The sequence below is a fragment of the Vidua chalybeata genome, chromosome 1 (assembly GCF_026979565.1).
Source record: "Vidua chalybeata isolate OUT-0048 chromosome 1, bVidCha1 merged haplotype, whole genome shotgun sequence".
Taxonomy (NCBI): domain Eukaryota; kingdom Metazoa; phylum Chordata; class Aves; order Passeriformes; family Viduidae; genus Vidua; species Vidua chalybeata.
The window spans coordinates 1583170-1725547 of record NC_071530.1 but is presented as its reverse complement, the minus strand read 5'-3'; the positions used below and the strand labels follow the sequence as shown (position 1 = coordinate 1725547).

Below are 142378 nucleotides of genomic sequence, written 5' to 3'. Positions count from 1 at the left end.
TATCACATCTAAGCACATTCAGCTTAGATCCAGCTCATCCCATCTCAGCCTGACCACTGCCAGGCTCTGTCCCTCTAGGCTGGAATGGCCACAACTCCAGGAATTCCTGCTTCCTCAGAAAAAGAGGGGGAGAACCAGGCCATGGTGCCAGGGGCACCCAGGGCGGTGCCAGGCAGAGCCCAGAGGTGGAGCCTCCCTCTGTGAGAAGAGCTGACCTTCAAAACCGCTCTGCTGTTCCTCCTCAGAGAGATTGGAGTCTCCCAGAAGGATCCTGGCACCTCCCAGGGATGGTGCCAGCACTGGGATGGGGAAGCTCCATGAAAATCCAGGCTGGACAAGGCTTGGAGCAACCTGGGATAGAGGAAGGTGTCCCTGCCCATGGAAGGGGGTGGAACTGAACGACCTTTAAGGTCTCTTCCAACCCAAACCATTCCAGGATTCCATAAGCTGCAGCTCTGGCACCTCTTTCAGGCCTGTGGGAAGTGCAAAGCACCTCCAGCACCGGCTGTTGGAAAAGGGATTTGGAGGAATCCTCACAAGCCGGAAGGGTTGGAGTAAATCAGGTTCTAGAAGACTCCAGCTTTTCCCACCTGTCCTGGCCCTCTCCTGCCAGCCCACAGCCATGGCACCTCAAGGAATGGTGTCCAGATGTCTCCTTCTCGCCCAGGAATAACAAACACCTCCAGGGCGGTCTCTTCCCAAAGCCTCTGCGGGCAATTCCTGGTGTGAGTCTGTTTCCCTGCCTGACTCATTTCCTGTTTTGCCCAGATGGAAAAGAGGCACCTGGTGCCCGGCAAGTGCCAAAAGTTGCATCTTTGGGCTTTGGGGAGGGTGTGGGGATGGTTGCTGGGCTCCCTGGATCACCAGACCTCTCCATTTGCCAGGAAAAACACCACCTGATCTGCTGGAAAGCAGGGCGGGAGCTGGGATGTTTGTAGCGCTTTCCGACCTCCTGGTTTGTGTCCTAACCTCTGGGTTTTGGGATTTGGACACCCAAAATCCATCTTAGAGATACACCACGGGGTGGGATGGCATCCTGGACCCCGCTCCCCAGCCCAGACTGGGGAGGTGATTGGGAAAACTGTGGGCCAGAGGTGGATGGTCCCACCCAGACCTGGACCATCCATCCCCAACCCTGAGGAGATCACGGCGAACGTATCAGGGGAGAAGAGGGGAGCTCGGTGATGATCCCCAAATTAGGGATCTCCTTGAGGGACGTGTGGTGGCAGGGAACAGGATGAGGGGGCCATCAGCAACCTCCTGGCCCAGCAGAGAGGGAGGGACCTGCTCCTCCTTCCCTTCTGTGGGGACATCCACACCTCACCTCATCCCAGACACATCCGAGCAGGAGCCACCTCCGGGGGAAAAAGGTGTCACCAAAGAGCTTCTTCTCCTTTGCCACCTGTTCTAAAAACACCCTCGATGGATCCAGCCTGGACACCCCGAGGAGGATCCAAGGAAAAGCAGAAATCTCCAGGATGGCAGCTCTTAAAGGCTGTCCCGCCATGTGACAGCCAGCAAACATTCCCCAAGCCTCCCGACTAACGAGAGGCTGTTAGTGCCAGCTAATTAGCAGCCAGCTTGTGACTGGCTGCAGGGAAATTAAGTCAGAACAAAGGGAATGAAATCTCCTGAACGGAAAATTATTGGGGGTGGGAGCCCAGGACAGTTCCAGGAATAAACTTAATAGGCTTAGTAGCATTTAGGTGTAACGAAAGCAGAGCTGGGCTTCACATGCTGCTCGTTAATTTATTCCATCCTCTGGACTGAGGGGACAGAAAGGAGAGAAATCCACAGAGCGGAAGGAAAGCGAACAGGAAAATGTCTTCAAAGGAAAAATGAAGTATTTCAGGCAACCTTAAAGATTTACCCCCCAACAGGGAGAAGTGAAGGAAGACTAGAAATGCAGGCCCAGCTTGAGGTGACAAAAGGTACAGAGGTGGCTTTTGTCACCTTCTGCTCCTGCCCAGCCGCCTCGCAGAGAGCTTTTCCATGCATTTCATGGAAATGAAGAGACTGAGCACTGCGATCCCTCCCAAAGTGAGGATGTTGGAATTTTAGGTGGAGTGCTTTCCTCTTTCTTTGTGCTTTTAAGCTACAATTTCAAGATATTCCCGTTCCAGATTTAGCTTCCTAATAGCTAAATCTGATTTCTTCCTAAGAGCTGCCCTTGCTTTTTATCCATAATTAATAACCAGTCTCCTGGAAACCACTGGATTTTGTAAAGCATTGGCACAGGACAATTCCTGGCCCAATTTTTTAAGCAATTTAAGTTCCCCACTCCCCCTGGCCTCCAGGAGCTCCTGGTGCTCAAATATTCCTGGACAGATCCCTGTGAGCTTCCAGTCTGAATTTAGACCCAGAAATCTTTCACCCCTTTGAGCCCACAGGAAACCTAAATAAAATATTAGTTTTTTCCATGATTTCTACCCTTGTTCGGGCTCCCAAAAAATAAAGGATCCTGCAGATATTCCACAGGCAGCTCCAGTGAACTCCCTGAATTTCCAATCAGCAGCTTCTTTTTATTCCAGATTCCCTCCTTTCAGTGATCACATATCAAAGGAAAATCATCTCAGAATTTTTTTTTATCCCAAACGTTCTCCTGCTGCAAAATCAAATCCACCTTGAAGGGGAACGGGTCATTTCCAGAGTGAAATTTTCCTTGCACAGCTGTAAAATTTCAGCCCAATTTTCCATTCATCAAATGGACAACAAACCACCAGAGAAAGGTGTAATTTGAAATTTAGACTGGACATTGATAACAGCAGAAATTATTTGGATAGGAAAAATAAAATATATATCAATAGATATATTGATATATAAATAGATATATTGAGTTATAAATCAGTTAAGAATGACAATAAATTTATTTTCTTTGGTCAGGGAGAGATTAAGTTCAGCGGCCTGACGAGTCCACAGCTTAAAGCTCAGCTTTAGTCCCTGCCCATGTGCAGCATCTCCAGGTGAACGATGAGCTCTGGCTTAGTTAAGCCTTGGTGGGACAGAGCTGAGCTTTGACCTTGGGAGTCCCTAAGGAGTTTTGGTCTCATTTTTCAGCTCAGTTGACACTCACGGGGTTTGGGATTAAACATCACCCCACGAACCACAACAACCTCACCCTTTAATTCTCTAGGAACTCCGTTAATGCCTTAATTAATTAATTCAAAAAGATCACTTTGCAGTGCCTTCAGTGGGTGCGCAACCAAGAAGGGACCCTCTGAGACCCTCCTGAAATTCCCATCCTGCAGGAGAAATAATCCTTGCTTGTGTCCTGGTTGTCCCGGTTCACTGCCCTGGGAAGTCCAGAGGATTGGCTGGAGGTGAAGATTCACCCAAACTCGGGAGATTTCACATTTTTCCTGCCATTTAATGGTTTTTCAGAAGGAATTCGGCAGGGAAAGGGGAGTTGGATCATCCCAGAAGTTTCCAGTCCCAACTCACCAACCCAATTTAACATAGCTACATGATTTTATTTATTTTATTGGGATGTCAGCACATTTGGGGTTTTTTTCAGTCCAAAATCCCTTGCATTTAGTTGAAATTCCCCAATTAAACCAAATTAATCAAATTTCTTGGAGTTTACACAAACAAAACCCATCAGAGATGGGTAAGAGATTTTGGCCAAAATTAATTGGATGGAAAGAGTCAATTAAATCATTAAAAGTGGCTCCATAGCTCCTCTAAACCTTCAGGACATGGAAGATTTCTCTGCTTTTAGGAATGCAGGAAAATTCACGTTGTTAAAGGAGATTTTCCTCCCTGGAATCCTGGATAAAGGCGTTTTTAGGGGATAATGGATATTTAGGAGTTAGGACTTGTCTTTATTTCATTTTTATTGGTGTGAGAGTTTAATAGAGATAAATCTAAAACTGAAATGATTTTTTATCTCTTATCAAACCAGCAGTCAGGAAAGACCATTCATTCTGATACCCACACATGGAATTGGGCAGCCCTCCTTAGTCATCCAAGCTAGGAGAATAAAATAAAAATAAAATAAAATAAAATAAAATAAATAAAATATTAGAATAAAATAAATATAATAAAATAATATAAAATTAAAAAATAAAATATAAGATTAGAATAAAATAAAATAGAATAAAATAGGATAAAATAAAATAAAATAAAATAATAAAATAAAATAAAATAAAATAAAATAAAATACATATTAAATTAAATTAAATTAAATTAAATTAAATTAAAATGAATATAAAATAAGTCATGAAAAGCTCTCCCAGGTTATCCTGAAGACTTTCAGACCAGAGGGATTCACCTGAGGTACCTCTGAGGAAAGCTGGGTGGGTAAGGACAGCATTCCAATGAAAAATCAGAGTGGAATGGGAAGTTTGAAGACAATTTTCCCATTTTTCCATGTGCTTTAATACACATTTCAACCCCTGCTCGTGTCTGAGTATTTCCTTATTTTCCTGATTATTTCCTGATTGAATATATGGGATCTCTTTCTGTCCTGAGCCAAACAGGGACAGCCTGAGGAGCCAGAATTTCCCAGCAGGTTGTCCCCGTGCGTTGTAATAAATATTCCGAATCCCGTTTTCCCTTCTCCCCCTCCAGAGGCGGCAAAGCAGCCCCAGCTCAGGAATGTCATTAGAGAGGAGCTTTAAAATAAAGCAGGGCACACAAAAATGTGATGACTTGTCAAAAGCGCAGCCTGCAAGGTGTTTAAGGCATGAATTTCCTCCTAATGAAGCCTCGCCGAGGGAATATTGGATTCGGCCCGGAATGGGAGCGATGATGTGGCACAAATTTATGGCTGTCCCCCCGTAATTCCCAGGAAAGGGGGCAGGAAAAGAGCCCCACATGGAAGGGCTCGTAAAATAACCCCCAGCCAAGCCTTGCCTTGGCTCTGAGCCACGGCTGCCAGGGCGTTCAGAATTTTGGGATGCAGCACGGATCAGCGGGAGCGCGGATTTGGTGTGGATTTACCCTCGGGATGGGAAATCCCTCAGGATTTTTTGGGTTGAGGAATTGCAGGGGGTTAAACGGCATGAGCTGTGTTGGAAAGGAGCTGGGTGTGCCCAGCCTGGAGAAGAGAAAATTCCAGGGAGAATTTTGGGCCTGAAGGGGCTCCAGGAGAGCTGGAGAGGGACTGGGGACAAGGCATGGAGGGACAGGACACAGGGAATGGCTCCCACTCGTTAGATGGGAATTTGGGAAGGAATTCCTGGCTGTGGGGGGGTGGTGAGGAGCTGGGATGGAATTCCCAGAGCAGCTGTGGCTGCTCCTGGATCCTTGGAAGTGTCCAAGGCTGGGTTGGAGCAGCCTGGGATAGTGGGAGGTGTCCCTGCCCATGGAATGGAACTCGGTGATCCTCAGGGATCCTTTCCATCATTCCACGATTCCGTGATCACCTGAGCTGCCACGGGAGGGGCACAGACCCTTTTCTCCCTTGTTCTTTTCCCATCCTTCTACCAAAGCCACCCCTCCCCATCCCTGGCCAGCCCAGGGGGGATGTTGGAAAGCCAAATTCCAATGTGGGGAAATTTGTTTTGTGCCAAATTTCCTTCATTTCAGGCAGGCACCAGGTGGGATTTACAGAGCAGGAGAAAAGTTGCGTTCATGGAATGGCAGCAGGAGAAAGTTTTGCTTTGGCAGAGCCCTAAAAAAAACGGAATTGCTGTCAGAGGCAGCGCCATCATGGGATTATCACATCCCAGAATCCTTTAAAAAGGAAAAACCTTTAAATCCACCGAGTCCAGCTGCTCAAATCCACCACTAAACCACATCCCTGAGTGCCACATCCACAGGTCTTTTAAATCCCTCCAACCTGCCCTTCCAGGAGGACGCAGAGTCACAGGGGTGCAGCAGAATTCCCAAAATAAAACCCAATATTCTCCGTGGGTCCCGTCTGGAACTGAGAGCAAGTCAGGGCACGGGACGATTTGGAAAATTAGGTTGGATTTTGCAACGTTCAGGAAGCTCCTTCCTCCCCACAGCCTCTCCAATTCCAAATTTGTGTGAGGTCAGAGCTGGGCCAAGCACTGATAAGGATGTGAGAGGACTTGTCCGAGCAGGTGGAGCTCCGGGATTGGGTTTTTTTTGGGATGAGTTTTCCAACTGGCCGCGTTTCAGCGCAGGAAGCGGAATGTACACGTTGGATCCCGTTCAGCAGCACTTGGCGTCAGCAGAGCTCAAAAGGGACAACTTTGACCCTGGCATTCTCCAAGGGACTCCAAAACCTGTTTCTTTCACTGCTAAATAACCTTTTTTCCCTGTTTTGTTTTTTTTTTTTTTTCCCATTTTTTCCCATTCTCTAAGGAGGAAAAATTGTTCCGTGGTGCCTGGAATTGTGGGATCATCCTGGGAGATAAAGGTCATGGAGAAAGGAGGTTTGTATCCCTATTTTATCCAGAGGAATTCTGAGGCCCAGAGAGGTCACACAGCAGGTCACCGGGATTAGAATCCACGTCTCTTGATTCCCAGCCCAAAATTTAATTTGGAGTCAAATTTGACTTGACAGGATCCTTGTAAGCCTGGAATTTTACAGGATATAAAAGCAAAATGATCAGTTCTGACTCGAGCACCTTCCTGACTTCAACAAATAAATTTAAAAATTAAGAGAAAGGAAAAAAAAAAAAAAAGGCATAAATTCAGTATTCAGTTCACAGGTTATCTCTATCCAAAGAGATTAAAAAAAAAAAAAAAAGTGGGAAAAAAATCCAAACCTACATTTTTGCCCAGAATTCAGGCTTGTAATCTCCCAAACTCCCCAGTCCTTTGGGATCTTTCCCAGGTAATTTGAAGCAGCTGACATTTCCCCTCCATGAAAGAATAAACATTTAATTTGCACTGCCGAGCTGGGAGGAAGAATTCTAATCCTGTTTGCTCCGGCTCAGCCAAAATCCAGGGAATGGGAGCTCTTCCCTAATTACTGCTCCACACGGAGCAAATAATTCAATTAGGGATCCCAACGGGGACGATCGGGCCGAAACAATCCAAACCCAAGATTTAGAAAATGGGATTTAAGCCCCATCACTCTCCTGGGTCAGCAATTCCCAGGTGGGAATGGGCCAACGGCGTCGGAAGGTCGGATCCCAGAGGGTTTGGGATTGATGGCTTCCACAGGGATGAGCTGGTGGCACTTCCCAGGTGGATTCTTGGTTGTCCAAATTATTCCTGCTCTTTTGGAGCTGCTCCTTGGCAACCTCTGTGGAAAAGCCAAGGGTTAAAGGGGTTTCTGAGGAAAGGAAAATCTTTCCTGGCCAAAGGTGGCTCCTATGGAGAGCCCAGCAGGAAAGATTCCAGCCAAATCCAAAAAATTAGTGATTTTTTGCCTTCTCATTACACTTTATGTCCATTTTCTGTCACTCTGACCCATATTTTTTTATCATTATTCTTCCCTCTAACACATTTTTGGGATCAGGAATGGGGTGAATTTTAGGAATGGTGTGTAGCAAAACTGCTCGGAGGTATGAAAAAATTACACGGAATCATGAACAGAAGGAAAGAAAAATCATTCTGGAAGCAAAAATATGGAAGGAAAATGAAACAAATATCTTAAATATGTGAGAGATTTTTGCAAAGACCACATGCACATGGAATATTTCTTCCAAGGGAACGCCAAAAAAACTGGGACAGGATTTCCTTGTGCTGCTGAAGATACAGAAATGGAATCAAGGAGGGAGCAAATTATGCAGACATGGAAATTTGGGATGAATCCAGGGAATCTTACTTTAGAAATCCCTTGATGTCCTGCAAAGTGAGCCCAGGGTGAACCAGCTCACCTGCAGGGGTTTAAAGAGAATTTTCCAGAGATCTGACAGGAATATTATCTCTGAGGAGCTTTCCAGTGGCACCTGGAACACGATGGATGCATTTGTCACTTTGGAAAAAGCTTGGAGCCTTTGTTATTAGGGGTTTTAATTCCACAAATCTTCCCTGAGTGGAAATTTCTGTATTTGATGCTGCACTTGGATTATCATGGAATTATGGATTATCATCTGTGAAACCTCTCAGGTGGTTCCCTGAAGAATATTCCTGTGGGCAGAGGCGACTCCTCGAAATTCAGCAGGAATATTCTCTATCCAAAGCCGGATATTTCTTCTACAACGCACAATTCCCGTCCGGAGCAAGGATGGAAAATCAAACAGGATCTGTGTTCCGAAGAGCTCTCCGCTGCGTCGTCACCACCTGGAATGTCACATCTGCCCCACGGCCCCGTGATGTCACCGTCCCCATGGCAGCAAAGTGACGTCACCATGGGAGGAGGGTGGCTGGAATCAGGAATGGGATCGGCATTTTTTCTTTAGGAGAAGCAATCAAAGGGAAAAGAGGAGTGAAAACAACGGATCGACAGGGAAATGATGTCCCTGTGCTGGGTGATGCTGTCATGGGAATTGCAATTCCCAGCTTAAAAGGACATCTTGGAATTTATGGGAAAATTATGTCTGGCGAAGATAGAGAAAGATAAAGGAGGAGTTAGAGGAGATAGCTGAAATCATCACATTTTTCCAGGCAGGATCCTAAAGCCGCAGGATGGACTGGGTTCAAAAGGACCTTAAAATCCCTCCAGTCCCACCCTGCCATGGCAGGGACACCTTCCACCATCCCAGGCTGCTCCAAACCCTGTCCAGCCTGGCCTTGGGCACTGCCAGGGATCCAGGGGCATCCAAGATAATCGGGATTATCCCATGGATTGCTCAAAGGATTTCCAAGCATCTCTTTCTCTCCGTACCAGATTCCCTTATCACACAAATCTCAGTTTGGCTTTAACGTCACCACTAATCTTGCAGTTAAAACTAAGGTTCAGCCTAAACTAAGGGAGTGATTTTATTTCCAAGTGAAGCCAGCTGTTGAGGTGCTGGTTTTAATTAGGTGTTTAAATATCAATTAAAGCAAAAACTTTGAATGCTCAAGATCTAAAACCCCTCAAAAATTATTTCAGATTTTCCCTTTTCCTTCAGTCTAAATCTACACCCAAGGTATTTCCTGGAGGTTCTATATAAACTTACAAACGTATTAATTTATATTTTATAAAAATAATATTTTTAATTATATTTATTTCCATTTCTATTATACAGAAATAAATTTTATTTCTACATCAAAGAACAAATTCTTTGCCGATCCTTCTCAAAAACGGGTACAAAAAAATTCAGTATAAAAACACAGCTTTCAATATAAAATTTGGAATTTCCAGACCACAAAATCCAAGGGATGCTACTGCAGGAATTGGCCAGGAAGTCATGGACAGAAGATGTTTTCCATAAGTTATGTAAGGAAAAATTTGGGCCCATTTCCAGAAAAAATCAGGGCTATCCATCAATTTGCATCCTATCTTTAATCCCTTCCCAAATCCAGACAAAAATCCTATTCCACTGCCTGATTTAATTGTTATCCAGGTTAATCCACGTTCCCGAAGGAAATGCAGCTTCCAGGTGTTCAGGGTGCAAATCACCTCCGTTTTTGTGCTGTATTTATTCCCAGCTCTTTACAAAGCTTGGGAATGGAGCCCTGGAATGTGTAAATGTGGGATTGAACTCCCTTCATTTCCTCTGTGCTAATTAATATGCAAATTTACACAACTAAATGTGGGTCATTCTGGTGAAGAGTCAGGAGAAGGCCAAATTAGTCCAAAAGTCCAAATATAGACCAAATTCAGGGATTTAGGGTGACCTGGACAATTATTTGGGATACACTGGCTGTGCTAATTAGGGGTTTAACTCCATTGTATGGCTAGAGGGACCAAGTGTGGGAAAAGTGTCCCACATGGACACGGAGAGGACAGGAAAAGGAACTGCGACCACATGGATCAGCAGCTGGAACCCGGGACACCTCAAACGTGTCCATGGACAGCTCTGATCCCACGGAGACGCGGACCTGCGAGCTCTTCATTTGGGAAAAAGATCCAAAGTGCGTCCAAGGAGAGCTCTGGAGTGTCCACAGGACCTCCAGCTCCAGAGGGATGTGTTCCCTGGAAACTCTCCTGCGTTTTGGCACCTCCAGTGACCTTTGGCAGCTGATTCCTGCCCAGTTTGGACTTCCAGCACATCCCAGGTGGTTCCTGTTGTCCATTCTTTGCTCGAGTCACCCAAGGAGGCACCAAAAGAGGCGAGGAATGGAATTCCAGCTCTTAACCTGGGCTATGGATCCATCCAGCTCTGAGCTCTCCTGGGTCACATCCCGGGATTCTGGGCCTGCCCGTTCCCCTCAAAGCTTTCCCATCCCCTGCAGGGCGCTTTGAACTCATTCCAGTCCCTCCAGAAGGAGACAGCGTTTCCTGTTTCCAAAGCCAGCCAGCTCCTTAATCCTTTTATCCAGCCCCAGCTGTGCCAGCTTGTCCTGGTGTTCCCCTCTGACCTCGCCTTGATTCCTCCTTCCGCAGGCTCCGTTCCCGCTCCCTGCACGAGGAATCTGCTTTAAATGGAATTTTGGGGGTTTTTAGGGAGAGAAACCCCAGAGCAAATGGGCTTAAACACAATTCCTGGTCAACATTTTCCATTCCCCATCCGGCTGTGACCCGGATTCCTCCTTCCGCAGGCTCCGTTCCCGCTCCCTGCACGAGGAATCTGCTTTAAATGGAATTTTGGGGGTTTTTAGGGAGAGAAACCCCAGAGCAAATGGGCTTAAACACAATTCCTGGTCATCATTTTCCATTCCCCATCCGGCTGTGACCCGGAACGAGTCACTGAAGATCTCCCAGCCAAAAAAAAATGGGATTAAAGCACTTCCTTACTTCAGACCAGACATGGTTTAATTCCTTCATATTTCCAAAGTGCCTTAAGTCCTTCATATTTCCTGAAATGGAGAATTGGCTTAAATTTTCTCAGGGAAGTAATTCTGGAGTGCACAATTTGAGATTAAATTGGTCCTCCCGGTGCTCAGTTGATCCCTTCACCACCTGGAATTTTCAGGGAATCTCCAGTAAACTGATTGTGGTTTTACATTAAATATGGGAAAGGAATTTTGCCGCAGAAAGGATGGACTTCTAAAAATTCCAAATAATTCTGTATTCAGCATTTCCTGCAGGTCACTGAAGTGCTCCCTGAGTTTGTGTTTTAAGATCCAAGGCACAGACAGGAACTGTTGGTTTGTACCAGAAGAAAATTCAATTTTCACCGATTTACCCACAAATTTTATTTTTTTTTTTATGAAATAATCTTCTTTTTTTTTACAAATCCCTGCTAAAAACTGTAAATATCATCATTTTGTTCCAGACAAATCAGATTCCTGATTTTTTCCCCTGTGTTCACGTTGTCCAACTACAGGCAGATCCTGCAGTTTACCAGGAGGAGAAACCCAATGGCACAGAATTTAATTAATTTCCATACTCAGCTTTAATTTAACCCCTGATTTTTTTCGATCCAGGTGTCTTGGCCTCAAAAATAATTTCTCCATCTTCCAATGCCTTTCCAAAGTGATGACCCAGCCCAAAGAAGGGTTTTTAGAGGATTTTGTGGATATTGAGGGAACTACTCTGCTCCAAACTCTCATGTTATCCTATTAACAGCTGCAGTGGCTGCAATGGCTCCTCTCCCACTTCCCACCTCTTTTCCAGGCTGGAAGTTTATTAATTCCAGGAGTAAATCTGGCATTTTCAGCAGGTCACCCCTAATCAGCATTTAAACCTAAGATGACACCTGTGGCATGGCAAGTAAAAGAATAATAAAGAAATAATTCCCTAAAATTTAGAAAAAAATTAAGACAGAAGCTGGATGAAATCCTAATTTTTCATCTGTCCTTCCTTTTTTTCCACAACAACTGCAAGACTTTTGAAGGCTGTGCAGACACATCCCTCTTTTTTTTTTTTTTTTTTTTTTTCTTTTCCCCTTTAAATTTATTTTAAATTTTTTTCCTTTAAAAATTTTGCTTTAAAACTTTTTTTGGCCTACTCTTCTCACCACCCCCCACCTTCCCTACCCCATTTTCCAATCATTTCCCAGTGCCCTCCCAGCAAATTTGTCACCCAATTCCAAAGGAAACATCACCCTTGGATGGATCCTTCTGCTTCCACCGGTGACCTTTGGAAACCAAACAGCCCAAGGCAAACACCGGGAGATAAGGAAGGGTTTGGAGCTCAGCTTTTATTTGCTCCAGGTGGGATTGATAAAGCTGTCCCTGAATTCTGCTGGCAGCTGCGGATGCAGTTGGAAAAGTTGTTCCTGTGTCCCGGTGGGAAGGGGTTTAACCCTTTAACTGCATCCAAGTGGGGGTAAGTGGGAATTATTTGGATTCTTTCTTGAACAGGCACAAGAAAAGGCTTCAAATCCAGGATTTTTCCAGGTGATAATTTGGGATTTAAGCACCCAGCTCCAACTGGGATGCAGGGGGGAAATAGGAATTTTTGTCTTTGTTGGCAGCTGGATAATTTATTTTGGATGGCTCATGTTGTTTCTCTGTTCCGTGGTTTCCTTTTCGCTGCTGTGGAGATAAGACTCAGGGCTCCCATGTGAATCAGGGAATCCTGGAATGGTTTGAGCTGGAAGGGACCTTAAGGATCATCCCGTTCCAGCCCCTCCATGGGCAGGGACATCCCATAAAGCCCGTGGGGATTGACTGGTGGAGACAACTGTGGGGAAAAAAAGAGCATCAAGTCTGTAAATCCAGAATTCCCAAGGCCGCCACTAATCCATGTCCCCATGTGCCAAATCCACATTTTAAAATCCCTCCAGAAATGAGCATTCCACCACTTTCCTGGGCAGCTGTGCCAGATTTGAAGAACCTTCCCATGAAGAAATTTTTCTTCCTTTTTAATCTAAACTTCTCCCCTAAAATTTGCTCTCCAAGCTCCCAAATTCCCTGTTGCAAGGCTTGCACTTATAGCAGTTTTTTTTTTCCACTGAAAGGAATTCAAGTTCAAAATCTGGATTCACCAGAAATGTCCCAAAACCTGGAAATTCAGTAATTCCCTCACTCTGCTATGTGTAGGAGCCATCCTTTTCCCCTTGGATTAAACCTCTCCACATGAAGACACTGATCCCTCCTCCTCTCATTCTGTGTGGCATTTGGTGTCTCCATGATCCAGGGATTGGAGACTCCCATCCCCCAAAAAAATGTGGATCCGGGCACGAAGTTCCAGTGGGACTCAGACTTTGGGAGGGGACCATGAAGGCATTTAGAGGCATTAAAGGCATTCATTCCAGACAGCAGGACAGAGAAGAGGCACCACCAACCTGGAAAAGTCCCAAAATTCTGGGAAAATGAGTTTGTAACAGCTGCCCAAGGGATGGTTCCATGATTTGCTCATCTCTGTTTGGGATAACCACATTCCAGCTGATTTCTGGCTGCTCCTGTCTACAGGATAATCCAAGGTCCTACAGTATCCATGATTTCCTGGCATGTAGAGTGAGGTCACTGTTACAGTGGCTGGGGGACAGGAAGGTCCCTCTGCTCCACTTTCACCCTTGGCTGCATGGGAGCCCCCAGGTTGTTGATTCCATGGATGGAACGAGTGGAGAGGGGGAATTACGACATTCCAGGGACCCATTTCTGCTGGAGAAGAAAGGATGAGAAGTCTGGATTCCAACCTCCATTATCCAACTCCCCTATTCCATGCTGGGAGCTGCCTGGTCCCGTCCCCTCCTCCCAGTGATGCCTCAGGTTTGAGCTTTTCTATTTTTCACATTCTGAGCTGCTTTAGTGTGTGGGTCTGAGCTTCACATCAGGGCATGGTGAGCTCTCTGTGCACAGAGCAGGGAGACAAAACAATTCCTGCTCCAGCTGGGCACCAAGGACAAATGATCCAAAGCTCAGGCCCAGGAGCACAAACAGCGTGGGCTGGAGAGAGAAAAACAAGCAGGATGGGAGTGCATGGGCTAAAGCTGGAATGGGACAATGAACTGCAAGGTGCAAATGGAGCAGAGCTGATCCCAGTGAGAGCCCCCGGGAGCGCTCGTGCATTTTGGGACCATTTTGGTTCCTCTTGGGTGCAGCCCTGGCTGGGCTCTGGTGCTGCCCAAGGTGGATCCATGGAGGAGATCCTTTGAATAAATCCCTGCTTGATTCTTTAGCTCTGTCCAGTCTCTGTTCCAGGTCAGCCTGCACAAGGCATCACCAGCACGTGGAATTCCAGTGTTGCCTGAACCTGTGGACCAGCCAGAGACTTCCAGCTTCTGGGCACATCCCTCAGGGGATCCACCAGCTGCCAAACAGCTCCTTCATCCCAAAGCCTCAGATCCCAGGAGCAGAGCAGGTTTCGATCCTTCCCTTAATAACCCATGTGGAATATTCCATCAGTTCCTCCCAGCTTCTTTTCCCTCAGGAGCATCCAACTCCTTGAGCCTCTCCAACCTTTGGGAGTGATGCCAGAGGGGCTGAACCCTGGGATATTATCCTAGAGGGCAGGTTCAGTGTTTCCCCCTCCCTCACCCCATTTTTTCCCATTCCTTTGAGGACTGAGGAGCTGCTGGATGTAGGAAGTGGCCCTTGAGTTGTTTTTCCAGCCATTATTCCCACGTCAGGGCGAGGTGTGAGGCGAGGCTGCTGAAAAAAGAGGATTTTGTACATTTATTTAACAGGCGACACAATCCAGCCCCTTTCAAAACACGGCAGCTTTGGGAATTCTCCTGGGAATCAGCCCTGCAAATCCTGGTGGCCGCAGGATCTCCGTAGTGTAATTAAAGCAGGAGTTGATTGACTGCGGAAAAATAGAGGAGGCAATGAGGGAAAACAGCAGCTCCTTCGCATTCCTGCTCTGGTTTGTGTTCCAGCTTGGAAACTTCCTCAAGGAGGGACCATCCCATGGCTCAACCACCCCAAAGCCAAGAGCAAAACCCTTCCTTGTTTAGCACAGCCAAGAGCTAAGCCCCAAAATAAATTCAGTTCTCTGATGACACTGGTTTGGATGATTCTCCCCCAGATCTCTCAATTTGGAGCAGCCCAAAAGTGGTCTGAACCAGAATAATCCAAATGTGAAAATTGCAGATAATAATCACCTACTTCACCTCCACAATTCAAGCTCCCTGAAAAGAGGTTTCATTCCATGTCCTCGTCCCATCCTTCATTTGCCATGAGCCACCCAGCACCAGCTGGAAAAGCAGCTCCCAAAAAATGCTCCAGAGAACATTTTGCCCTCATGGAGAAGTCATTTCCTCCAGGAGAACTTAGAGCCTCTTGCAGGGCCTGAAGGGGCTCCAGGAGAGCTGGAGAGGGACTGGGGACAAGGCCTGGAGGGACAGCCAGGGATCCAGGGGCAGCCACAACTTCTCTGGGAATTCCATCCCATCACTTCACCACCCTCCCAACCAGGAATTCCTTCCCAATCTCCCATCCATCCCTGACCTCTGTCAGTTTGAAGCCATTCCCTGTGTCCTGTCCCTCCATGCTTTGGAAATTTTCTCTCTCCATCTTTCCTGCAGCTTCTCCAGGTCCTGGAAGGTCACACTGAGCTCACCCCAAAGCTTCTCCTCTCCAGGCTGGACATTCCCAGCTCTCCCAGCCTTTCCTCCCAGCAGAGCTGCTCCATCCCTGGGATCATCCTGGTGCCTCCTCTGGGCTCTCTCCAGCAGCTCCAGCTCCTTCCCGTGCTGGATCCAGGCCTGGGGCAGCTCTGCAGGTGGGGCCTCACCTGAGACAGGTCACGACAAGTGGTGTCATGACCACCAGGATTTGGAAAACTGGAAAAATAAATAAACTTTCAAAAATTCCTTGAAAATATGGGAAAATCAAAACAGCAAAATCCTCTGAGGAGCTCGTTCCCTGTCTCCAAAGCCAGCAAACCAAATTCCAGCTTTGAGCATTCCCGTTTTCTTGATCAAGAGGACAACACTCCCATCTGGACATTTCCGTGATATTTCTGGACGAGAACCAAAATGCCACCAGTAGGAGACATTTCAGAAAGTGCCACAAAAATTAATTTACACCAAGTAGAAGGTCCAAAGCAGAAGGTCCTCAAGCAGAAGGTCCAAAATTGTATTCAATAATAAAGAAATACCCAAAAAATTGCGGAACCACAGAGGGGTTCGGGGTAGGAGAGTTCATCTCATTCCAACCCCATTCCATTGGCAGGATGTGGACACAGCCACACAAATGTTAACATTTATAAATAACAAATAATTGATCTGGTTTGGGAACTAACAAAATACTAATAGAATAATTATAAAATAAGATAAAACCATCAGATAAATCTGCTTCTTTCCCTCATAACATCCAGGCAGGTCTTCTCCGAATTCTCAGCTCTTCCTGACCAACTTTCCCTCCAACCTCAGTTATTTTTCCCAGTTGGACACCAAACCTCCCCCAGCTATTTGCTCTTAAAACCACCGAGTTTTCCTCTGAGGGGGGCGAAGCACGACAAATTCAGGGAATTAGGTCATGTTTTACCCCATAACATTTAGGATGCCGAGGGGACTGGGAGCTCATTCATCTCCTCAGCCTGGGCTGGGCTGCTCCTGGTGGAGTGGAGCTCATAAACCTGGAGATGGGATGAGGGAGGGGAGGAGTCTCCCTATTTTTTTTCCCCTCAGCTTGGAGGGGTAACCTAAAAAAAAAAAAAAAAAAAAAAACAAAATGGTCACCAAACACCTGGAGCAGCACCTAATTAAGCAAAGTGGGATTTAATTAGGCAGGATTAAATACTCTGGGTTCTCTGTGGCTGGTTTGCTCAGAGCTGGGATAAAATCCTGCATTTCCCACCCTCTTGGGAGAAAAATCTGGGGGAGGTATGAAACAACAACGACTTGGATGCTTGATTTTCCCCGTGTGGATAACTGGGATTTAAATTCATTGGGAAAGCAGGGATGCTAAAAGTTTTGATGGATTGGGCTGGAATTCCACCCCAATTCCTCGTGGTTTACACTGGGGTGGGGGTGGCTCGAAGAAGCTACAAAAAAAAACCCCATTAAATTCAAAATGTGGAGTGGGGGAAAGTCATTTAAATAGGAGATTTAATTCTGACTATTTCTCCCGGTAAGTTTAAGCAACACATTAACATTATGGAAATACAAAGTTGGAAAAGGAAGAATTTATGTAAAGTTTAAAAATTCGCATCAGATACCAAGACTTGGATGTCATTAGAGAGATAAAACTGAGATTAAACCTAGAGAATTACAGAATCCAGGGATGGTTTGGGTTGGAAGGGACTTTGAGGAATATTCCTTAAGGATCCAACCCCCTGCTTGGGCAGGGACACCTTCCCCTTCAATTGTGAGCGAAGAGAATTAGCACAATTAATATGGATGTTAATTATAGTTATATAGATATATAACATATATGTTATACAATATATGTTATATATATGTTATACAAATTATGTTATACAAAATATGTTATATAATATGTTATATATATTATATCCACTATATATATATCCATATATAATATCTACAATATATATCCATATGTAATATCCATTTATATAAAAATATATACATATAAATCAATATATATATATATAAAATATATACATATATATGTGTATGTATATATGGGTATCTATCTGTGTATATATATATATACGCACACAACTAATTATGGGAATATAATTAACAACTCTGATTGATTTATTAACAATTCTGATTGATTTAATGATTTCAAAAGCAGCCCAACAAGGGCAGAGAATGAGGAATTAACAGAGCTGGAGGGCTCCTGACAACACTGAAGACACAAACCTTTCCAAGGATAATTTCCTTGATTATCCAGATCCTAAAACTGCTGGCAAAGAGGCATCACTTCCTCCTTTCCAGGTTGTCATTCCCAGAGCTTTTTATCTTTATGGTTCCGTGGACATTTTGGTGTTTATTGTTATTTGGAGCAAGGAGAAAGTGCTACATATAATTATTATAATGGTGATAAAAATATAAATTTAAATTTAAAGGAATTCCCTTCTCTTTCCCAAATAATTTTTTTTTAACCTCAATACAGCACAAAAAGCTGACGGAATCCGTGTGGAGGTAGGGTTGGTCCTATCCTGGAAGGTGGAAAATCAAGGAAAACACATCCAGGAGAGTTCAAATAATTTGTTTTTAAGGAAATTTGAATTCCCAGTGCTGGGAAATGCTCAGAGGAAATCCATCAGAACCTCTTGGAACTGTGAGTGAACCCTGAAATTCTCCCAATGGGATGAGCTGTAGGTTTTGAAGCCATCTGACTTCCCACTCATGTGGGAAAATCCAGAGGAAATTCAGATACCCAGAAACTGATATTATCCAAGGATAAAACCAAGGGAATTCATTCCTATAAGATTTTTGTCCCTAAAATCCAAGAAGAGGGAGGAAATCAAAGTTCTTTTCCTTTGAATTCCCAAAATCCTCGGCTTATCCCTCTCCCCTTTCCTTCCCTGCAGAATTCCCATGGTCTGAGAAGCAGCAGATCTCCCAAAAGCTGCTCCCTCCCCGCTGGAATTCCTCAGCTGGAATTTCGTCATTCCCAGCTTCCTCCTCACCAACCCTCCTCACTCAGCTCCCAGTCAGCCACGAGAGCTTTTATTTTCTTGTGGTCAACCGCTCTTCCCTCAAAAAATTCCCTGGAGGAAGGGTTGGATTTCCTCCTCCAGGCTTTGAACTCCTGGATTAGCACTTTCCTTCGCAGCCCCAGCACTTCCTGACAGAAGGAATTCATCCCACAGCCTTCGGGGAAACCTTGGGATAACAAAAATGAGGGAGATCTGACAGCAAGAGGCTGATTCCAGTTTCCTTCATCCCAGCTAAATTCCAGGCTAAATCCCGACTCAGGATGAGCTTCGTGAGGCTCCTGCCCTACAGAAACAGCTTTAATTAAAGGATTTAATTAAAAATTTAAATGCTTCTTCCTTTGACAGTCCCATTCCTTGATTTTTCTTGCATTTTTAGAGACCTAAAATCCCCCAAATCACTTTCCCATCCTGAATTTTCCACAGATTCCTGGGCTGCTAAAAAAAAATGGTCGAGTTCTGACAGGAAAATTGATGAAACCAGAAGTTCTCCCCAGCCAAAAGGAAGTTTCACCACCGGCTCTATTCCAGTATTAGGATTATTTTCTCTGCATGTGGATTTTATGGAAATCTGGTTGAAAAATATTCATTGGATCTGATTGGAAAATATTCACTGGACCCAGCCATGTCCTCGTTCCTTATCCCACAGAAAATCGGGAGCAAAGGAATCATCTTGTTGTCTTTGAGGGTGTGGGGGGATAAACAAGAGCAGAATAATTTGTTCATGATGGGGAATGGCTTGAAAATGCCAGAGGGTTGGAATAGATGGGATTTTTGGGAAGGAATTCCTGGCTGGGAGGGTGGGGAGGGGCTGGGATGGAATTCCCAGGGAAGCTGTGGCTGCCCCTGGATCCCTGGAAGTGCCCAAGGCCAGGTTGGATCACCCTGGGATGGTGGGAGGTGTCCCTGCCGTGGCAGGGATGGATTTGGTGATCCCTAAATCCCCTCCAACCCAATCCATCCTGGGATTCTGGCTCAGAAATCACCTGCCCTCCAAATCAATTAGGATTTATTTGCTTATTCCCAGATTTTTAGGCTTTGTGTGGAAGCCCAACTTTCCCACATCCCCACTGACTTTTTATTTATTCACCAACCCCACATCTGCCCTCCAGCAACTCCAAGAGAACTGAAGGAACGACTGAAAAAAAAAAAAAAAAAAAAAAAAAAAAAAGGGGTAAAAATGAGTGGTTTGTCTGGAAATTTATAGGGCACAAAGCCCCGGCAGCTCACGGAACGAGAGCGGGTTTAACTCCACCCTGGGACTCGTGAGGAGAAATCAGAGACAAATCAGCGCCGGGAAATAAAACAGGGACTTTCCTACCTGTGCATTCCACAGCCTCCAGCCATTCCCGCTCCATCCAAAGCCTCCAGGTGGATTTTATGAGGCTCGGAATGGATTTGGAGCCTCAGGTCAGGAGTTGAATTTCCCCCGTTGATGGGATTTGCTGTCTGGACAGCCCTGAGGGGAATCCTCATTAAAATAACTCGGAGCCACACGTGGAGCTTTACAGCTCCTGGAAGGAATTCCAGCCATCCAGCCGGGAAGAAGGATTGCTCCATGCTGGAATGATAAATTTGCTGGGCTGAAGAGCCTTTGGAAGTTTGGTTAAAAAATTTTAAAAGGTAAAAAAAAAAAAAAAATCCAAAAAATTGTTAAATTATAAAAATACAAATAAAAATTGGTAAAAAAATAATACTAAAAAGTTGTTATATAGTAAAAATACAAATAAATAATTATAAAAATCAAAGTAAAAAATGCTAAAAATTGTAAAAATAAAATGAAAAATAGTAAAAATAAAAAATGCAAAAAAGTGGTAAAAATAAAAAAGAAAAATTGTTAAAAGGTAAAACTAAAAATAAAAAATAAAAATAGTCAAAACAAAAAACAAAATTAGAAAAGTGGTAAAAATAAAAATTAAATATGGCAAAATGGTAAAACTAAAACTAAAAAATTGTTCAATTATAGCACTAAAATAAAAAATGGTAGAAACATAAATAAAAACTTGATAGGTGGTAAAAATAAAACCAAAAAATTGTAAAAATAAAATTTAAAAACGGTAAACTTGTAAAAGTAAAAAATGGCAAAAATAAAAAAGGGAAAACAGTAAAAAATTAAAACGGCAACATGGTAAAAATTTTACAGAATGGTAAAAACACCGAAAAAAATTTGTTGAAGGGTAAAAATAAAAGTAAAAAAAGGTAAAATCATAAAAATTACAAGAATTGTAAATATGGTAAAAATAAAATCTAAAAAGTGTTAAATGGTAAAACTAAAACTACAAATTAAAAAATGGTCAAAATGAAAAATTCAAAATGGAAAAATGGCGAAACCAACGGTAAAAAATGGTTAAAGGGTAAAACTAAAAATAAAAAACGATAAAAATGGTAACAATGGTAAAAAGGGGTAACAATGGTAAAAATAAACATTTTTAAATGGTAAGAATAAAAATTAAATTAAAAAAAAATAAGGTAAAATGGTGAAAATTCCATCAATTCCACCATCAAATCGACCAGTGGGATGCAAATCCCGCCGGTTTTCCTGGCGTATTTTTGGGACAGATGGATCCGGCTTTCCCAAATATCCCCTTGGCACAGCTCCAAGGACTCTCCCCGTCCTGGATGGATTTGGAACGCTGGGATTTTGTGTGGAAAAATGAGGATTTTTTTCTGGAAAAATCCAGCTCATCCTGTGCTATCCAACCCCAAGAATTCGGGGCTTATTCCCTGTTTATCCCGTGTTTATTTCATGCTTTGTACATTCAATTTTTATAACCAGAACAGTAGGGTCTCCAAATCCCTCCCAACTCCAGCGGTGCCAAAGTCCGACAAATCCTTGGATTTCAGCTGCAGGACGCACAAATTCAGAACAATCTCATCTTTTAATTGTAATTAATTCTAAATTTCTCCCAGCGCAGCATTAGCAGGAGTTGTGTCCTTGTCAGTTGGATAATCCAGGCTTAAAATATTCCATAAAATGCAGAAAACCTGGTTTTAATCCCCATTTTTGCTTGTTTTGGGGCAGAAATTGAGAGACGGAGAGACCCAAGATGGGTCAGGTTGGAAGTGGAGAAGGAATTTACGATGGGAAATATTTGAAGGGAATAAGAAAAGTCTGGGAAGCAGAAAAATATTCCTGAAGAGGAGAGCAGAGAGATGCAGGACTCACTTTGTGGGTTCATTTTCTCATCCATGAGAGGGGGATTTTTCCTTAAATCCCAGTTTTTCCCCACTGGAGCTGGCGGGAATTTCAGCTCCAGCAATCCTGGTCAAGACAGGACTTTCAGTTGGATCAGTGTTCAAAATTCCCTGACAGGAGCATGGATCCAGGTGGGAGTTGGGATCTTCTCCCAAGGAAAAAGGGACAGGATGAGAGCCTCAAGTTGTTCCACAGGAGATTAAGGTTGGATTTTGGGAACAATTCCTTCATGGAAAGGGTTTTCCAGCCCAGGGCACTGATGGAGTCTCCATCTCCGAGAGGATTTAAAATCAATGGGAATAAATCTCTGCCTGGTGGGACACAAAATATTTCCTATTTAAAGGCTGAACTCCCACTCCAAGGTCTGCGACCCTCCTCCAAATATTCCAGGGATCTAGGTGGATCTGCTTGATCTGGTTTCTAATTCCACCTTTGAAAGCAAAGCTGCTTTGCCCTTGTATTTTTGTTTTCCTCATCCAGGAAATACATTTATTCCTTGGAACAAAAATGTTTAGGCACAGCAAAAAGAAATGTTTATTTCCATAACCTTTTCCAACTTTCCAGTAGGAAAATTGAACCCAAAAACAAAAAGCCCTCAATTGCATTTACTATTTTAATTTGCTTTTTTCTTCTTTTTTCTTTTTTTTTTTTTTTTTTTTAATTAAAAGCATCAATTTTGGTGGTGTTTCCAAGAAATCTTTGTAACGAGGGTTTGTTCCCTAAAAACAAGGGGGAAAAAAGGAGTGGGAATTAGATTTTTTGGGATTCAAAGGCTGCCAAAACGTCCCACATTTGGCACAATTCAGATTTTCTTCGTTAACCACTTATAATTTCCTTGAGATGCAGATAGAGCCAATGGGGGCGGCTCGATGCCGGCCAAAACCAGCAAAACCAGAGGGTGCTCAGCAAATTCCTGGTCTCCAGAAAATGCCAGGGTTTGGATGAGAGCTGGGAGGGGGGAAAAACCTCAGGAAAACATCCTTCGTGCCTGTCGGAATGTGGAATGATCCTGCTGTCCACTGCCTGTCTTTGGCCATGGTTCATGTCCAATATTCCAACAGCTTCCATGATTTTCACCTTGAGAGCTTTGGTGGAACTATGACGTCACAACCCGATCTCCATGGAATCCTGGAATGGTTTGGATCAGAGCGGACCTTAAGGATCACCCAGCTGGCCATGGGCAGGGACATCTCCATGGAGATCAGGTTGCTCCAAGCCCATCCAACGTCCTTCCAGTGCTGTTCTACCAACCCACAACTGGAATTCCCCTCTTTATCCGTGGGAAAATTGCTCATTCCAAGTGCAAGGATGATAATTCCCCTCTTCAGGCAGAGTTTTCCCTCAAACCATTGGATTCTGGGCAGCAATGTTGAAAAACTTGGATCTGCTGTGGATTTCTTCCAGCTTTGGGGTGACCTCACTGTGTTTTTCCAAGACCTGAAGGAGGCGACAGGAAAGATGGAGAGGGAATATTTCCAAGGTATGGAGGGGGAGGACAAAGGGGAATGGATTCAAACTGACAGGGAGGAGATTTGGATGGGATTTTGGGAAGGAATTCCCATCTGTGAGGGTGATGAGGTGCTGGGAAGAAATTCCCAGAGAATCTGTGGCTGCCCCATCCCAGGAATTGTCCAAGGCCAGGCTGGAACAACCTGGGATAGTGGAAGCTGTTCCTGCCCATGGAATGGGATGATTACATTCCCTTCCATCCCAACTCATTCCATGATTCCACGACCTTGGAGCTGGACCCCCTTGCACAGGTAGGATTTTCCTGCGGCTGTGGATGAGGTGTTCCCATTTTTCCCCCACTGAGGATGGAGAACGTGGCCATAAATGGATGCAAATCCTTCTGGATCCTGCAGAATGCAAACACCGGGAATGTGCTAAGCTATTCCAGAGGAGACGACACACGCACCCCAAATCCCCCTTCCCAAGTAGAAATTCCTCATTATCTCCTGGTTGGATTTGCAAATCTGGAAAAAAAAAAAACAAACAAGGAATATCGGAAAGGACGAAAGTCTCCAGCGTGAGGAGCAGTGCCAGGAATTCCTTCCTTCCGAAGGCAGTTGTGGATGCAAACCACCGGCAGCAGCTCATTCCTAGCAATAACAGCTATGTCATATTTCCTGGAACACGGGCAGTGCGGAATATCATCGGAAAAGGAAAATAAACACGGCTTCGCTCCGTGAATCACCGGCCATAAATTCTCACCGAGGAAAAAAAACAACTCACACAACTGAGGGAGCCTTCAGGCAGCAGCAGAAGGGTTTGCTGATCCCTCAGTAATGTCCCACTGGAGTTAATATCCCGCTTTTCCAAGCTGGGACAAAGCTACGGCTGGATAAAACAAAGACAAACCACATCCTCCTCCGCTTTCTGAAGTGGGATGAAGTCCGACATTCAATCTGTTTTTTCTGGGTTTAAAACTCACTTTAATGGGTCCTTTTTCTTTTTCTCCCTCTTTTTTTATTTTTTTCCCCCTTTTTTTTAAGGTTGCTTGCCTTGGAAGGGAGATGGCAACTCCCCCAAAATCCCATAAAGGTGCTGCTCCTGGTGGCCAAAAATTCCATTAATTTCTTCTAAAAATATTAAGGATTGAGTCTCAATGGGTGAAAATAAACTGAGCCCAGGAGAAGCTCTGCTGAGCTCTGTTCCCAAAGCCTCCAAACACACAGGGAGCAGCATCCCCAAATTCCTGTGGGATTCGGGGAAGAAATACGGAATGGTTTGGGTTGGAAGGGATCTTAAAGATTAACTCATTCCTATCCCCAGGACAGGAACACAGCTGGAAGCAAGAGTTGGGAATTTGACTTGACTCTCATGTTCTGCATTAGAAATAACCATGGAATTATGGAATATCCTGAGTGATCCACAAGGATCATCCAGTGCAGCTCCCAGTCCGGCACAGACACCCCGACAATCCCACCCTGTGCATCCCTGGGACTGGTGTCCAAACATTCCTGGAGCCTGGGCAGTGCCCAGCACCCTCTGGATGAGGAATCTTTTCCTAAATCCAACCTAAACCTCCCCTGGAACAGCTCCATAAATTTGGGGGAAGTCTTTTCTTAAATCATTCCAAAACTGTAAGACCCCCAAGGAGGTTTTCATCCTGATGGAAGGTGGAACCTGTCCAAGGTGGGAATTTTTCTGGAGCAGCACAAGGATTATTCTGGTTGTCCAATTTGGCCTTGGATTCATTCTGCTCAAGTCAGGACAAACCTGGAGAATTATCCAGGGAATTACATCCCTAAAACTCTCACCTGGTCCTGGTGTAGACGAATAAAGAAAAAATCCTCACAATGAGGAATTTCCCAAAGAAACTTCTACCTGGAGGGATTTTGGGGAATATCCCTGCAATTTAGACCTCGGTGTCTTTATCCAACACCTGCACAGCTGAACGTGGCGTGGAGCCGGAGCTGAGGAAATTCCGGGAGCCTCCACATCCCTTTTGACATCCGACGCCCTCTGAAGCCATTCCAGCAGGTCGGAGGAGTCCCGGAGGCTGGGATGGCTCTCCAGAGGGATGCGGGAGATCCGTATCTCCCTCCTTCAGAGGCACAAATTGTTCACCTGGCCACCAGCAACAATGGAGGCTTTGAGGCCATCGGCGGCCAAGGCATGGAAAAAATTCCTTCCCGGACACTTCCCTCCTTTATATCCGTGCTAATCATCCCTCTGCTGTCAGCAGGGAATGTTATCAGCCTTCAGCGAGGCATCAAACAGAGACAGAGGGATCCCTGATCCCGCCCTGCCCTTCCCAGCGGCATGAAAGGGAAAGAGAAAAAGCCTGGGAAAGGCTGGCACAGGAATTTGGGAGCAGGGAATCAGGGATGGGCGGATGTTGCCTCTCTTTGGCTGCTGCCTGTCAGTTTTGCTCTTGTCTTCATTATTTATTTCTTAACAAATTCTATTCTGCCCCGCATTTTTGGGAAAATGTTCCATCACAACTGGCTCCCAACGGGAAATTGGGCGCTGGGATTCTGGGGTTTTGAGTTAGGAATGCACCTACTTCCTGTAAGAGGGAAAATGATCATTAAAAAGAGCCATTTTTAAACTAATAATAAGGGAAATACAGAACTGGGAATGTTTTTATAGGATCATGGAATGGTTTGGGGTGGAAGGAACGATCAAGATGATCTCGTTCCATGGGCAGGGACACCTTCCACTACCCCAGGTTGCTCCGAGCCCTGTCCAACTTGCCTTCTGTTCTGGATCTTGATTGATCCAGATTCAAATCGATTGATCTTGACTGATCCAGATCCTCGTTCCTGATTGATCCAAAATTCCAACCTTCCTTTACCTCTCCCTGCTCTGAGTGGAAGGTTGGATTAGAGATCTCCCAGGAAAAATTCCAGCCAGCACATCCATATTCCTGCAGCTCTAGTGCTTATCAGCTGGAAAGGAAACTTGGGAGACATTGGGATAAATCCCCATTCCTTCTGTTCAATTATTTAATGTTTAATCACTCGATATCTCACCAAGGCAAAATCGATTGGAAATATCCCTTCCTGTTTTTTGGCTTTTTGTTCTCCTTTTCCAATCCCTTTTCCTCTTTTCTAATTATATTCCAAACCAGATCCACAAAAAAAAAACACAAAAAAAGGACCAAAAAACACTCCCACCCCCAAAAAAAAAGGAAAAAAAACACCCAAAAATGCTTCAAAATGCTTCATTTTTTTTTGTATAAATCATCACTGATGGGACAAATCAAGATCTGCAGATTGCTTTAAAAATAGGAAAGGAGGTTAAAAATAAAAGTTCTTCCAAATATGGACATTTTAATGGATGAAATTTGGAATGTGAAACTGATAATTAATATTTTCAATGACGTGGTGAACTTTAGTAGCAGAATGACCCCCAGGATTTATGAAGAGAAAGATCCAGGAGTTACATCTGATATTCCAGTTGGTTTTCCATGCCATTGGAAGTGAAGCTCTGGAGCCGAGCTGGAAGTGAGCTGAAGCATTTCCTGTGCTCAAAACCCTAATTTTTAATTCATTTTCAACTAAATTAAAATTTTACTTCAACTTAAATTAAGCCTAATCTTTTATTAGGCTTAATTTAATTGAAAGCCCATTTTTTGATTCATTTTAAACTAAGCTTAGAAATAAATTAGTGTGAATTAGAATTCCAGCATGGCTTGGGCTGGGAAAGACTTTAGGAACATCCCGTTCCGTAGGCGGGGACACATTCAACTAAAACCAGTATTAATTAAATATTAAAACCAGTATTAATTAAAACTCACCCTCCAGGTTCTCAGCTTCTTTGATTTCCCTTTTTTTTTTCATGGAAAAACCTCAAAGAGCGGAATTCTTCCCTTGCTGGATTGTGTGCAGGGGAAACATTTGAAGGGAATGAGGTTAAGGAAGGGGCTGGAAGTGGAGCTGGATCAGCTCCTGATTGGCCCTCGTCACACCTCAGTGTTACACAACAAAAATCCCACTCTTTTACCTCCCCCTAATCCCTTGGCTTCCCACTGTTTATATTCCACAGGATTCGCTCCAAGAGTGGAGGTGGTGGTGCCGGGAGATGGAATTGCTCTGTTTTTCAGGAGCAGAGCTCTCAGTGGGTAATTTACCGCCGTGTCATTAAGGTCTGAATTTCGGGAATGTTTTTAAAAGGAAGCCAACGATGTGGGGTCGGATTTGGGATGTGCAGCAGATGAGAAGCAGAACCCCTAAATTCTGATCAGAAATCCCAAAAGAGTTCACTAGAAAGGGTTCCCCTATCCTGGAGCAGGGGTGAATATTCCCAGTGAGCTTCCAGGACGATCCCAGCGGATGGACACAGCTGTAACTTCTCCATCCCAGAGATCCACGGAGCAAAGGGATTTTCCTCAAGAAAATCATATCCTAGGAATGCTGTAAGGTCAGATTGTGACAGCTGGTTCATCCCATGGTTCCGTGATCTGCGGAGGTGGATTTGGGAATACTCATCTCCTGGAGGTGTCATTCTCCATAAGCACGGGGAAAGAGCAACAATTTATCCTAGAATCCCAGAATTCCAGAATGGTTTGGGTTAGAAGGGACCTTAAGGATCAACTTATCCCAGTCCATCAGCAGGAGTTTCATTATCCCAAGTTGCTCCAACCTGGACTTGGACACTTCCAGGGATTCCAGGAACTAAAGGAGCCCTAAATCCCCTCCAACCCAACCCATTCCAGGATTCCAGCATTCCATGATTCATTGATAACCCCCCTAAAATCCTCCCTAAAACAGGAACGACACAAAGGAAAAGTAAAAAAATCCTCCGGGAAAAAGCCGATTAACTGTGGGGAGGGAATGAATCCAGCTTATCCCTGATTTCCCTGACACCTTGCACTGGATTTATTGGAAGTTTTAAGCTGGTACTTTTGGCTCCGTCCACTCTCCAGGGAGTCAAAAAGAAAACCCTGGAATTTTGATGATCCACAAACATTTGAGGCAAATCAGCTCCTGAAGTTCCCGTGTCCCTTGGCTCTGATTTTCCATGGATATCTGAGATGGAACCCTCAGCAGGATGAATCCCACTCCATTTTTCCCATCAAAAATCAACATTTTCTCACCCATTTTGGCAGAATTTGGCTTCATTTAGGAGTTTGAGACCCCGAGACAAGAGATTTAATGTCAAAATAGAATCCAGGCATGGTTGTCCCGATGATTTTGCTCCTTCCTGCTCCAAAAGGTTTTCCAGAGTTCCTGAGGAATGACAGACAGGATATTTACTAGCTTGGCTTCTGTGGAGGCAGCTGTTAAATGACATCACTCTTCCCAATCCCAGATTGAACCATGGAGAAAAGAAAAATGGGAATATTTCTGTTTATTCAGAACTGATCTGCATAAAAACTGTGGGAATGAGGAGAGGGCCCTTTATTATCCAAAAAATTCCAGTGTCATTTCCTTTATTTCTTTGTCTGTGATGAGAATGGATCTGGTGAGTACCCAATAATAATAAAAAGTGGTTTTCCTGAGCTCCTCTCACTTTGGAGGGAAAGTAGGAAAGAGAAAATGGATTTATTTGGAATATTTGAGCAGAAAATTCCAGCATTCAAGCTTTTTCATTGGAGAAAAATTGATTGGAAAACACAGCCGAAATATTTCATCCCATAAACACTATTTTTTTTTTAACTTGTAGTTGTCAAAATTAAATAAAACTGAGAAAAATTCAATGTTTTCGGGGTAGAAAATGAAAATCTTCCAAAAAACTCTCCCAAAAATTGTCCCTGAAACAAAGGATCTTTTCTAAAGCCTTTTCTCTCCTTGCTCTTAGATCCATGCCCTCCCCATGAGATCATCTTTCCCTCAGGAATGAGCCCAATTGGAAAAGCAAATAACAGCGACAAAATGGTTGGGAATGGCGCTGGAGCAGCGGTGGGAGCTGTTTTGTGGGATTTGGGAGTGACTCTGGATGGCCTCAGTGGTTCCCACACATACATAAACCGGTGGGATCCACGGATCCAGCTTTTCCTTCTGGCTCTCCCACACATGTGTGGTGTGATTTTGGGTGGATTCCCATCCACAAACCCTTCCCCACTCTCTCCATCCTTTGCGAGTTGCTCCCGTTGTCCTGCTGGGAAGTTTTACAGATTCCTGAGGGTGAGGAGAGCAACCGGACACAATCAATGCTCCATGAGGATCTGCATCCGTATTTTTTCATTATTTTTCTTTTTTTTTTTTTTTTTTAATTTAACCCACTTCTTCTCAGTGTCTGAAGTCATCCCTGCAGCTCAAAGCAGGAATGTGCCATGAATAATTCAGCAAGCCAGGTTATCCTTGAAAATAGACCTTTTCCCCAGTTTTCCACTGGATTCCGTGAGATATCTCCCAGGGTGGAGTCCAGAGAAGAAACATCATCATCATCATCATCATCATCATCATCATCATCATCATCATCATCCTGTTATTTATCCTAAACTGAGGGAAATGACCCACACTGCAGCACATCTTTCTGTCCCAAGGAAAGTTTGTCCTGGAAAACAGATCCAGATTGGAAATATCCGAGTGAAGGGGTAGGAAAGAGAGACAACATCTCTTCCCTCCGGAGCCTGGAACTGGAATTATCCTTGGGTTTATCCCTGGGATATAAATGCCTACAAATCCACACCGACATCCTTGTGCAGCCACAGGTGTGAGAAGATGGAGCAGGAGATCACAGAATTCACAGGATCACGGGATCATTTCAGTTGGAAAAGACCTTCAGGATCGTGGAGTCCAACCTGTGACCAAAGATGGCTGAGAACATGGAAAAGGTGGATGAGAACTTTAAGGAGATCACAGAATTACAGGATCATAGGATCATTTCAGCTGGAAAAAACTTCCAGGATCATGGAATCCAACCTGTGACAGAAGATGGAGGAGAACATGGAGGAGGTGGATAAGAAATTTGAGGAAATCACAGAATCGCAGGATCATTTTGGTTGGAAATGACCTCCAGGATCATCGAGTTCAGCCTGCAATGAAGATGGCTGAGAACATGGAAAAGGTGGATGAGGACATGGAGATCACAGAATCGCAGGATCATTTCAGTTGGAAAAGATCTCCAGGATCATGGAGTTCAACCTGTGATGAAGATGGCTGAGAACATGGAAAAGGTGGATGAGAACTTGGAGAAGGTGGCTGAGAACACTGAGGAGATCCCAGAACCACAGAATCATTTCTATTGGAAAACATCTCCAGGATCTTGGAGTCCAAACTCTGACAGGGCAGGTAAGAACATGGAGAAGGTGGCTGAGAACTTTGAGGAGATCACAGAATCATGGGATTACTTCAGCTGGAAAAGACATCCAAGATCACGGAATCCAACCTGTGCCCGAAGATGGGTGAGAACATAGAGAAGTTAGCTGGGAACATGGAGGAGGTGGCTGAGAACAAGGAAAAATTGGCTCTTCTGCTGCCAAACCCAATTTTGGTGTCTGTCCCACACTTCAGGATCATGGAGATGCCTTTCCAGAACATTCCCCCAGGCAGAACCATTTTCCAACCAGGAAGTTTAACCCCCAGCACTGCCAGTTTGACTGAGTGCCTCCAAAGCCACCCAGGTGTCCCTACTCCAAATGGCAGAGGAATTTGGACACTGGCACCAGGAAAAGTCACTCTGGGATCCCTGCTCTTCCCTGGATTGGGAAGGAGCTGTCCCAGGAGCTGGGCCAGGTCCCAGCTGGCTCTGGATCTACCTGGAGCTAAAGGGAAGGGTCTGTTGTCCTTGGGAAGGACCTAATCCTGAAATTCCTGTCAGTGGTCTCACTCCCATGCACTTGGGGTCTGTCAGAGAGTCATGGAATATCCTGAGTGGGAAGGAACCCACAAGGATCATCCAGAACACAAACACCCCAACAATCCCACCCAGTGCATCCCTGGGAACAGTGTCCAAACACTCCTGGAGAAGCCTTGGGAATGTGCCCATTCCCTGGGGACCTGGGCAGTGCCCAGCACCCTCTGGGGAAGAACCCTTCCCTGAAATCTGGAGCTAAAGGGAAGGGTCTGTTGTCCTTGGGAAGGACCTAATCCTGAAATTCCTGTCAGTGGTCTCATTCCCATGCACTTGGGGTCTGTCAGAGAGTCATGGAATATCCTGAGTGGGAAGGAACCCACAAGGATCATCCAGAACACAGACACCCCAACAATCCCACCCTGGGCAGCCCTGGGAGCGTTATCCAAATGCTCCTGGAGCAGCCTTGGGAATGTGCCCATTCCCTGGGGAGCCTGGGCAGTGCCCAGCACCCTCTGGGGGAAGAACCTTTTCCTAAAATCCAACCTAAATCTGGCAGAGCTTGGTCAAAAAAGGTGCGACCTAGATTTTGGCTGGTCCTTGAACAACACCTGGCTTGGATGCACGGATTGGCTCCAAGGAGTTTTGATCCCGTTCCTCCGGGATGTGTGCCGGGGTGTTAATGGACTTTTGGAGCTGCTGCTCCCCAGGGTTGGCTCTTCCGGGGACAGGTGGCTCCTGGAATGTTGTCACCAGGCCACTGGAGCCAGCAGGGTTCAGCTGAGGGGTGTTTGCCACCAGCTGGTGAAGGAACTTCACCTCGTCCTTCCTTTGTCTAGGAAAAACCCTGCAGGGAGTGACAACTTGGTGATTCCCTTCTCCCTGACAATTCCAGGCACTGGGAAAGACTCAAAGGAAAAAAGAAAACTGAAGGAAAATCAGAAAACTCAGAGGGAGCCCAAAGGAAGGGGCAGCCATGTTCTTCCCACTCAGTGTGTGAACCTTGACAAGTCCACCTTGGATAATTATTCCATTTGCCTCCCGCACCCAGCACATCCCAATTCCAAGGCTTTCCTGGCTGCAGGAATGTGCTGTGATCCTCTTTAGGACCAACCAGGGATGGAAACAAAGCCGTGATCCCATTTTCCAAGGGATGGGGATCTACCTTTTGAAAAGCTCCCGAGATCAGCCGGACAGCCGGAGTCAAGGACAAGGAGGTGGAATCCGGAGGGAATTCCTGCAGGAGTGAACTCACAGGCTGTAAAGCAGCAAGTGCTTAAGGCCAGACCCCATAAATCCCCTAAATGAGATGCTGGTGACATTATAGACCCGGCTTGTTGGTTTTTCCAGCTGAGCTGCAGACCACAGCAAATGATTTATATTCCAGGAGTTGGGATGGGGGGGAAAGGGAGAGCGGGATGGGGGAAGGGGAAAAGGGGAGTGACTGATGGTGTTTAAATTCCTAATTAATTCTTTACTTCAGGAAGGAGGAGAAAAAGGAAAGAGTGACTTGGTCTTAGTGCTGGGAAGTGAAAAGTGCAAATTGGGGATGAGAGGGAAAAAGGAAAAGAGGAACTAAAAATCCTCTTTCCAAGCTGCATCCAAAGGGGAGAGAGGCACCAGCTCCTGTGGGAGGGGTAGAGCACAAACTCTGGGAAGGAGAACGGAAAGAGAATGGGAATATGTGTGAAAGGCTGGGAAATTTGGGATTTTTCAAGCTGGACAAGACTCCAGGCAGAGCTCAGAGCCCCTTGCAGGGCCTGAAGGGGCTCCAGGAGAGCTGGAGAGGGACTGGGGACAAGGGATGGAGGGACAGGACACAGGGAATGGCTCCCACTGCCAGAGGGCAGGGATGGGTGGGAGATTGGGAATTAGGAATTCCTGGCTGGGATGGAATTCCCAGAGCAGCTGTGGCTGCTCCTGGATCCCTGGCAGTGCCCAAGGCCAGGCTGGAGCAGCCTGGGACAGTGGGAGGTGTCCCTGCCCATGGCAGGAGGTGGAATGGGATGAGCTTGAAAGTCCCTTCCAATTCCTCCTCTTTATCCCAAAACCTGGGAACAGTGGTGGATATGGAGAAGATTCTGGAAGGGGAAAAGAATCCCCTTGGTTTAACTGCACCAGAAAACCAAAGTCTTTATGAAAAGCAACGTTTTGAGAAAAACTCCAGAAATCCACCTGAGCACTTTCCCCTGGATTTTATGGACAACAAAGGATTTGATGATCTTGGAGTCTTTTCCAACCTTAGGATTCAATTTTAGGATGGATGGGCTCATTCCTAAATCACTCAAATTTAGGATGGATGGGGTTCTACTCATCCTGAGGCTCCATTGACATGGAAAAACCCAGATAATTAGGAAAATGTAGATGTCTGTATTTAATCCGATCCATTTCATGCTGGAATTCTGATCCCGACAGTTGCACATAGGGAAAATATATTTAGGAATATTATGGAAAATATACTTAAGAATATTATGGGAAAACATCCTTAGAAATATTCTGAAATATATTTATTTCCATCCTCTGATACACACAGAGAAATGGAACAAGAAAATGGCCAAACCAGAGCCAAAAACCACTGAGATTTCCTCATGGAATTCCCAGAAACTCCCAAAAATTTTTTTTCAAATCCAAGGAATCGTCCTTGTGACTGAAATTTGCCTGGATAACAAGGAAGAACGAACAAACAGAATTTGAAAGATGGGATTTTTTTTGGTTTGTTTTTTTGGGTTTTTTTGGGTTGTTTTTTTTTTTTTTTTGTTTGTTTGTTTGTTTGTTTTTTGACGGATGGAGAAAAGGGAACAGCGTTAAAATGAAAGGAAATATTTCCCTCCTGGCTTTTTGTAACTATCCCAACATTTTGCCCTGACTGGAAGGATTCTGACAAGCTGGGGTTGGGTTTTCCAGCAATACCAATCCATACAAGGAATTAGGTGGGATCCTACTCCGGGAACGCCTCCAGGTGGAAATCTGGGCTGTATCCTTCACCCAGTCCAGAGTCAACGGATTTTGGAGATCCAGGAGGAAGCGCTGGCTTTTATGAGGTGAAATATTTAATCTCAGGCTTGAAACAGGAAATATCATTTTTAAAATGGCTTTTAATTGTTATTTTTCCAATGATTTATAGCTCATTTCACCAGGAAAAAGTTTATCCTTGCTGTGACCAACTAAAATATTCCTTGGCTGTCACCTGTGTCCCCATTTTCCTCTTTTCCCTTTTTTGTTTCTTACCTTGGATCTTCTTTTTAGGTTCTTCTTTTAAGATCTCCCCCCTCACTACAGGAATCCAAGGATTTCCACATGGATTTCATGCCCACTTTTCCAATCATTCCATCCACCAGAATCACCAGTGCCTTTCCTCAGGGTGGCTTCCCAGGGATTTCAAGCTCAAATTTGGATAAGACACCAGTGGAAAAGAGGAGGGGTGGAATTACAGAGTGAAGGTTCCAGGGTCTCCCCAAATTTTGGGATTCATCCCAGGATCAGCTTTTAAAGCTCTGCTACCAGAGTTGGACTTTTCCAGAACTTCAGAGCAGGGAAAAGGATTTTCCTGCTACAGCACCTGAGAGGAGATTTAGGGAAAAAAAATGGGAATGTCGAGCACTTTCCTGAGCACAATATTCCCATTCCATCCCCCTGTTTGCTCCAAGGCAGAGTTAATTCCCACATTCTGGAATTCCAGAGCTCAGTACTCCCAATCCATCCCCCTGCTTGCTCCAAGGCAGAGTTAATTCCCACATTCTGGAATTCCTGAGCACAATATTCCCACCTCCGCCCCCTCTGTCACTCAAAGACAGTGCTAATTCCCAAATCTTGGGATTCTTGAGCACAATATTCCCATCTCATCCCCTGCTCACTCCAAGGCTGAAGTCCCACATCCTGGGATTTCTGAACACAATGTTCCCACCTCATATCCCCACTTGCTCCAAGGTTAATTCCCACATCCCAGGAATATGCGGTCAGTAATTTGTCAAATTATCCAGGGGAGTTCCCACTTGCAATGAGCTTGATTTCACCTGAGGCTGCAGCTGCTATTCCCAAATTTCATCCATCCAGGCACCGCGCTTCCCTTTGGAAGAGTCAGGTAATTCCTCACAAATCCTTGGGAAAGACTGACCCCTTCTGGGAAACCAACCCGCGGCTGCTCAGGGAATCTGGAAACGGCTTCTGTGCCTTGGAATTTCCCCCAGGAATTCTGGGCAGCAAACCCACTGCATTGGCCGTGAAACCTTTCCAAGGAATTTTCTGGAGATGTTTCCCTAAGGATGCTTTTTCCTATTGGCTTCCACCAGTTAATTTCATATTCTCCCTCACATTCCCAGATTTTTCAGCTCAGTGATGTCCCCTCAAATTATCCAATTCTGCATCATCCTCCAGCTTCTCCTTCCTGCCTCTCCCCTAATATTACAGCCTTTTCCCTGGTGGTATTTGGCATAATCCCACATGTCCCATGGGATTTTCTCCTGTGTTTGTTCCGGTCTCCAGGACAGCCAGATCTGGGATAGAGCTGGGGGATGCTGTGGGATTTGTGTGGGATCGGGTCCTTGGCCACACCAACGACTGGGAATTGTCCTTTCCGGCCCCTCTGGGGACATTCCCATGGATCAGGCTGAGCAGGAGCAGGATTTGGAGTTTATATCCAGCTCCAGGATTATTGGGCAGATATTCAGGGATATCAAAATCCATTGGTGAATTCCTGGCCTTGAGAGTTGTCCTGTGGAGGATGCCCAAGCAGGGATTTTAGGAGAGACTCAGCTTCTTTGTGGATTTGCCTTTGCAGGATTGACCACCAAAATAATGGAATTTTAGGATAATTTAGTTTGGAAAAGACTCTTCAAATCCTCAACTCAACACTCCCAAGTGCCCGAAGGATATTTGGAAATCAAAGTGTCCCCTGACCCTCCAGAACCACCGGATTTTTGCTCTCCAGTATAATGAGGAGAAAATTCCAAGTGCTGCGTAAATTCCCAGTCATGACTCGGATGATTTCACACTTCGTGGATTTTAGGAGCCCGGATTTGATGTTTCATTGCCCCTTTTGGACACAAACTCCGCAGGGGGACAAATGTCTGCTCCAGGAATGTGCTCCCTCTCCAGCTGGGATCAGCCAGCTCTTCCAGACACTACGGAAAAATCCGTGACCTCCTAAGGCTTCTCCCAGGCTGCTCAAAGATTCCCTCAACCCTAAAACCTTTCAATCCACTCATATTTAGTGATGGAGTGGCTCTTTTTCCTGGGTAGGGAAAATCCCATTCCTTGAATCCTGCGGCATTCCCGTGGCGGTGCTCTCCATGGCCTGCTTCCATAGGGTGTGGAAAAGTTTTCCTTCTCTCAGGGTTTCATTTCCCCACCGTTTTATTTGCGGTGTCTTTGCCACGGGTCAAGTGCGAGTGGCGTGTCCAGAATATTCCCTGACTCAGGGATTTCACTCCTTATCCCAGAATTACCAAATCCCAGGTTGGTTTGGGTTGGAAGGGACCTTATGGATCATCTCATTCCAACCCCGACACCTTCCACTATCCCAGGCTGCTCCAAGCCTTGTCCAACCTGGCCCTGGACACTTCCAGGGGTATCCAGGGGCAGCCACAGCTTCTCCAGGGCCTCACAGGGAGGAATTTCCTCCTCACTTCCAATCTAAATCTTCCCTCTTTTAATTTAAAACCATTCCCATTTTTCCTATCACCACCTGCCTGTGTAAAAAATCCCTCTCCCTCTTTTTTACAAGCCCGCTTTAAGCACGAGAAGGCGACAAATCTCCCTGGAGATTCCCAATTCCATCTGCTCCCTCCAGCTCTCAAATCCACTGAGATCCTTAAATCCAACTGGAATTTTTGGCCAAATGAGGAATTATCACCCACTAGAATCAAAAATCAGAGAGAGGGGAGACTTTGTGGTTGATGCAAGGGGAATAAGAGGATGGGGAGCTGCCCAGGATCATCTCCATGATCCCTCCAGGAGCACGAGGAATTCCAGTGGCATTGGACAAAGCCTCTCAGAGGCCGCAGGTGATGGGACGGGATAAATGGAATGCAATTTTTCCCTGTACGGAAAACAAACCTCCACGAAAAGCTGCTTTTTCCACATTACTGATATGAAACTCCCAGAAGTTAATTAAAACCAAAGGTAATTAAAGCCAGATGCAAGAAAGGATTTTTGTTCCCCAGACTCCCTGCATGACTCCCAGTGAGTCCAGGTGACTGGGAACATTCCAAAAGATTTTCTGGGATCATTAGTGAGGCTGGAGGGCCACAGCCATAAACCAGGAGCAGATTCTGATGAGGAGCAGGTTCTGATGAGGCCCTTAACTCCTCCGGAAGGTAATGGGAGCTGTAAATCTCCGTATCCTGGGAATGCCGGGAGGATCCAGCCAGCAGCCTCCCTTTAATCCATGACATCAAGGGAAGAGGAGGGGGATTCATTCCAACCTGGAAGACCTGAGCCTCATGAAATGGGAATTATGTGCAGGAATGAGAGAGCTGGAAAGTCCAATTCTGGTTTGAAGAGCATTGGTGGGAACCTTGAGGAATGGCACAGGATTCCAGGGATTTGCACCTCGCAGAGCAGAGCTTGGAATTTCGTACCTCCAATCCCTGAACTTGTCCACAGCTGTTTCCTTTCCTTTCTGGATATTCCAAGTGCTCCAGAGAGGAGATGGGATGTTCATGAGGAGCCACAGTACTGAGCTGGCCTGGGGTGATCCAGGTCAAATCCAAGTCTGGAATGACCGCTCCATGCAGTGACCCCTTTCCAGGTATGTGAAGATCCAGGTGGGAAATCCATGTCTGGAATGACTTCCATGAGCAATGATTCCCTTGCAGGTCTTGGTCATCCATGTAGGAAATCATTGGCTGGGATGTGCAAAGATTCCCATTCCAGGTTTGTGGCAACCCAGGTAGGAAATCCATGTCTGGAATGACCTCCATGTGCAATGATTCCCATTCCAGGTCGGTGGTGATCCAGACAGGAAACCCAAGGCTGGAATGACTTCTCCATGCAGTGATCTCCTTCCAGGTCTGTGGTGATCCAGGTAGGAAATCCATGTCTGGAATGACCTCCATGTGCAAAGATTCCCATTCCAGTTCTGTGGTGATCCAGGTGTGAAATCCATGTCTGGAATGACCTCCATGTGCAAAGATTCCCATTCCAGTTCTGTGGTGATCCAGGTGTGAAATCCAAGGCTGGAATGACCTCCATGTACAATGATTCCTATTCCAGGTCTGTGGTGATCCAGGTGTGAAATCCAAGGCTGGAATGACCTCCATGTGCAAAGATTCCCATTCCAGTTCTGTGGTGATCCAGGTGTGAAATCCATGTCTGGAATGACCTCCATGTGCAAAGATTCCCATTCCAGGTCTGTGGTGATCCAGCCTCGACCTCCCTGACTTCAAATTAGGGCTGCTCATCTTCTCTGGGAGGAGTGTATGAATATTAATTAAAATATGGTTCGTTTTTGCTAATATTAATTAACATTTCTCTAATATTAAGTTAAACTGCTCAGGGATGAAGAGTAGGAAGCAACCAGGAGTCGGGAATTTTCACGGACACTTCTCACATTCTCTGAGCTATTTTGGCTCAGTTCTATTTTAATTCTTGAAAATCCTGCTTTAGATGTTTCTGCAATTATTTAAAAGCTAATTTCAGCCCAAATCAATTGGGTTAATTTATGCAGCTAAGCTTGGCTCACTTAGGAGCAGCTTAAAGACGAGTTTTCCAATGCCACCCAGTGGGTTGGACACTGGGATTTCCATTTGCCTGAAGCTTTGGAATTGTTTAAAACCCTTGAATTTGAGACCTTCTGGAATTTCGCACTCTCCTGGACAAGCATCCCTAACCATTCCTGGTGTAACAGCTTCTGCCTCTGGCAAGAGGAGAATTCCTGAGATTTCCTCCCAAACGGAGCACATCCCTGGAAGGAATTTCCAGCTTTTCTGGGCATGGAGCAGGAGGTCTGGAGCCATTGGCAAATCCAGGCTGGTTATGAGCTCACCACCTCTCCGAGGGATCTCCATCTAATTCCCAGACTTCTTCCCACTTCTGGAATTATCCACATTCCCCAGTACCCACTTCCATGAGCCATAAATCAGTTTTGTGCCTCCATTTGTTTTCTCTGTGTCCCAGATTTTCCCGATTGAGGCCAATATCCATTTTTATCCATATTTTATTAAATATTGAGCAGCTTTTAATCTCTCAAAATTCCTTTCTACGCTCAAGCCCAAATAAAAAATTCCACTTAATCCTTGTTCCACCAAATTATTCCAGGCAACTTTTCCACTTTATCCACATTCCCTACCAAACTGAGCGAATTATTTTTCCATAAAAATCTCAGACACAGAGGGTCAGTCTTGATAAACTTTACATTTCTTCAGTTTTTTCAAGGAGCAAAAAAACCCTCTCTTTTGAATATTCCCACAATATTCCCATGAACAGGAATGCTTTTGTGAAGTTTTGATTATTTCCAAGCTCCCTCAGTTTGCAGGATAAATAGATAATTTTTTTTTTTCATGGTTCTCCCTTGCTGGCTCCCATTGGAATGGTTTTGCTTCCTGCAAAGCTCAAGGCTTTTTCCCTCGGAGTTTTAATCCTCTTTTATAAAGTTTTGGATGTTTTCACATTCCAGGAGTTGCACCATTATTTCCTCCTTGGTGAACAAGCAACACTTTCCCTTTCTGGACCTCGCCAGTGCCAACATTGGAATCTTTCACGCCGAGAAATCAGCCAGGACTTGGGATTTGGAGAAAGGAGCATCAAGTACTGCAAGGATGAGATTTGTGAGTTGATAAATTCCACTAAAATTCCATTTCTTACTATGTGGCAGCAAAAAAAAATTCCTTTTCCGAGTTCAAAATCTCTTCTCTCCTTCAGGATTTCCCCCCCCCACCCCCCGTTTCCTTGGTATTCCTGAATCCAACCCTTCATTCCTAATTCCACATAAACCAATCCTGCTCAAACCTCTTTAAACTTAGAAGGCCTTGGGTGTCCCAGCCTTTCTTCTGGAAAGAAATTTCCTGGATATTCCTGGCATTTATCCCAAAAAATTGGTGAATCCCCTAAAAATATTGTAATGCCATGAGAATGGATGATGGAATTAAGGTGTCAGGCCTAAACATGGAAAAAATCATGGAATTGTTGAGGTTGGAAAAGCCTTTTTTGGGTCCAATCATCCAGCACTTCCCAGGCCACTGCAAAGTCCCCAGAAAGTGCCACATCCACATGGATTTTCAATCCTTCCAGGAACGGGGACTCCACCACTGCCAGGGCTGGACAATCCTTTCCATGAGAATATTCCCTGAAATCCAAACCTCTCCCGTTTCTCTGGGAGCAGAGCCCGACCCCCTGGCTGCCCCCAGGGGAGTCTCAGGGTGGCTGTGCCCGGGAACTGGGGTTTAGAAACGGAATGGGAACACGATTGTCATGGAATCACGGAACCATGGGATGTCCTGAGCTGGAGGGACCCACAGGGATCACCCAGTCCCAATCCTGGCCCTGCACAGACAATCCCACCCTGAGAGCGTTGTCCAAACCTTCCCGTAGCTCTGGCAGCCTTGGGAATGTCCCCATTCCCTGGGGAATCCCTTCCAGCGCCTCACCACCCTCTCCCAGCCATCGGGGACTAAATCTAATCCAAACCCTTCTCCAGCACATTTTGCTTCAGCTTCCTTAGAACAAAAATTTGGGAAGGACGCTCCTGAAGTCAGGCCTTCCTCCATAAAAACTCCTGAAGTTTAATCTGATTTAAAGAAATAAGGGAAAAAAAGATTAGCAAAAATAGGACAAAAGCAGAAAAAAAATTTCCTTCAATTTTGGCAGAGGAAAAGGAGACAAAAAAGTAGAAAATGAGACTAAAAGTTTTCACTTTCAGTTATTTGATTTTTCATTTATCTTTGTTCCACAAAGCCTTTCCAAGCACGCGTGAGAGCATCAGCATTCCCGCAGAAATCCCTGGGACCACGCGTTCCCAGACAAGCAAGGGTTGGAAACACTCGGCATTCCAAACAGAGCAGGGACAACAAAGCAAACACAAAATAAACAGGATTTCCCCCTCTTTAAAAAGAAAAAAAGTTTGGAATATTTATGTTACGCTTTGTTCTTTTTCTGGGAAAATTCCAACTCTCAGAATCCGAGGAAAACCTCAGATTCCTTTGGGAGTCAGAAGTGCATTCCCAGCTGGTGCAACCACTGAGGAAGTTTTGGGAATGCTGCCACCAAAGTCCAAAATCTTGGAATTTTGTTGCTAAAAATTCTGATGGTTTTAAAGACAATCTTAGGAGTTCCGATGAGAGCGATAAACCAACGGAATTCCAGGACATGGAGAAGTGGAACTGGAGATTTTCAGCAAACACGGCATGGTTCTTCTCCTTGAGGGAATGAAGGAATGGGAGGGATGGGAAGGAGCAGGACCTCCAGTTTCCACCAGCACGTCCAGGGAAGAGAAGGGAGCTGGGAAGGGCCTGGAGAATTCCTGAGAAAGCTGGGAATGTTCATCCTGAAGAAGGGAAGGCTCCAGGAAGAGCTCAGAGCTCCTTCCAAGGCCTGAAGGGGCTCCAGGAGAGCTGGAAAGGGACTGGGGACAAGGGATGGAGGGACAGGACACAGGGAATGGCTTTGAGCTGAAAGAAGTAGATTTAGATGGGATTTTGGGAAGGAATTCCTGGCTCTGAGCGAGGTGAGATCCTGGCAGAGGTGCCCAGAGAAGCTGTGGCTGCCCCTGGATTCCTGGAAGTGTCCAAGGCCAGGTTGGATCCCCCAGGGATAGTCCAAGGCAGGAGGTGGGAATGGATGGGATTTTAGGTCTCTTCCAACCCAAACCATTCCAAGATTCCCTGAGCAGATTAAAATCCCCTCTGGATGCCCCTGACTTTATAATCAGACGAAATCTCAAATATTGATGATCTGGGACATAACCAGCCTTTTTTTCCCCTCACCAAAGGCTCCCTGAGGCATCCACAAGGAATTTTAAGGGAAGAACAGTTGTGCTGCTCGTACTCACCAAACGATGGATCCGAGGAGACGCCGGATCTTTTCCGCCCTCAGCCAAAAGTCTGGATGGCTGCACCAATTTTAGCAAATTGTTTGTGCCAAGGAATGTTCCCGGACACTCAGCTCCAACTCAGTCCCAGTAAACTCTGAGAACAATCCATGGCACCGCTTTCCCCCTGGTCAACAATCACCTCCACAAAGCATTCCTGGAAAATCATTGGGAATTTGTTGCTCCTGCCTCCAGGGCATTCAGGCTTGTGTACAAGCAAAGAAAACAATGGACTTGATTGGGATGTAGCATTTTCATTTGATTAAGTTTAATTAAAGGGTGGGGCTTTCTGCCTGCTCCATTAATCTGATTAATGCAGGCTGGAATTTTGGGAATAGGGGCCAGTGAAGGTGTGAGCGTGTGATGCCGACATTGGAATGGGATGAGGAAAACATCCCCTTTCCTGTCAGCGGGATCTTGCTGCCAAACATTTCTGGTCACGGCAGCTCCAAAAGCCAAAATAGGTCTGAAAACCACAATAAAGATGGAAAAGTCCTTTGGGATAGAGGAAAAGATCAAAAAAAAAAAAAAAAAAAAAAAAGGGGGATAGGAGGAATGATTAATGGAAGTATTGAGGATGGATTGATGGGAGATGATGGAGGGTTTTCAAATCCATGGGAAAAGATAAAGGGAAAAGGGATTGGCCATTCCTGGTTTCAGCGGAAGAACCGGAGAGGCTCAAATTAAATCAGCAATTGGAGTATCCAGCACAAATTCCTTGTCAAAGAATCCATGGGTGCCTGAAACCAGCAAGATTCCAAAAGCAGATTGATCTCCAGGTCTCCCACCTCTGGACTTGGGTTATTTGGGAGAAGAGCAATGGACACCTGCCCTGTTCCATTCCCGCTTCCAGGAACCAGCAGGGAGGCAAGGAGGGACTTTTGGCTGCCCCAGCGTGGCCATTCTACGGTCAGACATGGACTTGGGGAGAGAAATCCATGCCGGGGACTGAGCTGGGACATGAAATTCCAGTCACTCATCCTGGGCGCTCCCCACTCCTCTCCAAGGCTGGAGCAGGATTTGGGATAAAGGATGGAGGGACAGGACACGGGGAATGGCTCCCACTGCCAGAGGGCAAGGATGGATGGGAGATTGGGAATTAGGAATTCCTGGCTGGGATGGAATTCCCAGAGAAGCTGTGGCTGCCCCTGGATCCCTGGAAGTACCCAGGGTCAGGCTGGATGGGGCTTGGAGCAGCCTGGGGTGGTGGGAGGTGTCCCTGCCCATGGCACTGGGATGATCCTTAAGTTCCCTTCCAACCCAAACCATTCCAGGGTTCTATAAATGCACCCGCCCCACTCAAGACCTCGGATTTCCTGCAGCTGAGCGTCCACCAATGAAACCCAAGAAAAATGACTCAAAAGTTGGGCCAGAATCAGAAAAAAAAAAAATTTGAAGCTCATGAGTCCCTGTCATCCTGAACATTACAAGAAACAGAGATCAGCTTGGTTTTATTCCTCTGACAGCAGGAATTTTTTTCCAAATGGATGAGTTTTAAGCAGTTGTCACAAGCCCAAGGCCAGGTTGGACAGGGCTTGGAGCAGCCTGGGACAGGGGAAGGTGTCCCTGGTTGAGGCAAGATGATCCCTAAGGGCCCTTCCAACACAAACCTGGAATTCTGGGATTCTGTGATATTCCCCATCCCACCAGGAACGCCGTTTCCCACTCATCATCCAATCTTCTGAGCTGCTGTCTTGGGGTGACATCCCAGAGATTCCTGCTCAGTTCCCATTGGCTCCAGATGCTCCATTCCTCCACCTGCAGAAGGACAGGGTGGATCTGATCTCCATGAAGCACAGGAGACCTCAGGGATCAGCCCCATCGGGATCTTCCCTGTTTGCTGTTTTCCCGCTCTGGATGAAGTCAAAGCCTTGAGGGAAATGCCCCCTGCTCCCGGAGCTCTCCATGGAGCCATCCAGCCTTTCCATGTTTTATTTGGAAAACGTGAACACTTTGTGGCAAACACCATTTAAAATTTCCCATTTTGTTGTCGTCGTCCCGGCCGACGCAAAAAAATCCCTGGATTTCTAATTCCCATTTATTAAACTCCATTAAAAAGGTAAATATAGCAACTCCCCTTTGGAGTGGCTTCCTTTCCCTTTTCCCTTTTAACTGATTATTTCTCCAAGGTAAAACTTTTCATGCAATGGCCAAACATCAGTATTAATTAGATTAATTAGCGGGGGGGAGCTGTTAATTTTTTTTTTTTTTCCGAGGGCTGTAAAGCAGAAATGAAACAAAACTCACTTTATATCCCCAGACAAATGTGTGTGTGTGTTTATATATTCCCTAATTCCTGCCAGTTTTCCTCCTTTTTTCTCCTTTCAAAGCACTCCAAGCAATAACCCTGGGGATGAGAGAACCCTTTCTGTTTATCCTTGTTTTCCTTCCAATAAGGAATAAGCTCCGAGGGCATTATTTTAACAAGGCCCTCGTAATCCTTTAACGGGGTTTGTTGAAAATAAGACCCAGCACTGCCAGACACCAGGCAGCAAAAAGCTGCTTAGTGCCAAACTCCTTGGCACTGGAGAAGCTGGGAATTGGCGGAGTTTCCCTCCTGTTTTCTGTTGGAATCTGCGCTTTCCTGGGAGCCCAAAAGCGGGGAGGAGTTCAGGCAGCACCTGGAATGTGGTCCCTGTGCTCAGGGAGTGAGCAGGATAAAATTTGCTCCGGTTGATTCCAATATGGGATGAGCCTGAAGGAATTGGAGGATCTCAGTGCTACAGGGATGGAATTCTTGAAATGCCACAAAGATGTGGATCCCAGATCCTGGTGGAAAAAGTCAAGGTGCCGCTCTCCATGGAGAAACACTGGAAGGCACAAAGTCTAAAAATCCTAAACCAGAGAGAAATTAAAAAACATCAAACTTGATATTAAACACGATCCTGGGAGGGTTTAAGGCAACAGTCTTGTTGGAAAAATGAGAATCCAGAAGAAATGTGGCTGTGGGATCCAGGGGAGGGGGAATTCTGCCCCTGTGCCCCATGCTCAGGTGGGGCCCCACCTGCAGAGCTGCCCCAGGCCTGGATCCAGCACAGGAAGGAGCTGGAGCTGCTGGAGAGAGCCCAGAGGAGGCACCAGGATGATCCCAGGGATGGAGCAGCTCTGCTGGGAGGAAAGGCTGGGAGAGCTGGGAATGTCCAGCCTGGAGAGGAGAAGCTTTGGGGTGAGCTCAGTGTGACCTTCCAGGACCTGGAGGAGCTTCAGGAAAGATGGAGAGAGAATTTCCAAGGGATGGAGGGACAGGACACAGGGAATGGCTCCCACTGCCAGAGGGCAGGGATGGATGGGAGATTGGGAAGAAATTCCTGGCTGGGAGGGTGGGCAGGGGCTGGGATGGAATTCCCAGAGCAGCTGTGGCTGCCCCTGGATCCTTGGCAGTGTCCAAGGCCAGGTTGGACACTTGGATCACCCGGGATAGTGGGACATGTCCCAGTGTGGATTTTCCCCTTTCCCAACAGCTCCAGTGGTTGGTAGTGAGTATTTTCCCTGTGATCCTGGATTTTCCTCCCCTCCAACCTTCCAAATCTGATCCAAAGTCCAAACTTGCTTTCGCCTTGCCCTGGCTGCTCCTGGCCCTGATCCAGGGAGCCGCCACCTCCTCCTGATCCTTTAAATCCAAAGTTGGGTTGGATGGAGCCCCCGATCAATCCCATCCCACACGGATAACGAGGAGAGTTGATAAACTTTTACAAAATCCAGATAACCTCCCCTGGCTGCTTCCCTTCTGCCGGAGCTCATCCCAGCGCTCCCATTTTCCATCAGGGAAAAAAACCACAAAGGGAAGGAGTCACCCGGGAAAAACAAACAGGGCCTGGAGATAAGAGCAAGTGGGAGAGCAGGAGATAAGGATCAAACGCTCTTCCCTGCTCTTTCCCTCCTCTCCGCTTCCTGCCGGGAGCAGCTCTGCCCTCCCACCTCTACTTCAGGTGGCAACAGAGCTGGGATTCACGTCAGGGTCAAGTTTTTCCTGAGGTTTTCCAGGTTTTCCAGAGGCACCAGCCTTGAAATCCTAAATTTACATGATCTTATCCCGTGCTGGAGAGCCCCGGGTTTGTCAGGAGATGCCACAGGAATTCTGAGCCTCAGGAACAGGTTGGTCCCTGATCCAGCTGACAAGGCCACGAAAAAATCCAAATGTTTGAGGTTTTCCATGTTTTCCAAAGGCACCAGCCCTGAAAACCAAAATTCCCATGTTCTTACCCAGTGCTGAAGCTGGGGAGTCCCAGATTTGTCCCAGGAGATGCCACAGGAATTCTGAACATCAGGAACAGCTTGATCCAGCTGACAAGGCCACAAAAAATTCCAAATTTTATCATGCCAGAAGTGAGGTTTTCCAGGTTTTCCAAAGACACCAGCCCTGAAAACCTAAACTGGGAAGTTTTTTTTGTCCAGTGCTGAAGCTGGGGATTTCCATATTTGTCCCAGGAGATGCCACGGGAATTCTGAGCCTCGGGAACAGGTTGGTCCCTAATCCAGCTGACAAGGCCACCAAAAAAAATCAGCTGGAAAAGCTGATCCAAGCATCCAAAAAACCTCAAAGAAGTTTCAAGTCATCCCTGTTCCCTTGTTTTCTGTATCCCTCAGGGAATCTCATCATAAAATCCTGGAATTTGAATTGGAAGGGACCAACCAGGATCATGGAAGTCGAAGTCCTGGCCCTGCACTTGGGTTTTCCATCCCTCTTCCTACAGCCTGGACTTCAGGAGTCTCAGGGGTGACTTGGAATTGTCAGGGATGTGATCCCAGCACTTCCACAGCTCCAGGAATGTTCCATTCAGATTCCAAGCCAGAGCCATGAAGGCAAACAGCTCCTCCACCAACCAAATCTCCTCTTTCTTTGAAATTCCCAGCTTTTGGGACCACAAAACCCAATAACAGCACAACTGGCACATCCAGGTGGCTCCAGGAAAGAGGGAATTTGGAATTGTGACTCTCTGGAAGTGGAGCTGTTTATCCAGAGTTTGGATGAACCATAAAATTAATCCCTCACTTTAACACGGATCACGACGGTCCCAAAAATGATGGAAATGAACCCATTTTAGAGCTGCTCCACTTCCCAACAAAATATTTTCCCTTGGGACAAAGCTTATGGACATGGGACTTCCCAAAAAGCCTTCCCAGTTTATAAAATGGGATGACTGGAGATTTTGTGGAGCAGAAAAAAAGCTCCTTATGATGGAATGATGGAACCCCAGGATGGTTTGGGTCGGAAGGGACCTTAAGGATCATCCACGGGCAGGGACAATTCCCTCTATCCCAGGGTGCTCCAAGCCCTGTCCAAGCTGGCCTTGGGATCACAGGTGGGATGTCCCTGGTGGGATCCAGCTCACAGAGTTTCAGCCATCAAATCCCACAGAGATGCTCCAAGGGCTGGGAGAGCTGGGAATGCTCACCTGGAGAGGGGAAAAAAATCCAGGCAGAGCTCAGAGCCCCTTGCAGGGCCTGAAGGGGCTCCAGGAGAGCTGGAGAGGGACTGGGGACAAGGCCTGGAGGGACAGGACACAGGGAATGGCTCCCACTGCCAGAGGGCAGGGATGGATGGGAGATTGGGAATTAGGAACTCCTGGCTGGGATGGAATTCCCAGAGCAGCTGTGGCTGCCCCTGGATCCCTGGAAGTGTCCAAGGCCAGGCTGGAGCACCCTGGGATAGCAGGAAGTGTCTCTGCCCATGGAATGCAACGGGATCACCCTTAAGGTCCCTTCCCACCCAACCCATCCTGGAATTCTGTTATCCCCACAGACAGGATGAACAGGGGAACATTTGAATTCCAAATCCATGTTCCCACTCCCACCTCCCCCATCCAGCTGACCCAGCCTTATCCCTCCACAAGTCCCACAGTTCCTTTTCTTCTTTAATCTTTTTTTTTTAAGGAATTTGGCCCAAGGTATTTCCTTGTAAGTTGGAACAGGATTTGATTTTTTTTTCCATGATTTCCATGCATTTAAAAAAAACCCAAACCCCAACTGTGGTTACAACCAAGGAGGGTGTGGGGGGGCAAAACCTCACCCCGCTCTCCAGGGGTGTTTATGAGCTCAAGTTTTCCCAACTTTTTTTTTTTTTTTTTATGGAAAGGTGGAAAAAGATGCATTTCAGGAGTTTTTTCCCTTTTTTTTTTTTTTTTTTTTTTTTTTTTTTTTTTTTTGCCCTGGCCCCCCTTCATCCCTCCATCCCACCTCCTTTCCCTAATGGCTCTCCCAAAAAACATCCCGTGGGCATTTGCTGTAATAAAGCACAAAAACGAGGCCAAACTCCCCGAGAGGAGCCAAACCCAAGCCGGAACGGGATTTTTCTCACTCGGGGAATTTGCTGTGCTTGGAAGCAGCAATCCATAAAAAAAAAAAAAAAAAAAAAGTGTGGAAAACCAGGCAGCCCTAAGGACACGGAGAGCGGCTGGCATCGGGATCGCGGAGTTTCGCTCTCCAGGATACAACAGGGGCGGATCCCAAGATGTTTCCTCTCTTTTTGGGATGCGTTTTCCAAGCTTGACTCACCTCCGGGAGCTGGAACGGCTCTGGAGAGGATGTGGGTAAGGAATAATTCCCAAATCCAGGAATCTCCAGGCTCCTCTGACGGTCCATGGCAAAGTTCAGGTTGTTCCAGAGGGAGCCATCGCTGAGGTCTCCGGAACCTCCATTTTGGGTCCCGTTTCCACATTTGGCACCTGGGATACGGAATTCCTGTTTGGAATCCCTCAAATTTTGGGATTCCCCTATGGAATTTCAAGCTGGTGTGGGACTCCACTGAATTCAGGATCCACAGCTCACAAAAGGAGTCGGGAAAAAAGAACTCCAGAAAATTCCAGAATCCCGGAATGGTTTGGGATGGAAGGGATCTTAAGGATCATCCCATTCCAATCCACCTCTCACGGAAAAAAGGGTTTGGAGCAACCTGGGATAGTGGCAAGTGTCCCTAGGGATGGGGCTGGATGATCCTAAAAAAATCCCTTCCAACCTAATCCATTTGGGAATTCCATCCAGCAGCACCTCCAGCTCCCGTTTCCCAGCTGGGTGTTCCCAGTACATCCCGATTCCCGGGATTGCTCCTCCCCAGGGCAGGATTTCTTCTTGCCAAATCCATGAGGATCCCACCAGCCCATTTTTCCAGGATTTTGAGACCCCTCTGGAATATCAGCCACTCTTCCCAACCTCGCTGAAGATCACGGAATTCCGGAATGGTTTGGGTTGGAAGCTTAAAGCTCATCCAGGGCCACCTTCCAGCAGGGAATATTTTCCATATTTTTAATCCCAAATAAAGCCACCCTAAAGCCCAGCTCCACAGAATCCATGAAATCCCATTCCACAGGAAAACAAGGAGGGATTTTTCCCACAAATCCCCAGCCAAGTGAAGACAGGAGAGAAAATCACAATTCCAAGAGTTTTTAATAAGAAGGAATTACAGGTGGAAAATCCTTCTGGCACATGGAATTCAGCCAATGTACAGCTCCAGGATGGGTTTTCCAAGGAATATTCCAAGTTTTTTGGGATATGTTGGACTCAACACAACCCACAAAATACGGAGTCGGTGCTAAAACCCCACAACAATAAAAAATATGGCACAAAGAACACCCAAAAAAACGCTCAAATCCAGAAGATTTCCTTTTGGGAAATCTGGGTTGGACTCATCCCACCCCCAGTTCCCATCCCAGCCTCAGCAAACACGGATTTGGTGCGAAATCCATGGAAAAATGAGGTGTGGGAAGTTCATTTTCCTCCCTCAGTAAACCAGTAACAATTTGGGGGCGGGAAACAACAGGAGGAGCTCCGAGGGGATTTTATTCCCAGGAAATAATTGATGGATATGGAATTATCACTGGATTTTCCAATAAAGTGCATGCCAGGAAAAACTTGGAATAAATTTTACTCCAGTTCTAACTAAGCTGAAGAAATACAAACCTTGCAAACAACACCCTCGACATGGCACAGTGTCTTTTTCTCCCAAAATTAGGCTGGATTCCAAAAAAAATGGGAAAAATTCCCACGGAATCCAAGGATTTGAAGCTTCACTGTTTAAAAATATTGCACTGAAAGTGTTGGATTTGAAAGCAACACCAAAAACACTTAAATTAAAATCTAAAAAATAGTTTTAAAAAAGATATTTAACAACGGCTCCTTGGAGGTGAAATAGCTGGAAAAGGTAGGGATTAACGAAATGGGAATTTTTCCTATGGAATATAAATAATTTAGGAGGGGAATCTCTGCTCTCAACAGAGCCAAGTGTAAACTTCAGACTTTAATTGAAAATATTCCCTTTTTTTAAGGAATTCTGGAAAAGCCTTGAAATGTTTCATCACCACTGAGTGCAAATAAAGAAAGAAATCAGGATTGGCTCCAAAGGATTTTAGGGAAAGAGCTGGAGAGGGAATTCATGGGCTGGAAAGCAGCAAAATCAAAAACCACATTAATGAATCAATGAACTAATGAATTAATTAATTAAGTCAGGTTTTCACATCCCTTCCTATTTACAGGGTTTGGCAGTGGAGAATCCACAAGTTCTGTTTCATCCCAATTGGAAATTTGGATCTTTCCACCCAAAAAAAGCTTCCAAACCTCATCCACGATCTAAACCTCATCCAAGATCCAACCATGATCCAAGATCCAAACGTGATCCAAGATCCAACCGTGATCCAAGATCCAACCGTGATCCAAGATCCAACCGTGATCCAAGATCCAAACGTGATCCAAGATCCAACCGTGATCCAAGATCCAAACGTGATCCAAGATCCAACCGTGATCCAAGATCCAAACGTGATCCAAGATCCAAACGTGATCCAAGACCCAACCATGATCCAAGATCCAACCATGATCCAAGATCCAAACGTGATCCAAGACCCAACCATGATCCAAGATCCAAGCACTGTCCAAGATCCAAACGTAATCCAAGATCCAACCATCATGCACGATCCAACCGTGATCCAAGATCCAACCCACATCCAAGATCCAAACATGATCCAAGATCCAACCATCCAGGATCCAACCATCATCCAAAATCCAAGCACTGTCCAAGATCCAAATGTGATCCAAGATCCAAACGTGATCCAGGATCCAAACGTGATCCAAGATCCAAGCCACATCCAAGGTCCAAACGTGATCCAAGGTCCAACCCTCATCTAAGATCCAACCGTCATTCAACATCCAAACCTCATCCAAAATCCAACTGCCATCCAAGATCCAAACATTATCCAAAATCCAAACACTGTCCAAGATCAAACCTCATCCAACGTCCAACCGTGATCCAAGGTCCAACCATGATCCAAGGTCCAACCATGATCCAAGGTCCAAACCTCCTCCAAGATCCAAATCTCATCCAACATGCAAACCTCATCCAAAATCCAAACATTATCCAAGGTTCAACCATCATCCAAGATCCAACCATCATCCAAGATCCAAATCTCATCCAAAATCCAAACCTCATCCAAGATCCAACCATCATCCAAGATCCAACCATCATCCAAGATCCAAACATCATCCAAGATCCAACCATCATCCAAGATCCAACCATCATCCAGGTCCAGGAACCGCTTCAATTCTCTCAGGAACTCACCTCCAGCAGCGCCATTTTCCAAACCTCATCCCAAACCCCTCCCAAAGTGTCTCTGGAAAAAACCAGTCCTGAGAACCCCGGCTCCCCCACCCTCCTGCTCTTCCCGGCGTTCCCGGCGGGAAGTTACGTCAGCTTCCTCATCCTGCGGTTCTGCCGATCGATGGTGAGCGTGGCGCGATCCACGGAGCTGCTGATGGAATCCAGGGCCTCGTCCTGCCTTTCCAGCTCCGCTTCCGTCTCCAGGGCCAGCCCCTTGAGCTTCTTCAGGATCTGCCAGAGGGAAACACGGAGAGCTCGCGGTTCGGGCTTCGGAACAATGGGATAATTCATGGCTTGACCTCCCAGAATCCCAGAATTTGGGTGGGAAGGACCTTGAGGATCATCCACTTCCCACCATGCCACGGTGATCCCAATGTCCAACCCGGCCTTGGGCACTGCCAGGGATCCAGGGGCAGCCACAGCTGCTCTGGGAATTCCAGCCCAGCCAGGAATTCCCAATTCCCAATATCCCATCCATCCCCGCCCTCTGGCAGGATATTTTTCCCATTATAAAAAAATAAAATGAAATAAATAAAGATCAAATAAAATCAAAGAAATAAAGTATAAATGAAGGAATAAAATAAAAAAATTAAATAACATAATATAACATAAATAAAATAAAAATCAATTAAAATAAAATAAATACACTTTAAAAGGAATAAAAAAAAATTTAAAACAATTCTATTTAAAAAATAAAATAACACAAATAATATAAAATAAAAATAAATTAAAATCAAATGAAACCAAATAAATTTAAAAATAACTAAAATTTTTAAATAATGGTTTAAAAAATAAAATAACATAAAACAACATAAATAACAAATAGAAAATAAAAATAAAATATAAATAAAACAAAATATAAATATAAATAAAATTAAATAACATTAAATAACATAAATTTAAAAATAAGAAAAATTAAAATAAAATTTAAAAATAAAAATAAAATTACATAAAACCAAAATAAATTACTATAAAATACAATGAAATACCATCCAATAAAATAGCTGGAAAACTGCAGGCAAATTAATTAGCAAAGAATTCAGAAAAAATAAGAAGTCAGAGGGAACAAATTAAAAAGAGGAATTTTTCCCATAAAGTTCCATGAGAGAAATTCCTGAAAAATCTATTTAAGGAAAAATATCCAATGGCATTCCTTGAAAATTTTTTTTCTTTTTTTTGCAGTGAAATCTCAAGAAAAAAATTCCTTCATTTCCTGGAATCCACATTGAATTCCTCAATCAAAATTCTCCCTGTTTTTTGTGGATTTTTCTAGAATAAGACATCAGAGGGAAAATCCCCACATTTCTGGAATCAAGGTATTAAAATGAGGAATTTCTACAGGTCACACTCCAATCAATTCAAGGATTTGCAGCAAAAAATCCAAACCAAATGAAAAATTACCCAGGAATTTCCATCCCAAACTTGAGGAATATTTCAAATATTCCCACGGGAACTTGATTTGAGGAAGGCAACAATGAAATGAAGGAATTCGACGATTCCTACCCTAAAGATTCACTGTTTTTATGGACGACAGGGATGAGGGGATTGAGCCTTTCACCAGTAAATCTGCAGACGACACCGAGCTGGGAGCTGTGTCCATCTGCTGGAAGGCAGGAGGGCTCTGCAGGGACACCGGGAACGGTCGCAGGGATGGGCCGAGTCTACCAAGGCCAAGTTGAACAAGTCCGAGTGCCCAGTGCTGCGCTTTGGCCACAATAACGCCCTGCAGCGTTACAGGCTGGGCACGGCGTGGGGACAGGACATTCCCATGCTCATTATCCCAGTCGTGGGTTCTGTTCCCTGCTCTCAGTTTGTTTTGTCTTCCCCCCGCCCGGCTCGCTGCTGGCTTGCTGCTTTGCTAGCTCTGTTTTCCTTTCTTTTTTCTTTGCTTTTCGCTTGCTTGTTTTTTTTTTTTTTTTTGCCATTTTTTTTCTCCTTTTTCCCCGGTTTCTGTTGTTCCCTTTCCCAGGAGCTCCCCCGGGGTCTGCGAGAGAAGCTCCGTACCCTCTGCGGCAAAGAGAGACACAGCTCGACCCCCTTGGACTGGTGAAAACATCTGTGGTCATCTCGGGCTATTTCTCTTGTGCTGGGGAGTGTTTTTTGTTGTTCCTTAATAAACAAGTTTTTTCCACTTCCCCTCTGAAGAAATTCCTCCCGAACCCGGTGGTGGGGGGGAAGTTGCGGAGGGTTTTGTTTCCTATAAGGGGCTCCTTTGGAGATGTTTTCCCCTAATTTGTCCTAAACCAGGACAGCACGGCGTGGCCGGACAGCGGGACCCGATGGACGCAGGCTGGACACGAGCCAGCAGCGGGCCCTGGTGGCCAACGACCGACGGCTCCTGGCCTGGATCAGGAGCTGTGGCCAGCAGGAGCAGGGAGGTCATTCTGCCCCTGCACCTGGCACAGGTGAGGGCACACCTCGAGTGCCGCGTCCTCGAGGTTTGGGAAGGACGTTGGGACGCTCGAGTGCGTCCAGAGGAGGCAACGAGGCTGGAGAGGGGCTGGGAACACAAACCCTGTGAGGAACGGCTGAGGGAGCTGGGGGTGCTCAGCCTGGAGAAAAGGAGACTCAGGGGTGACCTCAGCACTCTGCACAGCTCCTGAAAGGTGCCTGTGCTCAGCTGGGCTTGGGCTCTGTCTGCAGGAACTGACAGAACCAGAGCACACAGCCTCCAGCTGCACCAAGGGAAATTCAGGTTGGATATCAGGAAAAAGTTTTTCACAGAAAGGTGATAAAGTTCTGGAATGGCTGCCCGGGGAGGTGGTGCAGTCACCATCCCTGGGTGTGTTTAACAAAGCCTGGATGTGGCACTGGCTGCCAGGGTTGAGCTGAGGTGCTGGGGCTGGGTTGGACTCGATGATCTTGAAGGTCTCTTCCAACTTGTGATTCTGGGAATTCTGGGAATTTTGGGAATTCCCAGGGACAGGGCAGGGGGTGCAGTCACCATCCCTGGGTGTGTTTAACAAAGCCTGGATGTGGCACTGGCTGCCAGGGCTGAGTTGAGGTGCTGGGGCTGTTGAAGGGCTGACGCTCTTGAAGGTCTCTTCCCACCTGGGAATTCTGGGAATTCTATGAAATTCCATCCCCATTTTTACCTGTCGGAGCTCCTTGGCTTCCTCCTGGGATATTTTCTGCAGCTGCACCTGCTCCTTGTCCGTCCCTTCGGCGCTTCCCGCCGGAACTCCGGGATTCACCGCGGCTCCCAGGAATCCGGTGGCTGCCAGAGAAATTCCATATTAAGGAAAAATTCCTGCCTGGATATGAGGGGAAGCTTCAGGAATTCCCAGAGAAGCTGGGGAATCCCTGGGAATGTCCCAGGGTAGCTTGGGACAACAGAATTGCTGCTCATGGAATCCTTAAGGATTGTTCTGGAATTCTGGGATCAAAGCGATTGAGCTGTGCTTTGCTCCACGGGAATTTGGGAGGAATCAAGATCCGATTTTTCCCATTAAATTCTGGTTTTCTGGGAATATTCAAAGTGTATTCCTTACACTTTCTCTTTATTTTTCTCTTTTTTTTTTAATTCTCTCTTTTATTTGATTTTCCCTCATTTTATTTTATTTCTGTTTTCTTTATTTTTATTTTATTTTTATGTTATTTACGTTATTTTATCTTTTCTTTTTTAAGCCATTATTTTTTTTTTTAATTTTATTTCTTATTTAGGGAGCCTTTGGAAAACCAAATCATTTGGAATGTGAGGATTCATGGGAGCAGAGCAACACATTCCCAATCCACAAACCAGGATTATCCCAGGATTTGGGATGGGATGGACCTCAAGGATGATCCCATTCCACACCTCCCACTATCCCAAGCTGCTCCAAACTTTCCTTGGACACTTCCAAGGATCCACAGCTTCTGTGGGAATTCCATCCCAGGCAGGAATTCCTCCCCAAATATCCCACCTATCCCAACCACTCTTCCTTAGGAAAAGCTGCCCTAAAAGCACCAAACCCTAAATCCCTCTCAAGATTTCCTACAAATTCCCAATCCTTGCAATCCCCGGATTCAGCTTCCATCCAAATGGAAAACAAGGAAGTTTTTCCTTGTTATCCATGTTTTCCAAAGGGGGAAGAGCCAGGCATTGTTTATTTGGGATTCACGTGCTGCTTTCCATCAGGAAAAGTGGGAATGACAAAATTCCCCACAGAATTCCCAACATCTGTTAATTATTCCATGAAAATCAATCCATCCTTCCCAACCATTCATCCCACTGAGGACAGGAAGAATTCCTGGAATAAAGAAGAAAACATGGGAATGCCAATGTGAGAAGGAGAGCTGGAATTCCCAGGAAATTTTCAGGGATAGAACTGGCTGAAAATCAGGGATATTTGGGTTTATTTCTGTCAAAGCCAAAAATCCACCCAATTTTTCCAGGAATTCCTGGAAAATCCAAATGATCGGGGAATTTGTTCAAAAGGATAAGCAGGGGAATTAAAATTTACCCTCTCCAGGGAGAAAAATCGGAGAATTTTAATTTGGGAATTATTCTGGGAATTTAATCCAGGATTAAGTTGCCCTAAATGATGCCACTGCAAATGGAATTTAGGATTTGAATCCAGGTTTTTAATCCTGGGAATTCTCAGCTGTTTTTTGGGATAAAATTGGATCAAAGCTGTTCCAAAATTTCAGTGTTTATCCCCCCCCCAAAAAAAAAACCGGGAAAAAGTGTAAAGCAACTAAAAAAAAAATCCAGAAAAAATATTGATAATAAATAAATTAATTAATAATAATATTTTTTAATAAAAATAGCCAGTAGGTATTGGATAAAAATAATTCCCTAAATTCCTTTTCCACATGGAATGAAGCCAAAATAGGGTTTTTTTGGAATTTAATTCTATAAATTTATGCATAAACTGAGGGCAGGATTGGTGTAAGCAAAAGATCCAAGTGGGATTGTGGCAGTTTTGAGGGAAAATCCAGAATTTTCCCAGAGATTTCCATGCCCTGCAGGGATATTTATCCCAAAAATCCTTGGATCAATTCCCTGTTGAAAAATACAGAGAGGGGAATAGAAAAAACTGATTTTTTTCCCTCGTGATTTGAGGAAAATGGTAAAAAAGAAGGAAAAAAAAAATCAGTTTTCCATGGAAAAATCCCAAAGGATCCCACACAGTCCGTGAGTGCCATCTTGTGACAGAATGGGAACGGTGACAAATCCAAGGAAAACACAAAAAAAACAGGAAAAGTCAGGATTTCCATCAGCTCCCCAAGGTTTTCTAAATTAACCAGGGAAGGAGAACAAAATCCAGCTGGAAAACAGTGGGAAAACCTCTGGAAAAGGGCTGGAGATCCAAGAATTTCCTGGAATTCCATCAGGAACCGGAAATTTTTTGGAATAACAGAAAACTCCAGAGGCCAAAATTCACTTCCTTAAAAAAAAAATCAAGCAGCTTTTCCAAGCTGGAATATTCCTCAAAAACGAGATATTCCCTTCCCTGCTGCAATTCCAACCAGAAATTGGTGGATTTATGTATTTATTCCAATTTTCCAGTTGTTTTTGGCACTGGATCCATCTTCTCTTTGCTCCTTTGGGATTAAAAATTAGGGAAAAAAAAAGGATTCAGGGATGGTGGCAGGAATAAATTCCAAGCTGTTGAAAATTCCCAAGGTTGGGTTAAAAAAACCCATCCTGGAATGTTAGGATTAATAGTAGGGAATGTCAATTTTCTTGTTGGGAATTTTCAGTCTCCAAAGTTTTCTTAAAATTATTCCAAAATCTCTGGAATTCCCACACCTGGACTTGTCTAATATCAAAATCTTGGGTTTTTAGTCTGGGAAAATCAGGTTTATCCCATGTTTTAATTCAAGATTCCTGGATATTTGGGGTAAATATTCAGGATTTAAGGGAATTAAAGGTTTAAGGTAAATATTGGATATTGGAGATGGGATATTGGATATGGGATAAGGAATATGGGATATTGAAAATGGGATAAGGAATATGGGATAGTGAATATGGGATATTGAATATGGGATATTGAAACATGGGATATGGGATACTGGACATGGGATATGAGATATTAAATATTGGATATTGGAAATTGGATATGGGATATGGGATATTAAACATTGGATATGGGATACTGGAAATGGGATGTGGGATATTAATTATATATTGGATATGGGATAGTGGATATTAAATATGGTATATTGGATGTTGGATATGGGATAATGCATATGGGATATTGGATATTAAACACTGGATATGGGATACTGGAAATGGGATATTAAATATTATATATTGGATGTGGGATATTAAACCTTGGCTATTGGATATGGGATGTTAAACACTGGATATGGAATATGCAATATTAATTATTAAATATTGGATATTGGATATGGGATATGGGATACTGAATATTGACTGTTGGATGTTGGATATTGGATATTAAACACTTGATATTGCATACTGGATATGGGATATTAAATATTATATATTGGATGTGGGATATTAAACCTTGAACACTGGATATGGGATATTAAACATTGGATATGGAATATGCAATATTAATTATTAAATATTGGATATGGGATACTGAATATTGACTATTGGATGTGGGATATGGGAAAATCCATATGGGATATTGGATATTAAACATTGGATATGGCATACTGGAAATGGGATATTAAATATTATATAATGGATGTGGGGTATTAAACCTTGGATATTGGATATGGGATATTAAACATTGGATATGGAATATGCAATGTTAATTATTAAATATTGGATATGGGATACGGGATACGGAATATTGACTGTTGGATGTTGGATATGGGATACTGGATATTAAACATTGCATATAGGATACTGGAAATGGGATATTAAATATTATATAGTGGATATGGGATATTAAACCTTGAACACTGGATATAGGATATTAAACACTGGATATGGAATATGCAATATTATTAAATATTGGATATTGGACATTGGATATGGGATATGCAATATCAATTATTAAATATTGGATACTGGCTATGGGATACTGGATATTAAATATGGGATACTGAATACTGACTATTGGATGTGGGATATTGGATATGGGACATGAGATAGTAAATACTGGATTTGGGATATTAAACACTGGATATGGGATACTGGATATGGGATACTGGATATTAAACATTGGATATTGGATACGGGATACCGGATATTAATTAGCGGGTATTGGACAGTAATTATTGGGTGTTAATTATTGGCTATTGAATATTGGCTATTCCCTTCCAGCTGGGAATTAGCTCCAGGAAAAGCAGCAGCAGCGCCAATGGCTCTGAAGCCACCTGGATTTTATTCCTTGGATTTATCCTCACCATGGACTCGCCGCGGGGCCAATTTGCCTCTGGAACACTCCTTGGAAAAAACCTTTGGAGCCTGGAATCCCCTGGCACCCACCTGCCTGCCAGATGGACGTTCCCAAATCCGCCTGAGGAGACTTCCTGGCTCCGGCAAATCCAAGAGCATCCTCCAAAAACTGGATCTTCTTGCTGAACTGCATCTCCAGGATGGGAATGGCCTCCGGCATCCGCGCCGCCAGGAGCCGGTAGGAAGTGTCGGGCTTGCCGATGAACCTCTGCCGGATGCTGATCTCGTAGGGAGTGTGCACCCGGATATCATCCACGTCCCGGGATTCGAAGCGGTGCAGCAGCTGGGAATTGCAATCCTTGATTTCCAGGCCGGAGGGAAGCACCGTGAGTTTTCCCGGCTTGGCGTTGGAGTCTGTCCTGTGGGTGATAATCACGGGAATTCGCAGCAGGATTCCTTCCTGGGTTTTGGGATCCGGAGCCGCGGGGGTTTCCTTGGGCTTTGCTTCCAGAGGGGTTTTCCAGAGTTTGGTGCTGAAGGGCCACCAGGAAGGAGATTCCAGCTCTGTCAACAGCCTGGAAGAGGGAAGGCAGGGTGGGGAGAGGGAAAAGCTCTGGATATTCCAGCAGTTCCAAAAAAATCCCCACAGACATGGAAATTCCCCAATCCCTCCTCAAACCCATCCACAATTTCCCAGGATGCAGGCGGTTCAAACCCCACCTTCTCCTCATAATCCATTGGAAAAACTCCCAGAATCCCAGCTGGGAGGGAAGGAATGGAAGTGGATTTTTCCAGGTCCATTTCCACGTGTCTGTTCCTCAATATTCCCACTGCTGCCCATCCATCACCACTTCCAAGGCCTTTTCCTGTTCCTTTTCCTTTACCCCCTCAGCCTGATGCCTCTTCCTTTGCTCCACACCCAAATTCCCAGATAAAACACCAGAAATTCCAGCTTGAGGCTCCAAAATCCAGGAGACACTTCCCAGAAGTGTCCAGACCCCACCTTTCCAGCAGTGTTGGTGCAGCTCCCTAAGGAAAACATTCCCAGCAAACAGGGAAGGGAGCCAGGGCTGGAATTGTTCAGCTTCAGCTCCTGCTCCAAGGGCAAGGAAAATATTCCCTTTTTTTTTTTCAAGGGAAAACCAACAATAATCATCCCTAAAATCCCAATTTAATTCCGTTTTCATTCCCTGTTTTAAGTCCATTAAAACTTTGGGATACTCCCAGGAATTCCCTGCTCCATAAATTCAATAAAACCTGGGAAGAGCCCTCTGGAATTCCCTGCTGCAGCTCCAAGTTGGGTAATGTTTAGCCACCCTTGAATCCATGGAATTCCAAGTCCTTTCCCATTCCTTTCCTCTCCTCCAGAGCTGCATTCCCCTCACTCCTGCTGGAATTTTATCCAGAGGGTTCCAAGATAAGGAAATACTTGGCACAAATATTCCCCAGGAGCCCTGGCTGTTCCCACTCCTGCCAATTCCTGCTTTTCCCTGGCTTTGGAATATTGGTTATTCCAATCCTGCCACGAGCTGGCCCAAAATTCCCAATTCCAGCTTCTTTCCCATTAAATCCAAAAAGTTTTTTAAAGGCTTGGGGATATCATAGAAAATCAAGGCAAAGGTTTTCCAGGGAAGTTGTGGGGGGAAAAGGGAGGGAAGAAAAGACGGTGGGAAGGGAAAAAAATGGCTGGAAGGGAAAAAGGAGAGGGAAAAAACAGAGGGAAACAAAAATGGTGGGGGAAAAATGGTGAGGGAAAAACTGCAGGAAAAAAGGGCGAGAAGGAAAAGGTGGGAAAAAAGCTGGCACAGCTCTGGATTCCCCGGGAATGGCAGCAGGGCTGGGCAAACACTGCTCAGCTCCACTGATCCTGGTTTTATTCCTGTGGAGCAGGAAGGAGATTGGGGCACTCCCGAATTCCCAGAGCTGAATTCCCAACATCCCCTGAGCCCATGGGCACAAAAGGCTGGGATTGGAAGGGATCCTAAGGATGATCCCACTCCATGGGCAGGGAATTCCCACTGCCCCAGGGTGATCCAGCCTGGCCTTGGGCACTGCCAGGGATCCAGGGGCAGCCACAGCTGCTCTGGGAATTCCAGCCCAGCCAGGAATTCCCAATTCCCAATCTCCCATCCATCCCTGCCCTCTGGCAGTGGGAGCCATTCCCTGTGTCCTGTCCCTCCCTGCCTTGTCCCCAGTCCCTCTCCAGCTCTCCTGGAGCCCCTTCAGGCCCTGCAAGGGGCTCTGAGCTCTCCCTGGATTCTTCCCTTCTCCAGGTGAGCATTCCCAACTCCCTCAGTCTTTCCTCATGGAGCTGCTCCATCCTTCCAACGAAAAATCGTTTCATTTCCCCAAGACCTCCCCCAGAAATTCCAGGCCCACCAAACCCTTCCCAGCTCCGGGAACGTTCCCATTCCGAACCTGTCAGCCACATCCATGTCCCCCTCGATCTTGTGGAGTCCCCTGATGATGTTGTCGAACTGCTCCCCCTGGGAATGCAGCACCTTGGCCGTGTCCTCCAGGCGTTTCTGGGATCCCTCCAACATTCCCGTTAATTCCTTGCCCTTGCTGGATTCCAAGGCCGCTCCCGCTCCGGCCTCCTGGCTGGACACCAGCTGCTCCCTCCAGAAATGCTCCAGGATGTTGAACACCACATTCCTGTTGGGATGCAGGGAGCTGAACCAGTGCTTGGTGCTCTTCTCCAGGATGGTGAGGGAGCTGAAGATTAAATGGGAAGATTCCTTCTTGATCTCGCTGATCCCGGAAAGATGGAAATCCACCAGGAGCTCTCCCGTTTTGTCAGCCGTGAATTTGATGGAAAGGGGAGTCAGGGAGAGCTTCCCAGGGATCCATTGTTTGCTGGTGTCCAGGTAGTAGGAGCAAGGCCAGGAGTGGATCCGGATGTCCTCGTTCATCAGCTCGCTCTTCCCGGCCTCCTCTCCCAGGGAAATGCTCTCCAATCCAGCGGGAGACACTAAAATCCAAGGGGAAAAAAGCAGGAATCCTGAATAAACACACATGAATTAATCTGGCTCCCGGCTCTTTTCAGCTGGATATCCAAGGAATTTGGGAAGCATTTCTAACCACGGGAATATTTGCTCTGGAAAAGCCCATCATGCATTTTCTCAATAATTCCATTCATATCCTGGAATATTCCCATTCCCAGCTTATCTTGGCTTCCCATAGATCAACAGGCACTGAGGAAAATCCCGGATATCCCAAAATTCAAGATTTCCTCTGGAAAAGCCCATCAGCATCACTGGCCATGCATTTTCCCAATAATTCCATCCATATCCCAGAATATTCCCATTCCTACTTCGTCCCTGCTTCCCACAGACCAACAGGCACTGAGGAAAATCCAGGATAGCCCAAAATTCCAGATTTCCTCTGGAAAAGCCCATCAACATCACTGGCCATGCATTTTCCCAATAATTCCATCCATATCCCAGAATATTCTCATTCCCAGCTCATCCTCAACTTCCCACAGAAAAACAGGCACTGAGGAAAATCCAGGATATCTGAAAATTCAAGAAAGAGCCATAAACATCACTGACCACCCCATGTTCCAAATAATTCCATCCATATCCTGGAATATTCCCATTCCCAGCTCATCTCAGCTTCCCACAGACCAACAGGCACTGAGGAAAATCCCGGATAGCCCAAAATTCCAGATTTCCTCTGGAAAAGCCCATCAACATCACTAGCCATGCATTTTCCCAATAATTCCATTCATATCCTGGAATATTCCCATTCCTATTTCATCTCAGCTTCCCACAGACCAACAGGCACTGAGGAAAATCCAGGATATCCCAAAATTCCAGATTTCCTCTGGAAAAGCCCATCAACATCACTGGCCATGCATTTTCCCAATAATTCCATTCATATCCTGGAATATTCCCATTCCTATTTCATCTCAGCTTCCCACAGACAAGGAGGCACTGAGGAAAATCCCAGATATCCCAAAATTCCAGCTCATCCCTCTTTATAAATCCCTGCTCACTCCCCTTCCCCTCTGGCATCTCAACATCCAGGCACATTGAGCACATTTCAGGAATTCTCCATAAAATTGTCGATATTCCTCAGGAATTCCCAGCATTCTCCAGGAAATCCCAGTATTTTCCCAGTATTCTCCAGGAATTCCCAGTATTCTCCAGGAAATCCCAGTATTTTCCCAGTATTCTCCAGGAATTCCCAGTATTCTCCAGGAAATCCCAGTATTTTCTGCAAATTCCCAGTATTCTCCAGGAAATCCCAGTATTTTCCCAGTATTCTCCAGGAATTCCCAGTATTCTCCAGGAAATCCCAGTATTCTTGAGGATTTGTCAATATCCTCTGGGAATTCCCAGTATTCCCCAGGAATTCCCAGTGTTCTCCAGGATTTGTTAATATTCTCCAGGTAATCCAAGTATTTTCCAGGAATTCCCAAAATTCCCCAGGAATTCCTTCCATCCAAACAATCCCAACTTTGGAATGGGCAATTCCACCCATGGAATGGCTTCTCTCCATGCTTCCAGAAGTTTCTTGGAGCCAAGGGCTGGAATTTTCCTGGAATATCTTCCTCATGGCTGCGGTTTCCAGCACCGAGGCCTGGTTCCATCCCAGAATTAATTTGGGAATGCTGATGACATCACTGGGACTTCATCGCTCCACGATCCATCATCTTCTCCAAGGCTTTGCTATTCCACGGGATCACGGATCAATTCCAGGAGCTCTGGAATTCTGCTGTGTCATTAATGAGGTGTCCACTAATTACCCTCCTTAGTTTCACACCGACCCGCTCCCTCCAGGAAAAGTTGAGGAATTCTCAGGAAAACAAAAAATTCCTTCTTCAGGAATGCTGAATTCCTGATCCCAATCCTGAGATCTCCCAGCGTTTTCAGGCTGCTGCATCATTAATTCCGTAAAAAGCCCGGTTCCAGATATTTTTAATTATTATTTTTAATAAATTCTTTTAAGCTAAATAATTTTTAATTATTTCTTTTAATTAAATACATTCAAAATTTCAATATAATTAAGATAAGGATTAATCCACGCTATATAAAAAAAAAAAAAACTCCTTTATTTGGTTTCCATCCCTTATTTCCACAGATTTTTAATAATTTTTTCATTATTAATTTTAGAGATGAAATGGGGAAAAAAAATCAGCCATAAATTAACAAAAAAAATTGGAATTTAAAGTGAAAATTCTCTGCTTCTTTTGATCCAGTAAATACATAACCCTGGAGAAAATTGTGGGAAAAGAGAGGGAGCAAAATCCCAGGAAAATCTGATTTCAAGGAGTGGTTACAGCCAAGTTTTCAGCAAGGAAAAAATTCCAAAGGAAAATACAACCGAGGCTGTTCTCAACATGAAAATACCTTAAAAAAAAAAGAAAAATCAAGGATCTATATTTAATAAATTTAAAAAAAAGTTCTTCCTCAGCCTTATCCCAAGTTTCTTCTCTGGATTTGGATCCATGGAATTTTCAGGCAGGATTTTTTTCCCCTCAGGGAGGAATTTTCTCCTTCAGGGTTTTTTGAGTTTTCAGCCGGGAAAAAATTCCAAGGGAAAATACAACTGAGGCTGTTCCCAAAATAAAAATTCCTTAAAATATAATGGATTTATATTTAATAATAAATTAAAATAAGCTCTTCTTGATCCTTATCCTAAATTTCTTACCTGGATTTGTATCCATGGAATTCTCAGGGAGGAATTTTTTCCCTCAGTTTTTTTTTTTTTCCCCAAGTTTTCACAAGAGAAAAAAAATTCTAAAGGAAAATACAACTAAGGGCGTTCTAAAAATGAAAATTCCTTTAAAAAATCAAGGATTTATAGCTAATTATAAATTAAAAGAAGCTCTCTTGATCCTTATCCCAAGTTTCTTACCTGGACTTTTATCCATGGAATTCTCCAGGAGCATTTTTCCCCCTCAGGGAGGAATTTTTTTTCCCCTCAGAGTTTTGAAAAAAAAAAAAAAACCAAAAACCTTGAAGCTAAAGGAAAACACAACAGAGGCTGTTCCCAAAATGAAAATTCCTCCAAAATTCCAGGATTTGTATTGAAGAAATGAATCCAAGGCCTGGCAGAGCCGTCACTTCCCGAGGTTTTTATACCTGGATTTGTCTCCAGTCTCGTGATTCCTGACTCACCTGAGAGCTCCAAGCTTGACTCAGCTCCGTGCTGTGCCTGAGGGCAAATTTTCCAAGGAAAAATTCCAGCCGGGAATGAAATCCTTTTTATTTTCCAAGGAAAAAATCCAGTTGTGAATGAAATCCTTTTTATTTTCCAAGGAAAAATTCCAGCCGGGAATGAAATCCTTTTTTTCCAAACAAAAATCCAGCTGGGAATGAAATCCTTTTTTTTCCAAGGAAAAATCCAGCTGGGAATGAAATATTTTTTTTTATTCCAAGGAAAAATCCAGCTGGGAATGAAATATTTTTTTTTATTCCAAGGAAAAATCCAGCTGGGAATGAAATCCTTTTTATTTTCCAAGGAAAAAAGCCAGTTGTGAATGAAATCCTTTTTTTTTTTCCAAGGAAAAATTCCAGCTGGGAATAAAATCCTTTTTTTTTCCAAAGAAAAATCCAGCTGGGAATAAAATCCTTTTTTTTTTTTTTTTTTTTTTTTTTTTTTTATCAAGGTAAAATCCAGCTTGGAATGAAATCCTTTTTTTTTTTCCAAGGAAAAATCCAGCTGGGAATAAAATACTTTTTTTTCCAAGGGAAAATCCAGCAGGGAATGAAATCCTTTTTTTTTTCCCAAGAAATATCCAGCTGGGAATGAAATCCCTTTTATTTTCCAAGGAAAAATCCAGCTGGGAATAAAATCCTTTTTTTTCCAAGGAAAAATGCAGCTGGGAATAAAATACTTTTTTTCCAAGGAAAAATGCAGTTGTGAATGAAATCCTTTTTTTTTTCCAAGGGAAAATCCAGCAGGGAATGAAATCCCTTTTTTCCAAGGAAAAATCCAGCTGGGAATGAAATTTTTTTTTTTTTTTTTTCCCAGATCTGGAGAATTCTTCTCTCTCCGAGAAGAAATTTAAATTTCCACTTAAAAGACAAAAGGATTTTTTTCCCAACATTAAACAAAGGAAATGGTTGGAATTCTTGGAAAACCAAAGGGATGAATTATCCTGGATTTCAGGATGAGAATCAGGGAATGGTTTGGGAAGGGATCTTAAGGATCATCCAATTCCACTATCCCAAATATTCCATGAGAAATTCCTTCAACTTCTTCCCAAAACATTCCCTCACCATTTGTCCCCAGATCAGATCTGGACTCTCCCATAATCCACTTTTTTTTTTTAGGAAATAATTGGATTTTTGGCCACATCTGCCCCAAATTCCTGGAATTCCATCCACAGGAACCCCTGGGATTTCTGTCAGGGAAAGGTGGATTTGACATCCATGAAAAGGTTGGGATTGGTGGAAAAAATAAAACAAAAAAAAACCCCAAATTGCTTCTGAATTCTTTGTAAATTCAGGAATAGCTTTGGAAAGTTGGGAATGTCACAGGTTTACAAACTTGGGAATGTCACAGGTTTACAAACTTGGGAATGTCACAATCCTTCATCCAGGAGACACCTGAGGGATTCCACACGAAATTCCTTCAGCTTCTTCCCAAAATATTCCCTCACCTTTTATTCCCAGATTAAGTCTTTCCTTATAGGGAATCTCTCATTATCCACTTGTTTTTTAGGAAATAATCGGATTTTTTTGGCCACATCTGCCCCAAAATCCTGGAATTCCATCCCCAGCAAGGCCTGGATTAGCACCAGGGAGATGTGGATTGAACATCTGGCAGCTAATCCATGGAAAACCTGGGATCGGTGGAAAAATGAAACAAAAAAACCCCAAATTGCTTCTGAATTCTTTGTAAATTCAGGAATAGCTTTGGAAACTTGGGAATGTCACAGGTTTACAAACTTGGGAATGTCACAATCCTTCATCCAGGAGACACCTGAGGGATTCCACACGAAATTCCTTCAGCTTCTTCCCAAAACGTTCCCTCACCTTTTATTCCCAGATCAAATGGGGACTCTCCCGTTATCCACACTCTTTTTTTAGGAAATAATTGGATTTTTTTGGCCACATCTGCCCCAAATTCCTGGAATTCCATCCCCAGCAAGGCCTGGATTAGCACCAGGGAGATGAGGATTTGGCAGCAGCAGCAGCGTCACGGGGATTTTGCAGGAATTCTTTCCCTGGAACATCATCCAGGGGCTGCTGCCATAAAAAGGAGCTGATTCACCTTCAGTGACATCAATTAACCAGGAGCGTTACTAATTAGTTAATTAGGGGGAGGAGCTGGCACCATCCCTGGGTGAGGTTCCCATTAATGTTTCATTCCCAGGTTTTTTGGGAATGATGGCCAGAACTTTCCTGCACTTTTTATTGTTTCTTTCCTCTCCTCCTGCACGGCTGAGAATTCCACAGGGTGGTTTAATCCCGGAATTAAATCTGGGAAATGCTGAGCTTAAAACCCCTGGGAGCCACACTCAAGAAATGAGTTTAGAAATCCTATCCAGCCACTCTCCCTCTTTTTTAATTAAGACTCAATTCCAGGATTAATAAATCCACAAATTCCAAATTTAGGATTCTCTGAGCTGTGAAGTATCCAGGCCTGACCTCGTTCCTTCATTCCTCACTTCTGTTTCCCTGGAATTCCCTCCCTCCTGCCAAGGACCTCCATCCCCTCCTCTTCTTTTTTCCCAGTTTTCCTCCTCCTCACCCCAAAGGAACAGAGAATTCCAGAGGATTCCAACAGTTTGGGTTGGGAGGGACTTTAAGGATGGTCCCAATTCCATGGATCCTCCCACTCTTCCTGGTGGATCCAATCTGACCTTGGACACTTCCACGAAGGAATTTTCTCAACATCCAACCAAAATCTCCCTCTCCTCCTGTCCCTGTTCCCTGGGAGCAGAGCCCGACCCTGGAAGCTCCCCCTGAGCCTCTTTTTCCCTGGGCTGAACATTCCCAGCTCCCTCAGGATTCCCTCAGGATTCCCCAGCCCCTCCACGCCCACACAACTCGGTGTTATCCAGGAATTTCTTGGATTTCAGACCAGCCCTTCCCTCTCCAAATCCCTGCTCTGCCCCAGAGCCCAACCCAGCCCCGCTCGAGCTTTCCCTGGATCCCGGTCTCGCTCCGGATCCAGCACAGGATCCCCCCAGCCCCAATCCCAGCCCCTCCACTCCCGGCTCCCTCTCCAAATCCCCGCCGCTCCCCGGTTCCCGGTCCGGGACCTCCCCAAGCCCCGACCCCAAACCCGCCCCAGCCCCCGCCGGGAGCCGCCAGAGCCCGGCTCCAACCCGCGGGTCCCGGCCCAGGGCTGTGGATCTGAACCCCCCCAGATCCCAATCTGTGACCCCCCAGCCCCATTTCCAACCCCAACCTCCACCTCCAGCCCCTCCCGGGACATTTTGAGTCCCCGGTACCGGTCCGGGACCACACCCCGCGGATCTGAGCCCCCCCCAGACCCCAATCTGTGACCCCCAGCCCCATTTCCAACCCCAAGCTCCACCTCGAGCCCCTCCCGCCCCATCTGGAGCCCCCCCAGCCCCGTCCGGACCCCCCGGTCCCGGTCCCAGACCACCGCGGCCATGGGTCGGAGTCCCCATTTCCCTATCCAGAGGACCCCAAACCCCAATTTGTGGCCCCCAAGCCCCAATTTGTGCCCCCCCCAGCCCCATTTCCAACCCCAAACTCCACCTCGAGCCCCCCCGGGCCCGTCCGAGCCCTCCGGTCCCGGTCCGAGAACACCGAGGCCACGGATCGGAGCCCCCCTTTCCCTATCCAGAGCACCCCCAAACCCCAATTTGTGGCCCCCAAGCCCCAATTTGTGCCCCCCAACCCCATTTCCAACCCCAAATTCCACCTCGGGCCCGTCCGAGCCCCCCCGGCCCCCCACGCACCTCCCTCAGTGCGGCACCGGCTCCGCTCCGCGCCTGCGCCCTCCGCGCGCTCCCATTGGCTGAGCCCCGCTCATCTGAACGTTCCTATTGGTTGAGCCCCCCCGCCGCTGCGCTCCTCTTTTCACCTCCCCCCCGGCCCCCACCCGCCCGACGCAGAGGTTCCGGCGGCGCCCGCCATAGCCGGTCATTGTCGCCGCCGACGCCGCCATTGGCGCCGCGGGGCTGCCCTGAAGGGGGCGGGGGTGAGTGTGGCTCCCTCGGGGCGCTCCCGGTTCCTGCGGGCAGCGACGGTGCGGCGGGGACGGGAGGGGGAGGCGGGGATGGCGTGTGCGACGCCCGGTGGGGTCCGGGTCCTCCCCCGCTACCCCGGGGAGGGCCGTGAGGGGAATTCCCTCCTGGAGATTCCCTAATCCCGGTGTTCCCATGGAGATCACTGAGGGGGGAATTCCCTCCTGGAGGTTCCCTAATCCCGGTGTTCCCATGGAGATCTCTGAGGGGGGAATTCCCTCCTGGAGATTCCCTAATCCCGGTGTTCCCATGGAGATCGCTGAGGGGGGAATTCCCTCCTGGAGGTTCCCTAATCCCGGTGTTCCCATGGAGATCTCTGAGGGGGGAATTCCCTCCTGGAGATTCCCTAATCCCGGTGTTCCCATGGAGATCGCTGAGGGAAGAATTCCCACATGGAGTCCCTTAATTCCCGTATTCCACCTGTGAGGGAGGAATTCCCTCATGGATGTTCCTTAATTCCCATATTCCACCTGTGAGGGAGGAATTCCCTCATGGATGTTCCTTAATTCCCGTATTCCACCTGTGAGGGAGGAATTCCCTCATGGATGTTCCTTAATTCCCATATTCCACCTGTGAGGGAGGAATTCCCTCATGGATGTCCCTTAATTCCCATATTCCACCTGTGAGGGAGGAATTCCCTCATGGATGTTCCTTAATTCCATTGGAGATCTCTGAGGGAGGAATTCCTTCATGAAGGTTCCTTAATCCTGGTGTTCCCTTGGAGAGAGAATTCCTGTGAGAGGAATTCCCCATGGATGTCCCATGATTCCCATATTCCCATGGAGTTGTGAGAGAGGAATTCCCTTATGGAGGTCCCTTAATCCCCATATTCCCTTGGAGATTTCTGAGGGAGGAATTCCCTCATGGATGTCCCTCAATCCCGATATTCCCTTGCAGCTCCATGACGGGGGAATTCCCTCATGGATGTTCCCAAATCCCACTGTTCCCTTGGGGATCTCTGAGGAAAGAATTCCCACATGGAGGTTCCCTAATCCCAGTGTTCCCATGGAGTTCTGTGAGGGAGGAATTTCCTCATGGATGTCCCTTGTGATAAATTGAGGCGAATAATTTGATTCAGCCTTTTTAAGGTCAATTAGAATTTTATTAATTACAGCAAGCAGTAGCAAGCAAAACAGCGCTGGGTGGGTAGGGGTCTCCTAACTGCCCCTCCTGCAGTGTCCCACACTGCAGTGCCCCACACCCCACTCCCTTATTCAGTTTCTTTTTATAGTTTCTTGGAGGTTTCTTCATTCGTGTCTTTTGCGATAGTGGTGTGCGTAGCTTGAGCATCCCTCTGCATCGTGTCTGCGTTGTGTCGAGGCAGGTGATCGCTAATTTCACAATCGGCTCCGGACAGTGATGGGCGTACCCGGAGCACTCCTACGTTGTCTAGTCCGGTGGCCGTTGCCTGGTGGTCACTGATTTCATAATCAGCTCCGGCCATCCCCCGACATCCTTAGCCTGTGTCTGCAAAAAAGCTACAAAAAGCTCCCTATATGGTGATTAATCATACTTTAATTTTTATATTTCCTCCTTTAATATTCCAATTCTTTTGATGAACAAACAAGTTACCACAGTTTATCACAATCCCCCATTTTCTCTTTTACCATTTTGTTCATCAAATCGCTTTGCTGCTTTGTAGGCTAGAAGTAAAGTGTTCAGCATTGTCCTGACTAGAAACACCACTAGGACAGAGCAATAGAAAACTAATAATTTGCCAATAAGGGTGGAGTCCTAGCCTTGTTTTTGTTACGTAATATCCTGTTTTCCCCTTTTTGGCTTGCTGCTCCCTTGGTGTTTCGGAGGCACTTAGACTGGTCCTTTGAGGGATCCTAGTACTCGGCTGGCAATAGTTGGAGCATTTCAGCATTGTTCCACTTAGAGGGGGCTTGGCCTTTTCCTCTCTGCCTCGCTCGCCGACTCGGGTGCTTCGAGCCGCGAGGTAAACCATCTTCTCGGCAGCAGCAGTACTCGCCTGAGCGTCCCCTTTTCCGCTCCTGCCTAGCCTTGTACTGTTCCCAGTTCTTATCTTTGACCAGAGGTGGATTGCAAGGAATCCCCTTCAGTTCCTTTCAACAACACCCTTTTATTATCTGAGCAGCAAATGGAGTGGGCTCGTTAGTATGAAAACAAGAATATTTCCCACCACTCAGATCCAAAACTGACCCACCGATTTTCCAATTCTCCTATCCTTAGCACAGTTTCAGTTAGTTTTCGCTGAGTTTTATAGCACTCAGTACAAACCCCAATTGGTGGTCTTCCCCTCTGGCAATGGACCCACCACCATTCTTGGCAAATTTTACATATAAAGCACACAAAAGGGTAACAATCTCCACAACCTTCCTTATTACAAATCACTATATAGTCTTTAGCTAGTTTGTAATTGTATCCCTTTGCTTCCCCTTATGGTTGATTTGGATAATGTCCACAGAGTTCATTAGTTTTTCTTAAGAGTCACTTTCAAGTTCCCAGGCTGGCTAGTCACTCTCCACTGGTTATTTGTAGCAACCAGGCCTTTCACTCGGCTGGCGTGAGTCCACCCCTTTTCGGCCGTCCTGACTGTCGTTTCTGTGGTAAGCAAAACAAGAAAAGGACCTTCCCCACATGGAGTTAAGGAATCTTCCTTCCAAGACTTAATAAGTACTTGATCCCGTGGTTTTATCTTATGGATTGTGATATCCAGAGGTGGTCTCTGTGCCAACACTCCTTTCTTCCTCAATTCCTGCCTTCTGCTCATAATTTGGGTAATGTAGAATTTAATATGAGAATCTTTTATGCAGGGGTGATCTGTGGGGGCTTCCATATCATAAGGCATTCCAAATAGCATTTCAAATGGGGAGATTCCCACATCAGTTCGGGGTTGAGTTCGAATGTTCAATAAGGCAAGAGGTAGGCACTTAACCCATGACATTTTTGTTTCCAGCATTAACTTTGTGAGTTGTTTTTTTATTTCTCCATTCATTCTTTCCACCCTCCCCGAGCTCTGTGGATGCCATGGGGTGTGATATTTCCATTGAGTCCCCAAAGCTGTCAGGACATCTTTTGCAATTTTAGAGGTGTAATGGGGTCCCCGGTCTGAGTCTAAACACTCAATTAATCCATACCGGGGGATAATTTGCTCTAATAATACTTTTACCACAGTGTTCGAAGTAGCTCGGGCCGTAGGATAAGCTTCCACGTAATGGGTTAAGTGGTCTACCAGTACCAATAGATATTTATACCTCCCCACTTCTGGTAATTCTGTAAAATCTATTTGTATATGTGAAAAGGGTCGTTGTGCCAGTTCCCTTCCGCCCATTGGTCTTTCTCTTAATTGTTGTTTATTTATTCTTTGACAGGTTAAACATTGTTGGGTTAACTGTTTTGCAAGATTATAGACCCCTATACACATATATTTAATTGCAAATTGGTCAACCAGGGCTTGAATTCCCCAGTGGGTTTTCCTATGGATTGCTTGCAGGACCCTCATTGTCATTCCTTTTGGGAGTACCTCCCGCCCGTCCGGTAGTATCCACTTGCCTCCCTCTTTTTCCTTCACCCCCATTTGGTTTAATTTTTGTTTTTCCTGTACCATGAAGGCTAACACATGGTTAGTGGGTTCATGGAACCGGCAATGTTTGTCTTGGGGGTTATCACAGGCACACTGTATCGAATCAATCCCGTATGCATCCCAACAAGCCCAACATGGTTCTTCCTCTAAGTCAGCTCCACAAGTGGAGCAATCTTCCCTTTGTGTGACCCCCCCCCACACTTATATGGTTTTAAACTCATTAGAGCTGCCTTTTTTGCCTCCTGGTCGGCTAAGTTATTTCCCTGTACTGAGTTTCCCATCCCCACTTGATGTCCTTTTACATGAACAATAGCTATTCTTTCCGGACCTCTCAAGGCCTGGAGCACTTTCTGAATTAATTCCCCATGTATCAACCCCTTTCCCTGTGAATTGATAAGTCCCCTTTCTTCCCAGATTTTACCAAATGTATGAACCACCCCATAAGCATATTTTGAATCAGTATAAATGGTCCCAACCTTTCCTCTTAGCAGTTCTAAAGCTCTGAGCACTGCATACAATTCACATGCTTGTGCTGACCAGCTGGGGTTAAGAGGACCAGATTCTATTTTCTTAAAAATTTTCCCATCCACAATAGCATACCCAGATTTCCTTTTCACTTCAAGGACCTGAGAGGATCCATCTACATAATATCGATATCCTTCCTCTAATTCCTCCTCTTTGAGATCTGGTCTTATTTTTGTTTGTTCCTCTATTTGCAAAAGACAATCATGAGTTAGTCCCACAACTGGTTCCCCATATAGAAACTGGGCTGGATTTTGTAAGCTTGTGGTTTCAATACTTAACCTAGGAGAAGAAATTAGGATGCCTTCATACTTTAGGAGTCTGGCATCTGTTATCCATTTATCTGCTTTTTGTTGTAGTACTCCACGAATGTTATGAAGAGATAAAACCTTCAGTTCACTCCCAAAAGTTATCTTTCCTGCTTCTTCTACCAAAAGGGCAGCAGCCACTATCGATTGCAGACAGGCAGGCCACCCTCGGCTAACAGGGTCGAGAAGCTTTGAAAGATATGCCACTGTTTTTTTCCTCCAGCCCATTCCTGGGCTAACACCCCGTATGCCACCCCTTCCTTGACATTAATGAATAAAAAGAGTGGTCTTTTTAGATCCGGGAGGCTGAGAACCGGGGCATTGACCAGTTCAGTTTTTAATGATTTTAACCGGGTCTCATCCTCGGAGCTCCATTTTAATAGCCCGTCTGTTGTTAATTTTTCATACAGAAATTTAACTTTCCCACTAAAATTTTCAATCCATTGTCTGCAATACCCAAGAAGTCCCAGTAACTGTCGAACCTGCCTTTTAGTTTTTGGAGCTTCCAGGGAAAGTATTCCCTGGACTCTATCAGTATCCAGTTTCTTAGTCCCCTGAGTCAGCCAGTGTCCGAGGTACTTAACTTCCTCTTCCACGAATTGTAATTTCGACTTTGAAACTTTGAGTCCCTTAAGGCTTAAATAATTTAGGAGTTTTATAGTTTCTTCCCTTACTTTTTCTTCTTCTTTCCCTGCAATTAATAAATCATCTACGTATTGTAGAAGCACAATCCCCTCCCCCTGTGAATATTCTGCTAATATTTGTTCCAGAGCTTGCCCAAACAAATTTGGGGATTCGGTAAACCCCTGGGGAAGGACTGTCCACCTCAATTGTTGTTTTCTATGTGTATCCGGGTCTTCCCACTCAAAAGCAAAATAATCTCTAGAAGTTTCCTTAAGGGGACAGGCCCAAAAAGCATCTTTAAGATCTATTACACTATACCACTGGTTTTCTGGGCCAAGTTGGCTTAAAATAGTATGTGGATTGGCTACGACCGGGAATCTTTCAACTGTTCTTTTATTGATTTCCCGCAAGTCATGCACCAATCTGTAACTGCCATTCAGTTTCTTTACCGGCAGAATGGGGGTATTGAAAGGGGACATGCAGGGTTCTAAAAGTCCCTTTTCCAAAAGTCTCTTTATTTCTGTTTTTAGTCCTTCCCTCCCCTCTTTGGGTATGGGATATTGCCGAATCCTGACAGGGATTTCTGGGTTCCTGATAGTTACCTCAAAGGGTTCAATATTTAATTTCCCCACACTGTCGGGGGTATACCAAACTTCTGGGTTAATCTTTTTTTTTTTTTGTCTTCAGCCCGGAGAGGATATAGTTTTACTGTTAGTTCTCCCTTTTTTTTGCCTCTATCCCTATCCCCAACTCGACCATCAAATCTCTCCCTAATAGATTATAATCTGCTTCTGGAACTAGTAAAAATGACCCAATTCCTAATTTAGAATCACTTTCTAAGAGTACATCCTTAATTACAGGTACTCCAAAGGGTTCCCCTTTGGCCTCAATCACCTGTATTATCTCAGGTGAAATCTTACACCCTTGGGGAAGGGTCTGGACGGTTGATCTCTCCGCCCCTGAGTCCACAAGGAACTCATATTCTTGTTGCTGGGGACCTATTTTTAATTTTACCAGGGGCTCTGTTCTTTCTCTTGTCCCCAGCAGATGGAGCCCCCGACCCCCCTAATCTTCTTTGAACTGTTCCTCATCAGCAATCTTCTGCCGACACTCTCTCCTCATGTGTCCCTTCTTCCCACAATAGAAACAGACAATGCTCTCTCCACCTCTCGACTTCCCTTCAAACCAACTCTCGACTTCCCTTCAAACCAACTTTGCTGGACGTCAGTCTGACCTCTGGACTGACCTCCAGTTCCCCCCACCGGGGACTCCGCTGTCCCCCCCCACTGCTGCTAACACGATTCCAGACTGCTTTTTAAAACTCTCATCCTCTCTCCCAACACACACCTTTTGAGCCTCTCACAACAACTCATCCAATCCTCTCGCCTGCCATCCCTCCAACCTCTCCAACTTCTTCCGAATGTCCACCCAAGAATCGACCACAAAATGCACCTTCAAAAGTGTCTCACCCTCTGGGGTATTGGGGTCCACCCCTGAATACAACTGGAAAGCTTTCTTCAATCTCTCCCACTATCCAAAGAGCTGCATATTCGCTCTCCTCTTGGTTAAAGGGCTCTTTGGAGTTAACATATATATTTAGAGCTTGACAGATCCAATCCTCAAACGACCCAAATACGGGCCAATATAGTTGGTCTCCCCTTATTTGTTTACCTCCCCAAATTTCCATACAATAATGGATCATTTTAACCTTATCTTTTCCTTTTCTAGAAGGAAAGGCATCCCAATACTCTACCATTAAGCCTAGTGGAAGTTTTACTGAGATTCTCCCACCCATGGGTTCAGCAGATTTACTTTTTCTCTGACCCATCTTCTAGAGTGCCTTCTCACACTCAACACAAACAATACGACAGTCGCTTCCCCCAATTCGTGGCCCACTCCATCGCCGGATATGGGAAACGCACTACTATGGGGTCCACACTCACTTGGGGAATCTGAGCTGCCAGTTCCCCTCTCACACACACGTTCACATTCGCTGCACTCCAGGACTCCCACCCCTGACCGAGCGACCGAGCAGACCGGACTACTCACGTCTTTCCGGCGCCTCCGTTTCTCGACCGGGGCTTCGCCCTGTGTGTCTTCTTATTCACCTCAATCACCCCGGGACTACACACCCCTAAACGACTCTTAAAGACCCCGTTTCCAGGGTCGAGGCTTTGTCCCTTTCACATGCACTCCGGAGCCCGCTTGTACAGGGCCCACCGTCTTTTTCACACGCACACGCATTCCGGAGCCCGCTTGTACGGGGCCCACCGAGCACATACACTTATACTAAATTAGTAAGCCGAAACTTGGGGAAGTTTCTCCGGGGATCCCCCGCCCCAGGAACTTTGACGCAGTCCACCTCCACGTCTGGGTTAGGCCCGCTTGCTCTCCTCCTAACCCAGGAGCCTCCCCACCGAGGGTAACTCGATGCCGAGGGGGTGCAGCTCTCCCCCTCCTACGTCACCCAACCCTGGGAAAAAAGAGGCCCACCACCCACCGGGAAAAAGAGGCCCACCGGGGGCTACTTACGCTTCCTGCGTGTTCACTCTTCCGCGGTTCTTCGTGCACAAAGATTAACGGGGGTACCTTTGCTTGCTACTGAGTTTTAGGTTCGTCGGTAAAGGCCCAAGGAGGAAGCCCCCCTTAGGTCCACCGCAAAAAGGCGGTGGGGCGCCTCACCCTAGTGGGGCCTTCCTCCCGGGTTTCCTTTATCCGAGTCACGGCACCAAATTGTGATAAATTGAGGCGAATAATTTGATTCAGCCTTTTTAAGGTCAATTAGAATTTTATTAATTACAGCAAGCAGTAGCAAGCAAAACAGCGCTGGGTGGGTAGGGGTCTCCTAACTGCCCCTCCTGCAGTGTCCCACACTGCAGTGCCCCACACCCCACTCCCTTATTCAGTTTCTTTTTATAGTTTCTTGGAGGTTTCTTCATTCGTGTCTTTTGCGATAGTGGTGTGCGTAGCTTGAGCATCCCTCTGCATCGTGTCTGCGTTGTGTCGAGGCAGGTGATCGCTAATTTCACAATCGGCTCCGGACAGTGATGGGCGTACCCGGAGCACTCCTACGTTGTCTAGTCCGGTGGCCGTTGCCTGGTGGTCACTGATTTCATAATCAGCTCCGGCCATCCCCCGACATCCTTAGCCTGTGTCTGCAAAAAAGCTACAAAAAGCTCCCTATATGGTGATTAATCATACTTTAATTTTTATATTTCCTCCTTTAATATTCCAATTCTTTTGATGAACAAACAAGTTACCACAGTTTATCACATCCCTCAATCTCCATATTCCCTTGGAGACTTCTGAGGAAGGAATTCCATCATGGATATCCTATAACCCCGATATTCCCTTGGAGCTCCATGACGGGGGAATTCCCTCCTGGAAATCCTTTAATCCCACTGCCATATCCCAGATTTCTTGGAGCTCCCTGAGGGAGGAATTCCCTCATGGATGTCTCTCAATCCTGATATTCCCTTGGAGCTCCCTGAGGGGAATTCCCTCGTGGATGTTCCATAATCCCACTCTTCCCTTGGGGATCTCTGAGGGAGGAATTCCCTCCTGGAGGTTCCCTAATCCCGGCGTTCCCATGGAGATCGCTGAGGGAAGAATTCCCACATGGAGTCCCTTAATTCCCGTATTCCACCTGTGAGGGAGGAATTCCCTCATGGATGTCCCTTAATTCCCATATTCCACCTGTGAGGGAGGAATTCCCTCATGGATGTTCCTTAATTCCATTGGAGATCTCTGAGGGAGGAATTCCCTCATGAAGGTTCCTTAATCCTGGTGTTCCCTTGGAGATCTGTGAGAGGAATTCCCCCATGGATGTCCCATAATTCCCATATTCCCTTGGAGATTTCTGAGGGAGGAATTCCCTCATGGATGTTCCTCAACCTCGACATTCACTTGGAGCTCCATGACAGGGGAATTCCCTCATGGATGTTCCCAAATCCCACTGTTCCCTTGGGGATCTCTGAGGGAAGAATTCCCACATGGAGTCCCTTAATTCCCATATTCCACCTGTGAGGGAGGAATTCCCTCATGGATATCCTATAATCCCGATATTCCCTTGGAGCTCCATGACGGGGGAATTCCCTCCTGGAAATCCTTTAATCCCACTGCCATATACCGGTGTTCCCATGGAGATCTGGGAGGGAGGAATTCCCTCATGGATGTCCCGTAATTCCCATATTCCCTTGGAGCTCTGTGAGAGGAATTCCCTCATGGATGTTTCTCAATCCCGATATTCCCTTGGAGCTCCATGACAGGGGAATTCCCTCATGGATGTTCCCAAATCCCACTGTTCCCTTGGGGATCTCTGAGGAAAGAATTCCCACATGGAGGTTCCCTAATCCCAGTGTTCCCATGGAGATCACTGAGGAAGGAATTCCCTCATGGAAATCCTTTAATCCCACTGCCATAGCCTTCTGTGAGGGGGGAATTCCCTCAGGGATCTCCCTTAATCCTGATATTCCCTTGGAGCTCCGTGAGGGAGGAATTTCCTCTTGGGGATTCATTGATCCCGGTGTTTCCTTGGAGTTCTGAGAGGGAGGAATTCCCTCATGGAGGTCCCTTAATCCCAGTGTTCCCTTGGGGATCTCTGAGGAAAGAATTCCCACATGGAGTCCCTTAATTCCAATATTCCACCTGTGAGGGAGGAATTCCCTCATGGATGTCTCTCAATCCTGATATTCCTTTGGAGCTCCCTGAGGGGAATTCCCTCATGGATGTTCCCAAATCCCACTGTTCCCTTGGGGATCTCTGAGGAAAGAATTCCCACATGGAGGTTCCCTAATCCCGGCATTCCCATGGAGTTCTGTGAGGGAGGAATTCCCTTATGAATGTCCCTCAATCCTGATATTCCCTTGGAGCTCCGAGAGGGGAATTCCCTCATGGATGTTCCTTAATCCCACTGTTCCCTTGCAGATCTCTGAGGGAGGAATTCCCTCATGGATATCCTATAATCCCGATATTCCCTTGGAGCTCCATGACGGGGGAATTCCCTCCTGGAAATCCTTTAATCCCACTGCAATATCCCTTGGAGATCTGTGAGGGAGGAATTCATGGATTTCCCTTAATTCCAATATTCTCTTGGAGCTCTGTGAAGGAAAATTCCCTCATGGATTTCCCTTTATTCCCATATTCCACCTGTGAAGGAGGAACTCCCTGATGGATGTCCCTCAATCTCCATATTCCCTTGGAGACTTCTGAGGAAGGAATTCCCTCGTGGATATCCTATAATCCCGATATTCCCTTGGAGCTCCATGACGGAGGAATTCCCTCCTGGAAATCCTTTAATCCCACTGCCATATCCCAGGTTCCTTGGAGCTCCCTGAGGAAGGAATTCCCTCATGGATGTCCCTTAATTCCCATATTCCCTTGGAGCTCCGTGAGGGAGGAATTCCCTCCTGGAGCTTCCCAAATCCCACTGTTCCCTTGGAGATTTCTGAGGGAGGAATTCCCTCGCAGAGATCCCTAAATCCCCTTTTCCCTCAGTGTGTCCCAAATCCTATCCCTGCAGCCTCTTTGCTTTATTCCCTCTGTGCTCACTCTTCCCTCGTTTTTCTTTTTTTTCCCATTTTTTGCCCTATTTTTATCCTGCCATTGCTCCAAATCCACGGAAAAGCTCTGCAGTAAGTGGGAGGTGCCAGACTTGGGAACAAAGGGATGATCCCAGAGCTTTCCCAAATATTTCAGGAATTTCTTTCCCTCCACCCCTTCAGTTCATTTATTCCTTGGAAATATCCCACTGAATTTTTCTTTTCCTGCTTTTTTAGGACGGAACCAGCTCTGACAAGAGGAAAAAGCATCCATAGGGCGATTCCCAGCTATCCCAAAAAACCATGGAAAACCCAAATTATCCCAACACTTATTCCCCCTCAATTTCCCCATGATTTCCCACACTTTTAAAGCCTCAAATCCCATTTTTAGCGGGGATTTTTTTGGGATTATTTTTTCCAAATTCCTTGGCTCAGCCAGGAATTTTTTGCAGCCTGCATGGACAGAGCAACCTTTGCCTGTTCCACCGCTTTTTTCCGGGATTTTGGGAATTCTTCTCCGGGTGCTCTTCCCGGGGGCCACGTGGATTTTATTGACAAAGCCGATTCTTTCACTTATTCCGATTTTTTCCGGGATTATCTCATTCCCAACCATCCCTGCATTTTCTCGGCCAAGTTCACCGAGGATTGGGGCAGCAGGAAAAATTGGGTGACGTGGGATGGGAAACCCAACTTTGAGCATCTCCTGCAGAAGTTTGGTAAGTCCTGGGATTTTTTCCCAAATCCTAAAGGATTCAGCTTTTTGGGATTGAATTTTCAGGATAAAAGCACTAAAAAAAAAAAAAAAAAAAAAAAAAAAAATTCCAAGATTTTTTCCTAAACTATTACGTGGATTTTTTTTCCATTTATTCACTCCCAAATTTTATTTATATTTAAATAAATTTTAAATATTGGAGAATTTAATTCATCCAAATCCTAAAGGATTCAGCTTGATAGGATTGAATTTTAGGGATAAAAGCACTTGAAAACCCCTAAATTCCAAGTTTTTATCCTAAATTAATCCATGGATTTTTTTTTTCCATGGGAAACCCAACTTTGAGCATCTCCTGCAGAAGTTTGGTAAGTCCTGGGATTTTTTTGCAAATCCTAAAGGATTCAACCTTTTGGGATTGAATTTTCAGGGTAAAAGCACTAAAAAAACCCAAATTCCAAGCTTTTGTCCAAAATTAATCTATGGATTTTTTTTTTCCCATTTCTTCCCAGTCTGGTTTGCAGATTCCAAGCTAAAATTGATTCCCAAATTTTCTTTCTAATTTATTATTTAAATAAATTAAAAATCTTGGATAATTTCATTATTCCTAATCAACACCTCCCTCCTAATGGACTTAAGGGGAAAATTCCCTTTAAAGAAAAAACTGGAAAATTCAGGTGGCAGCAAAGAAAAACCAGGAAAATTTGGGGCACGTGGAATAAACAGCAGGAAAATTCAGGTCACTCGAAATAAACAACTCTGGATTTGGATGTTGTTTCCCTGGAATATTGGGATGGTTCCTTTGGAATATTTGAAGCCTGGAATTCCACAGGGATGAGCTTGAGGTGGAGATGATTTGATGAATCCTTCTCATTCCTGCAGAGAATTCCCGAAGGATTTGTAATTCCTGGATCATGTTCCCTTCTTAGGATGGTTCTGGGATTGGGCTGGTTCCTCTGGAATATTTGAAGTTTGGAATTCCACAGGGATGAGCTTGAGGTGGAGATGATTTGATGAGTCCTCCTCACTCCCAAGGGATTTGTAATTTCTGGATCACGTTCCCTTGGAATGATGGTTCTGGGATTGGGATGGTTCCTCTGGAATATCTGAAGCCTGGAATTCCGCGGGGATGAGCTTGAGGTGGAGATGATTTGATGAATCCTTCTCATTGCTGTGGAGAATTCCCAAAGGATTTGTAATTCCAGGAGAAGCCGTGGTGCCCGTTGCCAACTGCGATGTCAAGGAATACAATTCCAACCCCAAGGAGCAGCTGCCCTTCAAGGAATACGTGGAATATTGGCGGGAATACATCAGGAACGGCTACAGCTCCTCCCGGGGCTGCCTCTACCTCAAGGACTGGCACCTGAGCAGGTCAGGGCTCATTCCCAACACTCCGGCACTGGAATGTTCCTCTGGAGAAGGGAAGGATCCACGGAATCCTCGGAGCCTAAAGATGCTCCAGAAAAGCTGGAGAGGGGTTTGGGATGAGCATGGAATGACAAGACGCAGGGAATGGCTTCCCACTTAATTTGGGAAGGCATTCCTGGCTGGGATGGAGTTCCCAGGGAAGTTGCTCCATCCCTGGAAGTGCCCACAGCCAGCTTGGAGCAGCCTGGGATAGTGGGAAGTGTCCCTGGCACAGGGTTGGAACTGGATCTTCTTTAGGATCCCATCCAACCCCAAAAATTCCATGATTCCATGGTTTGCAGTTGTTCCAGTTGGGATTTTGAGGCAAAGCAGACGAGCTCAGCATCAGCACAGAGGGAAAATATTCCAACATTCCCTGAGGGATTCCAAAGCCTTGGCCTCCAGCACCAAATTCCTCAAATCCCCAATATTCCAGGCTGATATCATTCCCTCAGCCTAATTCCCAGCTTTTATTCCAAGCTCAAGATCCATTTCAACTCAGTTTGGGAAGGAATTCCTGGCTGGGAATGTGGGCAGGGGCTGGGATGGAATTCCCAGAGCAGCTGTGGCTGCCCCTGGATCCCTGGAAGTGTCCAGGGCCAGGCTGGAGCAGCCTGGGACAGTGGGAATTGTCCTTGGCCATGGAATGGGATGATCCTTAAGGTCCCTTCCCACCCAAACCATTCCATGGTTTCTCCCTGTGGAAAATGGCACTGGAGCAGCTCCTGCAGTCAGAGCTGGATTGGGATTTGGGTTGGGATTATTCCATGGCCATGTTGGATTTGGGATCCCTTAATATCCATTGGCTTTTCTGGGAACATTCCCATTCCTTCAAGTTGCCTTCCCCCAGCTCTGCCTTTCCTTCTCCAGCTGGAAAAGAACCTTGGGAAGGAGTTTTCCCTGTGGGAAAATTTCCCACGTTTCCCTGTTGGATGGAATTCCCAGAGAAGCCGTGGCTGCCCCTGAATCCCTGGAAGTGCCCCAGACCAGCTTGGAACAATCTGGGATAGTGAACATTTGGGATAAGCCGCTCCTTCAACTCCCTTCCACCCCAAACCCTTGGAATTCCATCCTAAAGGATCCACCTTGCTCTTCCCCCTGCATTTGGGGGATCCCGTTTTCCCAAGCTGCTTTTCCAAGCGTTTTTGTTTTCCAGAGCTTTTCCAGAGCAGGATGTTTACACCACTCCCGTGTATTTTTCCTCGGATTGGCTCAACGAATATTGGGATGCCGTGGCCGTGGATGATTTTAGGTTCGTCTACATGGGACCCAAGGGATCCTGGTAAGGCTCTTATCCCAAAAAAATTCCTTTTCCAGCTGAAAAGCCCAGGAAATTATCCTGTTATCCCTCAGGATAACCAGGCAGGTTTCCTGGTGTCCCGGATGGCTCCGGATGGGAGGGAAAAGGGAAAACCCCAAACTGTGCCCACAAAAAAAAAAAAATCATCTGGGAGATTAGAGGAGAAATTCCCTTGGGATCAGCACTTGGAATGGGCAGGAGCCTGGAATGGCCGGGATAACGCCGGTGTTTTCCAGGGGAAAATTCCAAGTGAGAATTCCAGCCCAGTATTGGTTCTAAAGATGCATTTGGGGTGTTTTTATCAGAATTCCCTGCCCTTGAGGGATATTTGGGATAAAATAAAGAGGAGAAGCACAGAGGATATAAAACACTCCATTATCCAGCCAGAATTCCATCAGGAATTTTGGGATCAGTAGCCATCGAATGGCCTTTTAATAGCCAAAACTCCACAATCCCAACTGAAATTCCAGGAGGAATTTTGGGATTGCTATGGATACAGCGGCTTTTTAATATCCAAAACTCCATAATCCAGCCGAAATTCCATGAGGAATTTTGGGATGAGTATCCATAGAATGGCCTTTCAATAGTCAAAACTCCATAATCCAACCAAAATTCCATGGGGAATTTTGGGATGAGTATCCATATAATGGCCTTTCAATAGTCAAAACTCCATAATCCAACCGAAATTCCACGAGGAATTTTGGGATCAGCACCTCAGCTTCTCAGCGACTCAAATCCCTGTTGGAATTTTTCGGGATTGATTCCCACCCATCCCTGTTTTTTCCCAGGACACCGTTCCACGCCGACGTCTTCCGCTCCTACAGCTGGTCAGCCAACATCTGTGGCAGGAAGAAATGGCTCCTGTATCCCGCGGGACAGGAGGAATTCCTGAAGGATCGCCACGGGAATCTCCCCTTCGACGTGACGGCTCCGGATCTTCGGGATAAGAGGATTTATCCGCGCTACAGCCAGAGCCAGCCCCCTCTGGAAATTCTCCAGGAAGCCGGAGAGATCGTCTTCATTCCCAGTGGATGGCACCACCAGGTTTATAACCTGGTGAGGGAATGGATCCCGCTGGGAATTGCTCTTGGATCGGGAAGTGGGATCACAAAGGTTTTGTTGGGATGGATGGAAACTGGGATTTTCAGGGAAAAGGTTGATTCCTTCTCCTGGGTGATGCTGGGATGGAATTGAGGCCTTGGAATTGTTGAAGGGAAGCTCCATCCCTGGAGGTGTCCAAGGATAGCTTGGATGAGGCTTGGAGCACCCTGGGAGAGTGGGAATGGGATGGTCCTTAAGGTCCTTTCCCACTCAAACCATTCCAGGAATTCCATGGCATAGAAGTGGGGTGAGGAGGAGGAAGATCCTGGGAAAAGGAAAAGATGGAAATCCTTCCCGAGAAGGAGGAATTCCAGCTTGGAGCACCATGTACCATGGATAGTGGGAAGTGTGGGATGGGATGATGGAATGGGATGAGTGTTCAGATCCCTTAAGATGGGATTTTTGGAGTGGCACATTACATATTATCATTCCTAATGACTTAATTAGTGACTAATTATCCGTGGATTATCCCAAATTTTTCCCTCAGGAAGACACCACCTCCATCAACCACAACTGTGTCCGCAGCTGCATTTTGGGAATTAGGGACATTCTGGTTTGCTCAGGAATAGGATCTTTTGGAGCAGCAAATTCCACATTATCATCCCTAAAAACTTAATTAGTGGCTAATCACTAATTATCCGTGGATTATCCCAAATTTTTCCCTCAGGAAGACACCATCTCCATCAACCACAACTGGGTCAACGGCTGCAACGTGGCCGTCATGTGGTGCTTCCTGCAGGATGAGCTGGCGGCCGTCCAGAGGGAAATCAGCCAATGGAAAGATCCCATGGACGATTGGCACCTCCAGTGCCAGGTACAGCCCGATCCTGGATTATCCAGGGAGCCGGAATTCCGGGATTATTGGAGCTGAAGTTCTGACCTCAGCTTCTGGATCCTGGGTTAGCCCGGAATTCCGCAGGGGAAATGTTTTTCCGCACAGAAAAACCAGCGGAATTTCCGTGGTTTTTAAGGAAGTGGGAGTTGGGGACAGCTTTGTTTTGTTGGGAAATGTTCCCTGTAAAAGTTTGGGAATGTTCCCTGTAGAAGTTTGGGAATTGCTTCTGGTTATTGGCTGTGTGTCCAGGTTGGAATGTTGGTTGGAAAGATGGAAAACTTCAGGATCAAGAGAGCTGGAAATGTTCACCTGGAGAAGGGAAAATTCCAGGGAGAGACCTCAGAGCCCCTCCCAGAGCCTAAAGAAGCTCCAGAAAAGCTGGAGAGGGAATTGGGATAAACATGGAATGACAGGACACAAGGAATGCCTTCCCACTTAATTTCAGTGGGATATTGGGAAGGAATTCCTGGCTGAGATAGAATTCCCTGAGAAGCCGTGGCTGCCCCTGGATCCCTGGAGCTGGGAAAGAATCCAAAAGACCAAACTCCATAATCCAACCAAAATTCCATGAGGAAGAGGATGGATGGGATTCCTTCCAAAATCTTCTGGATGAACCAAATTCCAAGTTTTTTTCTAGAAGCTGTTCCCTCTTCTTGGGTTGATTTCCTTCCAAAAATGGGGAAAATTCCCACAATTAATATTTGGGAAAAACAACCTAGTGCCTTTGGCTTCAGAAGCAATTCCAAGAATTCCTAGCTTCATAAAATCCAATTTTAGGGATTTTTCCTGGATTTTTCCCCCACTGTCATTCCCATTTTCATTCTGTTTCCCCCCTTTAGCTGATCATGAAATCCTGCACGGGCATCGACTACAAGGAATTCTACAACTTCCTCAAAGTCATCGCGGAAAACCGGATTTCCATCCTGGAGAAGGGCCTGGATGAGGAATCCTCATCCCAGAACAATTCCAAAGCTGCCATCTCCACCTTGGGAATGCTGCACGCCGTGTTCGACCTGAAGAGGACGGTGAAGGTGCTGAGCTCGTTAAGCGCTAACGAGGATTTCCGGAAGCTGGATCTGACTTCCCTGTCCCCTCCTCCGGAGGCTCTGCTCCAGCACCTGGAATCGGCCATAGACACGGCCCTGCTCTGAATTCCCACTTTTCCAAGATTTTTTCCAAAGGGTTTGGAGGAAATGGACTTGGGCAAGAGCTTTACTCCAGCGGGAGATGGGAGAATGAAAGGAGGGAGAACATTCCCAAAGTTCCGAGTGGTTTGGAGGAATTGGGGGAAAAAAACCATCCCAGCCAAAGGAAAATCCCAAACTTCCTTTAGGATTGTGAGCATCACTCAGGGAAAAAATTCCCTATGGATCATCTGGCGTTGGAATGATGCAAATTCCCTGTGCTTAAGCTCAGCTTTGTTAAAACCTCTCCTACTTCCAGGTGCAGCTCAGCTTTTCCGTCCTTTTTTAGGGAATTCCAGCTGGTGAATTCCATGGAAGCCTGAGCTGGAGCCTGGGTTTGGGAATGTTGATTCCGTGTCTTCCAAAGTGGGATCTCCAAAGCCGAGATGTTCAGGATTAAATTTAATTCAGCTCCGAGCAAAACCTGCCTTGACTCATCCCAATAAAAAGCAGGAATGGGAATGTGCTCCCAAAATTCCGCGCTCTATCCCAAGGCCCAGAATTCCCTCCAGAAAAGATCAGGAAAGTTCTGAGTGGTTTGGAGGAATCAGAGGAAAAAAAAACCATCCCAGCTAAAGGAAAATCCCAATTTTTTTAGGATTCTGAGCAGGCACTCAGGGAAAAAATTCCTTGTGGAATTTTTTGTGGATCCAGCACCTCCCGCACGCTTCCACAGCACAATTCCCACCCAGAATATTCCCAGTGGAACATCCCCCTCCTGCTTTTCCTTGGAAAAATCAAAAACCTGGAAGCACAAATGGCTGCACACTGTTACCTTCAGGCCTCGCTTGAATTCTTCCCGAAATCAAAACCGAGAAAAACTTGGAATTTCGGGAAGTTTTAGGAAGTCAAACTGAAAATCTGCCTCGTTTTCCTTGAATTCCTTGGAATTTTTACCCCCCCCTGCACTTTGCATGTTCTTTTCCAGTAGGAATTTTGCATTTTTTTTCTTCATTCCCAAAAATATCAAGGAGCCGTTTTTCCTTAATTTAGGAAATTCCCGGATTCTTGAAGACGACAAAGATTGGAATAAGGAGCATGCAGAGCCTGGAATCTTCAAAATTCCAAGAGATTTATTTAAATAAAAATTCCTGGCAAACTTCCAGTGAGAGTCTCTCGTTAATATATTAATTCTTAATTAGTTAATACAGTAATTAATCTGTTATTTATTAAAGGATAAAATCTGGGGAAAATGGGAGGAAAAAACCTGGGGGGGTTTTGTTTTCCCAGAGTCACCTGGATAAGGCAAAAAAATTCCTTGGAAAAATGAGAAAAATACTAAAAAAAAAAAGAAAAAATCCCAAGGGAAAAAAATGACAAAAATTCCATTTATTTAAAGCTTTGGACTTCCGATTCTTCATTCCCAAAAATATCAAGGATCCATTTTCCCTTCATTTAGAAAATCCCCAAATTCCTGAAAACGAAGAAGATTGGAAGAAGGAGCACGTGGATCCTGGAATTTCTTCAAAATTCCAAGAGTTTTATTGAAATAAAAATTCCTGGCAATCTTCCCATGGGATTCTCTCATTAATATATTAATTCCTGTAATTAATCTGTTATTCATTAAATTATAAAATTCGGGAAAAATGGGAGGAAAAAAACCTGGGGGGTTTTGTTTTCCCAGAGTCACCTGGATAAGGCAAAAAATTCCTGGGAAAAATGAAGAAATCCCAAGGGAAAAACGACAAAAATCCCAATTTTTGAAAGCGTTGGATTTCCGATTCTTCTTTTCCGAAAAGATCAAGGAGCACTTTCCTTAATTTAGAAAATCAGGAAAACTTGGGAAAAACAGCTGGAAAAAGTTTGGGGAGTTTTATTTTCCTGGATAAGAAAAAAAAAAAAAATCCCAGGAAAAATAAAAAAAAAACAGAATAAAAACTGTCAAAAATAAGATTTTTTTTTAGGCTATTTTTAAATTATTTTAAAAATAATTTATTTTTTTGGGATGCTGGGAACAGCATCCCAAATATCCATTGGGAATATCCCAAATATTCTTTTTCCAAAGGGAAATTCCAGCTCGGAGCACAAAGCACCTCTGGGGTTGGCAGAGCACGAATCCAGCTGGGATTGGAGTTTTTATTCCATAATTTCTCTTTGTTTTCCCAGAATTTCCCAAAATCCGGGAAAAATCCTTTTTTTTTTTTTTTTTTTTGCCAATCCCCCAGAATTCCAAAGAAACACGGGATTATCCAAGGTGTGGGATCACCCCTGAGGTCTCCCAAGGATAAATAAAAATCTTGGAGCATGGGAAAATTGGGAAATTTGGGAATAGCAGCTTCCAAATGAAATTGGAAAAGTCCTGAGTTGGGAAAAGTAGGAAAAGGAATGGCAGGAAAAATCTCCTCTCATTCCCAGAATTTTTAGGAGTTTTGGGATAAGCTCTCCTTCCCAGTCCGAGAAATCCCATTAAAAATTGGTTTTTCCCAAAGAAATTCTTTCTTTTTCTGGGAATTCTCCAGTGCAAAAAATAAAAGAAAACCCATCCCGAGCAGGAAAAGGAGATTTTTTTTTCTGGGAATTATTTGCGGGAAAAGGGGATAAAACTCAAAAAAAAAAAAACCTTGGAGATGGGAATTCCAGCCCTTCCAGTGTTTTTGGGATCAGGAAAACCTCGGCTGGGGAGGAATTCTTCCCTTTAAGGCAGCCAGGGATACAATTCCCGCTTTTTCCAGCGGGGTTTGGTCCGGAAAATTTGGGAAAATTCCCAAATTTGGGATTTTCCCTATGGATCAGGAGCTGTGGGAGTTTTCCTTTGGATGGAGCCGGATCCTCTGGATGTGTTCATAGCATGACTGGGGAGGGAATAGAGCAAAAATTAGGGAAAAAATTTGGGAATTCTGGGATTAAATCCAAGCTCCTGCAGGCAGAGAATCCCTGCTGATCCCAAGGAGAATTCCAACAGAATTCAATCTGTCCGGAATTAAAGATTAGGATTTTTTTCCAGCCTAGCAAGGGAATAAAATCCCAAAAATTCCATTCAAAAAAAAAAAAAAATGGAATTTTGCTGGAATTCCTGGGAAGAAATCCCCTTACCTCCAGTGCTGTCAGCAGGAAGTCCAACATTCCTCCCTGGTTGGTCGGATCCATCAAATCCCGGATCAGATGGATTTCAGCTCCCAGGTGTTGGATCCTAGGGAAAAACAAATCCCCAAAATCTGGGAAAAATCTCCGGGCACGTGGAGGGGTTGGAATTTTGGAGAGGAGGAGAGGAACTCTGGAATTCCGGTGCCGATTGCAGGTGCATCCTGATCTGCTGGAGGGATCTGGGATCTCAGAATCCCAGAATTCCAGAATCCCAGAGTGTTTGGGGTTGGAAAGCTCCTTCAGGATGACCCATGAGCAGGGATATCCCATTATCCCAATTTTTTCCAAGCGCTTCCCATCGGGAACTCTTCCAGGGATGGAGCAGCCACAGCTTGGGATGCTCCATCCCAAGAAAATTCCAGATCCATCCATAAGAAATTCCAATTGCTGGATGGAATTTTGGATTCTTTTTCTCCCAAAGGAATCCCAGTTCCTGCTGAGGATGGAAAATTCCTGTAGAAGTCCCAGAATTCCAGAATCCCAGAGTGTTTGGGGTTGGAAAAGTCCTTAAAGATGATCCATGGGCAGGGACTTCCAATTATCCCAATTTTCTCTGGGCTAAAAGATGGAGACTCTGGAATTCTGGGATAAAATGAATCTCATTTGCCGTGAAAACCCTGGAATACTGTCTGGGATAAGACACAGACACTCTGGAATTCTGGGATTTTCCATGAAATATCCTTTGGGATAAGACACAGACACTCTGGAATTCTGGGATAAAAGGAATCACTTTTTCCATTAAAAGCCTGGAATTCCTCTGGGATAAGACACGGACACTCTGGAATTCTGGGATAAAAGGAATCACTTTTTCCATTAAAAGCCTGGAATTCCTCTGGGATAAGACATGGACATTCTGGAATTCCAGGATAAAAGGAATCTGATTTTCCATGAAATACTGTCTGGGATAAAACACGGACACTTTGGAATTCTGGGATAAAAGGAATCTCATTTCCATGAAATATCCTTTGGGATAAAACACGGACACTTTGGAATTCTGGGATAAAAGGAATCTCATTTCCATGAAATATCCTTTGGGATAAAACACGGACACTCCAGAATTCCGTCGGCACTTCATATCCCAAAAACCCGACCGCGCCTCTGGGAAGAGAAAAAAAAAAAAAAAAAAAACCCAACACATCCAACCCCAAATCCCAAAAGTTTTCACTGGAATTCTTCCACCCGGGAATATTCCAGAGGGAAAAAGTTCCGCTCACTTGGCTCGGGATACGACGAACATGAGGAGCGGCAGGAGGTCGTCCATGGGGAGCCGGTAGTCGGCGTCCAGCAGCCGCGACACCGTGCGCTCCAGCTCCTCGTAGGTCTTCCGGAGGATCTCCAGCTTCTCCCTGGGATCCACCGTGGTGCTGTGGGGATAAAAGAGCCATGGAAAAGCTGCACCCGGAAAAGCTGCACCCGGAAAAGCGGGATTTAAAAATAATTAAAAAAAAAAAAAAAAAATTTAGGGATGAAAGGATTTATGGATTGGCTGCAAAGGGTGGAGGAAAGAGGAGGCACCGAGGTTGGGCCAGGAGATGTTCCAGGGTGGAATGGGACATTCCTGGGATCTCCAAGGTGGGATGGGACATTCCTGGGATCTCCAAGGTGGGATGGGACATTCCTGGTGTCTCCCATATGGAATGGGACATTCCTGGTGTCTCCCATATGGAATGGGACATTCCTGGGATCTCCAAGGTGGGATGGGACATTCCTGGTGTCTCCCATATGGAATGGGACATTCCTGGGATCTCCAAGGTGGGATGGGACATTCCTGGGATCTCCCATATGGAATGGGACATTCCTGGGATCTCAAATATTGGATGGGACATTCCTGGTGTCTCCCATATGGAATGGGACAATCCTGGGATCTCCCATATGGAATGGGACATTCCTGGGATCTCAAATATTGGATGGGACATTCCTGGTGTCTCCCATATGGAATGGGACATTCCTGGGATCTCCCATATGGAATGGGACAATCCTGGGATCTCCAATATTGGATGGGACATTCCTGGTGTCTCCCATATGGAATGGGACATTCCTGGGATCTCCCATATGGAATGGGACAATCCTGGGATCTCCCATATGGAATGGGACAATCCTGGGATCTCCAATATTGGATGGGACATTCCTGGTGTCTCCCATATGGAATGGGACATTCCTGGGATCTCCCATATGGAATGGGACAATCCTGGGATCTCCCATATGGAATGGGACAATCCTGGGATCTCCAATATTGGATGGGACATTCCTGGTGTCTCCCATATGGAATGGGACATTCCTGGGATCTCCCATATGGAATGGGACAATCCTGGGATCTCCAAGGTGGGATGGGACATTCCTGGGATCTCCAAGGTGGGATGGGACATTCCTGGTATCTCCCATATGGAATGGGACAATCCTGGGATCTCCAATATTGGATGGGACATTCCTGGTGTCTTCCATATGGAATGGGACAATCGTGGGATCTCCAAGGTGGGATGGGACATTCCTGGTGTCTCCCATATGGAATGGGACATTCCTGGGATCTCAAATATTGGATGGGACATTCCTGGTGTCTCCCATATGGAAGGGGACATTCCTGGGATCTCCAAGGTGGGATGGGACATTCCTGGGATCTCCCATATGGAATGGGACATTCCTGGGATCTCAAATATGGAATGGGACATTCCTGGTGTCTCAAATATTGGATGGGACATTCCTGGTGTCTTCCATATGGAATGGGACATTCCTGGGATCTCCAAGGTGGAATGGGACATTCCTGGTGTCTCCCATATGGAATGGGACATTCCTGGGATCTCCAAGGTGGAATGGGACATTCCTGGGATCTCCAATATTGGATGGGACATTCCTGGGATCTCCAATATTGGATGGGACATTCCTGGTGTCTCCCATATGGAATGGGACATTCCTGGGATCTCCCATATGGAATGGGACATTCCTGGTGTCTCCCATATGGAATGGGACATTCCTGGGATCTCAAATATTGGATGGGACGTTCCTGGTGTCTCCCATATGGAATGGGACATTCCTGGGATCTCCAATATGGGATGGAGCATTCCTGTCCATTTTTCCCAGGTTGGAATTCCTGGTATCTGCAAGGTGGATCCCATCCCATGGATCCACTTCCCTGGGAGCCTCCATCCCATGGATCCCCTCAAGCTCTTGGGATACTCCAGTGGACGGATGAACCTCCTGGAGCTCGTATACAGAGGAACGGAATCCCAGGAAATCCCAGCCAAGCCAAATTTGCTCTCCAGGTGAAAACAGTGAATTCCCGTTGATCCAAGATTTTGTGTGGAATCATCATTCCAGAATGGTTTAGAGTTGGAAGAGACCTTAAGGAACATCTCATCCCATGCCATGGGCAGGGACACTTCCCACTATCCCAGGATTCTCCAAGCCCCATCCAGCCTTTCCTTGGGCACTTCCAGGGATTCAGGGGCAGCCACGACTTCTCTGGGAATTCCATCCCAGCCCCTCCCCATTCCCACAGGGAAAACTCCTTCCCAAGGTTCTTTTCCAGCTGGAGAAAGAAAGGCAGAGCTGGGGGAAGGCAACTTGAAGGAATGGGAATGTTCCCAGAAAAGCCAATGGATATTAAGGGATCCCAAATCCAACATGGCCATGGAATAATCCCAACCCAAATCCCAATCCAGCTCTGACTGCAGGAGCTGTTCCAGTGCCATTTTCCACAGGGAGAAACCATGGAATGGTTTGGGTGGGAAGGGACCTTAAGGATCATCCCATTCCATGGCCAAGGACAATTCCCACTGTCCCAGGCTGCTCCAGCCTGGCCCTGGACACTTCCAGGGATCCAGGGGCAGCCACAGCTGCTCTGGGAATTCCATCCCAGCCCCTCCCCACCCTCCCAGCCAGGAATTCCTTCCCAGGGAATATCTGTGGGAAGTGAAGATGCTGAGCAGGGAGTTGCTGGATTTCATCATCAATCAACGTCTTCATGGAATTTTGGAGGAAAAGATTCCATGGAATTCACTTTGAACTAGAAAGAACATCCCAAACAACTTTTCCCTAAATAATGAATGGAATGGCCCGAGAATGCTTTTGAAACAGGTACAAATTCCTGGCACTTCCCAAAAAAAAAAAATCCCTGGATTTCAGTGGGAAGAGCCAGACAGGGACTCACATGAGCTTCTGCAGACACTCGGTGGCAGACAGGAAACATTTATCCTTGATCAGGGAACGCCTCTGGAAAAGAGACAGGGATACCTTTGGAATACTGGGGGCAGAGGTTCCGGAGCCATCCCACAAAATCTCCATGGAAATCCACAGGAAGCACCTCTGGATGGGAACTGATCATGGAGCTCAAATTCCTGGGATTCATTCGGAGAAGCTCCGTCCTCATCCAAGCCTAATTCCATGTCCCATTGCCATTCCCGGCTGGCTCTGAGGGTTTTCCTTACCTGGTTGGAGGTGAGGGTGAGATCTTTGAGAGGCCACAGGTGCCTGGAAAGGGAAAAGCGGGATTTAGGATGGATTCCATCCTAAATCCCGTCGCTTCTTCCGTCTCCTCCTCCGAGGTGCTGCCAAAGCCTCGGAGGCTCCGTTTGCTCCTCTCCTGGCCCTGCTCCAGGTGGGATTTGCCTCAGGAATCTGGGAGCTCCCATCCCACGGATCCACTTCCCTGGGAATTCCATCCCATGGATCCACTTCCATGGGAGCCTCCATCCTATGGATCCACTTCCTTGGGAGCTCCCATCCCATGGATCCACTTCCCTGGGAATTCCATCCCATGGATCCACTTCCCTGGGAATTCCATCCCATGGATGCCCTTCCCTGGGAGCCTCCATCCCATGGATCCACTTCCATGGGAGCCTCCATCCCACCACCTCCTTGGGAGTTCCCATCCCATGGATCCACCTCTCTGGGAGCCTCCATCCCATGGATCCACTTTCCTGGGAATCCCATTGGAGTTTGCTTTCCTCAGGGATGATCCTGGGATAATCCATGAGAAATTTTGGCACTTTTGGATCCAATTCCTCTCATTTCTTTTGGACAGAATCCAATTGAGACCCTGGATCTGCTGCGCTCCTGAACTCCCGGAGGAAAATTCCCAAGCTGCTTCCAATCACTTCCAGAGGTGGATCCAGGAGTAGGAATGGATAAGGGAAACATCTGCCTCCACTTTTTCCATCTTTTCAGTCGGTATTCCCACATTTTAACAGGGAATACCCTGGAATGAACATTCCTTTTCCAAGACATTTATCAATTCTGGATGGTTCGGAGCAAAAAATTTGGGAATTTTCCACACAAAAATGAGGGTTAATAGGGATAAAAGCAATTTTCCATTACCAATTCTCCTTCCAGCCAAACATTCCAGAGTAGGAATTCTGGGAGAAACCCCAGTGAAAAACTGGGAAAAACCAATGATAAATCCAAAACCAACTCAACCTTTCTGGGATTTTCCCCGGGGATGGAAAAATCCCGCTTACTTCTGCACATCCAAGAATTCCAGGAGCTGGATATCTGGGAAGAGGCTGAGCTCCACAATTCCCTGGCAGTAGAGCTCGTCCTCCCGCTGGTGCTGGAGCATGTAGAGCATGTAGAGCTCGGGATAGAATCCGGGCAGGATCAGCGGCAGCACCAGGCTGGAGCCCTTCCCGAGACTGGAAAAGAGGGAAAAAAATCCAAGATTTTCCAGGGAAATCCATGTGGATATTCCCAAACCCACGGAAGAGAGATTTCCAAGGGGTTCTCCTTGTTTTCCGCTCTTCCGAGCTTGGCACGGTTGGGTTGTGGTGGCCACAGGTTGATCTAAGAGGTTCCGGTGCGCCAGGAGATCTCCACAGAATTCACTGGGAAAAACCTGGAGCAGCAGGAGATCTCCAGGAAATTCACTGGGAAAAACCTGGAGCAGCAGGAGATCTCCACGGAATTCACTGGGAAAAACCTGGAGCAGCAGGAGATCTCCACGGAATTCACTGGGAAAAACCTGGAGCAGCAGATCTCCAAGAAATTCACTGGGAAAAACCTGGAGCTCCAGGAGATCTCCAGAGTCACCAGGAAAAACCTGGAGCAGCAGGAGATCTTTGGAGTCCTTGGGAAAACCTGGAGCAGCAGGAGATCTCCAGGAAATTCACTGGGAGAAACCTGGAGCTCCAGGAAATCTCCAGGAAATTCACTGGGAAAAACCTGGAGCTCCAGATCTCCCAAGTCACCAGGAAAAACCTGGAGCATCAGGAGATCTCCAGGAAATTCGCTGGGAAAAACCTGGAGCTCCAGGAGATCTCCAGGAAATTCACTGGGAAAAACCTGGAGCTCCAGATCTCCGGAGTCACCAGGAAAAACCTGGAGCTCCAGGAGATCTTTGGAGTCCTTGGGAAAACCTGGAGCAGCAGGAGATCTCCAGGAAATTCACTGGGAGAAACCTGGAGCTCCAGGAAATCTCCAGGAAATTCACTGGGAGAAACCTGGAGCTCCAGGAAATCTCCAGGAAATTCACTGGGAAAAACCTGGAGCTCCAGATCTCCCAAGTCACCAGGAAAAACCTGGAGCATCAGGAGATCTCCAGGAAATTCACTGGGAAAAGCCTGGAGCAGGAGGAGATCTCCAGGAAATTCGCTGGGAAAAACCTGGAGCTCCAGGAGATCTCCAGGAAATTCACTGGGAAAAACCTGGAGCTCCAGATCTCCGGAGTCACCAGGAAAAACCTGGAGCTCCAGGAGATCTTTGGAGTCCTTGGGAAAACCTGGAGCAGCAGGAGATCTCCAGGAAATTCACTGGGAGAAACCTGGAGCTCCAGGAAATCTCCAGGAAATTCACTGGGAGAAACCTGGAGCTCCAGGAGATCTCCAGAGTCACCAGGAAAAACCTGGAGCTCCAGGAAATCTCCAGGAAATTCACTGGGAAAAACCTGGAGCTCCAGGAAATCTCCAGGAAATTCACTGGGAGAAACCTGGAGTTCCAGATCTCCCAAGTCACCAGGAAAAACCTGGAGCTCCAGGAGATCTTTGGAGTCACTGGGAAAACCTGGGCACTAAGCCTGGCTCAAGCAGACAAACATGAGCTCAGCACTTCCTGAATTTCAGGACCCCTCGTAAATCCCACCGGGATCTGAACACGGAACCTCCGGAGGTGCCACCAACCTGGGATCCTCATCCTCGGAGGGCGCGCGGCCCTTCCGCTCCAGGGCCAGCCGGAGCAAACCCCTGGAGAGCAAAAACAAGGATTAGTTCCTTCCCTTTTTTTTTTTAAGGATAATTTGTTCCCAAAGCAGGAGCTGTCCCAGCATCCAGTGCAAGATCAGTGAAAATCCCTGGAATTCCAGCAGAGCTGCTGCAGTGTTTGAGGGGTTTCTGCTCGAGCAGCAGAAGCACCAGGAATGGCTGAGAATTCCAGAATTTCCATGGATTCTAAAGAGCAGAGTGGTCACAATTCCCGATCCTACTCTGGAAAAGCAGCTGGGCTTTGTCTTGATTTGCCAGAGAATCCTGGAATGGTTCAGGTTGGATTTTAGGAAGGAATTCCTGGCTGGGATGGAATTCCCAGAAAATTTGTGGTTGCCCCTGGATCCCTGGAAGTGTCCAAGGAGAGGTTGGACGGTGCTTGGAGCACCTGGGATAGTAGGAAGGGATTGGAGCTGGATGAGATTTCCAACCCAAAGAATTCCGTGATCCCATTTTTCCTTCAGTCACGGATTTCCAACCACAGGGATTTGTGCTCTGATTGACATTGTCACCTCAAGGAAGCAACTCTCCCAGGAACTCCCAAGAATTCCCAAGAACTCCCAAGAATTCCCAAGAACTCCCAAAGAACTCCCAAGATTTACCAAGAACTCTCAAGAATTCTGAAGAACTCCCAAGAATTCCCAAGAACTCCCAAGATTTACCAAGAACTCACAAGAATTCCCAAGAACTCCCAAGAATTCCCAAGAACTCCCAAGAATTCTGAAGAACTCCCAAGATTTACCAAGAACTCCCAAGAATTCCCAAGAACTCCCAAAGAACTCCCAAGATTTACCAAGAACTCACAAGAATTCCCAAAGAACTCCCAAGAATTCTCCAGAACTCCCAAAGAACTCCCAAGATTTCCCAAGAACTCCCAAGAATTCTCCAGAACTCCCAAAGAACTCCCAAGATTTACCAAGAACTCCCAAGAATTCCCAAGAACTCCCAAGAATTCTAAAGAACTCACAAAGAACTCCCAAGATTTACCAAGAATTCCCAAGAACTTCCAAGAATTCTGAAGAACTCCCAAAGAACTCCCAAGAATTCTCAAGAACTCCCAAGAATTCCCAAGAACTCCCAAGAATTCTGAAGAACTCCCAAAGAACTCCCAAGATTTACCAAGAACTCCCAAGAAAACAGGACCACAAATAAGGCCCGGCTCCTAATCCCATGATCCCAAAGATCCATTCCATGCTCCCACCCCATGGGAAACCTCCAGGTTGGACTCACTGGTAGAATTCCCAAATTTTCTTGGAGTAGAACTTGACCTCCTCCTGCGCCATGGCCAGCAGGTGCCGGTTGGCGCCGATCCCGGAATACGTTGCCTGGAACGCCACGGTCAGAGCCCTGAGCAGCTTTCCCAAGGGATGAAGGGAAGATTCCAACGCCTGGAGAATCCAATTTCATGGATCAGGAGGAGAGGGAAAGCCCCAAAGGGCACCTGGATTTCTCCCGGAATTCCCAGCTGGAATTTGGGGTTTTTTGGATGCCATAAATGCTCTCTGCTCCCTTTTCCAGTTGGGATTTGCTGGGATATTCCAGAGGGAACAAAAGGTGCTCCAGGGAAAAGTGAGTGAGGGAAAAATAACCTCGCTATTGATTGGATCAATTCTTTATTGTTAATTTTTCTATTCTGTAAATTCACTGGTTTTAAAATAAATTCTCTATTTATTATTAAAATCTCTATTCTTAAATTCTCTATGACATAAATTCTTTATTTATTATTAAATTCTATAAATTGTCTATTATTAAATTCTCCCTTATTAAATTATCTATTAATTGTCTATTATTAAATTAGCTATTATAGCAAATCCTCTGTTATTAAATTCCCAATTTATTATTTAATTCTCCATAATTAAATTGTCTATTTATTATTAAATGCTTTATTATTAAATTGCCTATTTAATATTAAAGTCTCTATTATTAAATTCTTTATTATTCAATTTACTGATTATATAAATTCTCTATTTATTAGAAATTCTCGATTTATTATTAAATTCTCCATTATCAAATTCCCTGTTTATTATATAAATTCCTTATTTATTAATAAATTTTAATTATTAAATTCCTTTTTATTATATAAATTACTTATTAATAATTTCCTTATTTATAATGTAAATTCCTCATTATTAAATTCTCTATTTATTAAAAAATTCTCTATTATGAAATTATTTCTTCTATAAATCCTCTGTTAGTCAATTATTTATCATCAAATCCTGGATTTTGATCATTTTAATAATTTTTGATTTTTTTTTTGATAATTGTAATAAATCATTTCAATCCTCACCTTCTCCAAATAACTCTGGAGCGACTCCGGCTCCTGGTGCTGGACGAGCTCTTCCAGGATCTCCTCAATTTTCCAAGAAATCTCCTCAGCACCTCTGGAAAAACGGGAATTGAGGAGGGAAAACCACCCGTGGATAAATCCCAACTGGCAAATTCCAAAGGGGCATTAAAATAATGCCAAAAAATTAATTTTTTATGGATGTGGATTCATCTCAACAGCAAAAATTCCAACTGAGGTGGGAAATTCCTGCTCCTTTTTCCTGAGTGGGAACAACTGGAAAATTCTTGGAATTACACAACACTCCTGGGTGGGAATGAGGACCTGCATTCCCAACAGGAATTCCTGGGATTCCCTCATTGGCAGAACAGGAATTCCCAGGATTTCCTCAGTAAAAGTTCCTTTGGCAGAACAGATATTTCTGGGATTTCCTCTTTGGCGGAAAAGGAATTCCTGCTATTCCCTCATTGGCAAGACAGGAATTCCCTGGATTTCCTCAGGGATTCCCAGGATTTCCTCAGTGCCTTTGGCAGAACAGATATTTCTGGGATTTCCTCAGGGATTCCTGGGATTTCCTCAGGGATTCCCAGGATTCCCTCACTGGCAGAACAGATATTCCCTCAGGAATTCCCAGGATTCCCTCAGTACCTCTGGCAGAACAGATATTCCTGGGATTTCCTCAGCTCCTTGCTGGTTTGGATGTGGAATCCCGTGAGAGATTCCTCCATTTCCTCCTTGCAGCCGGAATGGAGGAATTCCAGGAATTGCTCGAAGATTCCCGTCCATCTCTTCTCCACTGGGAATTCCTTGAGGCCCAGCTGGCTGGAAAACAACACGGGATTGGGATCTCTGTTTTTGATTTTTGTTTGGGATCCTGTTCCTGAGGATCCCATTCCCAACAATCCCATTCCCAAGGATCCCTTTCCCAAGGATCCGGCCCCCAGGATCCCATCCTGAGGATCCCTTTCCCAATGATCCCATCCCAAGGATCCCATTGCCAATGATCCCATCGCAACGATCCCATTCCAAACGATCCCATCCCGATGATCCCATCCCTAGGATCCTGTTCCTGAGGATTCCTTTCCCAACAATCCCATTCCCAACAATCCCATTCCCAATGATCCCATCCCGAGGATCCGGCCCCCAGGATCCCATTCTGAGGATCCCTTTCCCAATGATCCCATCTCGAGGATCCCATTCCCAATGATCCCATCGCAACGATCCCATTCCCAACGATCCCATCCCGAGGATCCCATTCCCGAGGATCCGGCCCCCAGGATCCCATCCTGAGGATCCCTTTCCCAATGATCCCATCCCAACAATCTCATTCCCAACAATCCCATTCCCAATGATCCCATCCGAAGGATCCCATTCCCAATGATCCCTCTCGCAACAATCCCATCTTGAGGATCCCATTCCCAACGATCCCATTCCCAACAATCCCATTCCCAACTATCCCATTCCCAACGATCCCATCCCGAGGATCCGGCCCCCAGGATCCCGTCCCCAGGCCCCCGGCCCGGCGCTCACGCTGTGGCTCGCGGCCGCTGGGGCTCGGTGGCCGTGCCGAGCCCGCCGTGGGTACTGAGCCCGCCGTGGGTGCCGAGCCCGCGGCCGCCGCGCCAGCTGAACGTCCCCTCCAGCACGAAGCCGTTGGCCATGGAGAGCTTCCCCTGCGGAAAAATTACATTTAAATTGGAACCTTCCTAAAATGCGTTGTTAAATGTAAAAGATAGCTGTCGTGGTTTGACGTGGAAGTGAGTTTTTTCCAGGAAGTTGGGTCAAACCAATCAGTGGTCAGGTTTGGATATTGGCACCTGGAGTGACCACTGGAAGTATGGACACGCCTCTGAGAACACAGGGGGTTAAAAGCAAGAATTCCCAAGGGAATTGTCTCTCTTTGGTTCTGGTGTCAGAGAGTGCAGACTCTCCCCTGCCCAGCCTCGGGCTGGGTGGGGGAGGGGAAGCCACGCGGATTGTCCAGGTAGGCCGAGGGGGCTGAGGGTCTGGAACCCAGCCAGCTCCTGGACGGAAGGGTGGAGAGGAGCGGAGATGCCTTTGTCCCCCCCCAAGAGGGAAAGTGACAGAGAGCCTGGCGGCACCTGGAAATCTGCCGGCAGAGGAGAAGGAGAAGGGAAGGGAATGCCCAGCGTGGGAGACGGAACGCCGGACCGAGATATCAGCCGTCCAGGGAGTCTGAACGTTTAACCCTTCCCAGGAAATGAGGGCTTTGTAAAATATTACTCCTCCTTGATTTGTAGTGGAAGAGAGACAGTCCGGGACCTGAGATGTTAGAAGAAGAAATATTTAGGTGGGAGGAGATGATGAAGTAGCTTTTGGCTGGACTTTTCTTGTTAGCCATGGACTGAACCAAAATCTCCGGCAATAGAGACTGCATTTTAGGGGGATGCAGTGGTGACCCAAGGAGACCTGCTTCAGCTTCTAACAGCACAGGAATGGCAAGAACAGAAGAAAGCTGAGGAGGGAATGGTGATGCCCTCTGTCTTCGGGAAAGAAGATGATCTCTGTTCTTGGACCCTTGGCCCCAGGGGAAAATGGGGGGACTGTAGTCCCAGGATGAGAAGCTGAACTGTTGTATCTTTGGGTCCATGGCAAAGCATCCTTAAAGGAGCCCTATGAGCAGTCTGTCCATGCCCGGTGGTGAGAGCACTGTGACATGGAATGGAGAGTGTCACACTGGCAGATGTTTTTCTCCGGGCGGTCGCCATGTGTGACAGGGAACACAGGGGGGCAGCTGTGTTTCCTGGGGGGTCTGTGGTGCAAGAAAGACTTCTCTCTCCCTTGATAGTTTGAGTATTGATTATCTGAAGGGTGGGAATTTGATCAGGAATCCCGGGTGATGTTTCATGGCTGGGTGTTTTAGGAATTGGGAGAAGGAGGGGCATTTTAAAAGGTCTTCATCCTGGATTTAGTTTATGTGTTTTCTGTAGTAGTAGTTTAATAAAGTTTTCTTTCCTTTGTTATTGAGCTTGGGCCTGCCCTGCTCTGTTCCTGATAACATCTCACAGCATTTATTTGGGGAAGGTGCATTTCCATGGGGGCGCTGGCATTGCGCCAGTGTCCAACCATGACACTGGGAAAGGAGAGTGTCACACTGGCAGATTTTCTCCGGGCGGTTGCCATGTGTGACAGGGAAACACAGGGGGGCAGCTGTGTTTCCTGGGGGTGCAAGAGAGACTTCTCTCTCCCTTGATAGTTTGAGTATTGATTATCTGAAGGGTGGGAATTTGATCAGGAATCCCGGGTGATGTTCCATGGCTGGGTGTTTTAGGAATTGGGAGGAGGAGGGGCGTTTTAAAAGGTCTTCATCCTGGATTTAGTTTATGTGTTTTCAGTAGTAGTAGTAGTTTAATAAAGTTTTTTTTCCTTGTTATTAAGCTTGGGCCTGCTCTGCTCTGTTCCTGATAACATCTCACAGCATTTATTTGGGGAAGGTGCATTTCCATGGGGGCGCTGGCATTGCGCCAGTGTCCAACCATGACACTGGGAAAGGAGAGTGTCACACTGGCAGATTTTTTTTTTCCGGGCGGTTGCCATGTGTGACAGGGAAACACAGGGGGGCAGCTGTGTTTCCTGGGGGTGCAAGAGAGACTTCTCTCTCCCTTGATAGTTGAGTATTGATTATCTGAAGGGTGGGAATTTGATCAGGAATCCCGGGTGATGTTTCATGCTGGGTGTTTTAGGAATTGGGAGGAGGAGGGGTGTTTTAGAAGGTCTTCATCCTGGATTTAGTCCATGTGTTTTTTGTGTTAATAGTAGTTTAATAAAGTTTTTTTCCTTTGTTATTAAGCTTGGGCCTGCCCTGCTCTGTTCCTGATAACATCTCACAGCATTTATTTGGGGAAGGTGCATTTCCATGGGGGCGCTGGCATTGCGCCAGTGTCCAACCATGACACTGGGAATGGAGAGTGTCACACTGGCAGATTTTCTCCGGGCGGTCGCCATGTGTGACAGGGAAACACAGGAGGTGACACCCGCATTTCCTGGGGGGTCTGTGGCGCAAGAGAGACTTCCCTTGATGGACTGAGTATTGATTATCTGAAGGGTGGGAATTTGATCAGGAATCCCGGGTGATGTTTCATGCTGGGTGTTTTAGGAATTGGGAGGAGGAGGGGTGCTCTAAAAGGTCTTCATCCTGGATTTAGTCCATGTGTTTTCTGTAGTAGTAGTTTAATAAAGTTTTTTCCCTTTGTTATTAAGCCTGGGCCTGCCCTGCTCTGTTCCTGATAACATCTCACAGCATTTATTTGGGGAAGGTGCATTTCCATGGGGGCGCTGGCATTGCACCAGTGTCCAACCATAATACCTGTCATTTGTATTTTATTTATTATAAATTTTATTATTTATACATATTTTTTAAATTATGTATTAATAAAAAAAACAAATTACATTAAATTTTTTTTAACTAATTAATTTACATATTTTTAATTACGTATTTCAATTTCTCTACATCAATTCTCTATTCAATTCTTGATTATTATTCAATTTTTTGCTGTTAAATTCTCTATTTGTTACTAAATTTTCTATTATTAAATTCCCTTTTTATTAAATATTTTTATTATTAAACTCCCATTTATTATTAAATTCTCTAGATTCCCTTTTTACTATTAAATTCTCTATTTATTATGAAATTCTCTTTTTATTATTAAATTCTAGAGAGCCTTCTCCGTGGAAAAAATCCAGGATTAAAAATTAAAAATTATAAATTTTATTAATTTTAAATTTTAAAAAATCACTTACTTCAATTTCTTTACATCAATTCTCTACACAATTCTCAATTATTATTAAATTCTTTGGTGTTAAATTGTCTTTTTATTATTAAATTTTCTATTATTAAATTCCAGAGAGCTTTCCCGGTGGAAAAATCTGGAATTATAAATTAAATTAAAATTATAAATTTTTTAATTTTTAAAAATTACTTATTTCAATTTCTCTGTATCAATTCTCTGTTCAATTCTTGATTGTTACTAAATACTTTGTTCTCAAATTCTCTATTACTTAATTAATTTTTTTGAATTAAATTCTGGATAGTTTTCCCTGTGGAAAAATCTGGGATTAGGAACTAAATTAAAATGATAAATGTCATTATTTTTAATTATAAATTACATTCTTTATTTCAATTTCTCAACATCAATTCTCTATTAATATTTTTTATTTTAAACTTGTTTAATTTTTTTAAATTTTAATTTGCTATTAAAATCTCTGATTAAATTCTCTATTTGTTACTGAATTCTCTAATTATTAAATTCTCTATTATTGCACTTTCTATTAATTATATAAATTTTCCATTATCAAATTATCTTTTTATTATTAAATTCCCTTTTTATTTTTAAATTCTCTATTTGTTATTAAATTGTGTGTTATTAATTTAATATAATATTTCCATATCAAATTTATTATTAAACACTTTATTACTAAATTCTCTATTAATTATTAAACTCTATGTATTATATAAATTCTGTATTATTAAATTCTCTATTTATGATAAAAAAATCTCTATTTACTATTAAATTCTTTCCTTTTAAATCCTTTATTTATATAAATTCTCTCTCATTCAAGTCTCTATTATTAATTCTTTCATTTTAAATTCTTTACTATTAAATTCTCTATTTATAGCTAAATTATATAATTTATATATATATAATTTATATATATATAATTTATATATATATAATTTATATAATATATAATATATATATATTAATTATATATATATATATCTAATCAAGGATTATATAAATTCCCTATTTATAATTAAATTCTCAATTATTATTCCACTCCCCGTTATTCAATTCTCTATTAATTATCAAAATCCCCAAAATTAAATCCAAATCTGCCTTGGAATTCCAGCCAGAAAAGCAGGAAGCACATTCCAGCTGCAGCTAAATCCCGGATTTCTCTGGATTTGCCACAAAATCCAAACCAGGAATTCTGGAGGGAAAATATCAAAATCCTCAAAATCCACCCCAGGGATTCCCAGATTTTCCACCTCCCCGGGATTCCCAGATTCCAAGGAAATCTTGGATTCACCACCATTTTCTCAGCATGGAATGTCCTTGGGAGGAGGAAGGCGATGACAAATCCTTCCTCGGCTGGCAAAGCTCGTTAGCGTTAATTAACGAGCGTTAATTGTGCCATCTCCCAGAATTCCTGCCACGCTCTTCCCGGATTTCTGGGAAGCTTTTCCCTGCCCTGGGGGTTTTCCCAACACTTTGGAGCAGGAATTTCTGTCGGAATCCAAGCGCAAAAGCCGGGACGCGTCGGGGAACGCGAAATCCCAAATTTCCGCTGCCTCAGTTGCGGCAGCTCCGGGTTCTGCATCATTTCCTGTGGCCCCAAAGTCTGCAATGGTTTTGTTTTAAAGATAAAAAAAAAAGGATTTTGGGTGCAGCTGCAAAGCACAGCCAAAAAGCCCGAAAAAAACCTGATAAAAACACTCAAAAAAAGAAAAAAAAAACCCAAAAGCTCAACCAAAAATGTCCCATAAAACCCAATAAAAACCCAACAAAAAAACCCCAAAAAGCTCAACCAAAAATGTCCCATAAAACCCAATAAAAAAAAAAAAAGAGAAAAAAACCCCAAAAGCTCAACCAAAGATGTCCCATAAAACCCAATAAAAACCCAACAAAAAAACCCCAAGACCTCCATAAAAAATGTCCCATAAAACCCAACAACAAACCCAAAAAAAGAAAAAAAAAACCCAAAAGCTCAACCAAAGATGTCCCATAAAACCCAATAAAAACCCAACAAAAAAACCCCAAAAACTCAACCAAAAATGTCCCATAAAACCCAACAAAAAACCCAAAAAAAGAGAAAAAAAAACCCCAAGAAACTCCATCAAAAATGTCCCATAAAACCCAACAACAAACCCAAAAAAAAGAGAAACAACAAAACAAAAAAAAAATCCATCAAAAATGTCCCCCCAATAAAAAAAAAACTGAAAAAAAAGAGAAAAAAATCCCAAAACTTCAACCAAAAATATTCCGTAAGACCCAATAAAAGCCTCAAACACTCAACCAAAAATGTCCCATAAAACTCAATAAAATTGCAAACAAACAAAAAAAATTCAACCAAAAATGTCCTGTAAAACTCAATAAAAACCCAACAAAAAAAAACAAAAAACTCAACCAAAAAAGTCCCATAAAACCCAATTAAAACCCGACCAAAAAAACCCCAAAACCTCAACAAAAATGTCCGATAAAACCTCAAAATAAATCCCAAAAGCTCAACGAAAAAACCCAAACCAACCAAACCTGAAGTAAATAAAACATGAAAATCCCAAATTCTTCCTGAAATTCCCAAAATCTCCAGCTGCAGCTTTCCTTCTGCGCTAAATATTCCAGAAATTCAGAAAATGTTTTTTTTTTTTTTAGGAAGCCGGGGAAAGCGGAGCAGGAAGGAATGAACCTGGGAGATGAATCCATGAGAAATTCCAGGATGAAAATTCCCACCTTTCCAACGAATGTCAGATTTTCCGTGAAGTTCCCTTCGTAGACGGAGTCATCTTCCAGGAGCAGAATTCCCGAGCCCTTGGGATGAAAGGAAAAGTCAGGAATTCATGGAATGAAATTCCCACCTGGTCCAATTCATCCCAGAAAAATTTATGGGATGCAGATTCCAATAATTTTTATTTTTTAAAAGCCAAACATCTCCTTTCAATGTTTGGGAGAAGCTCCAGGGAAAATCCACGGAGAAGGAGGTCAGGAAACTTGGAACAACAAGATTATTCCATGGATTTTCCATGGAAAAGGAACAAAAAACCAGGAAAAGCCACCAAGGATTGTCGCGGGGTCAAACTCGTGGTGCTCCCAATCCTGGGATATTTTAGGGAATTCTTTGGGAAATGATTCCAAGAAACCAGCAACTGTGTGGAATTGTGGAATTCCCTGTGGGAAAGGGATCCAGAAGGATCAAAATCCAACTCCTGGCACAGGAGCCATCCCAAGAATCCCTGGAAAATCCTCGAGCTCTGGTAGTGTTGGGAATGTGCCCATTCCAGGGAATAATTCCTATGCATAGGGAATTTTCTTCCCACTGGGATTTATTCAAAGGTTTCTTCATTCCCCAACCAGCCAAGAAACGTGGTCACTTCCAGAGCTGGAATATTTCCCTCTGGAATGAAAAAACCTGAAAAACTCAACCAAAAAATGTCCTGTAAAATCCAATTAAGAACCCAAAAAAAAAAAAAAAAATTAAAAAAAAAATCTCAAAAACTCCATCAAAATTGTCCCATAAAATCCCCAAAAACTCAACCAAAAATGTCCCAAAAGCCCAATAAAAAACCCCAAAAAAGAGAAAAAAAAAATCCCAAACCCTCAACCAAAAATGTCTCCTGAAACCCAATAAATCCTGGTTTTCCCTAATTCGGGAAGCAGGAATGGGGTTGTTGTTTTTTTTTAAGGATGGATTTTCCACGTGAAGCAATGGTTTTATCCCGGTGCCAATTCCCTTTGTTTTCCCAACCAAATTCCCAACTTTCTATGAACTGGACGGGTGAATTCCCACCGGAAAAGTAAGGATTTTGTGATTTCCAGTAAAGATGGAATGTTACGGAATTCTTGGAATGGTTTGGGCTAGAAGGGACCTTCAGGATCCATGGGCAGGGATCTCCCACTGTCCCAGGGGAGAGATCCTGGCCTTGGACACTTCCAGGGATCCAGGGGCTGCAACAAATCTCTGGGAATTCCATCCCAACCCTCCCAGCCAGGAATTCCTTCCCAATATCCCATCAATCCCTCTGGAAGGGGAGAAGAAACAAGACTTAACCAAGACCTTGTTCTTCCCAACTACGATTATAGGATAATCATGGAATATCCTGAAGGGCACACAAGGATCCAAATCCGGCCTTGCACAGACATCCCAACAATCCCACCCTTTCCTGGAGAGTTTTCCAAACATTCCTGGAGCTCTGGCAGCTTTTGGAATGTGCCCATTCCCTTGGGAATGTCCATCCCAAGCACCCTCTGGGGGCAGAACCTTTCCCTGTGATCTCCAACCCTCTTTGTCCTCCAGGATGAATTCGGGAATGAAACCTCGATCTCACCCTCGGCGGTGAATTCCCCATCCCTGGGATTTCCAGATTCCACGGAAATCTTGGACTCACCACCATTTTATCCGCATGGAATGTCCTCTGGTAGCAGAGCCCTGATTGGGTCACCACGATGCCTTCTCCATGTCTGTGGTCATCCAACCACATCCCGATGTACCTCTCCCCTCTGGAATGCAAGGAAGATCTCAGTGATGGATTTTCCCTGTTTTCCCAGCTCTCAATCCGTTGGATTTGTCCTGCTCAGGGTGGTTTTTTTCCTGACACAACGCTCCGGAGTGGTTGTCCCACACAAACTGAGCTCCGGGAATGTTCTCCAAGGAATTCAAGCCTTACATCTCCCCCCATCCATCCCAGATCTCCAGGATTTATCCCACCAAACCCAAAGCTGTCCCACACCTCAGATCCGCCTCATCTTTACCTCTCCTTGTCTTCCCAGACTCCGTATCCGTTCTTTTTGTCCTTTTCCCACTGTCCCGTGTATTTGAAGGGATGCTCAGCCGAGAAGTTCTCCAGGATCCCAAACCCTTGGCGCACGTTGTCCTTGAAGTAGCCCTTGTAGACCAGGTCATTCCCATACCTGCAGGAAGAGGGACGGAATTCCTGGGAATATCTGACAGCTACTCCTGGAGTAGAAAACCAGGGAAGCGAGGAGATCAGGCTCATCCATCTCAAAATATTCCAAAGATTTTTTCCAATAGCATTGAAGTGGATCCTTGTTTGCTGTTGGGAATGTGCATCACCCAAACCGGACATTCCAGAGCTTCCCAAATTATCCAAGGACTCAACACATGGGCTTGGAATTGTCCTGGGAGAGGCCACTCAGTCCTTGACCTCTCATCAGCCTGGGCACAGGAAGCTCTGGTGAATCCAGGCTGGAAAATTGAATCCATAGGAAGGAGGCCAGGCTTGGATCCAGCTCTTTGTGGTGGCCACCAGCCCTTCCCTGGAGTGGCCCCTCTGGGAAGAGCAGCTCCGAACGAAGGAGCAGAACATCCAGGCTGGAGGACAAGCCTATCCCATAGGCCTATCCCAGCTGGAATGCTGGGTCTGTCCCACTTGGCATGGAGAAATCAAGGATAGGGATGAGCAGGAGCGGGCGGCAGCCCAGTGTTCCCAGCGGCCCAAGCACTGGGGGTGACCTTGGAGGAGAAAATTCCAGGGAAAGCTCAGAGCTTCTTCCAGGGCCTGAAGGGGCTCCAGGAGAGCTGGAGAGGGACTGGGGACAAGGCATGGAGGGACAGGACACAGGGAATGGCTCCCACTGCCAGAGGGCAGGGATGGATGGGAGATTGGGAATTAGGAATTCCTGGCTGGGAGGGTGGGATGGAATTCCCAGAGCAGCTGTGGCTGCCCCTGGATCCCTGGAATGTCCAAGGAAAGGCTGGAGCACCCTGGGACAGCAGGAGGTGTCCCCGCCCATGGAATGGGGTCATCCTTAAGCTCCCAAACAATTCTGGAATTCTAAATGCCCACAAAGCATTTCTAGATCAGGCTCCAAAGACTTCAGGGAACATTTCCCCCCTTTCAATCCCTGGAACCCCTTTTTCCCTGGAATCCATCCTGGATTTTACTTACTCACAGATTCCGTAGCCCCTCATCTTGCCCTGGTACCAGTGGCACTTGTAGCAGTCGTAGCGGTCCTCGGAGCGCCGCGGGACCAGGCAGATCCCAAACCTACCAGGGGCACATGGAAAAGGTCAGCGTGGAAAAATCAGCGTGGAAAAGGTCGGCGTGGAAAAGGTCAGCGTGGAAAAGGGCGACTCCATTGTAGTGGACGAACTTCAAAAACCAATTTTACCATCATGGGATTGATTTTTTTTTTTTTTCTGTAAAAAACTTCTCATTTAAATGAGGTTTTAAAGAGATCTAAAAACAACCTTAAGATGCTTTCTGTGAATAAATTCCCATGGATTTGGGGATCTGGGATCAGATTCCATCTGGATTGAATGTCTCCATGGAAAAGGTCAGCAAATAGCGACTCCATTGTAGTGGATGAAGTTTAAAAACCAATTTGAATTTCATGGGATTGTTTTTTTTTTTCTGTAAAACTCCTCATTTAAGTGAGGTTTTTAAAAGGATCTAAAAATAACTTGAAGACTCTTCCTAGGAATAAATTCCCATGGATTTGGGGATCTGGGATCAGGTTCCAGCTGGATGGAAATGTCTGCATTGAAAACAGCAACTCCATTGTAGCGGATGAAGTTCAAAATCCAAGGATTGTCCAGATTCCCAATCTTTATGTGCTTGAATCAGCCGTACCTGGGACACGTACCCCAGGTGCTGCTGGACTTTTTCCAAAGGAAAACTCATCCCTTTGGGAGCTGCACTCCCAGATCCTCATTGTTCCTTCTCCAGAGTTTCTTTCAGTGTTGCTGTTCCCCATTTCTTCCTTCCCTGATTTAGGGGCTAAGTTAAATATTCTGGGATTCCTAACACAAAGTGTTTGGGATATTGTTTCCCCCACACTTGGAAAAATAAGGAATCCTAAAGTCCTACTTCCAATAAAATTGAGATAAATAATACTTGAATTTCATGGATTGGTTTCTTAAATCACGAGGAAAAACTCATTTAAGTGAGGTTTTAAAGGGATCTAAAAATAACTTTAAGACACTTCCTAGGAATAAATTCCCACGGATTTTGGGATCTGGGATCAGATTCCAGCCCGTGGGGTCAGTCATGGTCAGTCCCCTCTGTCCAGGTTCCAAAGTCTGGCAGGAACCATTCCAGTTTATTTCCAAAGCAGGGAACACCCAATTTCCCAAGGCTTACCCGTGCTCCAGGCCCTCCTGGAAATCCCCGACGTGGTTGCGTCCATCGCGCCACTTCAGCGTCCCCCTGGAATCCAAGGAATTCTCTCACAAGGGACATAACAACATTCCCAGATGGAACAGCACCTACTAAAGCCCAGCCTAAATATTTAGGCCAGCTTAGATGGAGCTTGGAGTCCAGTGGAAAGTGCAGGGGCTTGGAATTGTATCTTTCCCAAAGTTCTTTCCAAACCAAACCATTCCCAGATTTTATGGCAAACACCCAAACAATTCCTTGGAGGACAGAGACACAAAAGGCACCTCCAGGCCTTGGTTTTCAGCGGGAGGATTTAATCCCATAATGTCTTCCTGCTCTGGGATGAGTGGGAAGAATTCATTCCATTCCCTAATCCCAAAAGTATTTTGTGGAGGTGCTGCCTTGTGCCTTTAGGACCTTGCACCTGATCCTGAATTAATTACAGGGATTAATCCAACTGCACTTCCAGCCTGGCACATCCCCGTGGACACGGTGACACCACAGCCTGGAATTCCTGCAGCTCAGCCACTGGGAAAACAGAGAGGAAAACCATTCCCAAGGGATCGTTCATCCCGTGTTTTGTGGGGGCTGGAAAAGCAATTCCAGGAGGTGATCCCGCAGCAAGGAGAGTCGGGAATGGGCAGTGCTGGTGAAATTCCTGCCTGGCCCTGCCCGGCTCTGGAGCGATTTCCCTCCCTCACGGAATCCCACTCCACCCCCACCCACTGACAGCTTTAATTCCGGCCTCATCCCAGAAAATCGGATCCCTGCACATTCACATTGCCCAGCCGGACACAATGGAATTACAAAATGCTGGAATGCTTTGGGTTGGAAGGACCTGAAAGATCATCTCATCCCACGGGCAGGGACACCTCCCACTGTCCCAGGCTGCTCCGAGTGTCCAACCTGGCCTTGGGCACTTCCAGGGATCCAGGGGCAGACACAGCTTCTCTGGGAATTCCATCCCAGCTCCTCGCCACCCTCCCAGCCAGGAATTCCCTCCCAAATTGAGTTTAAATGGATCTTGAACTTGGAATAAAAGCTGGGAATGAGGCTGAGGGAATACCGGGGCTTTTAGGAATTCTGAGCTCTTTGGAGCTGCAGGTCAAGGCTTTGGAATCCCTCAGGGAATGTTGGAATATTTTCCCTCCACGCTGATGCTGAGCTCGTCTGCTTTGCCTCAAAGCCCCAACTGGAACAATTCAAAACCATGGAATTGTGGAATTTTTGGGGTTCATGGCATCTTAAAGAACATCCAGTTCCAACCCCATGCTAGGGACACTTCCCACTGTCCCAGGCTGCTCCAAGTGTCCAGCCTGGCCTTGGCACTTCCATGGATGCAGGGGCATCCACAACTTCTCTGGGAATTCCATCCCAGCCCCTCCCCACCCTCCCAGCCAGGAATTCTTTCCCAACATTTAATCCAAACCTCCTCTGGGTCGGTTTGCCAGGAGATGGTGCAACACCAAAACCGTGACGAGGTTGTTTGACTTTCACCGAGGCTGTTGTTTCAAACACCTCCACGAGACTGGCTCTTCTCCAGGTTTTCCGGAGGATTGGTCAGACGTGTTTGACATTCCAATATTTTAATTTTAACTTAAATCTCCTTTGGCATCGTGGGTCGGAATGGAAAAGGCGATCGGCCAAAGGGGATGAGGGAACAGCTGGAGCTGGGCCAGGTTTAGGTTGGATTTTAGGGAAAAGTTCTTCCCTCAGAGCGTGTCGGGCACTGGACATTCCCCAAGGAATGGGCACATTCCCAGGGCTGCTCCAGGAGTGTGGACAGGGTGGGATTGTTGGGATCTGTGCAGGACTTGATCCCTGTGAGCCCTTCCCACTCAGGATATTCCATAATTCCATGTCTGCTCCAGGCACGAGGATGTTTAAAGCCACATCTGAGTGGGAGTCTGGCCTTCCCCCAGCCCAGGTCACCCAAAATTCCAGGACAGCCACTGGAGAACTCTGGAATTCCAGGACTCTCTGGAAGCCACTGGACAACGCCGATGTTTTTGCCAATGAGCCCAAATTCCCACTCCCACAGCTCCGCTCATGTGCCTCTCCCTCAGAAATCCCAGAGCAGCCTCCAAGGCTGGGATGCTGCTCCAGAACCTTCCAACAACAAAATCACAACAGAGGAATTCCATGAGTTCCTCTGGGAATTCATATCCAAGTGGGATTTGAGTGAGAAGGGAACTCAAATCCAAGGAATTGAACACCTGAAGTCCCTCAGTTCTGCCAGAAATTTCCTGGGATGCCTCACCCGAGTGACTCCATGGGCAGGAGAGGTTTGGATTAATCCCAGTTTTCCAGCACTAAAGCAGGAGAGGACAAAAAACCCGGAGATGGTTTTGAGGGAGCGAAGCGGGGGATGACCCAAAGGTCCCCTGCCCTAAAACCTCCTTTAGGGCTGTTCCGGGGCACAGCACAATCTCTTCCATGGAATATTCAGGATTCAGTTTTGGATTTGGGGTTGGAACTGGATTCAAATCCCTTCCAAGCCATTTATATTCTGAATTCTTTCATTATTTTAAGGCTTTCTCAAACAGAGTCTTTCTCCATCCATTTTGCTTCCAAAGCAAACTGTGTAAAACTCATGGAAAATAAAATTTCCCAATGGTTTGGTGGCTGAGGAGCTTGGTCATATTCCAAGTTTCTTCCCCAAAAAAAACTAGAGTGTTCTCTATCCTATGTCCAAAAAGATTTGATTGGGATCTTTGATTTACAGACATTCCCTCACTTAAACTTGGATTTATGGAACATTTCTCAATGTTCTCATTTGAGCTCCTTTTGGATTTTCTTAACTAAGCTTAATTTTCTTAATTAAGCTTTTCTTAATTCCTGGGATAAAAGTTTGGATATTTCAAATTTGGTTAAAGTCCAAAGAGATTCTGACAGCAGAGAATAAAATAAAACAAATATAAACAAAATGCATAAATAAAATTCCCCACAAAGGGTTTTTATTGGGGATTTTCCTCATCGTGAGGGTGAGATTTTCATACCCCAGGCTGAGATCTTGATTTTAGGCCAAGCCCAAATCCTAAGCAGAGGCAGCAGCTCATGCAGCACCCTCAGGGTGACCAACACCACGTTTTTGGGGCAGCCTTTAGGATTTGATCCATAAACCACAATAAATCCCAAGCTTTAGGACTCTGGCTTGGCTAATCCTGCCCTCAAGGCCGGAATTCCCTCTGGGAATGAGTGAGCCAGGAATCAGAGAACCGGGCCTGGATTCACATCCACAACCTCATTAAAGAATCAAATTTTGACCTTTTCCCCACCCTGGAAGTGCCCAAAAAAGGAGCAGACCCTTGGTGAGGTGGTTGAGTGACCAAGGAGATCTTTCCTGGACGCGTCCCAGCACTTCCATCCTTATTCCCACTTGGAAAAGGGGCCCAGTAGGTTCCTTACTTGCCATGGGACTTCCCCCAGAGCCACTCGCCCTCATGGGTGTCCCCCCTGAGCCCGCCCAGAAAAGGAGCGGCCTCTTCGGGAGTGACCTGGAGATGTTTGGGTTGACCTTGGAGGTCATTCCCAACCTTCGTGGAAACTCCAAGCACTTCCAACCTTACTCCCACTTGGAAAAGAGGCCTAAAAGGTTCCTTCCCCCAGAGCCACTCGCCCTCATGGGTGTCCCGCCCCGAGCCTGCCCAGAAAAGGAGCGGCCTCTTCGGGAGTGACCTGGAGATGTTTGGGTTGACCTTGGAGATCTTTCCCAACCTTCGCAGAAGTCGAAGCTAAACTCTGAGGATGGAAGCGTCCCAGCACTTCCATCCTTATTCCCACTTGGAAAAGGGGCCCAGAAGGTTCCTTACTTGCCATGGGGCTTCCCCCAGAGCCACTCGCCCTCATGGGTATCCCCCCTGAGCCCGCCCAGAAAAGGAGCAGCCCCCTCACGATGTGGTTGAGTGACCTGAAGATGTTTGGGTTGACCTTGGAGATCTTTCACGGAAACGCCCAACCGCCACTTCCAACCTTATTCCCACTTGGAAAAGGGGGACCAGAAGGTTCCTTACTTGCCATGGGGCTTCCCCCAGAGCCACTCGCCCTCGTAGGTGGCCCCGCGGAGCCGTCCCTCCATGCGGAAGACGTAGGTGAAGAAGCGGCGGGATGGGGCCTCGCTGCCTTCCCCGCTGCGGCCCCAGAGCGGGAAATCCCGCTTCCCGTTCAGCGCCTGGCGCACGGCCTGCTCCAGCTTCCACCGCCACACGGCCTGCGGGCACGGAAAACAGGGAATGAGCACGCACCCCAGGAAAACCAACCGGAGACAACTTCAGGAAAGCAGCGAGGAACTCGTGGGTTCCCATCAAAGCTCATCTGCAGCTTCCACTTCTCCTGGAAGTTGGATACTGCAGCAAGGCACAACAGCTGTGAGGGAGGAATTTCCACTTGGATGTTAAAAAACAGGGGGAAATTCCACTTGGATGTTAAAAAAAGAAGAAATACAAATTTCAAGTTGATTTGCAAGAGAAACTTCAGGAAAAGCAGCAAGAAACAGATGGGTTCCCACCAACATTCCTCACCAGCCATCAACTCTGAGCCACCTCTGGCCATCTAATCCAGGATTTTTTTTGGAAAAGGAGCCAAAAATCCCAACCCACCCTCACCAGAATTATTATCCTGTTTTAAGTAATAAAGAGATGGGAAAATCCCAAAGGCTGACCTTCATCTGAGGGTCCTTGGTGGAGAGGACGAACGTCTCTTCCGGGGTTGTGATGCGTAGGCTGTACCTGGGAGGGGAAAGAAAAGGATGGAAAACACAATTCCCAATCCATCAGCTCTTCCCATTCCCCTCCTGGAGATCCTGGTGCTTTCCCACATGGTTTTTGTGGAGAGATCTCAAGTTCTCCAGGGCTGGATTAAAGAATTTTGGGATTCATTTGCAACGAATGGGATGAGAGGGAACGGCCTCAGGTTGTGCCGGGGGAAGGTCAGCAGGAATTTTTTCATGGAAAATGTGGTCAGGCATTGGAATTGCCCAGGGAGGTTTGGAGTGCCCATGCCTGGAGGTGTCCAAGGAATTCTGGGCTGGGAATACAATGGGGATGGGACACAGGTTGGATTTCATGATCCCAGAGGGCTTTTCCAACCTCAAAAATTCTGGGCTTTCAATCTGGCAGAAGATTCCAAGCTGGTGAGACCCCATTATCCATATCCCAATCCCACAGCTCGGAAAGGAGATGGGACAAAGCTTTGGATCATTTTCCCATCAACCATCATTCCTTTTTTTTAACTCCCAGTGGGAATTTCTCACTCACAATCCTGGAGCCGATTTCTCTCCGCAGTTTTCATCCACCCACACCAGCTTCAGATCAAAACTCTGGAAGCTGTTTCCCTGGAAAAAAATGGGAAAAGATGGTCCTGTTATTGCTGGAAACATCCATGGAATGGCAGAGCTGGAGTGGCAGCACAAATTCCCAACTTTTTGGTCCATCCATCCCACATTGGGAAGAGAGTCCTTGGAGATGGAAAAGCCACCGGAAAAGGAGGGAAGTTCTCGTTTGAACACTCCTAAAGCTCTTCCAAAATTCCGTGGCCACATCCAGAAGTAAAACATTCCCACATGACCATGATCTCCACAGGAATTCCTTCCCTATCACATGGCAACATTCCCAAATCATTCCAGCCAATATTCCCAGACATTTGTGGTTGCCCATCCCTGGAAGTATCCAAGGAAAGGTTGGACAAGGCTTGGAGCAACCTGGGATGGCGGGAACCATGGAATGGGGTGGGAATGGATCATCTTTGAGCTCCCTTTCCATCCAATCCATTCCAGGATTTACTTAGGACTTGGACTCCAAGTGGCACCACCAGAAATATCCCAGAAATCCCAAATTTAAGGAGTCACTTTTGGGATCAGCAGCACCCAAACAAAACAAACTCCCAACGATCTGAATAAATGGAAAATTTTAATTTCTTATCTCGTTTCCCTGCCTCACATCCAGGTGTTCACACAGAGCTGCTTCCTGGAGGGATGGAGTTTTCCAGAGAATTCCACAGTGTTTTCCTAGATTTGGGAGAACGGACAAGGAAGGGACCAAAATTCCCAACCAGGCCAATCCCAATTCAGTTGGAATTCCCAAACCTCCATAAAGCTCGGCAGCAGCAGGTGAGACACAGATGGCAATCATGGATTCAACATGGAGATAATTCCATGGATTTGCTGATCCCGTGTTCCCATCCCAGCCACCAGCGCAATCCAAACTGGAATTCCCTCATGGGAACATATCCCCCCACCTCAAAATTCCCAAAATAGCCCCAAAACCACCTCCAATGTCTGCAGCCGTGGCACAAACATGGAAAATCCTGTTTATCCCAATGCGTGGGAGCTCATGGAATGTCATCCTTGATCCATCAAATCCCTTGGGATAACCAAGGGCCAAAATTCCCTGTGGAAAAGGGTTTGGACCACTCAAAAGGTGCCTGTGGTGGTGGATAATCCACATTTCCTGGGAAAATGTTCTGTGGATCTCCTCTGCTCTTTCCCAGAGCCAACCACACGCAGATGGATCCAAGACAAAGTTTTCCCAACAGCCAAACTCTGCTGTGTGTTCAACATCAAAAAAACCTGGAATTTTACCACCATTCCTATGGAAATTCCTATAGTTTCTGCCATTCCATTGGAATTTTAGGTCCATTTATCCGGAGGATCCCGGACTCACCTGGATGAGCACCAGGACGTCGTCGAAGAGCAGGAGCCGCTCGGAGCGGGCGGTGCCGGAAGCGATGGGAAGGTTCCTGCTGTCCTCCAGGAGCCTCCTCTCGGGGACACACAGCATGTCCTGGAGCAGCAGGAAAAAACAGGATTGGGAGAGGACATGGAATTCTAGGCAGGAATTCCTGCAGGGATCAGCTGGCTCGGGGTTCCAGTGGCAGTGACACACTTTTGGGACACAAATTCATCTTCCACCCAACTCTGCTCTGTCAACTTCAATCCTCAAATTCCCAACCCATACCAAATTCCTGATCCATTCTAAATTCCCGGTCCATACCAAATTCCTGATCCATACCAAATTCCCAATTCACATCAAATTCCCTCTGGCTCGGGGTTCCAGTGGCAGTGACACACTTGGGACACAAACTCGGCTTTGAAGCCCCCACTGAGTTTTTCCAGCTCTTCCACCCAACTCTGCTCTGTCAACTTCAATCCTCAATTCCTTGATCCATATCAAATCCATATCAAATCCATATCAAATTCCCAATCAAAATCAAGCTCCCGATCCACATTAAACTCCTGATCCACATCAAATTCCCTCTGGCTCAGGGTTCCAGTGGCAGTGACACGTTTGGGACACAAACTCAGCTTTGAAACCCCCAGGGAGTTCCTCCAGCTCTTCCACCCAGCTCTGCTCTACTGAATTCCAGCCTCAAATTCCCAATCCATATTAAATTCCCGATTCATATCAAATTCCTCATCCTTATCAAATCTGAGATCCACACCAAATTGCTGATCCATATTAAACTCCCAATCCACTTTGAACTCTTCGCCCTTATCAAATTCCTGATCCATATCAAATTCCCGATCCATATTGAATTCCTCATCCTTATCAAATTCCTGACCCACATCAAATTCCCAATCCACTACAAATTCCTGATCCATATCTAATTCCTGACCTATACCAAATTCCCAATTCATATCAAATTCTTCATTCTTATCAAATTCCCCATCCACTTCCAATTCCTGATCCATATCAAATTCCCGATCCTTACCAAATTCCCGATCCGTACCAAAGTCCTCACTCATCAAATTCTTCATCCATATCTAATTCCCACCTACCCCCAACTCCCTCGGGACTCACAGTGAATTTGTATCCCAAGGATTTCCAGAGCTCCTTGGTGAAGCCGGCTTCATCCAGGACCTGGCCGATGAAGGATTCCAGCTTCCCGAATTCCTGCGCCACAGCGGCCACCACATCCCGCTCCGACCCCTGGGAAAAGACAGGAAAACTCCAGGAACGCTGCAAATTTGGGTCAAGGGAAGTCCAGGCTGGATTTTAGGGAATATGTATCCATTTAAATATTAAATTTAAATATTTATTTAGTTTATATTTAGCAATGTCCAGGCAGGATATTTGGGAATATTCAGCATCGTGTCCCTCCTGGAATGAGGGAGTTCCAGGCTGGATTTTAGGGAATATTTAGAAAAGAAGGTCCAGGTTGGATTTTTGGGAATATTTATCAATGTCCAGGTTGGATTTTAGGGAATATTTAGCAATGCGTCCATCCTGGATCAAAAGAGGTCCAGGCTGGAATTTTGGGAATATTTAGGAAAGGAGTTCCAGGTTGGATTTTTGGGAATATTCAGCCATGTGTCCATCCTGGACTAAACAAGTTCCAGGTTAGATTTGCAGGAATATTTAGCAAAGGAGATCCAGATTGAATTTTCGGGAATATTTCTTCCCACAAAACCGATCAAGAAGATCCACTGAGCATTCCAGGGAATTCCCACCTCCTGGAGCTGCTCCTGGAGCTGCGAGAGGAGCCGCAGGTAGCTCTGGATGTGCTCCCGGAAGGGTTTGTGGAGCACCGAGTGCAGGGCCAGGCTCAGGGAGCTCTCCGAGGTGAAATCCCGCAGGAATTCCTTCAGCACCGCCTTGTGCAGCTTCCAGACCTCGCTGGAAAATTGGGAATGATGAGAAAGGGTTGTTAATTACCCTGGAATTCCCACTCTGCTGTTTTCCAAACTTTCTGCATGGTGAGGATGGAGAAAGCCATGAAAAATCCGGGAATGCGCTTCTTAAAAATTCGTGTTTGCAGTTGTTGCTTCCATAAAAATCTGGGATTAGTGGGAATTCCCAGCCAGATTCCCACCCCTTCCCTAAATCCCCAAATCCTAAGTTTCCAACTGCAGAAGGAGCTCGGGGTGGTTGGAAAGATGAAATTCCAATCCTGGAATTGGACAGGGCTTGGGGCAACCTGGGATAGCAGGAGCCATGGAAAAATTGGGAATGTTCTCCTCAGAAATTCACATTTTCATTTCCTGCTTCCAGAAAAACCTGGGATAAGTGGCAATTCCCAGACAGATTCCTTTCTCCAATTCCATCTTTTCCCTAAATCCCCAAATCCCAAGTTTTCAGCTCCAGAAGGAGCTGGGGGTGCTTGGAAAGAGGAAAATCCAATCCTGGAATTGTCCAAGGCTGGAAAGGGCTTGGAGCGACCTGGAATAGTGGGAGCTGGCCTGGGATGGAATGAGAGGATTTTTTTGGGGAATTTTCTGAACCATTCTGTAATTCTGGGATTCTCCGGTGTCCCCATATCCCAAGGATTCCCAAAATTCCCAAGGATTTTCCACCCGCTGACCTCTTGCTCTTGGCGGCTTGCTCGAAGCCCTGGACCACAACAAAGTTGGCGAAGGTGACGAAATACCTGGAAAAAATTCCAAGGAGAAGTTCGAGAGGGAAATTCGGGATGAGTTCATGGATCCCAACTTTTTGGGAAGTTCCCTTAATCCCATAAAAGCACGTCTGGAAAAATGTGGGCCCAGATGTTTGATGGATTGAGATCAAAGGTTGGATTGGATCTTGGAATTCTTTCCCAATCTTAATTCCAGGATTTCTGGCAGATTTAGATAAGGCAAAAGTGCTGATAATCTCGGGATCCGTTTCCAGCAGATTTTACGGAATGAAATTCCATGAACGAATTTTCTGTTCCAAGCTGTTCATTCAAAGACTCTTCACCACAGAATTCCCGTCAGAATTGGGAAAATTTGGGAATTCTGGGATGGAAATAATGGAGTTGTCACACTCCAGCTCTGAGCTTTATTTTTCCAAGTAAAACTTGGAATTTTCTTTTTCCATCTCATATCTCCCAAGATTTTCTTCCAAGATCTGCATTTTCTGTACCAAAAATTCCCAGCAAATCCCACATTTTCTCCCAGCAAATCCCACATTTCCCATGCAAATCCCACATTAAACCCGGGTTTAATTCCCAAAGAAACAGGAATAAAATCTCAAGAAAATCCCTTTGGATCATCCAAAACCTCATTCACCTGGGAAATCCCAAACTGGGAACGCTTTGGCTGCTTCCATGGAGAAGCAAAAACATGGAATTGAAGATTTTTATGGAATTTCAGCTCTCCATAAAATTTCATTCCCGCTGGCATCTCGGATCCCAATCCAAAACCACAAAATCCTGGAAAAATCACACCCAACCCATTCTCCAAGGATATTTTCCCTCTGTGGGCTCTCATCCCGATTTTTCCCGATATTCCCAATGGGATCAACCCGATCCTTTTTTCCCCGAATATCCTGGCACTCACTGGATGTAGAGGCTGAGGAAAAGTTCTCCTTTCCAAAGGATGTAAAAATCCTGGATACAACCGGAATTTTCCAACTGGGATTTCCCCCTCAGGATCCGGGAATTCTCCTCTGTGAAATTCCAGAGGGTTTGGAAGCGATCGTTGAGGAGCACCAAGAGCTGGAAGTTCTCCTTTTCCTTTGGATCTTGCGGCTCTGGGAGGGAAAAATCAGGAAAATGCCATGGGAAAGGAGGAATTCCCAAGGGATTTTCTGGAATTTTGTGGTTGAGAAATTCTGGGAAATGGGAAAATTCCAGGAATTTTCAGAGTTGTTTTGGCCGGAAGGAATGAATTAAATAATTTGGGAAAATAGAGAGGAAAACAATGGGAAAAATGGAAAAAACAGGGGAAATTCCCGGAATTTTTGGAAGCCATGGAGCAGTTTTTACTGGAATGGGACAAACTCTATCCCAAACTCTCTGGACGCTCATCCCGCTGCCCCAGAGGGAAAATTCCCACCCTTTTCCCAAGGAACCATTTCCAGTTTCCTTGGAGTCATCCCAGAAAGAATTCCTGGAAAAGCCCCACCCAGGAAAATCAAGGCCAGGAATTTTCCTGGATCAGGAATGCTGATCCCAGTGAAAACACTGATTGATCCCAAAAAACCATCCTGGCCTCGTTCCCTATCCCCGATTTTAGGGAAAACATTCCCACAAAACATTTCCTCTTCCCAGCGGGAATTCCAGCTGGAAATCCCTTCCCAGATCGATTCCAGGTGGGAATTCCAGAGAAAAAATCCCAAAATTTACCTGCCTGGAGCAGAGGTTTGAGGATGAGGGCGTCAATCCGGGCCAGGCAGGAGGAGAAGTTTTCCTCCAGCTGGAGCAATGATCCCAAAATTCCCGAAATTCCAGCTGTGGACATGGCCTGGAAAATAGTGGGAATGAATCAAATCCCTGGAAATCCATCAGATTCCATCTCCAAGGTTTTTCCTTGGATTTCCAGCAAAGCTTCCCTGCCCTTGACGGCGTTCCCAGGTGGAGCCGATCCCAAAAATCTTCGGGAAAAGTTGGGAAAGGAACGGAAACCAAACAGCACAAGTGGAGACAACCCAGTCCAGTTTTCCCAAATTTCCCTGAATTTTCCCAAATTCCCAATGATCTCAGGGCTGGAAAAGCCTGGAATTAATTCCTTGTGTTAATCCTGATGGGGAATTTCCCATTCCAGAGGAGTATTCCCAGGAGAAAATCCTGGAAATCCAAAGGATGAAGGAGAAATCTCTTCCCACCCCTCTCATTCCCATTCTTCTCCCTCTTTTCCCAAATTCCCAATGATCCCAGGGCCACAAAATATTCGGAAAAGCCTGGAATTAATTCCTCCAGGAATTAATGGAATTCAGCAGGATTGTTTTTCTTTTCCCAAAGAAAATTCCCCCAATTCCTACAGAAAATTCTCCCAGTTCCCAGAAAGAATTCCTACAATTCCTGGAGGAATTTCCCACAATTCCCAGAGAAATTCCCCCGGCGCTTTCCTGCCCAAAGCCTTTCCCAAGGGAATTCCAGGTGCTTTGCATGGGGCCTTTTCCAACACCTTTGGAATGTCAACATTCCCAAACAGGTCAGGCCTGTGGCTCAACTAGGCTGGGATTAACTAGAGCTGGTTTTAGCAACCAAACCTAAACCTGGCAGCTTCCCGAGCTTTATTCTGCTCCTATTCCCAAAAAACCATCTGGAATCAGGAATCTCCAAATTACCAACTTTAGTCCCTGTTCCTCCCTGTTATTCCCAAATTTCTTTGGAATTCCCAGATTTTTTCGGCCTCCAAAACGCACTGGAGGATGGATTTTTGGGATAATCCTGCCCACATTCCCAAAAATTCCCATTTTCCTGCTCTTTGGGATTGAAACCATTCCAGGGAGCAGCTGCACACTCCAAAGGGGTTTTCCCTAAACAGCCTCAGCTTTAAGCCAGGCCTACATAAACCCAATTTAAACCCAGTTTAAACCCAGCCCCAAACTAAACCCAAGTTTAAACCCAGCCCCAAACTAAACCCAAGTTTAAACCAAAGTTTAAACCCAGCCCCAAACTAAACCCAAGTTTAAACCCAGCCCCAAACTAAACCAAAGCTTAAACCCAGCCCCAAACTAAACCCAAGTTTAAATCCAGCCCTAAACTAAACCCAAGTTTAAACCCAGCCCCAAACTAAACCCAAGTTTAAACCCAGCCCCAAACTAAACCCAAGTTTAAACCCAGCCCTAAACTAAACCCAAGTTTAAACCACAGACTAAACCCAACCCTAAAAGAAACCGAAGTCTAAACCCAGCCTCTCCTCTGCCTTTAATTCTTTATTATTTTTAAAAAGCCTCCAAAGCGCCGCTTTCCCCTCAAAACCGAGCCTTGGATCCCGACTTTCCATGGAATCTCGGAGCTCCTGGAAGGTTTTTTTTTTTTTGGGATCACCTCCTCCTGGACAGAAACCTGCTAAACCGAGCTTATCAACCCGGCTTTAATTCTCGATCTCTTGGCACCGCCGCGGCTTTCCCAGCTTTGTTTCATCCGCCCTGGAATTCCAGGCGAGGCTGGAAAATCCCTCCCTGCAGGAGCAGGATCGGGAAGTCCCGCCTAGAAAAGCCGCGGTGGGAGCAAGGACGGGGTTTAGACTGGGGTTTAATTTTCGCCGGGAGTGAAATTCCTTAAAAAGAAATGAAATTCCTCTGGGAAAGGGGGGGGGGGGTTGTGGGGAAATCCGCGAAAATCCGCTCCGGAATTTGGAATTTGATCCCGGTTCAACCTAGGGAAAACATTCCCAAATTTCCTCCGGACTAAATCAAAATGATCCCGAAACCAAGCAGGAAATCCCAAAATTTGCTGGACTCTGGAGCGACCCACCTGGAATGAGGCAGCGCAGGAAAATTCCCGGCTGGAAAAAACTCCGGGAGGCGCAGAAATCCGGGAATTGTCGGTGTTCCCGAGGCTGGAATTTTTCCCTCCCATATTTCCCTCCCACATTTGGAGGCAGAGCCCCAAATCCCAAACACCCACGGGAGCCGGGATTACAAAATCCCAAATCTTGGTTCCTCAAAACTCCTGCTCCTCCTCTTCCCGCCCCCCACCCCCCCCCCCTTTCTTTTTTTTTTTTTTTTTTTTATTTAAATAATCCCGGATTTTGTCATCCCGGATTTTGTCATCCCGGATTTTGGGGAAGTTGAAATTTCGGGAAGTTGAAATTTGGGGAAGTGAAAGGGAAAAAGGTCAAGAGAGGTTTTGGGGGGGGTTCGCTTTTCAGCCTCGCTCTGTTCCCACAGCGCTTCTCCCAAAAAAACTTTGGGATTTTTTCCTCCTCCTTCCAGGCTCGCTCCCATTAGCTGGAAATTCCAGGAATTCCTTGGAAAAGGAGATTTTTCCTGCCATTCACAGGCGGCGCGGGATGCGCCACGAGGCGCTTCCCTTCCGTCTAAAAACCCCAAAACCAACCCCAAACTTCCCGAATCCCTCGGTCAGGAGCTCCCAGAGTTCTCTGCTGCAGCTCAGCCACCTTTAACTCTTTCCTTTCCTCCTAAAAATCCTAAATTCAACCCCAAAATTCCCAAATCCATCGGCCGGGATGTCCCAGGCACCTCAGCCAATTTTAACCATTTCCCTTCCTCCTAAAAACCCCCAATAAAACACCGAAATTCCCGAATCCCTCGGTCAGGAGCTCCCAGAGATCTCAGTTCAGCTCAGCCACCTTTAACTCTGTCCCCTCCTCCTAAAAACCCCAAACTCGACCCCAAAACTCCCAAATCCATCGGTCAGGAGATTCCGGAGTTCTCTGTGCACTCCAGCAACCTTTAACTCTTTCCCTTCCTCCTAAAAAAACCCTAAAACCGACCCCAAACGCACAAATCCCTCGCTCAGGAGATCCCAGAGTTCTCTTCTACAGCTCAGCCACCTTTAACCATTTCCCTTCCTCCTAAAAAAATCCTAAATCCAATCCCAACATTCCTAAAACCTTTTAAGGGAACGCCAGACACCTCAGCCACCTTTAACTCTTTCCCTTCCTCCTAAAAATCCTAAATCCATCCCCCAAATTCCCAAATCCATCGGTCAGGAGATCCCAGACACCTCAGCCACCTCAGCCACCTTTAACTCTTTCCCTTCCTCCTAAAAACCCTAAATCCAACCCCAAAAATCCCAAATCCATCCCTCAGGAGGTTCCGGAGTTCTCAGTGCAGCTCAGCCACCTTTAACCATTTCCCCTGCTCCTAAAAACCCTAAATCCGACTCCTAAATTCCTAAAACTTCTTAAGGAGACCCGAGACACCTCAGCCACCTTTAACTCTTTCCCTTTTCTGAAAAACCCTAAATCCGACTCCAAAATTCCCAAATCGATCCCTCAGGAGATCCCGAAGTTCTCTATGCACCTCAGCCACCTTTAACTTTTTCCATTCCTCCTAAAAAACCCTAAATCCAACCCCAAAAATCCCAAATCCACTCCTCAGGAGATTCCGGAGTTCTCTGTACACCTCAGCCACCTTTAACCATTTCCCTTCCTCCAAATAATCCTAAATCCAACCCCAAAATTCCTAAAACTTCTTAAGGAGACCCCAGACACCTCAGCCCCAGGAACTCTTTCTGCTTCTCCTAAAAAAAACCCTAAAACCCACCCCAAACTCCCAAATCCTTCCCTCAGGAGCTCCCAGAGTTCTCTGCTGCACCTCAACCTTTAACTCTTTCTCCTCCTGCTAAAAAGCCCTAAACCCAACCCCAAAGTTCCTAAAACCTTTTATGGAGACCCCAGAAACCTCGGCCACCCTTGACTTTTTCCCTTCCTCCTAAAAAAATCTTAAATCCAATCCTAAAATACCAAAATCCATTCCTCGGAAGATCTCAGGCACCTCAGCTCCAGGAAGCCTTTCCGCTCCTCCTAAAAACCCTAAAACCAACCCCAAAGCCACAAATCTATCCCTCAGGAGATCCCAGAGTTCTCTGCTCCAGCTCAGCCACCTTTAACTCTTTCTCTTCCTCCTAAAAAAAAACCTAAATCCAACCCAAAAATTCCCAAATCCATCCCTCAGGAGGTTCTGGATTTCTCCGTGCACCTCAGCCACCTTTAACTCTTTCCCTTCCTCCTAAAACCCCTTAAATCCAACATTTAAAATTCCCAAATCCATCCCTCAGGAGGTTCTGGACTTCTCCGTGCACCTCAGCCACCTTTAACTCTTTCCCTTCCTCCTAAAACCCCTTAAATCCAACATTTAAAATTTTCAAATCCATCCCTATGGAGGTTCTGGATTTCTCCGTGCACCTCAGCCACCTTTAACTCTTTCCCTTCCTGCTAAAAACCCTAAATCCGAGTCCAAAAATCCCCAATCCATTCCATCAGGATATCCAAGACACTTCAGCCACTTTTAACCGAGTTTTCCAAATTAAACCAGTGACTCTGTGCCCATTCCGCTCCTCCCGGAGAAGCTTTGGCGTTGTGTAGAGCACAAAATCCAGCTTTAGCTTTATGGTTAGGGTGATCGCTCGTTTTGTGAAGGGACCAAAAGCCACGGCAGGGAGGTGAAGACTGAGGTTACGCAAACGCTGCGTCGCCCTTCGCTTCCCTGGGTGGGTGTGAAACAGAGATTTTTTGGAGTTGGCTTGAGCCACCAAATGGAATGAAGCATTTAAATTTCGGCTTGTAAAATCATGTGCGGAATTTTAACCTTTTACTTGACAAACCTCTGCCACGGCGCAAAGGGAGTAGGAAAATGCAAATTTCTAAAGAGCAATACCAGAGGAGGCAAAGAACCCAGATAAAGAAGCTCCTCTGTCTCCAAGCCCATCAAGACTGACAGACGTACTCAGATCAGCACCAAAGGACCGAAAGCGCACGCGCAGAGAGGAAAAGTTCAAAAGTTCAGTCATGAGGAAGACCACAATCTTCAGCCTCAGGACCACCGAGAGACCCCCGTACGACCACCACAGCAAACCAGGCGTGCCCAGAAGCGCGTGGACTCATTTAGCGTGCGAGGAGAGGACAGGCGGGGCCAGGGGTTGAATGTGCATGGAAAAGTTGTGCAATGTATTGCACATGGAACAGCTTTGGGAATAAAGGGGTGTGGGTCAGACCGAGGCTCGGGGCACAAGTTTTGGAGAGCTATCTGACAATACAGACCCACTTCATAACTAGCCCAGGGTGCGGAGTCTATTTATTTATTCCGCGCATCGCTTCAGGTGAAGAGACACAATCTGCCTGGGAGGCCCGGCTTAGGTTCCTCAAGTTGTCCCTTCCTTCCCAGGCAGTCCAGATAGACACAACAACAACAAAACAACACCAATGTCCCGCCTCTTGCACTGAGAGATCCTTTGTGAATTTCCGAAGACAGCGTGGGTGCCTTTTAACCTGCGCCCTTCTGTCGAGACAGAAATCCTGCCCGTGACGCCAATTTTATGTCGCGATCCGCTCGCGCGGGGTGTCGTGGTGGTTCCTTAACCGATCCCAAAAGTGCAAAAAGGCAAACCCTAACCCTAACCCTAACCCTAACCCTTCTGTCTAGACAGAAATCCTGCCCGTGATGCCAATTTTATGTCACGATCCGCTCGCGCGGGGTGTCGTGGTGGTTCCTTAACCGATCCCAAAAGTGCAAAAACGCAAACGGCAAGGGACTGTCAGTTTAATCCCAACAAGTGCCCCTTTATTGAGGTGCCAACAGCAAATGCCATAGAGGGGACAGAAAAGGGAAATAAAGAACAGAGAGAAAAGAGGGGAAGGGGAATAGAGCTACCAAACAGAGAGGTGAGATCCTCGATGGTCCAGCCGCATGGATCCGCCGTCGTCCGCGGGGGTGCTCTGAAGCCTTCCCAAAAGTTACGGTTCATAGAGCCTTTACAAAGCGAGTGGCAGCTGGCCAGAAGGTGGGGAAGGTCGGTGGGCCATTGTGAAGAGCCGTTGGCCTGTGAAGCAGGTGCTGGCACGCAGGGACAAGCCACCGCTTGCCACAACCTGTCGGAACCCAAGGTGTCCCCCGGACACTCTTGAATGTTCCGGGTCCAGGGCAGAAGCCTCTGAGAGCCTGGCAGGCAGCCAGAAACCCCTGTGGCTTTGAATCTGATCCATGGAACAATTTACCAACCTTGCAGGGAGAACAAGAAATCACAAAAGTTTAGATGTTATAATAGAAGTAATCACAAAGTGAAAGGAAGGATTTTTGAGTGCTGGACAGGGGGGTTTAGGCCTTGTACAGAGGGGTCTGAGTTTTGCACATGGGGGTCAGGAGTTCTAAGATGGAGGGATTTGGGCGTGCCCTGTCCTCCTTCTTTCTCCTTCCTATCCCCCATGTTCTTGGTGATGTTGGCACTCACAGATTGGTTTAGAGTAGAAAGTCACTGTTCAATATAGGTGATAGGCATTGGGGAAAAACTATAAACATTTAATAGGTAATGTGTGATATAAAAGATGGCACCGGCCCTTGGGGGAGAGAGACAGAGAGGGAGACGGAGAAGAAGACGAAGGGAGACGAAGACGGAGGGAGACGGAGAGAGACGCAGAGGGAGAAGGAGTCAGGGACAATGTCAGGGAGTCTGTGTGCCTTGAGATTATTGCAATAAACTGCCTTGAGACCAGACCACTGAAGACTGCTGAGTCTTTCTTTGAAGGCACGGGTTGGAGGAGAGACTTTACCACCTCCCTGGGTCACCCCAATCTGGGGGAGATTCCAACAACAACCTGCGGGAATGCAGCGCTCTGCAGGAGCGCAGCGAGCGCGCCTGCTGGCAGTCACCGGGCCAGCGTCACCCGGGCCAGGCCAGAGCTCCTGTCAGCGTCTGCAGGGTCCTCGCCACGGTCGTGAGGCAAATGAAGGGAACTTCGGACTGCCTCTCGCACCCTCCTCCTAAAAACCCTAAATCCAACCCCAAACCCGCACATCTATCCCTCAGGAGATCCCAGAGTTCTCTGCTCCAGCTCAGCCACCTTTAACTCTTTCCCTTCCTCCTAAAAAAACCCTAAATCCAACCCAAAAATTCCCAAGTCCATCCCTCAGGAGGTTCTGGACTTCTCCGTGCACCTCAGCCACCTTTAACTCTTTCCCTTCCTGCTATCAATCCTAAATCCGACTCCAAAATTCCCAAATTCATCCATCAGGATATCCCAGACACTTCAGCCAGCTTTAACCATTTCCTCTCCTCCTAAAAACCCTAAAACCAACCCCAAACCCACAAATCCTTCTCTCAGGAGCTCCCAGAGTTCTCTGCTGCACCTGAGGCACTTTTAACTCTTTCTGCTCCTCGTAAAAAAAATCCTAAATCCTACCCCAAAATTCCCAAATTTTTGCCTTGCAAGTCCAGAATGCTGAGGTTTTCATGTTCCTGGGAAACGGGGCATGGATGAGGAGCTGTGATCCCAAAACCCAATCCCACTTTTTTTCACTGAGGCAACGCAAACCTTTCCCTAAAGGATGAGGGAGGGATTGGAAAACAAATCCCAAGAAAAAATTGGGATCAGCAGTGGGAATTTGCTTTGAAGAGCTGTTGGAAACCAGGATGGAATTCCAGGGTTAATTCCAGAAAATTCCCTTTTAGGAAAATCCCATTAGGATAAACAGGAGGATTTAGGGAAGAGTGGGATTGAATGGGACAGGAGTGGGCCAGAAGAGGCCGGAATTCCATGGGAATTCCCAGGGCAGTTCCCCCACCCAGCTGCCGCTGGAATTTCTCCAGGAGTTCTGGAACCAGTCTGGCTCGACCGACAGGCCCCAGGAATATTTTATTCCCAGGGATTCGTCAGCCCTTGGATCGGGATCAAGGGTTTGTCCCTTCCTTTGGAGGGATCCACGTTGGATTCATCCCGTTCTAGTTCTTCCAAGGGCATTGTCCAAACATTCCTTGAGCTCCGTCACCACCGGGATGGTTTTTCCTGTGGCCTCAGGAGTTGGTGGCCTTGGAATGACCTTTCCATCCACATCCAACCCTTCCCATCCGCATCCAACATTTCCCATCCATCTCCAACTTCCCATCCACATCCAACCTTTGGATATGGAGGAGAGACAGGAGAGACAAAGGTTCAGAACTGGTTGCTCTGGAGAACCTTTGGAAGTTCTTTCCATGCCAAACATTCCAGGACTTTTTTCCTGTGGCCACATGAGTTGGTGGAGCAACCTTGGAGTTGCCTTGGAGCAACCTTCCCATCCCTATCCAGCCCTTCCCATCCACATCCAACCTTTCCCAACCTTTCCATCCCTATCCAACCTTTCCATCCCTATCCAACCTTTCCCATCCCTATCCAACCATTCCATCTGTATCCAACATTTCCCACCTCCATGGGGACAACCTGGCCCTGTCCCCACCTCCAAAGGTGAGGGACATCCATAAAGATCCACAAAAAACGGGATCCTCCAGGATCATCCCACTCCTGCTCCTGCCCAGGACATCCCAAAATATTTCTGGGATTGTTATCCAGACATTCCCTGAGTTCCGTCAGCACCCGGAGACGAAATCTTGGAATTAGCTGCTCTGGAGAACCTTCAGAACCTTCACCTTCCATGCCAAACATTCCAGGACGTTTTTCCTGTGGCCACACGAGTTGGTGGCCTTGGAGCGACCTTTCCATCCCTATCCAACCTTTCCCATCCCTATCCAACCTTTCCCATCCCTATCCAACCATTCCATCCCTATCCAGCCTTTCCCATCCCTATCCAACCTTTCCCATCCCTATCCAACATTTCCCATCCCTATCCAACCTTTCCCACCTCCATGGGGACAACCTGGCCCTGTCCCCACCTCCAAAGGTGAGGGACATCCATAATGATCCTCCAGGATCATCCCACTCCTGCTCCTGCTCAGGACATCCCAAAATGTTTCTGGGATCGTCATCCAAACATTCCTTGAGATCCGTCAGCACCCGGAGACGCCAAGACTCCTCATTCCAGGGAATCCCCCATTGTATCCCATTCCCAACATTCCATCGGGACCGGCAGGGATTTGGGAATGTTTATCCCACCATCATACCCCATTCCTGATACTCCATCCAACTCAGGGAATTTGGGAATATTCATCCCACCACTGTGTCCCATTCCTGACGTTCCATCAGGAATTGCAGGGATTCAGGAATATTTATCCCACCATTCTATCCCATTCCCAGCTTTCCATCCAACTCAGGGATTTTGGGAATATTTATCCCACCGTTCTATCCCATTCCTGATGTTCCATCCAATTTAGGGGTTTTGGGAATAATTATCCCACTATTACATCCCATTCCAAACATTCCATCGGGACCGGCAGGGATTTGGGAATATTTATCCCGTTCCCAACTTTCCATCCAACTCAAGGATTTTGGGAATATTTATCCCACTGTTCCATCCCATTCCCAACGTTCCATCGGGACTGGCAGGAATATGGGAATATTTACCACCCCATTATATCCCATTCCCGATGTTACATCCAATTTAGGGATTTTGGGAATATTTGTCCCACTGTTCTATCCCATTCCCAACATTCCATCGGGACCGGCAGGGATTTGGGAATATTTATCCCACCATTATATCCCAATGATCCATCAGGACCAGGAGGGATTTGGGAATATTTATCCCATTCCCGATGTTCCATCCCTGTGAGGGATTTGGGAATATTTATCCCATTCCCAATGTTCCATCCCTGTCAGGGATTTGGGAATATTTATCCCATTCCCGATGTTGCATCCATCTCCAGGATTTGGGAATATTTGTAGGAAATGAGGCACATTCCCATGGAAGAGCATTTTCCAGAATTCCCAGCTTCCCATCCTCCCTTGCGCCTTCGGATCCTTTCCTAACGCTCCAAAACATCGGCACAGACATTCCCAAATCCCAAAATTCCCGAGCTGGAACGCCTTGATCCCCACAAAATCCCACGGGAACAATTCCAGAGGCATCTCCGCAAACCAAAAATTCCCTTTTACCTCGGGATCAGCCGGGATCCGGATCCATGGGAACGGGAAAATTCCTGGCTCCAGCTCCTTTCCAGCCCCAATTCCAAAGGGAAGGAAGCGAAATTCTTGGAATTCTTTTCTCCCAAGGTGCACCACAGCATTCCCGGTCTCCATGGAAACCTCTGGCGCTGGAAAATTCCATCGGCTGCAATCCGAGCCGGGAATGGCTCGGAGGGGATTTAAAGGGAAACGCCACCAAATTCCCGAATATTTCCCCAATTCCCAATATTCCCGAATTTTCCTCCCGGGAAAGCTGCTGGGGAATTTTTCACGCCAGGAATTTCCGGCACCAATCCGCCGGGAGAATTCCAAATGCTGAAGGAGAAGGGGAGGATTTTCCATTTTCCAGGGATTTCCCTGCAGCCAAAGGGATTTGAGAAGGATTTTCTTGGATTTTCCCAGATTTAATAAATTTGATAAAATGAAATGATAAAATAAAAATGAAATCAATTCAAACCTATTAAAACACATTAAAATAATCTTAAAAATAAAATAAAACTTAAAAATTCAGATCGAAATAAATGAAAGTAAAAATAAAAATTAAATGGAAAGGAAATCAGCAATGAGATCAAATCGGAATAAAATAAGATAAAATAAAAATTTAATGAATAAAAATAAAACAAGAATTAAATAAAGAAAAATTAAATTAAAGGAATCTAAAATAGGGAATTGAAAATATTAAAAAAAATAAAAATAAAGTTTAAGGTAAAATAAATTAAAACAAAAATAGAGAAAAATTAAATAAAAATAATAAATAAAACATAAAATGAAAATTGAATAAATAAAAAAAGTCAAAGAAAAATTAAATAAAGAAAAATAATATTAAATACATTTGAAATTTTTAAAATTACAAATAAAGTATAAAAATAAAGTTTAAGATAAAATAAAAATAGAGGAAAAAATTTAAAATTGAATACATAAAAATAAGAAAAAAAGTAAAAAATAAATTTGAAATAAAATTTAAAAATAAAAAAAAAAAACCCTTAATGTTTTACAAATAAAATAAATAAAAAGAAATAAAATAAAAATACAAGAAAATTGAAAAGAAAACCTCTGGGAACAAAAGGAATGACCTGGAATTCCCATCCCAGAATTCCCGGGATTTCCAAGCCCATGGGATGCATTCCCAGAAAATTCCCTGACCCAGATCCTGGGATTTCCATTCCCAAACCTCTGGGAATAAATGGATGGGGCTGGAATTCCCATCCCAGAATTCCCATCCCAGAATTCCCATCCCAGAATTCCCATTGCTATTCCAGCACCTGGAATGGATTCCCAGAAAATCCCAAATTTCCACGGCATTTTCCCAAAGGAAAGAACTCCATTCCCAAAGCTCTGGCAATAAAATTAAGGATCTGGTATTCCCATTTTATGGACGGGAATGACTCGGAATTCCCATCCCAGAATTCCCAGAGTTGATATTCCAGCACCGGGAATGCATTCCCAGAAAATTCCCTGAACCTGATCCCGAATTCCCACAGCGTTTCCCAGAATTCCATTCCCAAAGCTCTGGGATTAAAAGGAAGGAGCTGGAATTCCCAACTGATGGCTGAGGCACCAGGAATGACCCGGAATTTCCATCCCAGAATTCCCAGAACTGAAATCCCAAGCACCTGGAATGGATTCCCAGAAAATTCTCTGAACAACACCCCAGATTTCCACAGTGATTTCCAAAAGGAAAAATCGGGAATTCTGCTTCATTATGGATTTGGGAATCGCAGCTTCCCACGGATTGGCCGGGCCCGGCATTCCCATTGATATTCCAGCACCTGGAATGGATTCCCAGAAAATTCCCTGAACCTGATCCTGGGATTTCCATTCCCAAACCTCTGGGAATAAAAGGATGGAGTTCCCATCCTGGAATTCCCATCCCAGAATTCCCAGCACATGGAATGGATTCCCAGAAAATCCTCTTATCCAGATCCCGGGATTTCCATTCCCAAGCCTCCGGGAATAAAAGGATGGAGCTCAACTCCTGGCTGAGGCACTGGGAATGATCTGGAATTCCCATCTAGAATTCCCAGATTTAATATTCCAGCACCTGGAATGCATTCCCAGAAAATCCTCTGAACCAGATCCCAAATTTCCACAGCGTTTTCCAAAATTCACGAACCTCTGGGAATAAAAGGAAGGAGCTGGAATTCCCAACTGATGGACAGGAATGACTCGGAATTCCCATCCCAGAATTCCCAGATTTGATATTCCCAGCACTCGGAATGAATTCCCAGAAAATCCTCTTATCCACATCCCCAATTTCCATGGTGTTTTCCAAAAGGAAAAATTCCAGAATTCCACTTTGTTGTGGATTTGGGAATTCCGGGTTATTCCCCACAGATGGGCCAGGCCCAGAATTCCCAAACCTCTGGAATCCAAGATTTCCCCACATTTGATCCCTTTCACTTCCAGAGGGAATTTTTTAACCAAACCCAAAAAAACCAAGGAATTCCTTGAGATCTCCCACAGTTTTATCCCGATTTTTTTTGGAAACCAGGAAATTTGGGAAATCCGGGAGAGGAACAAGGAAAATCTGGGATGCAGGAGCCTCATTCCCAAAAAATAAAATTCACCGGGAAGAATTCCTTAAAATCTTGGAGCCCCAGCCTGGAATTCCAGAGGAAATTTGGGAAGCGGGAATTCCCTGTCACGCTGCTGCCACCACGTGGCTCTTCCCACATCCCGAATTCCCAAGGATTTTCTCCAGGAAAATTCCCCCAGATCCAAAGATTCCGAATTGCTGGAATATTCCCAGGCTGATCCGTGATTAACCCTTGGAGCCGCTGGAATTTTCCTTTCCCATGGGAATGATTTGATCTTGGAATTCTCTCGGATTCCCTAAAAATGTTGGGATACTCCTGGATCCCTTTTTGTGCCGCCTGAAATCCCAGGATTCTCCCAGGACAAAATCGCAAAATCCCAAAAATTCCAAAATCAGGGAAGATTTTGTGGGATTTTGGGATGGAATTCCCAGAAAAGCTGGAATATCCCTGGAATATCCCGTGGGATCTTGGGAGCTGCTGCTGCCTGTAGAACGGGATGAGCTTTAAATCCCCCAAAAAAATCAGGAATTCCACAAAATGCAGGAGCACATCCCTGAAATCCCAGAATTCCAAACATCCATCTTGGCTTGAATCCCAGGTTGGTTTTTTTTTAAGGGGGAAAAAAAAATTCCAGAATTTCAATCCCTAAAGCAACAAGGTTTGGAAAAAAAAAATGGGGGGGGAAAAACTGGGGGAAAAACTGGGAAACAAAACTGGGGGAAAAAAAAACTGGGAAAAAACTGGAAAAAAAACTGGGAAAAAAATGGGGGGAAAATTGGGGAAAAAAACTGGGAAAAAATAGAAAAAATGGGAAAAAAGTGGGGAAAAAATTGGGGGGGAAAAATGGGGAAAATCTGGGGAACAAAACTGGGGAAAAAAACTGAAAAAAAAACTGGGAAAAAAATGGGGAAAAAAAATTAGGGGAAAAAAACTGGGGAAAAAAATGGGAAAAATTGGGGAAAAAAACTTGGGAAACAAAACTGGGGGCAAAAAATCCTGGGGGAAAAAATGGAAAAAAAAAAAACTGGAAAAAAATGGGGAAAAAGAACTGGGGGAAAAAAAAACTGGGGAAAAAAGAAACTGGGGGTGGAAAAATGGGGGGGGGGGGGGGGAACTGGGAAAAAAAAGGGGGGAAAAAAATGGGGGAAAAACTCGGAGAAAAAAATGGGGGAAAAAATTGGGGGAAAAAATCTGGGGAAAAAAACTGGAAAAAAAAAAACTGGGAAAAAATTTGGGATAAAAAATTAGGGGAAAAAAACCTGGAGGAAAAAAACTGGGAAACAAAACTGGGGGGAAAAAACTGGAAAAAAAAAATGGGAAAAAAAATGGGGAAAAAAACTGGGGAAAAAAAAACAGGGAAAAAAATGGAAAAAAACCTGAGAAAAAATGGGAAAAAAATAGGGAAAAAAACTGGGAAAGGGGAAAAAAAATGGGGAAAAAATGGGAAAAATTGGTGAAAAAAATTTGGGAAACAAAACTGGGGCCAAAAAAACTGGGAAAAAAAACGGGAAAAAATTGGGGAAAAAATTAGGGAAAAAAAACTGGGGAAAAAAAACTGGAAAAAAAAAACTGGAAAAAAATGGGGAAAAAAATGGGGGAAAATCTGGGGAACAAAACTGGGGGAAAAAAACAGGGAAAAAAAATGGAAAAAAAAACTGGGAAAAAATGGGGAAAAAAATAGGGAAAAAAACTTGGAAAGGGGAAAAAAATGGGGAAAAAATGGGAAAAATTGGGGAAAAAAACTTGGGAAACAAAACTGGGGCCAAAAAAACTGGGAAAAAAAACGGGAAAAAATTGGGGAAAAAACTGGGAAAAAAAAACTGGGAAAAAAAACTGGGAAAAAAAACTGGGGGAAAAAATGGGGAAAAAGAAACTGGGAGGAAAATGGAAAAAAAGCTGGAAAAAAACTGGGGAAAAAAACTGGAAAAAATGGGAAAAAAATTGGGGAAAAAAACTGGGGGAAAATCTGGGGAACAAAACTGGGGGGAAAAAAATGGGAAAAAAAACTGGAAAAAAACCTGGGAAAAAAAATTAGGGAAAAAAAACTGGGGAAAAAATGGAAAAAAAAACCTGGGGAAAAAATGGGAAAAATTGGGGAAAAAAACTCGGGAAATAAAACTGGGGGCAAAAAAACTGGGAAAAAAAACCGGGAAAAACTTGGGGAAAAAATCTGGGGAACAAAATGGGAAAAAGAAACTGGGGGGGAAAATGGAAAAAAAAACTGGAAAAAAACTTGGGAAACAAAACTGGGGGCAAAAAAACTGGGGAAAAAAACCGGGAAAAACTTGGGGAAAAAATCTGGGGAACAAAATGGGAAAAAAAACTGGGGGGAAAATGAGGAAAAAGAAACTGGGGGGAAAATGAGGAAAAAGAAACTGGAAAAAAACTGGGAAAAAAAAAAACTGGGGGGAAAAAACTGGGAAAAAAAACTGGAAAAAAATGGAAAAAATGGGGAAAAAAATTGGGGAAAAAACTGGGGGGGGGGAACGGGAGAAAAAAAATGGGAAAAAAACGGGGGAAAAAAAAGGGAAAGAAAAACGGGAGAAAAAAAGGGGAAAAAAAATGGGGGGGGGGGGGGGGAATGTGAAAAAAAATTTAAAAACTTGAAAAAAAAAAAAAACTGGAAAAGAAACCGGGAAAAAAAAGCCTGGAAAGCAAATGTGGGAAGGCCCTGGAGCAGCAGGAATTCCTCGGTGTGGAGCAGCAGGAATTCCTCCCGGTGCTCCCGATCCCCCTTCCCGGGGCTCCGTCACCGACACCGCCTCATTAATTTAATTAATTAATTAACGGCTCCCAGCGCCGCTCCCGCGCGGAGAACCAGGCCGGGACTTTTCCCGAAATCCCCCAAAAAATTCCGGCCTTGGCAGAAGGTGGAAAATCCCAGGAGGAGAAGATGGCGTGGGATCCAAGCTGGGATTTTTGGGGATTTTCCTGCCTCGTCCTGCTCCGATCCCGACTTTCCCTGGCGCAGCTGATCGAGGTGAGGGAAAAAAAAAAAAAATCCCGCTGGAAAAACCCTCTGGAAAAGTGGGAATGAGGGCCGGGAATGGGAGATTTCCCTGGAAAACAACCGGCCGGCAATTTAAGGTGGATCCAAGGAGGTTTTTTTGGGAATTTTTGGTGCTTCTTGAAAGGCTGAATTGGGAATTCTGAGTTGGAATCGCTGGTTTTTCCCGGTTTTCCATAATTTGAGGAGCAGGGCAAAAATGATCCCAAAAAATCCTATTCCTGGTGGATATTCCCATGAAATATTTGGAAAATATTGGAAATATTTGGGATGGGTTTTCTCTCTCCCGCCTTCCCTCATTCCCTGTAATCCTGGATTTCATGGAATTGTGGAATTCCATGGAATTGTGGGATTTCATGGAATTCCTGCCCCTCCACAGGAGCTTTTCCCTAAGGATGACTCTGCATTCCCAAATTTATGGAAAATTCGGGAATGATCTGGGAGGGAAGAGCGGCTCCCAAGCCCTCGCTGCAATTCCAGAGGGAAATTCCAGCCTGGAACACAAATCCCAGCTCCCAAAACCTTTCGGGTTTTTTTCCCCCTCTGGATCCTTTTCCCTGCTCCGCCTGGGAATTCCTGGAGCAGAATTTGGCTGCGATTTCTGGGATTAGAAAATTCCAGGAATTTCCCAGGATTTCAAACTTCTCATCCTTTCCCTTTTCCACATTTTTCCCCCAGGATTTCCGGCCTCTCATCCATTTTCCTGATTTTTTACAGGATTTCCGGCCTCTTCTCCCTCCCTTTCCATATTTTTTCCAGGATTTCAAACCTGTCATCCCTTTCCCTTTTCCATATTTTTCCCCCCAGGATTTCCAGCCTCTCATCCCTCCTTTCCCATTTTTCCCAAGATTTCAAACCTCTCACCCTTACCCTTATCCTGATTTTTTTCCAGGATTTCCCTTTCCATATTTTTTTCCAGGATCTCCATCCTCTCATCCCTCACTTTCCATATTTTTTTCCCAGGATTTCTGGCCTCTTCTCCCTCCCTTTCCCATTTTTCCAGGATTTCAAACCTCTCATCCCTCCTTTCCCATATTTTTATCCCAGGATTTCCAGCCTCTCGTCCTTTCCCTTTTCCTGATTTTTTTTCCAGGATTTCTGGCCTCTCATTCCCAGCCGAATCTCTGTTTTTCCCCCATCCCCTCCTACCTGAGCATTCCATAAATCCAGGAATCCTTTCCAAGGCCAGGCTGCTGCTCCAGGAAGAATTCCAGGTTTTCCGAGCTGTCCAACTATTCCCAAGGGAAGAAATGAGGCAGAACTTCCCCTGACAATGCAGAATTCCCAAATTATCCTTCCCTGAATCCCAAGGGCGATCCAGCCAGCTGGAAAATTTCCCCCTTTTTCCCAGACAATTCCCAGAAAACAAAAATAAAACATCCAAGCCCCAAAAATCGGGATAAACAGCGAGAATTTCTGGATCTGCTTTTTTTATTCCCATTTTTTTTTTTCCTGGAAAAGCAAAAGCTCTGCGAGGAGTTTATTCCTGGAAATAATTGGATAATGGAGTTATCCCGAATAATTCGATTGCGGCTCAGCCAGACTGGAGCAGACAGAGGAGGAAAAAAAAAGCTGGAGAGGAAAAGAATTCTGGCAGCTGAAAAAAATTCCCAAAAAAACCCCAAAGATAAGGAAAAATAAAGGGAAAACAGCAAGGAAATATTTGAAGCAAAAATCCCTTGAAATCTTGGATTTGATGGAGGAAAATCTTGGCTGGCTCCCAGGCCTTCGGAAAAATTCCCAGGGCTGGAAATTCTCCCAAAATTTGGGAAGAGAATCAGAAAATCCCGGGATGGGTTTGAAATCCTGAAATCCCAGGATGAGCCCCTAAATCCCTGCTTGATCCCAAAAATCCTTCCCTGCTCCTGATCCCGGAGCTCAGCAAACAATGGGATATCGAGGGATTTCTCTGGGAATTGGATCCCGAATCCAAGCCAATCCTGGAAGGAAAAATTGGGAATAATCTTTTATTCCCAGCTCGGGATAAAATTCCTGGAGGAAATACCTCATTCCAGAGGGATTCCCAAAAAAATCGGGAATTTTTTTGGGCACCGGGTGTATTCCAGCTGTTTTCCAGCTGCTGCTTCAAGGTGTTCCCTAAAAATCCCTTGGAATATTTAGTAGGATTTCCATCCTTTAGGTTTTGGCTGAGTTTATATTTCCATTAAAAAATTCCACAACTTTTTATCCCAGGATTTCCTTGTGATTCCATGCTGCTTCCTCCTGGATCCGCAGCTTTCCAACATCCCGAGGACGTGTTTCCATTAAAATTCATTGGAAAAGTGAAGGGAGGAATTTTTCCAGGCGTTTTTTCCAGGAATTTTCTCATTCAGGCCCTCATTGATGGAGATCCCAATCCTTAAAATCCATTGGAAAAGCAGAGAAACGAATTCCAGAGCGAGCCAAGGAATGGCTGGAAAAAGGAGATTCCTTAAAAATCCCTCCAACATTCCCAAATTCTCGAGGTCTCACCAACCTTTCCACCATTTCCCGTGCTCTCATCACCTCCCAGAGCATTTTTGGGAATTTTGCCGTCCTAATCCATCTTTTCCTGCTGCTTTTTCCCTCCCTTTTTCCCAGGCCACCACGGCACCTCCCAAAAAAAAGCCGGATCCGGTGACGTCGGAGACCGTGGTGATCTGGGGGCTGCGCCTCTGGCAGGTGGTCGGGATCTTCGCCCTCTTCGTCCTTTCCATCAGTGAGTCCCGGAATTCCCAGGATTTTTCCTCTGGAAAACCCCCCCAGGGCGCTCTCTGGAATCCCAGGAATGCACAAGGAGGGATTCTCTGGTGGGAATCGCCAGGGATTCATCTCGGGAGCACCCGGAGACATTCCAGGGATGGGAATCGGCTCCAGCACCGCATTCCCACCCCAATCCGGGATGGAGCCGTGGGCCTGGGAATCATGGAATGATTCAGGCTGGGAATCGTGGAATGCTTGGGGTTAGGAATTATGGAATGATGCGGGTTAGGAATTATGGAATGCGTTGGGTTGGGAATCATGGAATGATGTGGCTGGGAATAGTGGAATGCCTTGGGATGGGAATTGTGGAATGATGTGGGTTGGGAATTGTGGAATGATTCAGTCTGGGAATCATGGAATGATGCAGGCTGGGAATCGTGGAATGCCTCGGGTTGGGATTCATGGAATGATGGGGCTTGGGAATCATGGAATGCCTTGGGTTGGGAATCATGGAATGTGTTGGGTTGGTAATCATGGAATGATGCGGGTTGGGAATCGTGGAATGCCTTGGGATGGGAATTGTGGAATGATGTGGGTTGGGAATTGTGGAATGATTCAGTCTGGGAATCATGGAATGATGCAGGCTGGGAATCGTGGAATGCTTTGGGTTGGGATCATGGAATGATGCAGCTTGGGAATCGAATCATGGAATGCCTTGGGTTGGGAATCATGGAATGATGCAGGCTGGGAATCGTGGAATGCCTTGGGGTTAGGAATTATGGAATGTGTTGGGTTGGGAATCATGGAATGATGCGGGTTGGGAATCATGGAATGTGTTGGGTTGGGAATCATGGAATGATGCGGGTTGGGAATCATGGAATGTGTTGGGTTGGGAATCATGGAATGATGCGGGTTGGGAATTGTGGAATGCGTTGGGTTGGGAATGATGGAATGATGCGGGTTGGGAATCATGGAATGTGTTGGGTGAGTATCCCAGATTCCCTTCAGGTGTCCAGGAATTCGGGATTTCCTCTGGGCGGGAATTCCCAGCTGAGTGTGGGAATTCCAGAGGGAGGTCCCAGCTCTAAACTGGACATTCCCACCTGGAATCTCTTTCCAAGCCAATTCTGTCCCTGGGAGTGATCCCAGAGTTTCCTGGATTCCCTTCAGGTGTCCAGGAATTTGGGAATTCCTCTGGGCTGGAATTCCCAGCTGGGGGTGGGAATTCCTGAGAGTTCCCTTCAGTTGTCCTGGATTTTGGGAATTCCTCTGGGCTGGAATTGAGAATTCTGGGGGAATCCAAACTGGAGATTTCCACCTGGAATCTCTTTCCGAGGGAATTCCTTCCCTGGGAGTGATCCCGGAGTTTCCTGGATTCCCTTCAGGTGTCCAGGAATTCGGGAATTCCCAGTGGGAATGCAGAGCGGGAATGGCCCAAGCTCCGCCCCTATCCCCGCCTGGGATGGGATTTGGGATGGAGAAAATCCGTGGAAAACAGGGAATTGGGAAATGGAACGAAACGGGAAAATAGGGAATTAAAAATAAATATAAAAATAGGGAATTAAAAATCGCGATAAATATGAAAGGATAAAATTAAAAAAGAAAAATAAATAGAATAATGGAAAAATTAAAATAAAATATATTTAATTAAAATAATAATTAAAATAATTAAATATAAATTAACAAATATATTAAATGAAATATGAAAATATTATGTTAAACAATAGAAATAAATAGAAAAGTAAAACATAAAATTAGTCATAAACCAGGAAATTAAGAAATAGAAATAAATTTAAAAATCCATATGGAGCTATAAAATTCAAAATAGAATGAAATATAAAATATAAAGTTAAGAAATGGAAATAATTGTAAAACCAAAACTAAAACAAGAACTAAATATAAAAATCTAAATAAAATAGAAGTACCGGAATTATGCTTTAAAAATAATTGGATTGTAAATATAATTTTCATTGATATTATAGTGAGTATTATTAATGACTTATTAATTAAAATATTTTTTTTATTATAAAGTATTACAATTAGTTACAATTATATTTATGGAATAACAGATTTATGTATTATAAATTATAATAAGTTTATATAATTATATAGTTTATTGTAATTACAGTTGTCGTTAATAACTTTATTTTCACTATTTTTATAATAAATAAGGAAATTAAGTAATTTAAACTATATTTATTGAATAATATATTTCTGTGTTATTAATAATAATATATGTATCTAATGACATTATTATTATTATTATTATTATTATTATTATTAATATTAATATTAATATTAATATCAATATTATTACTATTATTTTCTTAAAGAAGGAAATAAAAAGAATGAATTAAACAAGTGAATTTATAATAATGGAATATATTTCCATGTCATAAATAAAAATATATTTCTAGAACAATACATTTAATTATAATTATAGCTATAATTGTATAATTATAATAAATACTTAAAATTGATTAATATAAATAATAAATATTAAAGAATAATATTTATTTGATCTAAATATATTTCGATGTCACAGATGCTGATATATTTTTATAATTATACAATTAATTATCGTTCAGGTTATAATAATTAATTTGAACAATATAAAATTTCAGAAGCGTTTGCCATAATTATAAATCAAATAATAAATATGAAATAAATATATATTTAA

General features: G+C 45.4%; 4 protein-coding genes and 1 long non-coding RNA gene across 13 annotated transcripts in view; 3 read left to right on the top strand and 2 right to left on the bottom strand.

Moving 5' to 3' along the window:
• The first annotated feature begins 22743 nt into the window (after positions 1 to 22743).
• On the top strand, positions 22744 to 28657 carry LOC128788731 (uncharacterized). 2 transcript variants are annotated; one of them, XR_008431185.1, is made up of 3 exons: positions 22744 to 23034; positions 27048 to 27147; positions 27928 to 28657. It is a non-coding gene; the product is annotated as an uncharacterized LOC128788731 (long non-coding RNA). The 2 variants fall into 2 exon arrangements; XR_008431184.1 differs by lacking the exons at positions 27048 to 27147; positions 27928 to 28657 and adding exons at positions 23179 to 23314; positions 23417 to 24312.
• Positions 28658 to 49127: 20470 nt separating this feature from the next.
• SNAP47 (synaptosome associated protein 47) lies at positions 49128 to 68567 on the bottom strand. Of its 5 annotated transcripts, none has more exons than XM_053943952.1 (5): positions 68536 to 68567; positions 61065 to 61617; positions 58737 to 59221; positions 54442 to 54563; positions 49128 to 51577 (listed from the first exon to the last, which is right to left on the bottom strand). In XM_053943952.1, exons 2-5 carry the CDS (start codon positions 61556 to 61558, stop codon positions 51431 to 51433), a joined length of 1248 nt encoding a protein of 415 aa, XP_053799927.1. In that variant the 5' UTR covers positions 61559 to 61617; positions 68536 to 68567; the 3' UTR covers positions 49128 to 51430. The 5 variants fall into 5 exon arrangements, with proteins under 5 accessions (XP_053799927.1, XP_053799904.1, XP_053799921.1 ...); XM_053943929.1 differs by lacking the exon at positions 68536 to 68567 and adding an exon at positions 67353 to 67689; XM_053943946.1 differs by lacking the exon at positions 68536 to 68567 and adding an exon at positions 64509 to 65030.
• Positions 68568 to 68688: 121 nt separating this feature from the next.
• JMJD4 (jumonji domain containing 4) lies at positions 68689 to 86897 on the top strand. Of its 2 annotated transcripts, none has more exons than XM_053939032.1 (7): positions 68689 to 68777; positions 79605 to 80083; positions 81282 to 81447; positions 82640 to 82765; positions 83572 to 83839; positions 84552 to 84698; positions 85559 to 86897. In XM_053939032.1, the coding sequence occupies exons 2-7, from the start codon at positions 79825 to 79827 to the stop codon at positions 85868 to 85870; spliced, it is 1278 nt and encodes a 425-aa protein (XP_053795007.1). In that variant the 5' UTR covers positions 68689 to 68777; positions 79605 to 79824; the 3' UTR covers positions 85871 to 86897. The 2 variants fall into 2 exon arrangements, with proteins under 2 accessions (XP_053795007.1, XP_053795012.1); XM_053939037.1 differs by lacking the exon at positions 68689 to 68777 and adding an exon at positions 78989 to 79460.
• A 59-nt stretch (positions 86898 to 86956) lies between these two features.
• On the bottom strand, positions 86957 to 131525 carry ALS2CL (ALS2 C-terminal like). Of its 2 annotated transcripts, none has more exons than XM_053939021.1 (26): positions 131443 to 131525; positions 121353 to 121470; positions 120565 to 120757; positions 119607 to 119672; positions 118756 to 118921; positions 118106 to 118234; positions 116969 to 117088; positions 115565 to 115641; positions 114970 to 115036; positions 114323 to 114519; positions 110295 to 110360; positions 109101 to 109199; positions 107944 to 108102; positions 107580 to 107691; positions 105928 to 106005; positions 99986 to 100128; positions 99104 to 99277; positions 98459 to 98552; positions 97402 to 97559; positions 96091 to 96153; positions 94438 to 94611; positions 93409 to 93451; positions 93132 to 93193; positions 90202 to 90351; positions 88937 to 89033; positions 86957 to 88695 (listed from the first exon to the last, which is right to left on the bottom strand). In XM_053939021.1, exons 2-26 carry the CDS (start codon positions 121465 to 121467, stop codon positions 88633 to 88635), a joined length of 2865 nt encoding a protein of 954 aa, XP_053794996.1. In that variant the 5' UTR covers positions 121468 to 121470; positions 131443 to 131525; the 3' UTR covers positions 86957 to 88632. The 2 variants fall into 2 exon arrangements, with proteins under 2 accessions (XP_053794996.1, XP_053794985.1); XM_053939010.1 differs by lacking the exon at positions 131443 to 131525 and adding an exon at positions 123432 to 123514.
• A 5307-nt stretch (positions 131526 to 136832) lies between these two features.
• Positions 136833 to 142378, top strand: part of TMIE (transmembrane inner ear) — a 10981-nt gene continuing 5435 nt past the window's right edge. For both annotated transcript variants that reach the window (XM_053956228.1, XM_053956218.1), the window contains exons 1-2: positions 136833 to 136989; positions 139597 to 139714. In XM_053956228.1, coding sequence (XP_053812203.1) covers positions 136903 to 136989; positions 139597 to 139714 — 205 coding nt within the window. In that variant the 5' untranslated portion in view covers positions 136833 to 136902. The remainder of the gene's footprint in view (positions 136990 to 139596; positions 139715 to 142378) is intronic.

Coding starts and splice junctions, on each gene's coding strand:
- SNAP47 (XM_053943929.1), bottom strand. CDS start 67,428: ATGGAATTGGGACCATCCTTAAAGTCCCTCCCAACCCAAACTGTTGGA. Junction 59,222..61,064: donor GACATGGATGTGGCTGACAG/GTTCGGAATGGG, acceptor TCCCTCTTCCAG/GCTGTTGACAGAGCTGGAAT. Junction 51,578..54,441: donor AAGCCAAGGAGCTCCGACAG/GTAAAAATGGGG, acceptor TCCCTCTGGCAG/ATCCTGAAGAAGCTCAAGGG.
- ALS2CL (XM_053939021.1), bottom strand. CDS start 121,467: ATGTCCACAGCTGGAATTTCGGGAATTTTGGGATCATTGCTCCAGCTG. Junction 118,235..118,755: donor TCCAGGAGCAGCTCCAGGAG/GTGGGAATTCCC, acceptor GTCTTTTCCCAG/GGGTCGGAGCGGGATGTGGT. Junction 110,361..114,322: donor TGGGGGAAGCCCCATGGCAA/GTAAGGAACCTT, acceptor CTTGGATTCCAG/GGGGACGCTGAAGTGGCGCG.
- JMJD4 (XM_053939032.1), top strand. CDS start 79,825: ATGGACAGAGCAACCTTTGCCTGTTCCACCGCTTTTTTCCGGGATTTT. Junction 81,448..82,639: donor AAGGACTGGCACCTGAGCAG/GTCAGGGCTCAT, acceptor TTTGTTTTCCAG/AGCTTTTCCAGAGCAGGATG. Junction 83,840..84,551: donor ACCACCAGGTTTATAACCTG/GTGAGGGAATGG, acceptor TTTTTCCCTCAG/GAAGACACCATCTCCATCAA.